The sequence below is a fragment of the Stegodyphus dumicola genome, chromosome 11, assembly GCF_044657685.1.
Source record: "Stegodyphus dumicola isolate Sdum_Otavi_A_Nest chromosome 11, ASM4465768v1".
Lineage (NCBI taxonomy): Eukaryota > Metazoa > Arthropoda > Arachnida > Araneae > Eresidae > Stegodyphus > Stegodyphus dumicola.
In genome coordinates this window covers 22,224,277-22,368,455 of record NC_140778.1, presented here as the reverse complement: position 1 = coordinate 22,368,455, position 144,179 = coordinate 22,224,277, and the positions used below count along the sequence as shown (strand labels likewise).

Sequence of the window (144,179 nt, the reverse complement as noted above, 5' to 3'; positions counted from 1 at the left end):
AATGCCGTCCTCACCGTGCGAACATCGTAAGCGAATGCCTTCAATCGGAGGATATCACCCGTATGGACTGGCCAGCATTCTCACCGAACTTGAATCCAGTAGAGCACGTGTGGGACATGCTTGTCCGACGAGTTGCAACCCGTCAACCTCCTCCTACATGTCTACCGGAACTTCGGAGAGCATTGCCTTTTAAGTGGTGTAATATCCCCCAAGATCAGATCGATAATTTGATACTCAGCATGCCTAGGCGTTGTACGGACTGCATTGCATCGTCTGGAAGACATGCAATGTATTAACAATCATACCAACCACGTAATATCTTTTTTTTTTTTTTTTTTTTTTTTGTAAATAGGTTTTTTTTTTTGTAATTTGCCCCAGGGAGAAAAAATCGCTAATTTTTTAAATAATATCAAACATATAGCATCTTATTTTGCTCTTTAGCTTTTGTTTAATAAATAAGCTTTACAAATAAGTCAAATTTGTTTTGTTTCTAAATCTTCCTTTGCCTGATTTTGCATTATCCTTAATTTATGGACATGTGTGTAGTTTCAAGCAGAAAGCTAGTAAAAAATATCGAACTAAATCAGCAAATTAAGAAGGGTATGGAATACTAAATTCAGTTAAACTGTATAGTCATTAGCTAGAGAGATGAAAAATTAATAATGCCCTCGCCGGGACTAGAATCTGGACATCTCGAATACGCGCCTAGTTTGCTACCGTTACACAACGAAGGCAAGCAAAAAAGGAGGTATAAAATATCTTACATACACCTACTTGTACAGGGCGACTGGAGATTAGGGGACTCAATTGCCAAATATTGATGGTGAAGAATCATCACCCACCACCTTTTAGTTCGGGTGCCATTGTAGAATAATTATTTTATTTTGATGCTGGAAACTTGAAAAATGAGCAATGGCGTCTCCGGTAGGTACCTGGACCTCTCGAATACGCGCCGTTTGTGCTAACGTTACACCACGAAGGCATTCAGAAAGGTAGGAGAAAATGCCTTATAAATTCAGTCATTTTATTGCCAAAAAAAAACAGTTTCAAATATTTCTTTTTATCACAGAATATTTAACAATTTTTAATATAATATATCAATTCAGACACATTGCATTTCACTACACATGCATGTGCAGCAAAGTTATCTGAGCCGTTGCTAGTGAAGTTATAATATTGTTGCGTGCGTACGGGTTCGTTACGAAATGAATGCACAAGTTCCATGAAAAATGAACAAAAATTTATTTTTATGTCAACAAAAATGCTTAAATTTCCTCAAATTATCATGCAGTATTACAATATCTCACAGTAGTTATCTTTTAACTACTCAAATGTCCAATAGAACGTAATTCAAAACAGCTAAAGAAAGCTAATCCACGAATTCCCTACAGTCAACAAGAGCAGTTTTCTAAACAACAACAAACTAAGTAACTACTACAGTCTGAGAGGTTTTCCTCCTTTTATAAGATTTTAAAAGCGCGTGCGAGAATTTTCTGGTACTTTCTCGAAATCAAAAAGACATAATTATTTCCATTTAATTTATAATTGAACTAACATTAGCTTTTTAAATACCAAATTCGTAACACTGTCCCTTCCCAAGGACTGCTCGTCCCGGGCAGTACAATCCCTGGACAGGAAGCCAAACTTACAGCTAAGGCATGAATGCAATAATAAGCGTCACATTACGATAATAAGCAACATGAACAATAAATACAATAAATTAAATAATTCAAATGTAAATCAAATATTAAATACAAATCAAATCAAATACAAATTTTAAAACATAAAGGACCCTGGTCTTATACTATTTACAATTATTTACATTACATATTATGGCCATAGTAATGAGCTAACCTGTCGTAATGAACGACTTTAGGTTTACAGTTCGAAGACTCACGGATCCGAACCCCGACGATATTGATGGTGAAGAATCATCACCCACCACCTTTTAGTTCGGGTGCCATTGTAGAATAATTATTTTATTTTGATGCTGGAAACTTGAAAAATGAGCAATGGCGTCTCCGGTAGGTACCTGGACCTCTCGAATACGCGCCGTTTGTGCTAACGTTACACCACGAAGGCATTCAGAAAGGTAGGAGAAAATGCCTTATAAATTCAGTCATTTTATTGCCAAAAAAAAACAGTTTCAAATATTTCTTTTTATCACAGAATATTTAACAATTTTTAATATAATATATCAATTCAGACACATTGCATTTCACTACACATGCATGTGCAGCAAAGTTATCTGAGCCGTTGCTAGTGAAGTTATAATATTGTTGCGTGCGTACGGGTTCGTTACGAAATGAATGCACAAGTTCCATGAAAAATGAACAAAAATTTATTTTTATGTCAACAAAAATGCTTAAATTTCCTCAAATTATCATGCAGTATTACAATATCTCACAGTAGTTATCTTTTAACTACTCAAATGTCCAATAGAACGTAATTCAAAACAGCTAAAGAAAGCTAATCCACGAATTCCCTACAGTCAACAAGAGCAGTTTTCTAAACAACAACAAACTAAGTAACTACTACAGTCTGAGAGGTTTTCCTCCTTTTATAAGATTTTAAAAGCGCGTGCGAGAATTTTCTGGTACTTTCTCGAAATCAAAAAGACATAATTATTTCCATTTAATTTATAATTGAACTAACATTAGCTTTTTAAATACCAAATTCGTAACACTGTCCCTTCCCAAGGACTGCTCGTCCCGGGCAGTACAATCCCTGGACAGGAAGCCAAACTTACAGCTAAGGCATGAATGCAATAATAAGCGTCACATTACGATAATAAGCAACATGAACAATAAATACAATAAATTAAATAATTCAAATGTAAATCAAATATTAAATACAAATCAAATCAAATACAAATTTTAAAACATAAAGGACCCTGGTCTTATACTATTTACAATTATTTACATTACATATTATGGCCATAGTAATGAGCTAACCTGTCGTAATGAACGACTTTAGGTTTACAGTTCGAAGACTCACGGATCCGAACCCCGACGATATTGATGGTGAAGAATCATCACCCACCACCTTTTAGTTCGGGTGCCATTGTAGAATAATTATTTTATTTTGATGCTGGAAACTTGAAAAATGAGCAATGGCGTCTCCGGTAGGTACCTGGACCTCTCGAATACGCGCCGTTTGTGCTAACGTTACACACACGTCATTCTGCCTATTTAGGACTTTGTGCGGACCATCCCAAGGTGACTGTAATTTAGGCCTGACTCCTTTTCGTCGAATCGGGTTTCACAACCACACCTTGTCTCCTTTGTTGGATCTATGTCCAGTAGCTCTCGTGTCGTATCTGGTCTTCGGTTTCTCCGTCGCCAAGTTGACACGCTTACCTGCAGAACGGTGCATCACTTCAAACCGAGCCTAGACATCTTGGATGTATTCCTCAGGCGATGAAGGCGCATCTGTAGGGCGACCAAACAGGCGGGCACAAGGCAGACGAAGAACGTCTGAGATGGAGAATAGCTGGTAGTCACGTTTCTTTTCGGCCCTAGCACGATTTCGGCAGCTTCCTGAGCTAGGTCTTTCGGACAAGGCGTCGGCATTTCCAGGTGAGGATTCCTTCTGAGGATGGATAGTCATGTCCTCAGATGATGAAAGCAGTTTGTTGTTTTTTAAGTCTAAGGAAAAATTATATTTCCTTAAGAAGTCCAATTAGAGTATGCATGGATCTGTAATATCCACCACATAAGCCGTATGATGGTAGGCGGCACTTCCAAACATGATGTTTACGTTTGAGTTCCCAGCTAGGTCGATCTTATCACCAGACGCACTCTGGGGGGGGTAGCACAGGATAGCGTCCAAATAAGTTTATCTTTAAACTGTTCAGCTACATCTTTCCTAATGATGGTAACATTAGCTCCTGTGTCAATGATCATATTGCAAGGAACTGCATCGATATTTCCATTGATGGACAGTCCATTACTGTTACGACTCATTCTACAAATCTTGACTGCTTTAAAACTAGGTTTTCCATTATCTGGCAACCTCCGTTCCTCGATATGGCCATTCATTTGTTACCTGCGTCGTTGCTGGGAAATGATCTTATTTTCCGTACCCTGGGGTGTTCTGCAATTTTTTCGTACGTGGCCTTCAGCTCCACAGTACCAGCACTTTGGTTTCTTGTCAGTCCTTTTCCTTCCTGTGGCATTTAATTGTTTGTTTAAATCGTATGCCTTATTTTCCGTGCTCTGAAGTGTTCTGCAGTTCCTTCGTAGGTGGCCTTCAACACCGCAATTCCAGCACTTTGAGGTCGGTTTCTTTTCCCACTATTCCGTCTTAAAGCATTCACTGGTCTTGTCAACTCATCCGTTTTATTATCCGTGCCCTGGGGTGTTCTGCAATGCCGTCGTAGGTGACCTTCAGAACCACATCTGCAACACCTTACAGCCACTTTGTTCTCTCTGCTACTCCGTATCAAAGCATCGACATGTCTGGATAAAGCATCTAAACGAGCCATCAGTTGATCCACTGGCTCGTGGACTCGCATAGCTCTGACTGGGTAGCGGTATCGGTGCTACTTTGGTAGACGGTTGCACGGATTTTGGCGATTTTCCTTTGGCGAGTAATACAACTTACGGTAAACCCATTGCTGGATAAGTTATTTATGTTAACCGATACTTTGTTGTCATTTTATTTAAAAAATAGTGCGTTTTATTGTGCATAAATTCCGTGTTTAAAATATTATTTATGGCTTTTAAATATTAAAAATTTAATTTAATTTTGCATTTTTATTTGAAATAAAAATTTTATTGTTTATCATATTTTATGAAATTTTATGTTGTGGATGATGTAATCAATGACGTCACCTTCCTTTAAAAGTAATTCGTTTTAATATGGATAAATTTAATCTAATGTTTTAAACATTATTTATCGCTCTTAAATATTAAAATACAATTTAATTTTGCATTTTTTTAAAAAATTATTTTATTATGTATGAATTTTTAAATAATTTTAATTCTAGCCGTGATGTAATAAGCTCTCTGATAGGATATAGAATATTTGTGCATTAACGAGCTGTAATCAGCTCCCTGATTGGTTACTGACAATTTGTGCATTTCCGCGCCGCTTTAAAATTTAATTTATATCTTCGAATTCCTTCATATATGTCTTCAAAGATGTTATTTAAATTATGATTCTGATTTTTTATTGTGGTACTTATCAATAAACAACAGGTTAAACACTCAAAAAAATGTAAGTACATATTTTTCTTTTATTTTATAATTGTATACTTCAATTTTTGTTAAAAAAAATAATACAGTATTTTCAGAAATTGCTGAGATAATTATTGTCCATATGTTTTAATGTTAATTATATTCTATATAACATATTTTAAAGTATTTGAATTTAATAATATTTTAATTCTTTTAAATGTTGGTAGGATGGTTTTCAATTCGATATTCAATTTCATTAATATTTTAATCTAATTAAACGCTGGCACAATGTTTTTATAGCGGTGTTTTTATTCTCTTCTTTGCTATATGAAAGTAATAATAACCTTACTTTAGTATTTTATACACATAGTAAATGTATTTATTTACACTTGCCTGCCATCTTAAAAAACGACATTTTCAACAAAAAAATGAATCCATTATTTCTAACGATATTTATTTTTTTTTAAGTTTTGAATACTTTACTATGCGTAAAAACAGCGTTTTTCAAGATGGGTGACTTTGTAGAAATGGCGCCAACAATTGCGCCAACGTAAATCGCCAAAAATCCGTGCAACCGTCTACCAAAGTAGCACCGAAAAATCTCCAACAAATCGCCAAAATTCGAGCAACCGTCTACCAAAGTAGCACCTTTATTTTCTATTACGCAGGTAATTTCCTTTCATTTCGTTCTGACCTGTTTTCATCTCGTCTTTAACAGTTTCATCTCTACCTTAACGGATTCTTGTCCCAATTTCATTTCTTCCTTAACGGAGTTGACGGCCCCTTCCATCTTTTCTTATAAAACAGTAAATGCAGTCACCATTTGCCTGAATTGTTCTTCCATCGCTCTTGTAATTGGCATTCAAAACCCCACTCCTGACACCAAATATTGTTGCGGGCGTACGGGTTCGTTACGAAATGAATGCACAAGTTCCATGAAAAATGAACAAAAATTTATTTTTATGTCAACAAAAATGCTTAAATTTCCTCAAATTATCATGCAGTATTACAATATCTCACAGTAGTTATCTTTTAACTACTCAAATGTCCAATAGAACGTAATTCAAAACAGCTAAAGAAAGCTAATCCACGAATTCCCTACAGTCAACAAGAGCAGTTTTCTAAACAACAACAAACTAAGTAACTACTACAGTCTGAGAGGTTTTCCTCCTTTTATAAGATTTTAAAAGCGCGTGCGAGAATTTTCTGGTACTTTCTCGAAATTAAAAAGAGATGTTTATTTATTTAATGCACGCGCTCTTGTATTTTCAATTTTCCGGCTTAGCTTTCTTCTTTTAATATTCGTCACTCGCTGCACTGCGCGGGAAATGAAACCATTTAATTTATAATTGAACTAACATTAGCTTTTTAAATACCAAATTCGTATCAATATTTAAAGCGGTTTGCCAGTAAACTGACCGATTCTAAGTCAGCCAATTTCTTTTAAGTTTCTCCCGTCCAGAAAGCTGAGAAAGAGGGGTATATTAGTTTGTAAATTTCAAAAGATACAGCATTTGCAAAGATAACTCTTTACAAGTATGGCGTCTCAACGGAGAGTAACAGACTCTTTTCATCGTATATTTGCAAAACATTATTGAAGATTCTCAAATCCTATAAAAATATTCCTTTTTATAGTACTTTGTAGGAGTATAAACAAGCTGGACGTTCTTAACTTTGAAGGAGTTGTGTGACATGATGGGTGATACGTAATTCTTTAGGCACTCATCCAAAGAGATTTGGTCCAAAGGTCTTCGACAGAGCAAAAATTCAAGCCAAAAATGTAAAATGATGAACTCAGATGAGAAAAGATGTGGACAAATGGTCTTCAAACTTTGTCGACTCACGGAACACTTAGAACTGTAAGGGTTTTTCGGTGAAATCCATCCCACCTTTAGAAAAATATATCATAAATCGGTATTTAATGTAGATCAATATGTTATATTTACTTTACGTAAAGAAAATATTTTTAATTTAAACATTTTAACATAAAATTAACGTAATTTACTCATTATTATCATTAACCTGTACTACAGGTAACAACTATACTTGCCTATTTAGTGATTGGGGTGTGCTTCCATTTTATTTTTACACGAACTGTTGAAGTCTAGCTGTCTAGATCTGTTGATGTTATGTGTGGTGCTACTTTGGTAGACGGTTGCACGGATTTTGGCGATTTTCCTTGGGCGAGTAATACAACTTATGGTAAACCCATTGCGGGATAAGTTATTTATGGTTACCGATACTTTGTTGTCATTTTATTTAAAAAATAATGCGTTTTATTGTGCATAAATTCCGTGTTTAAAATATTATTAATGGCTTTTAACTATTAAAAATCAATCTAATTTCGCATTTTTATTTGAAATAAAAATTTTCAGATTCTTCAGAAATAAAAATTCAGATTTTTTTATTCAGTCATATTTATTTTTTTTCCTCATCAGAAGTATTCTTTTATAGTTTCCTTCAGTTCAGAAAGATTATTGTCTAAATCCAATTAATATTCGATAAGAAAACTGTTTACGTTTGCGAAGCATTGCACGGCATTCTTTGTTACACGTGATGACTTGGTGTTAAGTTTAAAACGTAATCTGTAACTAAATGTATCTTTATAGTTTCTCATTTAACAAAAACTAATAAACTAGTGTGAATGCTTTATAATATCCTTTTTGAAATTTTTTTTTTCATTTTTAGAGCTCCGAAGCTTCGCGGAAAATAACTTGAAGACAACTGGGCTATAGTAAAGATCTCAGATTCCATTTCTACTTTACGGAAAGTAATCGATCTCTTTTTCAGTATCGCATTACCGAGTTTAAATATCATGTTTTTTACATTTCGTTTAAGTCCGAATTGACACCATTTTACCTTTCGACGACTTTAACAGATGACCGCCGATGACATGAGTTTGAACAAAGAACACACATCATTTAGAGTATGGCAAACCACTTACCATTTCCTTTTTTGAATTTCAGTCTGTGAGGATTTTTCTATTTCATTTTACGTAAAAAGATTAAACAGTCTCGCTGAAGACACATGATGACGACCTCTCTGGCAGGTGGAATTTTCTGCAGGGAGAACAGAGGAATAAGAAGTGTAAAACAGAGGTATTTCAGGCAAAAGGCATACAAATCTATGAATGCATGGGGGATTGGCTTCAGTTAATAATGGCATATGTGGCCGGACTCTTGAATTAGGAAGAGAAAGAGGCTAGTATCAAAGCATTTTAAGAGAAAGAGGTCAAAGTGTCATCAGTGGCTTACAATTTCGAACCCACTCTGATGTTGTTAGCGTGTTTCCTCAGTCAGGTAGATAGATTCAAGGCTAAGCTTAAGTTACTAACGGAGAAGGATGGCACTCTTGCCTCTTGTTGCAAATTAGTTGATTTCTCAACTGAATCGAAAACATTCGTCTTTCTATTTCTCGGCTGTTTATAAGTATGCATCAAAAATGTTCCTCCAGATTTTAAAGAAATCAACAGATTGTACTCAAACTAACTCATGCTGAACCGCCGAGTTTTTCAAAAGTGGTAGCTCGGTCCAGGTTCAAATCCGAACGGGCTAGCGCATGGGCGCCTCCTCGGTTTTCACCATATATAAGTGTATACAAGGCAGTTTCTCACAGAACGTCTCCTACGAAGGAATCCCTTTCCTTAGGCATATAGCCCTTTCGTGCTTTGCCACAATCAAAATTAACCAAAACCACACATTGTACTGACTCTACATCGAAAGCAGATGACAGGATGTTTTCCAGGGTTCTAAGCGCGGATACTTAAACATACGAAAAAAATAACTTTAAAGGCACTAAAACTGATGTCTTGACTCTTTATCTAAATTTTCTAGCATTCAATTGATTAACATTATTTGTTAACTGGTTAGGTTCTAATTCCATTAATTTTAGTGCGAGAAGATGCTTGCGCACTCTGTCACATAAAAGTCTCAAATTTTTTTGGCGATTCTTGATGTATTTTAGATATGGATAACAATTCGGTAACGCGACTTTTAATTATTAACCGTTTATTTTCAAATCTGGCTATAACCGTTTACCACAGAGATTCATAAGTTTCATCCGTAGTTTGAGGTTCCTTTGCCTGGCCAACAACAGTCGATTTCAAATAACATAAGTTTTGTGACTCGGTTTACTACCGAGACACAAATCTATGTTATTTGCAAACGGTATTCATTGTCATCGATTATTGATTTAAACTGAACTTTAAAAGAAACCCTACTTGGCAGTTTCAGTTGAATTTAGGCAAGGTAATCTCTGGCAGTTTAACTGAACTTTGCTTTTTTAATGCCGCAACATTACTACGAGAAACAGTATAATTGCTACTGGGTATAGTGTCCAGTTCCTCTGATAAATGTATAAAGCTTACCTCACATTTCTCGAGGTCAACATCCATTTCTGAGAAGACTATCGTGTTTGTACTCTTCCCAATCTTCAGAATTTAAAACACATCTTTATATCCTTCAAATTTGTTTAAACTAATTTTAATATTGACCAGCTTACACTCCAGTTCTGTAGTATCGACCATTGATTCATCATTAGTCACAAAGCCCTTCAATCGCGTTATTTGTGCTTTCAGATGATCTTTTCTTCGTATAAGAACATTAATCTCTGATGACCTCATTTTCCTAATATTAGCAAGTTCTTCCAACAACAACAACAAAAAAAATATATATATATTTACTTCAAATATTGCAGAAATGCTCCTGCTGATTGGACCACAGTTGTGGAATATCACTGCGAAATAACGAAATTTCATCATTATCTAACCGCTTAATTAGCAGCTATAGAAAAGCGAAACGAACAACAATCTATTAAAACATTAGTATTAAGAAGAAAACTTTGTTCGCGCATGCTCGTTACAGGATTTATTGCTAAACAACGACAGTAAAGGAGAACGGTTTCTGTTATCAGACGATTAGGAGCCAACTATAGTTATTAATAACATGAAATGGCCTGCTATTGTAATTTCTAGCCATAGGGATTTAATAATAAAAATATCAATAGCAATATTGAATAATTAGTAATTTATTCAATCTACTGCACGGACAGTAAAGCAGAAATTTCTGCAATAATCTAATATGAAATGGCCAACAGAGGATCGAAAATTAACAACAAAGTTGGGAATACCATGTTTTTTTAATTTCAGAACATGAATATGAAATCTGGAAAGGTCACCTGCGTGAATATAACTTAATACTGCTAGTCGAGGCTACAACTACAAAACGAGCAAATATTTGCGCAACACTTGGGCACATCACTTTAGTTACCATTTTTTAGACAGTCAGGCAGCGATTTAGACACCTCAAGATCATGGAAATAAATGCATATGAAACATATAAAGGGAGAAGGATATATAAAATGTAAGACAAAGTCCCATAGGTTCCTCTGCGACACTAATAAAAGTATACCTATGAACAACGAAATATAAATCGACACCAAAACACTATTGAAATACCAAAATTAATTTCAAAATAAAATAATTAGAATTGTATATAATGAAACGCAGAATACATGCCTGAGACCGACAACCAGTTGGAGAATGGTAAGAATATCGCTCACTCTCTACTGGATTCCTAGCTGTACCGGTTTCAGGGGAAGCTGTGCGCCCCGTAATAGATGTAGTACTAGAACAGCAGTGCGACGGAGTGAAAATAGTCAAACCATATAAAGTTCTGTTCCTCTGTCCAGCTTTCCCTCTCCCTGCTCATTAAGGAAACTTATGGCAGCGTGAGCAACATACAGCTTCTCATTGTTGTTGAAATATGGTGCGACACAGGTCCAGAAAATATGGTACAGCTATAATCTAATTCCGTAACAGGAGGTAGCCGAAATACTTGATATGATTTGTTTTTGTTGTCTTGCCTATGATGAAACCTATTTAAATATAGACAGGGACAAAGATGAAAACTTGGGAATCGGTAAATTGTTGTTATCGTAGGGATTCGTTTCATGAACAAGACCCAAATTTTTAACATTTCAGCAAGAAGGGCCCGACAATGAAAAATGTGTGCAGATGTCAATTCAGTGTCCGGGCAGTTACACAGTTTCTGTAGGTTTTCCTATCTACTGTGTCAGTTTTCAGTCCTCTGTGATGGCGAGTTCTAAGTTTCACTCTAATTTTTGTTAAAAGTCTATCTCCATTGATGTTATGGAGTTCCTGCTTTATCGGAATTGAAAGTTCCTTCAGTTTGTATTTGGCCGCGGCATTTTCGTCTCAGAAAATAATATTTACTTTATAATTATTGCTAAGAATTTGAGTCTCTTTTGCAGTTTATCTGCGTTCTCGTTATTGTGATGTTGACATTCGCTGCAATCACTAAAGAAAACAGACTTTATCTAAATATTTACCATCGTTTAGGCGAAAGTGGATTCGCTGGGGATTAGAGAGCTTGTATACAGGATTGCTTGTAGAGCTGCAATTAAACAACAGAAGACAACGAGTCCTTTTGGTTCCTCAGAAATGGGAAGGTATATGTACATGTCAAGTGCCAGAAAAGTTCCCCTATTGCTTTCGCAAAGACGTTTAAAGATTCTTAATATTTTCACTGCATTTTCATTACATGGGTTTTGATATGCTTAGTGTATCTTAATTCTGCATCTAATCTGATTATTAAGTATTTTGGACATGATGTCTTCATTATGAATTTGCCTTCAATGTGCAATTTTGGATTAACCAAATGTCTATGCTTCTTGCCTGTTGCAGATACATACAGTAGTCTTTTAAGCGGATTAAGCATTGATCTTGGGCTTTAAGCTCTGCGTTCATTTTACGATCCCATTTATTAGTTTCTGGAGTTTTTATATCTTTGCTGGAGTGCCAGATCGCGAAATCATATGTGAGAGAGGCCGATTGAGTATCTTTTTTAAGGGCGAATATCTGTCATATATAACAGGAAGAGAAGAGGACTTAAAATTGGAGCTTGGTGTACACCTGCAACTATTATCTTTCCCTTGATAAAATTTCCGAGATAAGGGCATTTCCTTCAATACCGTATATGGTTTATTATTTTCTGTCTCCATATTTATCAGCTAAGGTAAACATATAAAAAAAACAGCAATGATCTTTTTGGTATCGTTCTTGGAAACCATCGAAGATAGAATAATTGGTTTTCCGCTATATCTTATTTTCCATAGTGAGTCTAATAAAATTTATCTTCCTATGTTTCATGAGGACTTCCGTGAATTTTGAGTGGATAATTCATTCCATCACCTTGCAAAGGATGCTGATTAGGACGATAGGCCATAAAGTTCTTGCTTTCTGCAGCGATTTATTTGGTTCCAGCAAAGTTACAATAACAAAAATTTTCCAACCAGAAAAGACTTCCATGATGTGTTAAAGATGGTCAACATGAATTGACTTGTTCTTACACCAAAATATTTTACCAATTTTCCAAAAATATAATAATTTACAAGTGATTTATTTCCCTTAATAGTTTTGGTAGACATACCTACAACAGATATCTATTGTTAGCCCAGCTGCATCAAGGTTATTTTAAGATTGGTAAACAGTTTTAGTGAACGAGTTGTCAAGTGATTTAGCTGTTTTCCGATACTTAACGTCTTTTCTTAAATATAGAGTTCTACAATGCTCGGCTCATTTTTGTTGCTAACTGGCAAATAGTTTTTCTTCTAATCTGTTTCATCCCCCTGATAGCAATTTTATGTTTTCGTCCGTATTGTTTGCTTAAATTGATCTCTTTATTCAGCCTCTCTGTTTCATCGGGAGTGTATACCCTGGTCCTTGCAGTCAAGATTTCAATGTTCTTTTCTTTTCCTTTTGGTATGAATCTCTTATCTAAATTGAAATTTTGCGTGAATCTCTCCATCTGTTCCTCAAATTAATCTTCTGGGATATGAATACTGTGGCAGAGGTTGTCGAAATATTGTGCGAAACCTGACCAGTCTGCCTTTCTAAAATTCCAAAATCTTTTTACCTTTGTCAGGGATTTCAGCAATAAAATTGAGCTTCAAAATAACAGGTCGATGATTATTCGTTGCATTATCAATGATCTTCCATGTACAGGTATTGGATATGTGATAATACACCTCAGTGAGATCACGATGAAAGGCATGTGTTTTGTCCATTGTTTAAGGTAGCAAATTTGGGTCTAACAATAGATCCATCATCTGCTTTCTCTCCACATCCAGTGAATGCAAGCCGCAAGTTGACCTTTTAGCATTAAAATCGACCAGCATCGTAATGAAAATCTCTATGTCGTATCACTTAGTAAGAGGCAATCGACCATTAAAACGGCCTGTACCAATATATTACTTGGCATTTAAATGCGTGAAGAATCGAATACGTTGTATCCAATAATATGGAAATACTTGTGCATATGCTGTGCTAGAACTCAGAGATTACTAATGACGGAGCCTTCTGTGCCACTGTTCGTAAAATAAGTGAACTTTGAAACATGAGGCGATCGTGTGGCGCCATCTATCAGCATTTTAGATGACTGGAGCTCTGGCGGAGCATTCTCTTGCAGGATGTATTGTAATGCATTTTTCAAATTTCCTAAAAGTTATTTTTCTGATGAGCTTTAATTGTCATCAAGTAAAATGATGAAAAACACAATTTTCAGTACTTTGAAACACGGTTCACAAGACAAAAAACTATTTACACACAAAGTCAATTTGCTTTGGCAGGAACAAAGTCCATAGCGTTTTGTAATTTGATAAGTAAATGTATAAGTAAAGAAAATGAAGTAAAATCTTGGCTTGCCGTTGTTCAATTGTGAAATCATAATTTCCAAGTTTTTTGATGATATTCTTAGAGTGACTGTCACATTTCGTGAAAATGTTATGAGAAGCTTTCAGAATTTCAGAGTTCGTGGGTTTAAGTTTTAAGTCATTGTGAAGAGTGCTGTTTTGTACGAATCAAGGTGCATTTCTAATTATTCGGATGGCCTTGTTGTGAATTATTTGTATTTTTTCGAGGTGAGTTCTTGCAGTTGCAGCCCACGCTGGGGAAGCATACAATAAATTTGGGCGGATCGCTTGTAGATAAAAACTGTTTTTGTAGCAAGACTAAGTATAGAATTTATCCTTATGAATGCATAGATACTGACTATTGCTTGGTTGGTTTTTTTACAGATATTTACGATATGGTTTTTGAGGGTTAGTTTTTGATCGAGATAAAAGCCTAAATATTTAACACATTTTTCATTTGGAATGGCCAAATTATTATAAAAGTTCTTTTGGAAATATATTGTAGTAGATATCCTTTCAATGATTTTAATTTTTCAAGCGTTAAACCCTAGATAGATATAGTCTATTACATTTTGGAGGTTTCGGATGGCTCTTTTCGGATTGGTGGATTTGCTGAGAATTGCAGTATCGTTTTCATATAAGGCGATAATGCCATCCTTATGGCTGGGATGAAGTCAGATTGGGTGTCAGATATTTTATAGAGGGTTTCGGCACGTGAGTCTTCTCGGTAATAGACACGTTAACCAGGATGCAGCAGTGTCTTTGGACGAGGATTTCCATGGCCTGAATTTCCGTTGTTTGGATTTGATTAATTTTTATCTCCCTCTAATGGACAATATTATTGCAAGTAAAGAAAGCAAGTCCTCCTCCACTTCCGTCTGTCCTATCTCTTCGAAGAATAGTACAGTTCTTATTGTTAAATTATAAATTTATATTTAGCATAGTCTTTCGAAGGCAATCAATATGAATGTCATCATTCTTTAGGTAGACCTGAAATTCATCTTTCTTGCTTTGTTTCTCGTTTTTATTTAGTGTCCTCATAGCACACTTCAAATCTTGCTCCAAGGCATGATCAGAGGTAAACGCATAGGCTGCCCTGCACGCGATAGCAGTATTCGTAGCTGAATTTACACTCATCATTGAAAAGGATGCCATTGCCCGATGGGTTCGACTGCATGTTGGTTCTCCTAATTTATTTTGCTACAAACTTAAATCAATGGAAGCATTCCCCCATCCGCCATCCGATGATGCCTTCTCTTCATGCCTGTACGGGCTACAGGACGTACCGTCTTAATATGCATTCCAGAAGCGAATGTGATGTCTACTCAATGGCTCTCCATGCCATTATTCCTGGAATATTCCGATTTGGCCATCATGATACTATAAAAAAAAGAGGGACGCGTCAAAATGCAATGATTTTACTCGCATTCACCTTCCACATATTTCTGTTAGAGCAGTTTCGAAGTTCTGTTTCCTAAGGTGCAGATTCCAAGAAAGCTGAAGCAATTGTCGAATTCCTACCAATGCGTAACACACAAAATTCGTTATACAACATGGGCAACTAAGTCGTGCTGTACAACAATGATAGCTTTCTAAAATAGATTACATTACTTATCTGAACCAAGACGAAATGCAATGTGAACAAGACATCTGTTGACATCCAGTGCGATTCCTTAATTTGTGCTGTGTGATCCTCTCAAAACCATCAATTGAAAATTCTCATAAAAGTCATTAGATCTGTACAAGGGTTAGCAGCAACTGTTCGGTGAAAAGATTATTTTTCATTCTGTTAAGTTGAGATTCTGCGGTGATCGAATTATGATATGAGCTGATTTCCTTCTGCTTTCACGGAGCTTAACCCTAACTTCAACCAAAAAACAGCACGTAAATTTGAATTTTAAACATTAAATTTTTTGTTTAAGAATTTTTTAAAGTGTCATCACTCTTGTTTGTAATATTCGGATCGCTTGATAATAATATAAATAAATAAGCATTCTACACCTCTCAAAGAACCCCTCAATTTCTGCAGTGCGATTCCTTCATGTTCTAACAGTTTCAGCTACCAGCAGTGTATAATCACATGCAAATTTCAGGATGACTAACCGTTTTCTTTTATCAAAGTATGAGGGAATGAAATTCCACACTTTCGACAGCTCCACTTACTCTTATAGGCCGAAGGGAAGATTTAAAGCCACAACTATGAAAAGTAATTATATGTTATAAATCTATTAAGTGAAGTCACGGTTAGAAACAAGAAAGGCGCATAGTTAGCAACTTACCATAAACCTTATTCCGTACTCCAGATAAATTCAACTTCTACGTAGAACTATGCAAACCTCTCCTTCTGTTCTTTTGACACATTTGGAAGGGAGAACTAGGTATGTTTCAAATTATAATATCAAGAACTGCATGGATAGAAGAATAAAATACTCCAGCTTAAAAAGGGGAAATTATCGTTTTGAAAACATTCTGACGTTTATAAGAAATAGCTTATGATTTTGAGAATAGAATAGGGATAGGCACTGGCACAGGTCTGTAAAGACCTATACATATTTAAATGCGTCTTGTCAGGTGCCTGGGAACGGTTTTAAAAACTTTCGAAAACAAACTGTCAGGATAATTATTTGAAGATGATTTTAAACGAAACAAGCAGCTGACACCAGTCTATATTGCAAGTACTTTCATTGCAGCTACAGGAAATCGAAGAGCTACAAAACTAGATATGCCTTGAGTAACAGGCTGCATAAAGTATTTCTTCAGACAAGGGGAGCACGTATAATTTGTTGCCCTAATACTGACAAAGAAATAGGTATGTTTGGACATTGTTTAGAGAAAGATATCTGACGTAGTAAAATCTGGATGAAATGAAACCCATGCAAAAACAGTAAAATGCATCGACAAAGAAAGCTGAATCATTACAATGGGGGGGGGGTCATAATTTTTACCAGCAGATTTAACCTGCACATTTTTGCTAATGCCACTGCAAATGCTGAAATATACTGACATCATATTTTTTATTCTAATGTCGAGTTGTTTAAGGATAGCTTTTGCAATAAATATCGATGACAAAACACGGATGGTATGAAAGTTCTTACTCTTTTCTACAAAGTCATTTAAGTTATATGACATTTTACATTTGCTTCTTCAATTATCCTCGCTAGTGTCAGTCACAGTTCGTCGTTCCAGTCGAAATTTCAATAAGGTGGATATTATAAAAAGAATACCAACAAGAAGGCCTTATTTTATACTGCATATTCATGCAGATTATTCTGAATTTTCTAAGCTGTCAGACTACTACAGTCTTTCGTGATAATTTAATTCAGCAAATCTTTGCCTTTAGTCTACACAGTAAGGAAAACGAAATACAGAAGTAGGCTGAATACCAGATGGCAATAACTTTCACAGAAAATAAACATACAGCCAGGATTCCGATATTGTGGATAAACAATGAGCTAATCCCAACATCGTAGTCATCAAACTGCATAATACTGTTGAAATTTATAAATTAAATCTGATACCTATTACAAATTAAATATAAAACTGGCATTCAGACAATTCATTATAACTATATAGTTAAGGAATTATATTTGTTTAATTTTCCACAGAAAATATAGGCGTTACTGATCTATTTTCAAAAACATTTTATGCTTTGATGACAGCTGGTCCATATATTCTCTTATTAAGGAAACTTCAGTTCAAAGTTAAATCAAGACAAAGATAGTCTACTTATATCGCTAATGCAATCACCGTCAGTCACAACGATAACACATGCAAGGGGCTAAAATAATATCCATACGACGACTAAATACGTAGTTTTGCTATCACGTTTTACCTTCAAGTCAAGCAGCACTTTACGTAGCAGCCCTAAATCGTAATGCTCTTCCACTTGAAAAAGCCGTGTGCCAGCAGCAGAACGAGAAAGTCGCTGAATATTTGTAGTTTGGTTCGGGATACTAATCTCGGCAATCAGGCTGATTGCGTGGGCGTGATCATGTATATGAGCCAGTTTGCACTAGAAATTCCTCCTCGAAGGCATACCTCCATTAGGCAGCAGTCTTTATGTTCTTTGCTACAATCAGACAAACCAAACCCACTCGAAACTCACCCAAATCAGCGAACAGCTTTGCAATTTTAATTCATATTTTACCATCTCTAATTACGTCAGAAAATATAGGGAAATTGTTCGGGATCCAGATGACTTCTCGTGTAGATACAATTTTGATCTGAAATTCTGTTGTAAACTCCAGCATTTTGCTTATAACTACAGTTTTGACTTCGGAATTTCTCGATTTATGCAATAGCTATTCTAGAATTGAAGACAGGAACTTGTAATTAATTTCTCATAAATTCATTACTAAAGTATCGTAATTTTTGAATTGCTTTCTACGTATATTGGAGAAGGAATTTACGATATGAGTAGGATTATGGGAGTTACTGCACCTTTCATGTAATTTTTTTTTCATATTGCCGAATTCACATTGTAACATTTTCAATGACTTTGAAACTTCTCAAACATGGATTTATTCCTTTGATATTGATTTCGAGCTAATCACTTCTATCTGTCGTTTAAATAGTTTGGTCATTTTTCTTCACTTTATTGTGTGAAATGCGAACTTAATCATTTAAATCAAATGTTCTTTGCAAATTTCGCGTAATCATTTTTCATATCAATCTTGGCCAAAATAAGATACAAAATTATGATTTCTTGCTTATTCTTGGCATAAATCGCTTGGCTGCTGTGTATATTATTTTGAAATATATATGTCGTTTCGTAGAACCTTCTATTTCTGAAGAATTGAAGCAGTTACTAAAACGTCTGTATTATTATCGGAATTATTAATCGTATCATAATTTTCATTTTCTCTGGGAGAGACAATTGGTACTGGAATCCGTAAACAGGCCATTTATCTCATCACAGTTAATAACGAACTATTGTGTAGAGGATTTGCCGCCTACTAAGCAAAGAAAATTGAAATCCAATTAGAGAGAAATGTTTTAGAGCTTCGGTACCGATGACGACAGCTGGATTTAGAAACAGGAAGTTATATAACATAAGAGGGTTATAATTTTAAATTCTGGAATTCCATTCAATATGTTTGTAATTTAGCACACCTGTTAACATACTCGATAGAACGTGCATTGGATATATCAAATATGTCCGACACGGCTTAGCTTCTGGCTTTCTTACTGATGCTGTTAAAAGAGTCAAGTTCTACACCAGAAGTTTGCAATTCTTGATTTCTAACATAGTTATTATTACAAGTCAAGGTTGTATCTTAGAAATACTGTAGCGTCTAAAGCGACTTTTCCTTTATTCCTGCTGCAATTTTAGATTTCGGAAGTGATATGATGTACCAAAATATGATGTACGTTGTGCAGATAGTTTCCTTTCAAAGAGATAATTCAGAGATTTATTTTTATATCATCAGCTGCTTGGTATTTCAGTTTTCCAATAACAAGTTTGATTCTTTGAGATTCATTACGTGTATAAGTATTCCTATAGTACATGTACATATATCTAAAATAGTTCTGGAACTTCTAGTTACCTTGCACATGGGGCAGGGTTCACAGCTTTGAGTGCTAGGTCCATAATCAATACCACGGTAAACACTGAAATATAGATACAAGTTTTGCTTGATTCAGACTGAAACAATTGGCATTTACTTGCTCGATTACGATGCCAATTTGAAACGGATATTCACATATTTTTCTTTTAAATTTGAGTTCTAAAGGGCAAATAAATGTTGAGGAGAATATAAAATAAATGGTTACAAATTTCAGTTCATATCCTGTTCTCGAGAGAAGTCATAGTGGCAGTATCTCATTGGAAAGTCGAGAAGTAGGCAACAAATATTGTATTGTTTTGATGCGAGAAATCAGTCAGAATACAGAAACCAGTTTGTACGAACTAATGGGATATGTAACTATCTGCATCAGTGGGAAAGCAGCTCAGGAGGAGAATAGACGTGTCAAATGGATGCAGAAATTAGTAAAACGTTTTCGTTACTGGATGAGTTATGGTGGTAGAAGAATATCTTAATCGATCATCGTCTGAGCTAGAAGACAAAACGCTAAAACTTCTTTGTTTAAGCCATCTTTGAAGGACATACTGTCTTAATCTCATCTTTCCTAATCTTTTTAAGAAGTATGCAGGCTGTTTTGCATTCTTCAAACAATTTAAGAAATGAAAACAGGCAAAATTTCATCTTTGTTATTACTTATATATTTCTGTAACCATGTAAAATCTATATTTGTATCCTTAGATTTCTTAAGGTTTTTTTAACGACTTTACAAGTAGAAACTTAAAGGAAATTAATCCCACGAAGATTTGTCAAGTTTTATTTTTTCGCATCTGGACATGGTTTGAAAAGACGTGAACAGGTACTATAGGAACCAATAATGTCTCGAATGTCAGGCAGAATTTACTTTTCCCTTTTTCATTAGACGCAGTAGTACGTCAAATTATCTTTGATGCGATATAAACATCAAGCGAATTTACGAAAGTACCTGATAATGAATTCTATATTTGTTTATATGCGGTGATCTTGTATTTACATAATGTAGGATATTCAATCTGGAGATATACTTCCCATCTCTTTAAGTTCGAAAGTTCTGGACGAGAAACTTGAGGTTTTCCCATGGTGGTAGATTTCTTCTGCTTTCTCCTATTACGTCGTATATGCAGAGGCGAATAATGACTTTTGCCACAAGATATATGATTCGTACGCATGAGATTTCGGATACCTTCATTGCACACTTCTGGTACAAAGGCCCAATATTTTATTAATGGATATCCACAAGGAACAGTTAAATTTATTGCTACATTCTTTTATGCATCGATTATGAAAAATGATATTTCAGAGGTTCATTTAAGAATTTGTAATGATATTAAAGTCATTCCCACTATAATAATATAAAACCAGAGCGATGGTCTTAATTCAAATAAATAATGTCTGTTAAGTGGAGTTTCTGCAGTCTTTCCGATGTGAAAGTGACGCAAAATATTATCATTAATTATTCCCACTTTTTACTCTCATATATTTATTAAATTATCAGTGAATATAAAACATCTTAATGCCTTCTCCGTTTTCTTTTAAAAATAGGAACATATAATTCGATACCTGTTTTTTTAATTTCTTGCATTTGTGCCTCATTTAAAGCTTACGCCAATTAAAATTCGCTGATTTTACTTTTGTTAGCTTACAGTTTTCCAAAATATAATTTCATATAAAGCAGATTACTGAAAACTGTATTGTGTAATATCTGAAATTTGTCTTGGAAAACTAGTCTGTTCTGCAGATTCACTCCAATTATTTACATTTTGCTGATATTTTTGAAGCTCTGTGGCGTATTCCTAGTACAAATCGAATTCGATGGTTTCGTCTGCTTAAGTCGGGTTTTGACTATCATATGGGCTTGCACGTTCTCTGGAGATGTTCGTTCACGGTCCTGTCTTGTACTGAAAATTCTATTTCATATTATCCTTATTTATATTGTTTGTATCATTCGAATTTGCTTTTCTGGGTTAGTAAATATTTGCTATTTGTTCAGCTGCTCTGCCCTTGTTCTTGCAGATCGATTTACACCTTTTGTTGAGTATTAGAAATGGCTTAAATGAAGATAATTCTTTTCGTCTATTGTTTGCACATTAAATGGGTTTAGTTTTACTTTTTTTCTAAGAATGCATTTCCTATATATTTCAATATAGATTGATGGGCGGCTTGTTGGTTTCTTTCTGATGATCGCTCTTGTTTCCGCTACTGAAAGTAGTTTCTGAATTCCCCTTCAACAGCATCTTCTTCTCCATCGCTTGCTAAATATTGTTGTTTTCTGTGTTCCCCTTCTAAACTGCTTATTGAATGTGGCTGCCTTTTGATTTTCGCTCCTTCTCCATCGCTTGTTAAATGTTGTTGTTTTCTGTGTTCCCCTCCTTCAATGCTTGTTGAATGTTGTTCGCTTTTGAATTCCACTCCTCCAACACCTCCTTCTCCGTCCTCCAATGCTTGTTAATATTGTTGCATTTTCAATTCCCCTCCTCCAAATCTTGTCGAATATCGTTATTTTGTAGTTCCCTTCTTCCAACACTTGTTGGTATATAAGGCCATCGCTTTTTTAAATATCGAATAATGAAAATAAAACAACAAACGAAGACTATGAAAAATAGGCTAAAACCACCAAACATTATCCACCCTGTATAAAATATCTCTACTCGTGTTTCTTTTGTTTTAGGTTGCTGGGTTAACTGTCGGAGTCTTTCTGCTTTCATAAGAATAAGATGTTTTTCAAAATCTCGTAAAGTTGGATAACGATGAAAAAAGTCTTCGTAGGGAATATAATCTTTCGTCAAAAAGAGTTTCGGAAGGTCTTTTGCGAACGCTTCGTATTCGTTAATGGGGAATTTCTGGAAAAAACTTGAGCGTTTTGTTGGGATTTTAATTTGTGCCTTTGAATGCGGAATACTAGTAACTATGGTATCTGATACAGAGCGTTTTTCTGAAGTTAGGAAATTTGGGAATGACTTCATTGTTCGAGTAGGTTCTGAAATTAGTATAGGAGGGGAACCAGCATCAGAATGAACATCTGGAATTCCTGCAAAAATAAAGTTTTAAAATATATTTACAATATTATATATCTATATTATACATATATACTTAAGTACATTTACGGATGAAAGTAGAAATCAAAAATACATCTTGCATGTAATGACAATGATATATATCATTGTAAGCCTTAAATACAAAGATATGCAAGAATTCAAGGATTATTCAATGTCCTGATGGGTGTTTCATGTCTGTCGTTTTGAAGCAAACTATAAATTATATAGGATTTCATCGTTCGAAACGACTTATTTCTCCTTTCATATGTTAAAGAATTTACAATATATCCCATTCTTTCAACTTCAATTTTCATAATACTTGTCACCGCTATCATTGTCGGATAGTTTTCATGCGTTTACTACACTTTAAAATAAAGTCTAGTAAGTTGCAGACATCCTCTCATACTACTTCATAATGGGAGGAGGCACACCAGCGGCCGAGCGGTAAAGTCGCTGAACAATTGTAGTTTGGTTCAGGGTTCAAATCATGGTGAACGGGCTGAAATCATCGCCATTTTCATGATTTTCGGCATGTTTAACGTAGACAGAGCTGGTTTAAAGCCTTCCACATCCCTTTTAAACAGAAAAACCCTCGAATGAATTGCCATAATTAAGTAAACCAAAGCCATTATCGGAAGTCATTGATTTATCAATTAATCGTACCTAAAGTTAATTAATAAAAAAAGTACGAATAGGTTATAAAATAGTATTTCGAACTGAAATTAAATGCATAAAACCAAAATTGTGTAAACATTTTTTAGGTATGAAGTATTGTTTAAATAAAATCACTTATTCTAAAATATCAATTACTCTTTTATTTCCTTGATGACACTTTGTAATACGCCTTTTTTTAATGCTTTATGACAGTTACGTAAAATGTAGTAAAAAAAAATATATGATATAAATAAAAATTAGTAATACATTTCTAATAACTTGCAATAGAGGGCATACAAAAACCTGGAAGAAGAGAATTAAGTATTAATCATATTTCTGTTTAAAGGGATAATAGTAAGGTTTTTTTAACACCATAGGGAGTATATCTACTAAAGCCTGAGTAAAAACTTTAAGGCCACTAAAATTTTTGAGAAAATGGAAACATTTAAAATAAGGAATTAAAATACAAATTGATTGATAATTATTGAGCTTAAATAAAAGTAAAGAAAGTAGAAAAATTAATTTGCAAATATTTTATTATTAGAAAATATTACAGAACACACAGATGAATATTTGAGCCTGAATAAAAACTTTAAGGTTGACATAGAAAATAACATATAAGAAAAAATTACAAATCCTTAGAAGGTTGTGTAGGAGCCATTTCTTCGAATTACTTCAAATATTGTTGTTTTCATGGAGGAAACGAGTTTTTGACAAAGGGTGAGGTCGGTTTTATACCATTCATCTTCGACAGTAGATTTCAGCTCTGTTATTGATGTAAAATGTCTCCCATTTGCATAAACGCTTCTTGCTTAGTCACCCCAAAGGTTCTCGATTGGGTTGAGGTTATGTGATCTGGGTTGCTATTTCACAGTTTCAACATTGTTGACTTGGAACCAATTTTTTGTGCTGTTACTCGAATGGATCGATACATTGTCTGGCTGATATTTCCAATTTTCTGCAGCAAGACATTCAGCATTTGGCAAAAGGTGATTTGTTAGGACATTTTGGTATCCTTGTGAATTCATTCTACCTGAAATGAATGCAATTGAGCCCACACCATTGTAAGCAAAACAGCCGAAGTCATGACAGACTCTCCACCTAATTGGCGCTTGGAGAATATTTCTTTTTCATTTCTTATATCTTGCCAGTAGAAATTCCAGGCATCTGGACCATCCAAATTCCGTTTTTTTCCGTTAGAAAAAATACTTTATATCCTTGGATGTCCCAGCTCAGGACTATCTGGCCAAAGTTCAAATGCTCTATTTTGTGTCTCTGCAGTAACTGAGGTTTAGTCAATTTTGCTGTACAAGTGAACCTTCCAGACATTTTACTTGTGTTATAAATCGTTTTTGACAAAGTTTTAAACCTGTCGTCGGAATCAGTTTCCTGGTTGAGTACTTTCCAGTAGATACAAGTTGGCCATCTCTTCTTTCATCACGCGAGGATGATCTTCCTATCTTTATCGCAATAGCACGACTACTCATTCCTGTTGAAAATTAAGCTTCGATCTCTCCTCTTTCACGATCAGTTAACTTCTTACCCTACGCCATCTTCACAAAGATCACCAATACTTTGAAAAAACGTATGAGAAATATGAAAATTGCAGCGTTGTCACAAGCTAGTAGTTACACAATTATATTATATTTATTTTTAAAAAATGACTGGTGGCCTTAAAGTTTTTAATCATGCAGAAATAGTAACTTTGTAAATAACCACGTTTCTCATAATTATGTATTTACAAATTATGTTTATAGCATTTATTTTTTATCAATGAACTTTAATATTATTTGAATCCCTTTAATTTCATTTTAAATTTTTTAAAATTTTTTACTGGCCTTAAAGTTTTTACTCAGGCCGTAATTAAATATTGCCAGTATTTGATTTGGTATATGAACCAGAAATGTGTATTTTTAAAATATAATACATTTACATGCCTCGAAATAGTCTTCTCAATGCTATTAATTTTTTTTCTTAAAATAATAGTTCAGCCACGTTTCTAAACTAAGTAATGTTGATGTAATGTAATTTATTTATATGGTATAAAAGAACGATATAAGATTGTTCAAAGTTCAAGCTAATATTACGAATTTCCTGAAGATTTCTTACGCCGACATAAATTTGTATATTGGATAGTTTCGTAATTATAGGTCGATTTGAACATAAGTAAAAAAAGTTCAGCAAAAACATAAATCGCGGCAAAAACATACAGAATTTGATTTTATTCAAAACATAGAATTCCCTTGCAGAAAAATATTTTAATGCAAAGATTTCTTGGTAACAGAGGATGCCATCATGTTGCCATTATGATGAACTAAGAAATTTGCCTTGGCATCTATACAGCGGCTTAGCGACCCAGTTCCTCTTTAAGAACTGGAACGAATTACTAATTGCCAATGCCAAACCTGAAACACTTAGGTTGAATTAAGTCACTATAAGTCGTTCATTTTTTGCATGTTACACAGAGATGCATGCGTTCATTTTGGGGGTTCGCCGATAACATCGTGGCAGAAACATCTCAGACGTAACCGTTGCGTAGAAAACAACTCAAGGCGAAAACGTCGTGGTACAATACATCATGGGAGAAAAGAAAGCGAAGAGAAAACATCGCAGTTCTAAAACATCGTCGTACAAAATATCGACATTGAAAATAATGCTGTTCAAAAACTTCGCAATTTAAAATCAATCATCGTCGCAAATATCGTGGTAAAAAATAAAGTGCCTACAAATCATCGCACGGCGATAACAATCGCAGACATGCATTTTTCAGGTTTTAAAAGCTTTAAATGCACTTTCGCATAATGACTTGGGATATTTTCTCATAATGACTTCGGATAAAAGGAAAGTGGGATATTTTCCCTTTTATGTCTCAGATTTTTCAATGAATTAATCATTTTTTGCTTAAAAATTGAGAAGAAAACTTAAGCATTAAAAATTGAAAATGAGTAGAAAATTAATGCATGTGGCACTTAATAGAATTTTAAATTGATACGGTTAATTCAGAAAGGCCATTAATAAATAAGTCATCTTTCATGAAGATTACTCATTATTTTTCTAAAAGAATACAGCCTAGAGTGTTCGGACTTTTCCTGGAATGACATATCGAATTTTTTCCATATTTCGATTCTACAATTCTAATTATCCATTAAAATTAAATTTTGTAACATTCGATGAGAAACTTAGCGAGTAGGTTAAAAATTTATTTTGGAGTGAGTATTTCAGTTTGCTTCAGGTATAAATTTAGTATACATTTTTGCCGAATTTCTAATTTAATGGTAACCTATTTTACTTTCCCTTTCATTACGCACGAGTGGAAAAAAAGCCCCTCGTTCATTCTTCCGAATAATATTAACAAAGCGTGTAAACCACATTTGGCATAAATCATCGCTTATAACAGCAAATATCTAAAGGTGCTATCACATAAATTCGCGTATATCCTGGGAATTTTGAATAAAAAACTTTAATGATTTTTTCGGTTATGCCTAGGAGTTCATCTAATTTAAGGTGATGATAAAAATGTTATGGTTCATAGTTCAAAAATGTTTTCAAAAGATTGATAAAAACTGCTGAAAAATACAAACTTTTAAAGCAATCAGAAAATATCTATGAACTTATTTGGAGTGCGCCTGAAATTTTAATTGCGGTAGAAGGAATCATCGAGTGAGTCAAATTAAAAAGAGATATTAAGCAATATATATCAGATTCAAGTGATATTGAAGATCTAAAATTTTGAAAGATAATTTTTAGTAAGTACTCTTGAGATTTCTGCAAAACTTGGCGTTTTAGAAAATTAAATCTTAGAATATAAATATGAAAAAAAAAATCGGTATGTCATTTCAGTAAAATTCCTATTTTCTGTCAAAGTACCTAAGTCAGAACACTGCTATATATAAATATAATATACATCTCAAGTTGCGCTTTCGAGACGTGGAAAATGCAATTTAAATTTCGCCAATAGGTGCAAAAAAAAGGGGATATACTGAACTCACCCAGCATTTTTTTTTATCCAGAGGGTACTTTGTGAAAACACAATTCACCCATTTCTTTAAAATCAAATGAAGGAATGGTTTGCAAATGAGTACGATAATCCCACGTTTTTGAAGCGAATTCAGATTCCCTATAAGTGTCCTCTGTTATTCTTTGAATGTAATGTGCAACTCAGATACTCATTTCTTTAACCTGACAGGTAGCTGCTGACTGTACCTAATCATGCGATAAATATTGCATTAAGTTCACATAGTGTGAGCACTGGTTTGCTTTTTTATGTGTTACTCGGAATGATTTAGTTTTGATGTGCACGTTATCAGACTGAGACTTTGAATACATCCTATATGCAATTTTTGGCAAACATTGTTTACGATTTATTAATATTCGCAATAAATTTAGACATTTTAAGCAAAAATTCAAAATTCCACAAAATTTGTAATATCACATTGTTTTATTCGGTGATGTCCCAAGCCATATATTCGAGCCGTTTTCCCTTAGAAAGTCTTCCACGAAAGTATCCCTTCCCTTACGGAGGTAACCCTCGAGTGCTTTGCTATAATTAAATAAACGAAATCATACCTGTAAAAGAATTAGATCTGGCACAATCTGCCATTAATTTCAAAACCATTTTTACTATTTCAAATCTCAATACGTACATGGAAAATTACTTTACTTTAATGTTTTATATATAATATATATATATGTATATATGTACACAATTTATTGTTTTAGATGCATTTATATTTTAACACTATCGCAACCACCTTGACAGAAGTCGCCAAATTTTCAGAAGTAGGCAAACTCTGGGAACAATTCGCATGTCAATTCTTCTTAACGTTATTGATAACTGTAAGTTTGATTAAGCAACGTTGCCATTTTTCTACCTGCTGTTTGAGTTATATTTAAAAGTCTAAAGGCAAATTGGAATATGTTTTGGCCTTCAGCTGTATTCTGAAATATGCGCTTGTGAGATTTCCTGCAAACGAAGAAAGTTCTGCGAAATGTTTCCAAGGATAATATGATTTGATACAGAGGCTGGAATGTTCCAGATCGCATTTGATGATGATGATGTATTTTGGAAAAAAGTTTTTAAAAGTAACGTCAAAATGTCTAGCGAACACATTGGCAGTCGAATGCGTAACTGGTTCGAAAACAGTCGCCTGCCATTTTACTACAGCATCAGATTTATATACGGCAGAAGAAAAGAATTAACGAATGCTAAATTTTGCTTCGAAAACTTAGAAATGGCGATAAGTCTCTGGTACACAGGAATAAATACACGTGGAAGATAATATTTGTAAGTTGTTTTATAAATTGTTTTCCGTAATAATTATCGAACTGAGATAAAAATATGTACATAATATTATGTATGATAATGAAATAAATTTCTCTGATTTGAAATTACAATTTATTTACTTCTTCAAAAAATACCTGAGTTATGCCAAGTTGATTGCAATACTACGAAAGTAGTCAAATCTATTGCAGATAAAAAAGGCATAATATGAAAGCATATAATTTCACGTTATATGTATTGAACTTCTGTTATTATTCACCCAATGTAAAATTATAATATATATAATTTTAGTTACTTTAAATTAGTTTTAGTTTGAACAATGCATTTTCAAACAATCAAGAGGAACACGTCAAAGGGAAACTTAAAACAGCAATGTTTTGGGTTTCGGGGTATATTTAAATAAAATATGCTTAAAGTTTTGTTTAAAATCTAACTCGTCATTGTTAAAGTTCAGACCGCAACTTTGCGTACGCGTATATTTTAAATAAAATATCTTTAAAGTTTTATTTATAGTTTATGCTAAAACAAATGCTGCTCGTTCGCTTAATTTTGCTGCATTTTTACTTCGGCTGAAAACAATTTCATTCCTGCTCATGAAGCATGCAGTTCAATAGTCTTTACCGAGAAATATTTATACAAGCATAATCACTAATTGGGAATAATCACTAAGAAAACAGGACTATAATTTAAATACATGAAGTAACTAATTATGTTTATTACATTAATATATAAATTTATAGTGTTTAAAATATAAGAAGTAAGTAATTTGTTTGAAATTTATTTATAATAGATTATATTCAACAATAAAATTCAATGCACATTTGACAACGGAAGAGGAATACGATAATACGTTGATGAATTTAATTAAATGTGAGACGATGTTCATTGAATTATTTTTACGAATATTGACATTCACGCTCTCAGTCTTTACAGTTTATGAATAAAAGCAGAGATTCTCATCATTTCGAACAAGTTATCGTTTCTACTTAAGATCTATAAATTGTTATCAAATAGTACTACATTTATTAAGCGCAAGAAATAAGCATATTTTAAGTAACAAAAGATTCATTACTCTTTACTTCACTCAAAGTATTCTAATCAGACATATAATGATAGCATTCGAGCAAATATTATCAAGAAACATAACGGCAGAATTAATTTTATAGTTTGAGGTAAAACATTAAATTTAATAGCATTTATTTTGAAATATTCATGTTTGGATTTTCTTCCTATTAATTTTAATACATAAAAAGTACGTTGGAAACCTACGTTGCAAAAAATGCATTCAATTTTATAAAAAAACAATTTTCAAAATATGTGAGCACAAACAACAAAATTAAGCCCATAAACTGATCTTCACTTTACTCTTTAAATGTGTCAAGGGTAGAAAATGATGTTGCGGAGCAAATAAATTCCATGAAATTATTCCAGAATGAAGACTTACCAGAGACACTTTTCGCAGTACCAAAAGGTATGGCAAGAAATACACTCCCTAGAAAATACATGATGGTAAATGGGTGTGACGAATGCATATTCAAACGCATCTTAAGATGGTAATTCGCAATATAATCAAAACTTAACACGTTTTTCAAATACGTATAAAATCGCACGAAAGTCTCAAAACAAGAAATTCGCAAGAAAATCTCAAAGTAAGAAATTCGCTAGAAAATCTCAAATAAGAGAAATGAAACTCTTTCTTGACTTGTCTGTTGTTTAACAGACCCAAATTGTTGGAAATATGCACGTTTAACACATTATTTGTAAATTGTTGGAGTCAAAGAACTTAGTGTTGAGAAAATAGTCTATGACAATGAATTCCCAACACTCCTAGGAAATTCTCTACCTTTCTCAAAATAAGCTTTCCCCCCCCTTTATTTAAATAAATAACAGCTATCAAAAGAATATTAGTTTAATCTTCGGATTATGGTAACTTGGCGATTATTTGCCGAAAATGTGGCGACCAACCCTGCTACAGCAACCTGCTAGTTTTTTAAATTGGACGCTATTTTGTTTTTATTATTTCTTTTGGGCGTGTTTATTTTTTTTTCTCTCTCTCTCTACTCAACATTTTCTTCCAACAATCTGCTAGCCGAATTACGCTTATGCTAGAACTTATATGGAATAAAAGTGCTTAATCATGACCATGATTAGGTGCGAAATTGGGAGAAAATGCACAATCGCCCACTGCTTGCCGGGTTTTTAAGAATTGCACAAAAACGGTATCATTCACGTACACGTCGACCTATTTTCACTTAAAAAAACATCCCAGAATTGCACAAAAATGGCATTGCGCACACTCTTGACTTTATCCATGTACACTGCTAAAGTCCTAGCTAGTAACCTTTATCGCCTTACCAAAATGTCGCCAAACTACCTGTTACCATATTCCAAAGATTAGCCGAATGTTATTCCTTACGATTTAATAACTGTTGATATGATTTTAACGTCGAAATTTTGGCGCATCACGTAAAAAATCTGTATTGCATAAATTCATTTTGCTAATTGAAAATGGATGCAAAATTAATGTACTAAAATAAACACAATTTGTAAAATCAATTAAGTTAGGTTATTTTATATGATAAACTACATTCCCAAAGGGAAGGGAAAACTTCATGAAGCACATTTGAAGGGAAATGGACCTGCATATATGTTTACATGTTACGTATAGCGAAAGGCACGATAGTCGAACATGCAGCAACCTCGTTTGACTGGACTCAACTTTGAGTCAAACTAACAAAATTTATACTTGTTTTTATGCAGTATGACAATAGAATGTTAGCAACTTTTCAAGAGCCCCGTAACCGATGTTGTGAACCCCTCTTTGTTTCTATATATATATAATTGCACCAATATCATATGAATGTCTATTTTTAACCTTGCAACTCTATGTATATCTATGCACTTGTACCTCTTTAATCATATGTAATGCAACCATAGTGTATGTATTTACATATTCACTTGTAATCCCTTATTTCCTTGATTTATGCAGTATGATAATAGAATTTTAGCATTTCTTTAAGGGCCCCGTAATCGTGCCCATGTTGTGAATCCTTTTTGTTTTTATTAGTAATAGAACATTAAATTTGCCGTGTCCACGGAGTTGTGTTACCGTGGGTTGGTCCTCCTAAGCATGTCCCTGCTGGGGTGGCATTCAATTTCGTATGGGTACACCCAGATATATCCGGGACAGAAGCCACCTCTTCGGTTTAAACCATTATTTAGCAGCTATAATCATTCGATAGTTGCTGGCGAAAACAGAGCAGATTTTGTAATTTCATAATATTTATTTGTGTAATGCTAATTGCTCGGCAGTAGTTCGAATAGTGTTAGCATATGTACTCACTTCTTCTATATACAGGGTGATCTTTTTTAAAGTGACAGTGTTTGGAGCGCCCTGTAGCGCGATCTAATAGCCGAAATGGCACCAAACTTCGTATTTAGACTGATCAAGACATGGGACATCAAGACATACAATCGCCCAGTTAAATTATTAATGTTTATTTACTACATTAACTTCCCCGGTGAGGAATTAGACCACATTCAATGTTAGAATCATTCTCAGAAATAACAATGTTCTCCACAGCGATATGTAACATATCACGATGAATATTCCGCACTGCCTTAGTTATGTTCTCCTTTAGAAGAGACAAATTTGATACTCCACCAACATAAATTTGAGATTTCAAATAACTTCAGAGCCAAAAATCGCATTTCGTGAGGTTAATGGGAGCTACGGATGCAATTCATTGATTCATGTAATACAGCTTCACCTATAACACACGTTCCGGTAACGTGAGAGACATGTCCACTGGAGCTCGTTTACTTCAGCTGAGATTATTTGTGGGAGGTGTCTACTACTTGCTTTTATAACACCTATTACTGGCCCTGTCATCGCACAACATTTGCATTTTTCTTGTTTGCACAACCCGTGTTTTATGCTAATTCTCGTTATTCCAAGCTACAACAGCGCCACAAAAAAACCCTAGCGGCTATTTTTGGAACTAAGGTTTTTTTCTTTTTTTTTTTTTTTTTTTTTTCACGGAATCCTTTTTCCCATGTCTTGATTAGTCTAAACACCAAGTTTGGTGCCATTTCGGCTATTAGATCGCGCTACGGGGCGCTCCGAGCACTGTCACTTTAACAGAGATCACCCTGTATATGTGCAGTAGAACAGCATTCACGTTACACATGGTAAAACCCACTAAAATCAACCACGGAGCCACCCCGATTGCCTGGACTGGAGGTCGAGCCAGACTACCAAAGTTCATCGGGTTTAACTACTCGGCAGCTTATGGGGAAAACAAATCAGAGATTTCTAATTTCTAATTAGAAATGAATTTTTGCTATGCGATAATATATAGTGCTCCTCAGATACTGTTCCAACAAAGCTCCCATATTTGCCACTTTCACTTAAATTAATGTTGAAACGTTTTAGATCAGAAGATCAGAATTGTTACGCGTTGCTTCGACGAAACATTTTAGGAGCATTAAAACTGGAATCTTTGAATTCTTTCGTAAGTTACTTTGTTACTGGAACATTCATTCTCAGAAATTTGCTCTTAATGCAGCTTCTAAAGCCTCGCAGGTAATCTTACATTACTGCTTTAACTGACGCAGTTTTTGGATCTCTAATTACGCTAAATTGTATTTGCTTCTTGTTTGAAAAGTGGCCTTCAGCTGTTGTGTTTAAACAGTGATACATACTGGCTATGAAACCGGTACGACGCCACTTATCTGTGAAAAATGTCTTGACTCTAACAATGACAATTTGTTTTATTAAAAAACCTTGATCCGTTTAATTTTCTTGAGCTCTTCTGTGAAATCTCATTCTGTTATAATCCACGCTACTCCAAATACTGAATTTTATTCTCTTACTTTTAGATTAGAGGCTGCTTTTTAATAAATGTTATAGAAAACGATTACAAGAAATAATCAGGAACGGTTAAAAAGTTACTCTACAAATATACTTTATAAATGTAACCAATAGAACTTTGATCCTTCTTAAAAAATCTGATGTGTACACCACATGACTTGTATGGAATATCAAATTATGCACACTTTTTGCGGCATTTCATTTAAACATAATTTCTTTAATTTCGTTAACATTATATTTTTCATTCAATTATTTTAGTTCTCACTTCACGGCAAGGCAAAAATACATAAAAACTCGAAATATCTTCATTAAAAATTGAAAGATATCGAAAACATAAAATACAATAAAATCATTTAAAAATAATTTTTACAATTAAAATTACTATTTCTACATAATAATACCGTAATCACGTTATCGTACGTAATTACAGTAGTCATACCTAAAACTAATTAATATTACCTTTTTCTTATTTTAATCATGTAAACGTACGAGTAGGTTACAAATTGGAATTTTGAACTGAAATTAAATGCATAAAGCCAAATTCTGTAAATATTACTTAGGTAGCAAGTATTGTTTAAATAAAATGTGTTGTTAAATAGCAATTACTCGTTTTATATCAATTAATACAAGTTCTAATATGAGATTTTAAATTTATGTAAAATAAGCAGTAAAATAAAAATATTTGAAATATGTAATATTCCATAATAAATTTCTAATAATTAGCAAAAAAAAAAAAAAAAAAAAAAAGTCATACAAAGAAGAGCCGAATTAAGTATTAATCATACTGCTGTTTAGAGGAATAATAGTGAGGGTTTTTTTAACATATTACGAAGTATATCTACTAATTAAGCATTGCCATTATTAGATTAGGTTTATGACAAAGAAATGTATATTTTAAAAATATAATACATTGACATGGCTCGAAATGTTTCTCTCAAAACTTTTAATTTTTAATATTTAAAATAATAATTTCACTACCTTTCTAAACTAAGCAATGTAGATATAATATAAATTACTCGCATTTATATGATTTTAAAGAACAATTTAGGTTTTACTAGGACGCCGTTTTACTAGGGAGGCCACTAAGTTGTGCTAAATAAAAATCGCAAAGTTGTCCCAAGGTGGTTATGATAATACCAAAGTGCTCAAATGTAATACAGAAAGGAAAAAAAAAAAGACATAATATGAAAGCATATAATTTCCCGTTATATGTATTAAAGTTTTGTTACATTTGGCTAAATTAATACTGAAATATAAATCAATTAGTTTTACTTTTGAACAATGCATTTTCAAACATCAAGAGGAACCCGTCAACATGATACTTAAAACAGCAGCTATATTTTGGGGGTATAAATTACATAAAATATCCTTAAAGTTTCATTTGTAAAAAGCGTGTAAAAATAAAGAGTTCATAAATTCTTTGAAATTTATTTTAAATAAATTAAATTTAACAAAACAATTTTATGCTCATTTGACGACGAAAGAGGAATACGGTAATACGTTGGTAAATTTAATTAAATGGGAGGCGATGTTCATTGAATACTTTTTCAAATCTTGACATTCATGATCACAGTATTTAGAGCTTATGAAAAACCAGCGACGCTCATTTAAAATAGCTAATCATTTCTTTTCAAGATATATAAATTATTATTAGATAACATTACATTTATTTCATACAGCAAATAAGCATATTTTAAATAAAAAAATATTTATTACTCTTTATTTCATTCAACGTATTATCTCAGACATCCAATGATAGCATTACAGCAAATATTCTCAGGAAACATACCGGCAGAATTAATTTTATAGATTGAGGTAAAACATTAAATTTCATAGCGTTTGTTTTGAATCGTTCCCTCCAGTCATAGTCAAGTTTGGATTCTCTTCCTAGTAATTTTAATACATAAAAAGTACGTTGGAAACCTACGTTGCAAAATATGCATTCAATTTTATAAAAAAATAATTTTCAAAATATGTGAGCACAAACAAAAAAATTAAGCCCATAAACTGATCTTCACTTTACTCTTTAAATGTGTCAAGGGTAGAAAATGATGTTGCAGAGCAAATAAATTTCATGAAATTATTCCAGAACGAAAACTTACCAGAGACACTCTTCGCAGTACAAAAAGGTATGGCAAGAAATACACTCCCTAGAAAATACATGATTGCAAATGGGTGTGACGAATGCATATTCAAACGCATCTTAAGATGGTAATTCGCAATATAATCAAAACTTAACACGTTTTTCAAATACGTATAAAATCGCACGAAAGTCTCAAAACAAGAAATCCGCAAGAAAATCTCAAAGCAAGAAATTCCCAAGAAAATCTCATATGAGAGAAATCTAACTCTTTCTTGAGTAGTTGTCTTTTGTTTAAGAGACACAAATTTTTGCAACTATGCAAGTTTAACATATTCTTCGCAAATTATTGGAGTCGAATAAACACAGTGTTGAGAAAATAGTCTAAAACAATGAATTCCCAAATCTCCAACCATATTTTCTGCCTCTTTTATTCCTTTATTTGAATGAATAACAACTATGATAAGAATTTGTTTTCTTATGATATAATATCTGTTGATATCATTTTAGACTTTGTATTTTCGGCATATGACATAGAAAAACTGTATTGCATACAATTTGTTTGGAAAAGTATCATTTTTATCAAGTAGTAAATATATTAACATTTCCTCAATTTCATTACAACACTTACATTAAGTTTATTAGATTAAATTAATTTTGCTAATCGAAAATGGATGCAAAAATAATGCACTAAAATTGACACAGTTTGTAAAATAAATTAAGTTAGGTTATACTCATATGATAAAGCACATTTCGAAAGTGAAGGCAAACCTTCGGGAAGCACATTTGATTGGAAATTGACTCTCATTCATGTTACATATTGAGAAAGCCACGATAATCAACCATGCAGTAACCTCATTTTCCTGAACTGGAGAGAGTCAAACTATCAATACTTAGCGTCTATAACCATTCGACAGTTGGTGGTGGGAAACAAATCAGGATTTCTAATTGTATTATACAAATGAATGTAATTCATTAAATGAAATAATTCTTAAGTAATTTTTTCTATACTAAAATAGCCCACCAGCGGCCGAGCGGTGAAGTCGCTGAACGCTGGTAGTTCGGTCCGAGGTTCGAATCCCGCGAAATTGCATGGCTGTTTTTGTGGTTTACCCCATGTGTAACGTGACAAACGGTTCAGTTTTTCTTAGAAAGCGACGAAGGTATCCCTCGCCTTAGGCAAATATTCCTAGTGAGTTTTGCCATAATTAAATACACCACCACACCACACCACTTCTTGTTTGAGAAGTGGACTTCAACTGTTATATTTGAACAGTGATACATACCAGCTATAAAACCGGTACAATACCACTTATCTGTAAAAAAAAGTCTTTACAATGCCAATAACAATTTTTGTTATTAAAAATTCTTCATTTCTTGAGCAGTTTTGCTAAATCTCATCCTTTTATAATATACGCTTATTCAGGGATTGAATTTTATTTTCCTAATTTTGGATTATTGTGTGTTTTTTCAATAAATGGTACAGGAAACGATTACAAAAAAACAATTAGGACCAGTTAAACAGTAACTCTACTATTATACTTCATGCAGATACGTTTAACTAACAGAACTGTGGTCTTTATTAAATAATAGTAAAAAGTCCTTGTACGAAATATTAAATTTTACGCATTTTTTCCTGCATTTCACTTAAACATATTTCCTGGAATTTCATTAGAGATATATTTCTCATTCAATCTTTCAGTTCTCACTTCACGACAAGGCAAAAATACATAAAACCTCAAGACAACTTTATCAAAAATTAAAATATGTAGAAAAACACAAAATGAAATTTAAAAAATTCAAAAAAAAATTACAATTAAAATTACTGTTTCTATGCAAAACAAGCAATTCGGCCAGTGTGCCAGGAGGCAGACGTTTCTGTGCACAAAAATAAAAATTTACTTTTGGTCGCACTCAACAAAAAGACACTGAAAGTGCAAAAACTGATTTAATTCACTGTTCTGCTACGTTTCGAGTATAAAGAAATGTGGCTGCTATGGTTAAAAAAACTTAGACTTAGCCGCACTTAAACAAAGTTTAAAATGTTGATAATTCTATGACTACTAGGTGCTAATTCCAGAATGGAGTCATTGGTAACAAATTCACTATTCTGCTCAGTTTGAAATGTAAACAAATATGGCTGCTATGGTAGAAAAAATAGATTTAGCCGCACTTAAATAACTTTTAAATTGTTGATAATTCTGCAACTATAAAATGCGTAAGGCATAAAATCCTTAACCAGAAGATAAGAACAACATAATTTATTCATTTTTTAAAGCAAAAAATGCACAATTATAAGAATAAAAAAAGCTGAGCTCACTGAGCTGAGTAACAGAGTGGATATATGCATATATGTACATACCCTTTTGGTGAGGCCGATTGCAACGAAAACGGTAGATGCACAACTATGTGTTATAGCAATCCTATATACAAAATTTCAACCTTCTGAGGCTACTCGTTTTTGAGGTATGCGAAACACGTGCGTGTAGACACCATGTAGACACCATGGAAAAATCTTTTCTGAATCCACTTTAAATCAGTTTTATAATTCGTTTGGGGAAAAAGAGTCTTTTATTTTGTCTTTACGTACAGATGTTGCTCAAAAACATCGATAGCTTGTATTCAATAGCGGTGAAAATCAATTTTTTCGTTTAAATATGATACGCGGAATTTTTTCGTGATTACAATACTTCATTTGCTTCGTACAAGGAAGTAAATAGTAAAATGGAAATTTGCGTAGAAATTTTTAAATACTTCTGAAATAAGTATTATGTAAATAAAAATGTTGAAAATTTCAGGAATACATTAAAAACCAAAATTTGGCACTACGATGTTCAAAATTGTTATTTTGAAGCTTTATAAATTTTGTAAGATTTCATTATAGCCACCAGGGATTTTGGATTTAGCAGAAACATTTATAATCCTTTAATGAAAGCGCTTAAGAAATCATTTATGTATGGCATTGTTTTCGATTCTGTTTAAATCAATCGAGGAGTACATTTTTCAGATCTCTGATTTCCTGTCCTGTGTGCGGTTATAGATAGAATCTGTGAATGATATTTTCGCCATTTGAAAAAATATTATAAAAATTATTATTTAATATAATATTGTTGCGTGCGTACGGGTTCGTTATGAAATGAATGCAAAATGAACAAAAATTTATTATTATCACAACAAAAATGCTTAAATCTTCTCAAATTATCATGCAGTATTACAATACCTCACAGTAGTTATCTTTTAACTACTCAAATGTCCAATAGAACGTAATTCAAAACAGCTAAAGAATGCTAATTCACGAATTCGCTATAATCGACAAGAGCAGTTTTCTAAACAACAACAAACTAAGCAACTACTACAAACTGAAATGTTTTCCTCCTTTTATAAGTTTTTAAAATCACGCGCCAGAATTTTCCAGTACTTTCTCGAAATCAAAAAGAGATATTTATTTTTTTAATGCGCGCGCTCTTGTATTTTCAATTTTTCGGCTTAGCTTTCTTTTAATATTCGTCACGCGCTGCACTGCGCGAGAAATAAAACCATTTAATTTATAATTGAACTAACATTAGCTTTTTAAATACCAAATTCGTAACACTGCCTCCTTCCGAAGGACTGCACGTCCCGGGCAGTACAATCCCTTTACAAGAAGCTAAACTTACAGCTAAGGCATGAATGCAATAATAAGCGTCACATTACGATAATAAGCAACATGAACAATAAATGCAATACATAGAACAAATCAAATGCTATCAAATACACATCAAATACTAAATGCAAATCAAATACTAAATACAAATCAAATCAAAGACACATTTAAAAACAAAATGGACCATGGTCTTATACTATTTACAATTATTTACATTATGTACTACGGTCATCGTAATTAGCTAACCTGTCGTAATGAACGACTTTAGGTTTAGAGTTCGAAGACTTACGGATCCGAAGCACGACGTCATTCGTGTTCAGCACTGTATATGGATTGTCCGAAGGTGACTGTAATTTAGGACTCAGTCCTTTTCGCTGAATCGGGTTCCGCAACCACACCTTGTCTCCTTTGTTGTATCTATGTCTAGTAGCTCGCGTGTCGTATCTGGTCTTCACTTTCTCCGTCGCCAAGCTGACTCGCTTTCGTGCAGAACGGTGTATCCCCTCAAAATGGGCCTGGACATTTTCGATGTGTTCCTCAGGCGATGAAGGCGCATCCGTATGGCGATCAAACAGGCGGTCACAAGGCAGACGAAGGTCTCGACCGAAGAGCTTCTGAGATGGAGAATAGCTGGCAGTCTTGCGTTTCTTTTCGACCATAGCATGATTTCGGCGGCTTCCCGAGCTGGGTCTTTCGGACAAGGCGTCGGCATTTCCAGATGAGGATCTCTTCTGAGGATGGATAGTCATATCACCAGATGCTGAAAGCAGTTTGTTGTTTCTGAAGTCTAAGAAAAAATTGTATTTTCTTAAAAAGTCCAATCCGAGTATGCATGGATCTGTAATATCCGCCACATATGCCGTGTGATGGTAGGCGGCACTTCCAAACGTGATGTTCACGTTTAACTTTCCAGCTATCTCGATATTGTCACCAGATGCAGTCTGAAGGGTAACGCAGGATGGCGTCCAAATAAGTTTATCTTTAGACTGTTCAGCTACATCTTTCCTAATGATGGTAACATTAACTCCTGTGTCAATGATCATATTTCAAGGAACTCCATCGATGTGCCCATTGATGGACAGTCCGTTACTGTTGCCACTCACTATAGAAATCTTGTGTGCTTTAAAACAAGGTTTTCCATTATCTGGCAACCTCCGTTCCTCGATATGGCCTTTCATTTTTTCCTGCGTTGTTGCTGAGAAATGGTCTCAATCTTCGTACCCTGGAGTGTTCTGCAATTCTTTCGTACGGGGCCTTCAGCTCCACAGTTCCAGCACTTTGGTTTCTTGTCAGTCCTTTTCTTTCCCGTGGCATTTAATTGTCTGCTTAAATCGTATGCCTTAGTTTCCGTGCCCTGGGGTGTTCTGCAGTTCCTTCGTAGGTGGCCTTCAACACCGCAATTCCAGTACTTTAGCGTCGGTTTCTTTTCTCCACTATTCCGTCTTAAAGCATTAACTGGGCTTGTCAACTCATTCGTTTTATGATCCGTGCCCTGGGGTGTTCTGCAATGCCGTCGTAGGTGACCTTCACTACCACATCTCCAACACCTTAGAGCCACTTTCTTCTGGCTCCTATTCCGTATCAAAGCGTCGACTTGTCTGGCTAAATCATCTAAACGACCCATCAGTTGATTCACTGGCTCATGGACTCGCACATCTCTAACTGGGTAGCGATCTCTACTCGTTGCTTGCTGAGCTGCCTCGAATTTCATGGTGTACACTAAAGCGCTTTTTAAATCTTTTACATCTGCCATTCGTAGAGCTTTTTGTATTTCAGTATCCCGGATGCCGTCGATAAAGTATTGCAAGTACAGGATTTCCCTTGTTTCTGTCGGGCATTCCGAAAAGGCGAAATGGGACAGCCTTTCAACATCCGTGGCGAGCTCCTGAAGTCTTTCGGTAGGCTTCTGTTGACGAGATTTTAATTGGAGCCTGCTGTAGTCTTTTAAACACTTCTCCCCAAAGCGCAGCTCCAATGCGCCGGATAGAGCTTCGAAGACAAGTCTTTGGTTTTCAGGAAGCGTCTGCAGGATATCCGCTGCGTCTGCTCTCAGCGAAGCGGCGAGATGACAGGCCTTAGTTTGGGAATCCCATCCATTCGCATCCGCCACTATAGAAAATTGTGTTTTATACACTTGCCAGGAGGTCTTCCCATCATAAGTGGATAACCTCAGACAGGGACGAGCAGGCATGGGTAAATGTTTAAAACCATCACTATTTTTCCCTGCCGTAGCTACGAATTTCTTTAAGTAAAATTCATTCTGCAAAATATGAAGTACTGAATATCACGAAAAGTAATAAAACACATTGCCCATTAGGCACAATAATTCTATGTCGTCACCATTATCGTCACCATTTTGACGGTATTCACTAACAGTGAATTCGTTGGATGTATAGCAGAATAAAAATATTATATTATTAATTGTTATTTTACCGGCACGAAAGTAGTTGATGAACACTTCTTTCACCGAATCAATTGGGCGCAAGCAATTCCGCGCTTCAGCAACATTACATCGATGTGTATGCCGAAATGAAACTTTAATCAAAGTGCACAGATTCTTTTTTACATACTCATCACGGCACCTTGTATACTTATTATTTTTTAAAATTCTGACATGAACAGCAGCTAAACATTCTTTATTTCTGAAACTAGCCTCTTTTTTATTTAGTCTTGCATGTTGACATACTTGGAAGACACTACTTTTAAAGGATTCGAAAATAACTATGGATTTAATATGAAAAAACGCTTTAATTGCAGATATTTCCAAAAATTTTAGAAGCAGTTATTCTTACAGAAACGATAGAACTTATTTTCAAAACATAAAAACTTAAAACAGAGTTGAGTTTTAGCTGGTCTTACTCAAACAACCTTCCACCTTGCAATTTGTAGGATACCTATAAATTGCAACAAAAGCTATAAATCAAGTCTATTGGGAATTTTAACACGTCGGCCAGCTCTAGTAATAAAATCTTGGACTTTGGGTGAGGAATCATCATCTTCGCTGGAATCGGAATCATTAGCTGCAGGGCGTAGAGGCATATTCGTAGAGGCACTTTCCTCCCTTCGAGCATCTTGGGCAACGAATGGTAACTTTTCCGAACTGTTGATTTCTAACGGATAAAGTCTTTGGAATGGTCTCAACTTCTCTCCATCAGCTGTTCTCACTCTGGCAACTCGAGTGCCCATCTGCTCCAGAAAAGACTTCAATGACGATTCCTAAAGGCCAGTTGATACGCTTGTCATCAGTTTCTAAAAGAACGACCTCTCCAACTCTTAAAGATTCTTCCCGACTCTTACCTTTATAAATCAACATGGCTAAATACTCATTCCGAAATCTCATTCTTAAATCCTGCCTTAATTTTTGCACAAAACGCAATCTTATATTTAAACTTTTACTGTCAATTTCGTCTAAATCAGTTGTTTCACTGCTAGGAATACTCTGTAAGAAACAAGCGGGAGTTAATGGCTTCAGACCTTCAGAACTGTCTTCAATATATGTATGTGGTCTTGAGTTTATTGTAGCTTCGCAGTCACATAGAATAGTTTCCAACGCTTCATAGTCAAGACTTTTCCTTCCCAAAATTCTTCTTAGCATCTCTTTCAACATTCTAACCATGCGCTCCCACCATTCTCCCCACCAGGCGGCTGTTGGAGGGTTAAAATTCTATTTTATTTTCTTGATAGTAGAAAACGACATGATCTTCTCCCAATCTAAATTTCTTAGAGCATTGCTTGAACCAATGAAGTTCGTACCATTGTCAGTGTAGATTATATTTACTCTACCTCTTCCAGCAAAGAATCTTCTTAAAGTCATAATAAAAACTTCTGTAGACAGGGAATTGACTAATTCAATATAATAATTTATAGGACAGCCCTATAAATGGCACAGGTAAAAAGTACAACCCATGTCTTTTCGCCAGAAAGCAAATACAAAGGGCCTGCGAGATCAATTCCTGAAACTTCAAAAACTGCAGCAGTCTTTATTCTGTTCTTAGGAAGAGGTGCAAAAGGTGGTTCTGTAGGTTTGGCTTTGAATCTTTTACATGAAATACAACTAGAGCTAACTTGTTTCGCTAATCTATTGATCGAAATAATCCAGTAATCTTCTCTTAAATTGGCAATCAGAGTTCGAAGTCCTGCATGTTGTAGTTCACAATGCTTCTGCCTTACTAGTCGATGAATAATCTCATGGCTTCCGAGCAACAATATGGGACACTTGAAATTTTCCTCTTCATCTCCCAAGAGAAGCTTTGTTCTGAGTCGAACAATATTATTTTCGTCTCTGAATGTTTGCATGTTCTTCAAGATTTTCATTTTCGTTCCAGCAAAACTTTCCTGCTGAATTAATTTTAGCAAATAGTGTTCTGCTGATTGAACTAAGTCAACTCAGTTTTCTTAAGTTTTTCTTTTCGTTGGCAGTTTTTAATGAAACGAAGTATCCAGGCAAGCATTCTAAGAATCTTCGTATATTTCGAAAAATAAAGTAAATTGTCAGTGAAGTTAACTGATCCATGCTCCACATTACTGATTATCATTTTCCTCTCTTCCGATCTAACCAATTTTCATCAATGACTTGTTTTTCACTTAATGGCCAAAATTCTTGTGACTTCCATAACCATTCTGGACCTTCCCACCATTTGCTTTTCAATAAATTCTTAGCATCACAACCTTTTGAAGGCAAATCTGCTGGGTTCATATGCCCTGGCACAAAATGCCAGTCATTCGGATTTGTATTCTTTCTTATTTCTGTGACTCTGTTTCCTACAAACGTATTCCAAGAACTCTCTCTTTTGATCCAAGTTAAAGCAACAGTTGAATCAGTCCAAAAATACACTATATTGTCTTTCAATTCCAGTCCGTCTACCACTTGACCATATAATCTTGATAAGATCAAAGCTCCCAAGAGTTCTAATCTAGGAATTGTAATCTCTTTGGTAGGTGCCACTCTTGACTTACTCGTTACAACTTGACAGAAATCTTCTCATTAAATTCAGAACGTAAGAAATTACAAGCAGCATGGGAAACTTCACTGGCATCACAGAAACAATGTAGACTTATTCGGCAGTCTTCAAATGGACCTGAGACGAGTCTCCGTGGAATCTTACATTCTTTCAGTAAAGATAGTTCCTTGACCCAGGCTAAAAATCTATTTGATATATCTATTGGAAGTACGTCGTCCCAATTAATTTTCCTTTTCCAAATTTTTTGAAGCAGTACTTTTGGTATCAATGAAACGGAACATCTTATCCCAATAGGGTCAAATAATCTTTGGACAACCGATAACACAACTCTTTTAGTAATCCTTTTTTCTGGAATTTCAACCATACTGCCGCAAAAAGTTCATCGGTTTCAGTGTACCAACAGAGACCTAGAATTGAAATGAATTTGTCATGTGTCTCTTCTACAATTTTTTTCAGAAGTAACCCAGCCTCGTAGTTCGATTTGTGCTGTAGACATCAGTTCCTTACCTTCAGAAATAAAATTTTCTGCCGCTTCTTTAGTTTCTAAACTCGTAATACAGTTGTCCACATAAAAAGATTCTTTGAGTTGACAAGCTGTGTGCTTCCTTTCATCCGAAGCGTTCTCTAGATGGTAAGCTATAGTTGCTTCTAGTAAAAATGGACTAGGAGAAGCACCAAATACCACTCTACAATGTCGGTGAGTGATTATTTCTTCTCGTCTTGATAAATCCTTCCACCACAGAAATTTAAAATACTCCCTATCCTCTGGATTCAAACTGATTTGTAAAAATGCTTTTTTGATGTCTGACGTTATTCCAATTGCTTTTTTCCGAAACTGCATTATCAATTTGGGTACCAATTCTAATAAATTTGGCCCCTTTTCTAAACAATTATTCAAGGAATTTCCTTTGGAATCTTTCGTCGACGCATCAAAAACCGGACGAATTTTTGTTGTTGTTACACCAGTTTATATCACAGGATGATGTGGTAAATAGTGTCCCTTTTTCTCGTCTTTATCTACAATTTCAATAATTCCACCCCGAACCCACTTGTACGTATCCAAATGATCAGAAGGTTGTTGATGCTTGTTCCTTGATCTATTGCACCAAGATATTTTACTGTACATTTATTTACAATTTATTTACAAGTCGTATGCCACCTGGCATATTTACAAGCGTTATGCCTCCTGGCATGTACATGATAGACATATTCTGCCACCTGGCATGTGAATTGATACATCATACTAGTTTTCTGCCACCTGACAGATACGATGCAATTACCTCAATTAGCGGTAATACGCCCGACATTTTGGCGTGTCCGCTTCCCTTACGTTCTGTAACGCAACTAACATTTTGTGCTGTGCGCCCTCTGTTCACAAATCACCGCAATCACCGAGGAGGCCAAAACATCCTCCCCCCGATGAATTACATTCATCTTAATACAATCTTCAATATATGCAAACAAGTAAATGAAAAATATAGAAACTGAAAACATACAAAAACCTTCAAAAAGTATAAAATTACATGTTACACTTACCAATCTACACTTACCATCTTATATCTTACTATATTGAAACGTTAACTATGAGGGTTAAACTAGAACAAACAAATATAATTATTAGTACAATAAGAAATGAAAATAATAATAAAACATATTCAATATAAACCAAACACTTAAATTAATGTTCTTCAACTGGTAAAAGACACAGTTTGGTAATAGGACGTTTAATGTCCCCGTGCACAGTTTTTAGTCTAACCACTCGGACATTATTGTCTCTTCCAGGAAACACTTCTATTACTCGCCCGAGTTTCCAACGTAATGAAGGCATATTGTCTTCTTTAATGATAACCAAGTCATTTAGACGAATATTTCTGCTAGGTTGTCTCCATTTGCTACGCTGCTGTAGTTGGCACAGGTACTCTTTAGACCACCGCTTCCAAAACCCTTGGAACATCTGCTGTGTTAGTTGCCATCTTTGCAATGGAGACACTCGTACTTCGGTTAAATCTTGTTCCGGAACAGCTGTTAAAGAAGTCCCTATAATAAAGTGTCCAGGAGTCAAAGCTGTCAAATCATTGGGATCACTGGAGACCGGTGTTATTGGCCTCGAATTTAAGCATGCTTCAATTTGTGCAATTACAGTTAGAAACTCTTCATAAGTCAAAATTTGAGTTCCAACACATTTCTTTAGATGCAGCTTCATAGATCTAACAGCTGCCTCCCAATATACCACCATGATGTGGAGCAGCTGGCGGGTTGAATATCCACCTTATGTTTTCATTTGCTAACCACCTTTGAAATTCTGAGGTTGACTGGACAGATGAAACTGCTTCCTTGAGGATTTTATTTGAACCTATAAAATTAGTTCCACAATCACTTCTTATTTCTTGAGGTTTTCCTCTTCTCGAAGCAAATCGTTTTAGAGCAGCTAGGAATGCTTCACTTGATAAGTCGCTAGCAATCTCTAAATGGATAGCCTTTGTAGCTAAACAAACGAAAATACAGATATAACATTTAATTGGTCTTATACCTCTTCCCCTTTTCATTTTCACAGAAAATGGGCCGGCATAATCAACGCCAACCTTTGAAAAGGTTCTACTTGGAATCACTCTACTTGCAGGTAGTTCTCCCATTAATTGAATAGATGTTACTGCTCGTACTCTGCAACATTTTATGCATTTCCAAATGCATTTTTTAATTTCATTCTTTGCACTTATTATCCAGTATTTCTGGCTTATTGCGGATAACATTAAATGCAAGCCTCTGTGTAAATGTTTTTCGTGATAATGCTGTATCATTAATTTTGTGAAGTGATTATTATTTGGCAATATAATGGGATGTTTACTTTCTCTAGTAATTTCTGCGTTTCTTAATCTACCTCCTACTCTTAAAATTTCGTTTTCATCTAGAAATGGATTAAGTGAAATGATTTTTTTTTTTTAAGTTTTAATCGGTTGTTCTGTCTTTAAAGCCTTAACTTCTTCTGAAAATTCATTAAGTTGAACATTTCTTATAATAAATTCTGAAGCCTTCCGTAACTCATAGGCGGTAAGCACACCAGATTGCTTTTCACGAGCGGATTTACAGTTGTTCACGAAGCGCAGAACATAAGCCATTATTCCCAGTACTTTGTTTAAATTTCCGTACAGTTCAAGATTTAGTAACGGTTCTGTAGATTTCACAAGTGTTTTCAAAGTAACACATTTACGTTCTTCACTAACGTTTTGTCTAACGTTCAATCTATTTTACTCATCAACTTGGTAGTTAAGTTACGCGTCACCGTACGCAACTTCTTTGCCTTATTCATAGCCTCCATTTTACCATTAGATTCTATCAACTATAATAATCACCTAGATTTTATTCAACAATTCTATTCAAAACTAGAAAAATGAAAAAGGGCCTACCTCGAATTTCTTCGCGTTAAATCCTGGCTTTTCAGTCATGAACTCACTAATTTTCATGAACTCACTACTTTTCTTCGTCCATTCTTCATCTCCACAAATCAAGTCCCGTGTCACCAGAAAAAAATATACGTATACAAATGATCAGAAGGTTGTTGATGCTTGTTCCTTGATCTATTGCACCAAGATATTTTACTGTACATTTATTTACAATTTATTTACAAGTCGTATGCCACCTGGCATATTTACAAGCATTATGCCTCCTGGCATGTACATGATAGACATATTCTGCCACCTGGCATGTGAATTGATACATCATACTAGTTTTCTGCCACCTGACAGATACGATGCAATTACCTCAATTAGCGGTAATACGCCCGACATTTTGGCGTGACCGCTTCCCTTACGTTCTGTAACGCAACTAACTTTTTGTGCGGTGCGCCCTCTGGGCACAAATCACCGCAATCACCGAGGAGGCCAAAACACCACTCATTAAACACATCATCGTATTCTCTTAAATGTTCAGATCGTATGAGATTTTTGGTAGTTGACATTAACCGTTTAGTGGCTAATTCTTTATTCGTTTCTAATTCTGGACGTCCACTTTTCCAGGGCAAACATACTTCATATCTTTTGTCTTCGTTTCTTTTAATAGTTTTACGGGAAAATCTACCGTTTCTTCATCGGTTACCTGCTTTACTTCTGCAGGACATCTTATACCGATGACATCTAGGCTCCATAATTCCGTCAAATCCAAATTATTAGCATATACAATACTCTCCAAAGATTTTGAGTAGTTTCTTTGTTTACCTTGAAGCGTCCATCCAAGTTTTGTTTTAATAGCTACCAAATTATTATCAATGGGCTCAATTCTCCCAGTCAATAATGCGCCAAGATAATCAGCTTCTATTAATAAACCTATTTCAGGCACATAGTCTCCTGTATCACTTAAGCTTATATTTTTCCTTTTCAAAATTTGATAAATATCAGGATCCTCTACACGTGGAATCGCACCACATATCTTCTTTTCGTCCAAAACTGAAATAGTGTACTTGAAATTTGAACCCAAGTTTTGTAATGTAATATTGTAGACATTATGGGACTCTTGTTTAGTTTCACTGCCCCCAAAAAGTCCATGACTCATCATTTCTTGATCTACAGGTTTCAATCCTAGTTTCTCCGCAAGATTTTTTCATATGAAAGATCTCTGAGCACCAGTATCAAATAATCCACGAACGATTCCGGATTTGTCACCATTGATGATTTTCACCAATACAGTTAACAATAACGTCGGAGATTTTTTTGGTGACAAAAGAACCTGTGCATCCGATTCAGATTGTTTGTCTTGTTTTGATTGATTTATATTTGGACACACAATGCTATGGTGTTTTTTCTTGCATATAATACACTTTAAATAAGCTTTGCAGATCTTAGAATTGTGTCCTAGTTTCAAACAGACGAAAAAAGCTCTCCTTTTCTTCAATGTTTCCCTTTTCGCCTCCAATGACATCTCGGCAGCCTTAAAACATTCTGAGGTATTATGAAACGACTTATTACAAAATAAACAATGTTTGTCATTTTTCTCAGCTCTTTGCTTTTCATTAGATACAATACAAGCTGCAGTAGGAATTTTTTCTTTCGTTTTAAATTTTTCAACTTGATCATTCGCAAACCCTGATTGAGCAAGTTGTAATCGCTCTTCACTTTCGACTTCGAAACGAAGAAATTCTAATAAATTTCCTAACATGTTCATCTTGTCTTTATTTTCTACACGATTATCCGTGCGTTCCCACTCCTTGATAAGAGCTTCTGGCAGAGCTGATTCTGCTAAAGGATATAACATTGCTTCATATTTTTCAGATGTTACCCCTAAAGTCTCTAATGCTCGCAGCTGAGTCTCCAATTTATCATAAAGAATCCGCAAAGTCAAATTTTCGTCACTTTTCGCTTGCGTTAAAACTAGATTTAAAAGTTCACGAACATAAATTTGAATTACTAGTTCATCTTTATCAAAACGAGATTTCAGCTGTTCACATAAATAATACAGTTGTCCACATAAAAAGATTCTTTGAGTTGACAAGCTGTGTGCTTCCTTTCATCCGAAGCATTCTCTAGATGGTAAGCTATAGTTGCTTCTAGTAAAAACGGACTAGGAGAAGCACCAAATACCACTCTACAATGTCGGAGAGTGATTATTTCTTCTCGTCTTGATAAATCCTTCCACCACAGAAATTTAAAATACTCCCTGTCCTCTGGATTCAAACTGATTTGTAAAAATGCTTTTTTGATGTCTGACGTTATGCCAATTGCTTTTTCCCGAAACTGCATTATCAATTTGGGTATCAATTCTAATAAATTTGGCCCCTTTTCTAAACAATTATTCAAGGAATTTCCTTTGGAATCTTTCGTCGACTCATCAAAAACCGGACGAATTTTTGTTATTGTTACACCAGTTTTTATCACAAGATGATGTGGTAAATAGTGTCCCTTTTGTAATAGTTTTCGCCAAATGGTGGAAAACTTGCAACTAAAAAATCTCTAGCCGATGAACCTTCTTCAGTTGCCTGTAAAAGATACTGAAATTTATCATCTGCATCAATGCTATCATCATCATGAATCTTTTTAAATTGTCCCCAGAATCCTAGCCAATTTTTAATATTACCATCAAAACGTTTCAGTTCTAACTTAGGAAGACGGAAATTTCGCTTGGTTTTATTTACTGCACTGGAAATATCGCCCTTCCTTTCAGTGGTTGATAACATTAAATCAACTTTCGTTTTCATAGCAACCCACTGATTTCGATAGCTTTCCTGTTGGAGATGGCTGCTGCAGACAGACGATTACATAACGGCTCGGCGAAGGTCAACAGACGGAGCGCCGCATTCCATTGGACTATTTTTTATTATTCTTATTTTTTTCTTTAACTGCGAACTAAGCGGGGAAATTCCCTTTTCAATCAGTTATATGTATGCACTAGTTAGAGTAATGTAACGTTTTCAGCTTGTGTGAGATATCTATATTAAATCTTTATATTAATAATCCCTTCTGTGATTATTTAATTTGTAACCTGCACTTTGTAGCCCTGAGAGTTGCAACATAGTAAATTTGGCGTCCGCTACTTTATATTTTTGATAAAATATGTATTTAAAAGTCTTGAAAGCAAAACGAAAGTCGCTGAGAACAGCTTTTACGGTATGCTGCAACGATATAGCTGAGAAGATCGAAAACAAAAGTTTAGGAAGTGACGAAGTCAGTACGTTGTTTCGGCAGATTCAAGACAAATTCTCACGTTTGGAAACAACTCAAGAAGAAGTTTCGAATTTGTTGCTGAGGGATAAAAAAAACCTTCAAGAAGAATATTCCGAAGATTTTTTGAAAGCAGAAGAATACCGTGACAAGTTCTGCTTGATCTGTTCGCTGTTAGAAAATGAAAAGAAGGGAAATTCGGTTACGGAAGGAACAACAACCGAGCAAAAAAGGAAATTCAAGCTTCCGAAACTTGAATTGAGGAAATTTAGTGGATAACCGAAAGACTTTCTTGCTCTTTGGTCCCAGTTTGAAAAAATTCCCAACGACCTCTCCATTGTCCATGAAGATAAATTTCAATATCTTTTACAATGAGTGGTAGCAGATTCTAAAGCGTCAAGACTCGTAACAAGTTTCCGCCAACTCTAAAGAAAACTATTCAAAGGTCATCGCACAATTTAAAGAACGCTTCGGGAGAGATGAACTTTTGGTTCAGATTTATGTACGGGATCTACTTTCCATAGTAATGAAAAATGCTGCTGGTAGGATTAAAGTACATTTAGCTGAACTTTATGATTTACTTGAGAGCAAGCTTATGGCGCTGGAAAGTCTCGGTAGAAGGAAAAATTCGCAGAATTTTTAGAGTCACTTGTTGAGTCCTGTTTACCAGAGACTGTTCTTCGTGCTTGGGAAAGAAGCCGCTCGATGGAAGATACTGCGTCACAGCAAGATAGTGTGCGTTCGTTGGATAAACTTTTGTGCTTTCTTCGAAATGAAGTGCAAAGTGAGGAAATGATTAAGCTCGTTCGTACCGGGTTGGGAGCTTCACGTTCTGAACATTCGCGTCCACGTTCTGATGATCCAGGTTGCTCTACAGCTGCTGCCTTGGTAAATGTTCAAGACAATACAGGCAGGCGAAATTTACGTTGTATTTTTTGTGAGAAATCCCACAATTCTGCCGAATGTTTTTCTGCTCGCAAAATGTCTTTAGAAGACAAACGAAAACTTTTGATGCAAAAGCGCGCCTGTTTTCGCTGCTTACGAGTTGTACATAGTTCACGGGCATGCAAAAATAAAGTAAAATGTTTAATATGTGCTAAATTTCACTATACCATTATGTGCTCATATGGCGAACCTGTGAAGCCAAATGAAACTGACAGTACTGTTATTTCAAGTAATGTGTTGTCTAATCAGTCAACTGTTAATGAAAATGTGTATTTGCAAACACTTGTTTTAAAAATAGTTTTTGAGGTTAGACAACTTAGAGTTCATACGATTTTGGACAGTGGTTCTCAGAAATCTTATCTTTCAGAAAGGGTTATCGCGTTTTTGCCACTGCGTCCTAAATCGAAACAAACCATTATCCACGGTTTGTTTGGGAGGAGAGAGACAAGTCCTCATTCCCATTTAGTGTCTGATGTTCTTTTAAGAAATTTTGAGGGCACTCATGACCATAACTTTGAAGTAATTTCTCAAAACAAAATATGTGGATGTGTTCCAAAAGTAGTTGATCCCAATACCCTAAAAGAATTAAAAGAAAGAAATATTACTTTGTCTGATTTGCAAGCTAAGGAATATGACATTGAATTGCTTTTAGGAGCAGATGCCATCGGGGACATTATTACTTGCAGTTCTCTGAAACTGAACTCTGGTGTGACTGTAGTTGAGACTAAATTCGGATACAATGTGATTTGTAAGGTAAACAGCTTATCTAAAGAACCTACTTCAGCTACTATTCCAGCATTACTACAAAATAATTTGTGCAATAATGTAGTTTTGTTGCATTGTGGTAATCTTAGCGTAACTGAACTCTGGAATTTAGATGCCATTGGCATAACAGATCCAACTGAACATGTTAAACGTAAACTTGCTGACTCTGACACCGTTAAGCAATTTAAAGAGGATTTAAATGTTCTTCCTGATGGTCGATATGAATTGCCACTACCCTTTAAATCTGAAATTCTGTTACCTAACAATAAGTCTATGGCTTCAAAGAATGTGTTAACGAGGAAAATCAGTTAGATAACTATAAGGTAGTTTTTAAGTAATGGGAAGACCTTAAAGTAATAGAAAAGGTTCCTGAAACTGAAATTGATAATTTGAGTTATTATTTGCCCCATAGACCTGTTATAAAACATACTAGCCAGACAATGAAGGTAAGGCCGGTATTCGACGCTTTAGCCCGAGAGAGAAATCAGCTATCCCTTAATGATTGTTTAAATAGAGGGCCGAATTTAATTGAACTCATGCCTGATATAATTGACAGATTTAGATTGTATTCCGTTGGTTTATCATCGAACATAGAAAAAGCATTTTTTCAGCTGAGTTCTATCCCAGAACACAGAGATTTTTTGAGGTTTTTTCTTCCAAATCTTGAAGAACCTATGATTTACAGACACTGCAGAGTGGTGTTCGACATTTGTTCATCTCAGTTCCAACTCTGCGCATCGATAGAGCATCTCTTGGATAATTTCCCTGCCGAGTTTGACGATGTGACCCAAAAATTAAAGCATTCGTTTTATGTTGACAATTGTGTCACTGGGGTTCACGATATCAAACAGCAAGAAAATTTTATAGTTAAGGCTACAGAAGTAATGGCTCGGGGATGTTTTAACCTACGGGTTTGGGAAAGTAATGTTTCAGGTCATTGTATTTCCCGTAGTTCAGGTATAACTTCTCTTCTTGGAATATTATGGGATTTGGATAACGATACATTGAAATGTAATCTTAATTATTCAATGGATAATGAGATAAGTAAACGTAATATTTTGGCTATGATACATAAAATTTTTGATCCGCAGGGTTTTTTGACTCCAACTATGTTGTTACCTAAGTTACTATTACAGGAGATTTGGACTGTGAAATTAAAATGGGATGACCCCTTGCCAGAAACATTCAGAAAACTTTTCAGAAGTGGCAGGATGAAATTAAATATCTTGAGAAAATCAGTATTCCACGATATATAGAGATAAATGAGAATTCAGAGCTGCATCTATTCGTTGATACATGTAAGAGCTCCTATGGTGCATGTGTTTACATTAGAATTGTGACGCCCGTGGGAGTCAGAATTCGATTGATCAGAGCCAAATCCAGGGTAGCGCCGTTAAAATCTCTGACAATACCCCGGTTAGAATTGGTGGCCTGTTGCATTGGCGCAAGACTGGTTCACTCAGTATACGCCGCCCTGGATTTGCCTGATTTGAAAATTATTGCATGGAGTGATTCTATGGTAGCACTCTGGTGGATTAAGAACCGTGGTGATTGGTCAGTTTTCGTTGCGAATAGGGTAAAAGAGATAAACAGTTTGATTCCTTCTCAGTGTTGGCCCCATGTTCCAGGTGATTTAAACCCAGCAGATATGCTTTCAAGAGGCACTTACCCTCGTTCATTTTCCGATTCCTTCTGGTGGGAGAGGTTAATTCGTGTAGTAAAGGAATTGTTGAGAAGAACACTCGGTAAGGCGGTTCTTACAACCGAGGAGTTGTACACAGTAATGCGCGACTGCGAGTCAATAATTAACTCTAGACCTCTTACCTATCTGTCGGAAAATCCGGATGATTTAATTCCACTTTCCCCAGCAATGTTTCTCATCGAGAATAGGTGTTCCTGATGTTGATTTCTGCGATTCGAAAAATCTTCGAAAAAGGGATAGACATCGCCAAAAACTACTTAATGATTTAAGGCATAGATTTAGGAAAGAATATTCAGGCCTTCTTGTCCAAAATAAGAAGGATCCATCGTCAGAGGTACGGTTGGGTGAAATTGTCCTAATAGGAGATGACATCAAAAAACTGATGCATTGGCCTTTAACTAAGGTCATTTGACTAATTCCTGGGAAAGATGGCAAGGTGACAACTGTAGAACTGAAGACGCAAGCTGGTACGCTGCTTCGTCCCATTCAGCGATTATTTCCATTGGAAGTGCAGTTAACGGACACACCCACTAATCCCATAAACGATAACTCTTTTACTAATCTCATTTTTTCTGTTTCTAGTGATGAACATTTAGATTCTAATGATTCTTCAAATGACTCTAGTAACATCCTGCAAGGTGCTAAAGTGTCAAGATTTGGACGTGTGATCAAGGTACTTCAAAAATTGGATCTCTTCGACCAGGTACTGTATGTCTTTGAGCCATCACGTTACTGCATTACTCATTGCTTTCAGGTGTTGTTAAATCACACGTCAATCATTCTTTGTTGTCAATTTCCTTGTTTCCTTTGTTCCTTCCTTTCCTTTGCTTACTGTCAGTGTTTAGCTTTTGATGCCCGAAGTTGCAATCCCAGTGTCAAAGCGTCGAAGAAAGAAGTTCTCGCTTTACTTAAGTAAGGCTATTGTTAGCGCTGTAGTATTCAACTTGTCATGGGGGAAGGAAAAGCATTCCAGGAGATATTCTTAGATACGGGCGTTTTCGATGTTTGGGAAATTGAGATTTTGTCCTCTCTCGATGCGAAAGAGTTAATATGTAATGATTTGGAATGTAATTTCAACTGTTGCAGTTCATCATCATTAATTTGTGCATCTGCTATCAGGTCAAAATCAACAACTGGTGAATCGATGTCCTCAATCCTAGATAGGCTGTCTGCAACCACATTGCTTTGACCACTTATATGGCATAGGTTAGTAGAGAATTGTGAGATATATTGTAACTGTCTGAGTTGTCTGGGAGATGCTTTGTTATGATTCTGCTTAAAAGCAAACGTTAAGGTCTTATGATCCGTATAAATGGTAAAATCGCGGCCTTCAAGTAAATGTTTAAAGTGTTTAACGGATAAGTATATACCCAAAAGCTAGCGATCGTAAGCGCTATAATTTTTCTAGGCATCATTAAGCTTTTTTGAAAAAAATGCAATAGGTTTCCATCCATTTGGTTCTTTTTGTTGAATAACTGACCGAATAGCCAAATCGGATGCATCTGTGAGAAGTGCCAGAGGGTAATTCGAATTGAGGTAGGCCGTCAACGCTACTTGAGCAATATCTTGTTTACATTTTTCAAAACTTTTTCTGGTTTCATTGGTCCATAGTATTTTACGTCGATCTTTTTTTGTAGATCCTTTCAAAAGTTCATGAAGAGGAGCTTGAGTTTCTGCGGCATTTTTAATGTAATTACGATAGAAATTGATCAGTCCTAAGAAGGAACGAAGTTGGTGTATAGTTTCTGGAAACGGATATTCTGTGATAGCTTTAATTTTTTCAGGTAGAGGTTTTGAACCTTCAGCAGATATTTGATAGCCCAAAAAGTCTATTACAGGTACTCCCAAAACTGATTTGCTAATATTAATTCGGAGACCATATTTATCTAAACGCTGGAAAATTGTTTTAAGATGTAAACGATGTTCTTCCTCGCAAGAACAGGCAATCAACACATCATCCAAATATGGAAACACAAAGTCTAGGCAATAAAAACTTCATTGATGAACCCCTGAAAGGTCGCGGGGGCATTTTTGAGACCAAAACTCATGACATTGAATTGGTAAAGACCAAAAGGTGTGATAATAGCAGTTTTTTCTTTATCTTCATCTGCTACTGGAATGTGAAAATACGCTTTAAAGAGATCAATTTTAGAAAATATAGTTTTATGAGTTAAAATATGTTGAAAATCTTGAATTCGAGGAATGGGATAACGATCAGGTACAGTTAAATCATTCAGTCTTCTGTAATCCCCACATGGGCGGAAAGAACCGTCTTTCTTTGTCACTATGTGTAGGGGACTTGCCCATTCTGAACTGGACGGACAAATGATGTTATTGTCCAGCATATATTTGAATTCTCTTTTAGCTATTTCCAACCGTTTAGAGTCTAATGGTCTTGCTTTACAACTTACAGGTTGTCCTTTAGTTATAATATTATGTTTCACCTTATGCTTTACAGTAGAAATAAGAAAATTTGGTTTTGTTATACTAGGATACATAGCAAATAAATCAGAATATTTACATAAGCTGCCCGTTGTATTTACAGTTTCATGAATAGAGATGGGTGCGATGTCACCATAAACTGCAAGGTTCGTCACACTATCAATTATCCTTTTATGCTTTATATCAATCAATAAATTGAACTTATTTAAAAAATCTGCACCTAATATGGGTTTACTAATTTTTGTTACAATAAATGGGAATTGAAATTCTCGGCGTAAAACAAGATCAAGAATTAAAACTTCTGTACCAAAAGTATCAATTTCTGTATTATTTGCAGCATATAATTTATAGTCACTAATAAGTTTGTGTTTAGAAGTACGAGGAATAAGGCTTACCTCTGCTCCACTGTCAACCAGAAAATGTAAACCTGTTTTTTTGTCCGTGATAAATAAGCGGAATTTATTTTATTTACAGCAGCAATTTTCTTTATTTACAGCAGCAGAGTCTGCCGCTAATTCCACTGCTGATTTTCGTTTTCCGGAGAGCTGTTTTTCCATGCACAGGGGGGGTTTGCATCTATCAGGAAAACACTTTTCTCGAAAACTAAAGTGGAAATAACAGTACTTGCCATTAGGGTTATAACGGCTCCGAGATTTACTTCGATTATTAGATGATCGACTGCTATTTCTTGAGCGAGAACGAGAATTTCTTGTGACAGTTAGTTTTTCGAATTTATTATCCAAAGCTGCAATTTGTTGTCGTAATTCAGCAACAGCATCTGTTCCTGGAGAAACAATACTGCTGGCACAGTATAGTTCTTGTTTTGGTTGCATTTCGATGATACGATCCGCCATCAGAGCTAGTTTTTCGATATCTTCATCACTAACGATTAAAATATTGCGCACAGTATCTGGCATTTTCTACAGAAATAGTGTTTTAAGAACTTTATCCGAAATGCCATCGGTAGCAAGATTTCGCATTTTTTGTAAAAGTTGACTAGGTTTACTGTCTCCCAAGTCTATGCCTGTTAGCAGTCTCTGTAAACGTTTATTTTCACTTTCTTTAAAAGTGTTCAAGAGACGTTCTTTAGCAGCAGTATATTTGGTTTTGCTATTGTCACTTATAATATCCCATAAACTTTCAACAAATTTTGCTTCCAATTGCGATACTAAGTAGTTGAATTTAGTTTCCTCGGCAGTTATTCCACAAATAGAAAACTCTGCTTCTTGATAAAAACATATCTCTGGCTTTTCAGCCCAAAAGGGAGGTATTTTAACACTTACCCGTGCTATTTCTTCTTTAATCGCCGATTCTTCACTTTCTGACATTTTTATCAATAATTCCGAGGTCACCAAGTATGTGGTTGCTTGCTAAGTTCTTTTTATAATAATTTTAAATAGCAAAAATCAAAAAGCAAGAATCAATATTTTCCATATATAACATCTTTATTATTCTTTGTAGCCCTCACTAACTCCTTACTGATTTTATGGCATGACAACCTTCTGAAACTAAACTGAAACTAAAGGTGAAGTGAAAGTAGTAGTCATTATCTAGTAGAAGTAGTTGTAGTTATTATGACCAATAATAATTGTTGCCTACAGACTATTTTTTATTATTCTTATTTTTTTCTTTAACTGCGAACTAAGCGGGGAAATTCCCTTTTCAATCAGTTATATGTATGCACTAGTTAGAGTAATGTAACGTTTTCAGCTTGTGTGAGATATCCATACTAAGTCTTTATATTAATAATCCCTGCTGTGATTATTTAATTTGTAACCTGCACGTTGTAGCCCTGAGAGTTGCAACATTTCCGTTAAATCCATATCATTAGAAAATTCATCTTCAGTAAAATTTTCCATTTTTAGCCATTTTACTTTAACTTTATCATCTAACTGAAATAATCTGTCAGCTTTATCGCTAAATATATTAAATACAGATATCAAATCAATCTTACTTACTGCTTCATCTTTTAGAAGAGTGTCCACTTCTTTCAATGAAGTTGTGAAATATCGCCGTAATTGTGTTCTTTCCCGTTTTAAATTTTCCATAGTCCTGTCGCGGACGCCAATATTTTAAAGGATTCGAAAATAACTATGGATTTAATATGAAAAAACACTTTAATTGCAGATATTTCCAAAAATTTTAGAAGCAGTTATTCTTACAGAAACGATAGAACTTATTTATAAAACATAAAAACTTAAAATAGAGTTGAGTTGTAGCTGGTCTTACTCAAACAACTACTTCTTAGGAATATCCATCAAATAAAATTTTATAAAATTCATTTCTCACTTCGTTTCAGATACTCGCGGCCATCACGAATTTGAAACATAAACAGACAACGTTATTTTCTATTGCGCATGCGCTTGGTGTCATAATTTCGCCAAGACTAGATAAATCGCCAAATTTAGTCGCGGGTTGCGTTTCCTAGGGAGGAAGTAAAAATACGCGAAGTCCAAAGGAAAGGAAATCACGTAGCCAATCAATATGACCATTCAGCATTAAATTGAGCATTTACCTTCTCGGGTCTTGAAACAATTGTACTTAAGGCAAAGAACGCCTATTTTTTGCTTTGTTTGAGTGAAGTGAGTAGCACTTAACTTACGTTAATGAAAAACTGAATGTTTTTTCATTATTAAAGATGTACTGATCACCTGATCATTATACTACATGTAAATAAGTGCATTTATCTGTGTGTGTTCGTAAAGTGAAATAAATTGTATATTAAACGAATATGGATCTCTAGTCAAAAATATTAGTAATTTAGTGCAGAGTTGCATGTTTCGGGAGATGTGTAACTAATCATTTTTAAGAGCCAGTGTTTTTAAGAGCACAGGCAGATCCATACGGAACACAAACCTCATGTGTGTGAAATATAAGAGTTTATTTAATGGAAAACGTAATTTAAACATGCATATGCTAATTCACATTGGAGAGAAGCCTGATGTGATTTTAGTGCGTAAGAAGACATTTAGTTAAATGATTAATTTAGACTGGCATTTGCTTTTTCACACAGCAGTCAAACCGGCAATTTAAACAAGCACCAATTTAAGCAAGCATATGCTAATTAACAGAGGAGACATGCCTTCATATGTGTGTGAAGTATGTAAGAAGTCATATAGTAAAAAGAGTAATTTGAAGGTGCACATGTTTATTCATACAGGAGAGAAGTCTCATGTGTGTGAATTATGTAAGAAGTCATTTATTCAGAAGGGTAGTTTAAAAAGGCATATGCTTATTCACACAGGAGAGAAATCTTATATGTGTGAAGTATGTAAATACTCATTTAGACATAAGTGGTCATTAATTACTCATATACCTATTCACACAGGTGAGAAATCTCATGTGTGTGAAGTTTGTAAAAAGTCATTTAGAAGCAAGGGTTCTTTGAAGAGTCATATGCTTATTCACAGAGGAGAGAAACCTTATATGTGTGAAGTATGTATGAAGACATTTACACATAAATATTACTTAAAGAATCATATGCTGATTCATACAGGAGAGAAACCTCATGTGTGTGAAGTTTGTCACAGGACATTTAGTCTAAGGAGTGCTTTAAATTCACATATGCTTATTCACACAGGAGAGAAACTTCATGTCTGTGAAGTATGTCAGAAGTCATTTAGTCAGAAGGGTAGTTTAGCCACTCATTTGCTTATTCACACAGGAGATAAACCTTATGTGTGTGAAGTATGCAAGATGTCATTTATTCAGAAGAATTATTTAAATAGGCATATGCTTATTCACACAAGAGAGAAATCTCATGTGTGTGAAGTATGCAAGAAGTCATTTAGACACAAGGGTAGTTTGAAGAGTCATATGCTTATTCACAGAGGAGAGAAACCTTATATGTGTGAAGTATGTAAGAAGTCATTTAGGCAGAAGGGTAGTTTAGACGCTCATATGTTTAATCACACTGGAGGAAAACCTCATATATGTGAAGTATGTAAGAAGTCATTTAGACAGAAGGTTTCTTTAAAGAGTCATATGCTTGTTCACACAGGAGAGAAACCACATGTGTGTGAAGTTTGTCAGAAGTCATTTAGTCATAAGTCTTCATTAAGCAGACATATGTTTGTTCACACAGGAGAGAAACCTCATGTGTGTGAAGTATGTAATAACTCATTTAGCCTCAAGGATTCTTTAACTTCTCATATGCTTATTCACACAGGAAAGAAAACTCATGTGTGTGAAGTATGTAATATGTCATTTAGTGCTTTAAAAAGCCATATGCTTATTCACACAGGAGAAAAACGTCATTTGTGTCAAGTATGTAAAAGGTCATTTAGACATAGGAGTTCTTTAAGGATTCATACGCTCACCCACACAAAAGAAAAACCTCATATGTGTCAAATATGTAAGCAATTATATAGACACAAGCATGCTTTGAAGAATCATATGCGTATTCACACAGGAGAGGAACCTTATATCTGTGAAATATGTAAGAAGTCATTTAGGCTTAAGGACAGTTTAAACAGTCATATGTTTAGTCACACAGTTGAGAAACCTCATGTGTGTGAAGTATGTAAGAAGTCATTTCGTCGTAAGTGTCATTTAACCAATCATATGTTTATTCACTCAGTTGAGAAACCTCATGTGTGTGAAGTATGTAAGAAGTCATTTTGTCAGAAAGGTAAGTTAACCAGTCATATGGTTGTTCACACAGGAGAGAAATCTTATATTTGTGAAGTATGTAAAAAGGCATTTAGTTATAAGGGAAATTTACACACTCATATGCTTCTTCACACAGGAAAGAAATCTCATGTGTGTGAAGTATGTAAAAAGTCATTTAGTCAGAAGAGTAATTTATATAGTCATATGCTTATTCACACAGGAGAGAAACCTCATGTGTGTGAAGTATGTAGGAAGTCATTTAGACACAAGATTACTTTAACCAATCATATGCGCATTCACACAGGAGAAAATCCTCCTGTAGAAAACGTCCTTGTGAAGAAGCTTAGAGTAAAGAAGAATAAGGGTAAATTTAACAGGCGAATGCATATTCACACAGCAGAGAAAACTTGTATATGAGGTATGTGAAAATTCATTTTTAGTAAATGATGAGTAAAATATGCATATCCACTGAACAGAGAAATCTCTCATGGTATGTATGTAACAATTCATGTGGATAGTAGAATAATTTGAAGACTTATATGTTGGCCTACACAACAAAAGAAATCTGCCTTTTGAGGAGATGTTAAATTAGTACCAGGCTTTAATTATCAGTGCAGTAATGATTTGTCCAGCAGCAAACAGACCTCATTTTTTTGGTTGCAAGTTAGTTTTAACAGATGTCAGTATTAAGTGTTAGGAAAATTCTTGCAATTTAGAGATTCATTTAGTAGCAGAACTTTAGATATAGAGGCATTATAACGTGTGATATAAAAGGTACTGCTGACCCTGTGTGCTGTTTGTAAATTGTCATTTGATACAAATAAGGAATAAACCATTTATTTCCTTCCAAAAAACAAAGAAACAAAACAAAAACCTTCATTTTTGTAAGATATATCTCAAGTGTCTTTTTAAATAATCTTAAGTTAAAGCTAACTTTGCTACTATCTTGTCCTAAAGGGTCTAAAGCTGTTTATACAAACTTGATTGAGAAGCTCTTATTCAGAATGTGTTTTGCAGTTCTTTCACCTTTTTCAAAATTTGAGTCCTTGATACTGGATTCTAATTTTCACAGTTTTTGTATAATTCGTGTTCAGTGTTACGTCTGTGACCTACCAAAATGCATTTTGTTCATCATATGTTTGTTACTGCTTTGATATACTTCTGATACTGCAATTCTGAAGAATGGCTAAATGTTTCATCCACATGTGTTTTATTGTAATGAAATACTAAAGACCTGCAGTTAAATTACATAGTTCCATTTTTTTACATCATTTTTAGCTAAGTAGAGGTATTATTAGCAAATATTATTCTCAGTATTACTATCGAGCTTCAATATCAAATGCGTGAAGTGTATAACATTCACAAAGCCAGTATAGTGGTATAACATAGGGAAATGAGTTCTCAAATATATTCAGTCAATCTAGGACATGCACCAAATAGAAACTGCCAAATATATTCAGTCAGTCCTGGATGTACCAAATGAAGCAACCTGATGAGAGAAGCTCCTAAGAAAAAATTTAAGGGAATTCACTACGGGAATATTGTTTTTAAGCAGGTAAGAAACTCAAATTTGGTAGGTATTTGTTTAAAAGCTAGTCTATGTGTTTTATCCAGTGATCAAAGAAATTTAATTTTTAATTTGGAGTTTTCATCCACAGAGAACCCGTTGGCGCTTCGGGAAAGAACCCATTGGCGCCATTGCAATTTTTACTCGCCAAGGGATGAGCCGAGCCGGAAACGCGATTTTTAGTGCATGTAAATTGAAGTTAGCAGACAAAGCAATATATTAAGCATATGGTAGTAAAAATTCACAGATGATAAGCATGTAGATGTAAAACTAACCGGTTAAACGTGATATACGAAAATAAACCTGTCTTTTTCGTACTATATTTCACAATACAAATAACCTTCAACAGTAGTCAAATTTTCTTCAGTAGCATTGTTAATAAAACTAGAACTTTATACATTTTATTATTTGTCAAGAGCCATTTGAACTGTATTCCTTACGCCAGCAGTGGTTTGCTAATTTTGATGACCATGGGGATGCATCAAACTACTCTGTCATCTTAGATTATCAATAATATTTTTTATTTCAACTTAATCAGCTATTTGTGTCACACCTGCCATCCTCAGAAAGGTTATTGTTAGAAAAGCATTAACAGTATAGTATCTTGTTAAAATTTTAAGCCATGAAAATTGGGTTCGAGAACCGGCATCTATCAACGAAAACTTCTTTAATTATCCGAAAATATTTCTATCTATTCGTTGTTAAAAAATAACGTGGAAAATCAGAAAACATAATAATAAATAAGAGAAGAATAAATTTCCAAATGCGAACAATGGCAGTGACAATTCAACAAAATGAACGCAAGAGGAATGGTTGCAACCTTCAAACAAGTGAATAGGATGAATCCGAAAGGTTACTAGGTTTGAACTATTATCGCCAAAGTTGGCGATGTTTACATTTACCGGGTTCTCTGCGGAAGTGCTTCCTTAATTTGCAAAAAGACACACTTTTTAAGCCAGAACATCAATGCACAAAAGAAAAACAAAAGTTTCAGCTTCACTTGCAACTTTTACAGCATTAAAACATCATTAAATGTTATCATAAGTATCTAAGTAAGTTTTTTTTAGAATCCACAACAGGAATTTGTATGGAAGGATTTTCATAGAAATTTGCCAGATTAAATTTTACTCATAGACATTTGCCAAGTAATATTTTATTTCATGGAATTTATTGAAGTAACATTGCTGTATTTAACCTGCTTTTTTATTTAATAAACCTTTTCTTTTTAAATTATAACCATAAATGCTTTTTTATAATTTATTTACTGTCTTAAGGGTGAAATACGTAATAAAAAAGATTGCGGATTTTCTTCTGCAAAGTATTTGTTGGTGCTTCCTACATTTAACGGATCCTTTGCGGAAATGCTTCCAAGAATTCTAAAATTCTTATTAAAATATTCTAAATTTGAGATATTTATATTAAAAACTTTAGAATTCTTTTAATATAAATATCTCAAATTTTATAATTTAAATGTTTTTACTCCCAATGCTAATAAATACATGTGTTAATGAAAATATGGGGGGAGGAGTTTTGCAGATACTATGATAATTAAATAATTCAAGATTTTTTTAAATATTACACCTCATGCTTAGATATTTTAATATTTAGTCAGTACGTTTTAAAATTTATCCATGTAAGTGTATTGTCGCTCATACATAATACATTTTTCATGATATTCTCTATAACTGAATGTAACATACCTACAGACTAGTTCAGCATTTTGTGCAAATTTATATGCATAAATTAAGATACAACTATTTAGTTATAAATACAGACTCGATTTATCTGAAGTATTTGATTTGTCATATTTCAAAAGTATCATGAAAATATTCCTTACTGATTGCTGTAAATACGGCTAATCTTTGGAATCTGCTTCTTATCTGCATCCCCACTAAAAAGTTATGAGCTCATTGGTGACTTTGAAGAGAATTCGTAAAATCATTGTCAAGTTTGGAGACAAACATTGGTTCGGAAATCATTATATGTATTTAAATGCTGCTTTGACTCTTACTGTTTTATTATATTCTTCTTTTCCTCAGATACTTCTTGGTGTTTTGTATTGTTATGCTATGTTGCTTGTTATGTACACAGCAATCTGTTTACCAAAAAAAAAATTGAAAAATTAACAAACTTTGTATTCAATTTCTAAAATAGGACAGAACAGCGTCAATGATAATGGCTTTAAGCAAGCCACAACATGCTTTGTGACACCAGAAAACAAAGTCTGATATTTCACCGAAGACCCACAGCTTTTGTCATTGCTCAGCAAAACATTGAAATTCCTATAGGAGGAAGTTTTGTAGTACGAGTGGCAAAATTTTCTAGACAGCCATTTCAGGCAGATGCTACATGCATATCTGGATTGCCACATAAAAAATTTTTGGTGACATGCTGCATTACCTCATCAGCAATTTGTCAAGGCTTTCGTGTGTGTATAATCAGAAATTATTGAAAATATAGTAAAACACAGATATGAATACATTATCTGAAGGAAACCAGCACAATACTTGTTTTTATCTAAGCGAAGTTTTTATATTATGAAGAGCATTTAACAATTTAAGATAAAGTAACAAATAAAGTAATTCATGGTTAACTATGCATTTGATTTTTTTTATTAGTATTTAAGCCATACAGAAACTAATATCAGATTACTACTTATATTAATAAAATGACGGTATATACAGATTAATTTCTTGCTGTCATTTAAAGTAAAAAAAGTATATTTTTATACCTAAGAAGATGGAACTAATTAGAAGGTTTTAGGTTACTCTGATACTGATTTTATAATTTATTATCCCTTAATATGTGCAGATATTGCTATTTATATAAAATAAGCATAATTACTGAAATACAATAAAGTAAAAAATATGATATAAATGAATAAACAAGGCTGAATTTTAAATATAAATACAAATGTGTGTAATAAAGCATATGTTACCAGGCCCGCACCAAGCCTAATCAGCGCCGTCATGCAAATGTCTAGCGAGCGCCTTTATGCTGTATGCCTTTTGCTTATGGTTAACATTTAAAATAAACTCTTATTAACATAATAATATAAAAACCAAAGAAATTATTTATCTTTTAATTTGTCTAAATGTGCAAACATTTTGTGCTTTGCTAAAACCCACACTCAAACATATTTATTGAAGAATTATATGTACATTTATGTTATAAAAAGCTGCCCAACTGGTATAGTGGTTAGCATTGCTGACTGCGGTGCTAAAGGGCTCGGGTTCGAATCTCGGAGAAGGCATGCATGTTTGTAAATGTATAGTATCCTTGCGCCATGGGGTACTCTAAATATGCGAGGCGAAAGTCTTATCGAAAGATTGGTGGTAGGAAAAGAGGGGTGGGAGACGGTCAGACTCATCCCCCTGGATGCTGTCATCAAAATTGGGGTGGAAACTGAGCTTTAGTGCACTGTCACCTGTAAGGTGCTGAAAGCTGTTACCAACGACAGCTATATCTTGCTCTCCTTGCCACGAGGAATTTCGTAGACTTTTGTGCTGACTGTAGGTCAGACAAGTGACCATTAGTCAATAACAACCACCTGTTATACAAACATAACACTGCAAGCGAAGCGAAATCGTATACCAAATATATTGCTGAATACTAATTTTATTATTTTAAAATTAAAAAAAAAAATAATTTAGATATCTAATAAGTTTGCACTCAATAAACTGTTGTTTGCAGCTTAAACAATGCTGCAAATGACAAGGTTCAAACTGTGATTACAAAAGGGCACAAAAAATGCTATAGGGTTGATATCTAGGGACATATACAAAATACGCTTTTGCACGCTGCTATATTGTTGACAAGATTAGAGTTTCAACCGGCAATGCTATATTTCCCGCAAATTGTTGCAAAAACTGTAGTTCATGCATAAGATCTATAGATATTTATATCGCTTTGAGTTTTATCAAATAATGCTTTTTACAGTTTTTGACATATAAATTAAGCTGATCTTGTAAATCTATGTGAACGAAAATATGAGACGCCGATGCATATGTAAGAGTACAGGCGAGCCCCACAGGCTCAATAGACAAATTGCTTATCCCTTATCTTGAGTCTACTGTTGCAATGGTAGTAATCTGTGCAACATTAATCTTTTTTTTTTTTTTTTTTTTTTTTTATGACTGCTCGTTGTTATTGAAATTCTACATAAAAAAGGTAAGGGTAGTTACATATTATGTTACACTTAGGCTCGCTATTTAATTCAGAAAAGCGATGATTTGAGCATAATTACTCGAAAAATATTTTTTTTTACATGAACCAGTTGTTTATTTAACTAAAAAATTATTATCTTTCGAGAAGAAAGGATTGACATGTTTACGGAGTATCACTGAATATAAAATACACCTATTTTAGATTTGAAGAAGTAAAAATATACAAGGTATTCCAAAATCAAAAGTTAGCCTTTTTCGGATTTTTAGCTATATGCAAAACTGTAGGAAAAAGCTTCGTTATTTCATTGCATCTTAAATGCATACTTTAAATTTGATTTATTTACTTTAATAAACAAAAGAGTAGTACCACCTCCTTGAATTATTTGGTATTGATCTAATAGTTCATATATTTTCCAAGCAATGGTTTAAGATATATTCAGCTTTTCAGAAGTAAGGTAAAATATTTCAAACGGTGACTTTCCAAGTGTTTTTAAGAAGTATTTTATGCAGCAGTTCTTATAATACAGTGAAATACGTTTAATGTGAAAATGCGTTGGACGAAATATCGGTTAATACGAAATAATACGTTGGTCCCCACAAACTATAGTAGAAGTTCAGAAATCCTCAAAGCTGAGGACCAGAGGTTCTGCGGGTTTTAGGATTTTGCGCATTTCAGGCCAGAAAAGATAATATTCAGACTAAAAGTGCAAAATAAATAAGGCGTATTAGATACATTTAATTAAATTATATACATTATTTCAATAATTAATTATATGCATTAAATTATTATTACATACATAAACTGATATTATATTGTTCATTTACGTTAGGCTCTTCAATTTTTAAATCAGCCTGAATCTGCTTCCCCTTTTCTCTCAGGAGTAGGCTTGAAATAGGTACCCCATCACTCCGCAGCTCCCAGAAACACTCGTACAAGACAGCATCCAGGTTTGCCGATTTCGCCTCCTGTAAAGATTTCCTGTTTCGGATTCCGGTGTTAGAATCACTGTTGCTGTAAAATTTCAACAACTTTTCTTTATTGTTCCGTATATCATACACAGTCTGTGTGGCAATTTCATACGATTCTGGTATAAATCGAGCAGTAGCACCTGCCTTCCCGTGGACCTGGGACGTCGCGGCACGTAATGAAATGGAAGTTGATCTGTCAGCACTATCCTTATCTTCAGGGCAAATGTTTTTATTTTATTCGGCTTATAATGCCTTACCAAATGTAGTATTTCATCTCGATGTACTCCATCTTTGATATGGTTTAAATCAAATTCTTCGTCATTATAAATATCACGAATACACATCAAAGAGTTTTCTGGTTGCAATTTTCTAATTTCGACTATGCGTAATGTATGCTTTACACATGCGTGCGTTGAAAGAAATGTTGAATAAAGTAAACAAATAAATATTAAGCTTTTTTTTTGTAAATTTTGATACCTTTTAGATCATAATTGCTCTTTATTTCATAAATTACATTTTCATATGTTTAATTTTATAATTTCTGCATGCCATCTTACCAGATTTAAACTGATGATCGCCGAAGTCCCGATGAGTCCGTATTAAAGACTTTTGACTGTATATGAACATCTTATATAAATTATAATTTACATGGCAATAATATCGGTGATTTATTTATCCTGCCTAACAGTTACATTTTTAAATTGATAGGCATATGTGCTGAATACAAGAAATAACATTTGATGGAATTATATACGTGTTTATGCCTACTATTTCCCAGCCAGTTTACTGAAAGCAACAAATGTAGACAAGTTTTTGACTAGATATTTTGTTACTTTTGTAATGGAAAAAAATTGTGCACCTGAAAAATGTGTTTTAAGTGATATTGTTGTATTGTTATCCGAGTAACAGTATTATAGAGTGTGCAGTCAAAAATCAAAATATTAACTTGCTAATATAGTCAAAAGTCATTAATTCGGACATGCATAATCCGGACCTCAAAGCTTCAAGTTTTCACGAGCGTCTAGACCCCAAACCTCACTTTTGCTCATCGCCCGGTTTCGAAATAAACAGAGGGAGAAAGGGATTTCGTCCGAGTGCTTACAAATGCTCATGTTGGATTGCATCCAAGTGCTCGCAATTGCTCATTTCGAAGACCGTATGTTGCTCGTATGTTGTATCGCTTGAAATACTAACGAATACTTATCGTATGTTGCTATCGCTTGAAATACTAACGAATATGTGTTAGTGGTGCTATATTTACTTAGCTTAATTTTTCGTAAAAATAAAGTGCCTAATTTCATTCAATATACTGTGTACCATTAATTGTGTGTAAAATTTCCATTTGTAAATTGTGCAAAAGTTTGTTTGAATGCAAATATTTCGCATATTTATATTATCCAATATGAGCAGGCGATCCCATGCCAGCAGGTGACTGCATTTTGGCTAATTAATTGTTAATTACATTAATTTAAGTCTCATCTATATAATGGGTAAATAAAGGGCATTATCGGACTTTTGTGTGAGGAAAATAAAGAGTTTTGATTTTCATTAGCAGTTTTGATTTATGAATGTAAAACCCCTTCTCTGTACGAGATTGAAACTTTCAAAGCTATACAAGCATTTAGTATTTTATTTAATATTTTTCTTATCTTATGCTTATTATCTTAATCCATTCAACTAGTTGACAACTTTGTAAATTGGCAAAAATTGTGTGACTAACTTTATGACTGATAGGTAATGTTCTGTTCTTAAATAAACAGGAAATTGAATGGGAAAAAGAATAACCTTTATGTCTGTTATATACGTTTTAAGAGCAGGTAGGTACTGTTCTGTGAAATGACGGTTAATTGAAGCATGTTATTTAATTTCTGAAACACATGTGTGGTACATGCAAGCACGGATCAGCTGCTGTGGTTTTTATGCACAAAAAAATGATTTAAAAAAAATTGAAACTGATTGTAAATAAGTAGATTTTTTTAAAGGAGGCATAATAGGCTATATTTTAAATTATTTTTCCTCTTATCTTTGGTTTGGTTTGGCAAATTTAATATTGACTTTCATTCTGCAAAAATAAAATTCTCATAAAAATTTGCTAGTTCATTTTATAGAATGATTCATATTTTATTAACTATTAAGTGCATACACATATTCTATGAAAAGAAAGATTTTTCGAACATTTTCCTGTTTGGAGAAATTTATCTGATATTTCTTCCCTACGCTCAACATCTTTTAACGTTAAAATATGTAACTGGTTGTATCCCTCCCAAAATCTAAGATTATTTGGTACCATTCCATGTACATAAATCACATGACTGTTCATTACTGGAAGAAAAAAGAAAAAAAATAATAAAATAAAAGTAGTGAAATTTGACTACTTTTATTTTAATTTTTTTGGTCCACTGAAGCATGCATTATACAAATTGTTATGTTATTTTAATACATGTGCACATCAAAACAAAAATGACAAAAGTATACAAGCAATATCTAAAGTAAGAATTGAGAGAAACATTATAGGAGTTAAACAGTTACATTAAAAGGGTACTTACGTATTATCACAACCAGGTTGGCGCTATTTGTAAGTTTGAGTAAAAAAGTATGAATAGAAAGAAAATGTACATTTATTAATTACAGATAATTTTAATACAGTTTTTTATAATTTTTTGTTTTAAAATATAAAAAAAGCAATTAAACCCTTCTGCTTTCGAATTTGAATACTTATTAAATTACATGGAGTACATGAAATGGTACCAAGTAATCTTAGATTTTGGGAGGCATACAATCAGTTACATATTTTAACGTTAAAAGATGTTGAGCGTAGGGAAGAAATATCAGATAAATTTCTCCAAACAGGAAAATGTTTGAAAAATCTTTCTTTTCATAGAATATGTGTATTCGACGGAAATCTTTTGGCTATTGCTTTTAGCACTGATTGAAAACCGTATTCGCCATAACCATGTACACGTCGACTTATTTTTACTTAAAAAAACATCCCAGAATTGCACAAAAATGGCATTGCGCACACTTTTGACTTTATCCATGTACACTGCTATTTTCTCATAAATTACAAAAATTTGCACGAAAATGCAGGAAAATTTTGTGAATCTCCACATGCTCTTTTTACAAAACTATGTATAACACGTAGGGTTGCCGTAAGTAGGGTCGCCAAATTTGGCAATTTATGCGAATTTTGGCCTGGTTGCGTTAATACGTAAGTACCATTAAAAGTAACCAAAGAAATACACTCATGTCCATAAATTAAGGATAATTCGGAGTCACGCGGAAATCGAACTCTAAAATAAATATATCACCTGTAAAATCACTACACACATCTTCAAGAATCATATGCAAATTTCAGAAAGTAACCAGAAGACACCGATGGTACGTCACAATTACGAGAGTGTAAGAGAGTGATATATAAGGAATACAGGCAAAGAAGTAAAATTGTTCGCAGGCGCTTTATAAGCATTTTAGTGCAATAACCGAATAGTTGTTACACAAAGGACGCATTTGGAGGATTTTTTACGTGGTAGAATTATCGGCCATCTGAAATGTGGGCGTGCTCAACTGGAAGTATCAGACGAATTTGGAATTGCCCAGAGTGTCATCTCCAGGCTTTGGCAACGATTCCAAGATGATGGAAATGTGAGTAGACGTTACAGCACAGGTCGCCCCAGAGTTACAACGCCGAATGAGGACAGGTATTTGGCAGTTACTGCCAAAAAAACAGGCGGAGCACAGCCTCAGACCTGTCTCGTCAGCTCTCTTCAACCACTGGTACAACAATTTCAAGGCAGACCGTGTACAGACGCTTAAGGCAGATTGCTCTATATGCTCGTAGACCTGTCAGATGCGTTCCACTTACTGCAACTCACTGTCACTTGCGGTTAGCCTGGAGTAGCGAGCATGCATTGTGAACACCGCAACAGTGGGCTTGTGTGATGATTTCCGACGAGTCCAGGTTTAGCTTGCAGTCTGATTCTCACCGGACGTTCATATGGAGAGCTCCAGGTACCCGTTACCACCAAGAAAACATCATTGAACGACACCGTTACGGTTGTGCAGGAGTGCTCATTTGGGGTGGAATTATTCTGGGTTCCAGAACTGACCTGCATGTTCAAATTGGAACCATGACAAGCCAAATCTATCGAGACGTCATTCTGGAACAACATGTATATTTGTTTCGGGGCGCCATGGATGCACAATTTGTGTGTCGGATGACAACGCCTGTCCTCAGCGTGCAAACATCGTAAGCGAATGCCTTCAATCGGAGGATATCACCCATACGGACTGGCCAGCATTCTCACCGGACTTGAATCCAGTAGAGCACGTGTGGGATATGCTTGGCCGACGAGTTGCAGCCTGTCAACCTCCTCCTACATGTCTACCGGAACTTCGTGGAGCATTGCTTTTGGAGTGGTGTAATATCCCCCAAGATCAGATCGATAATTTGATACTCAGCATGCCTAGGCATTGTACGGACTGTATTGCATCGTCTGGGAGACATACAATGTATTAACAATCATACCAACCATGTAATATTGGAACATATAGCGTCTTTTTTTGCTGTTTACCTTTTGTTTAATAAATAAGCTTTACAAATAAGTCAAATTTGTTTTGCTTCAAACTCTTCCTTTGCCAGATTTTGCATTATCCTTAATTTATAGACATGAGTGTAAATGGTATATGTGTTATAATATTGACGAGAATAGAAAAGGCAACAAAAAGGTATAAAAAATGTTATCATCAGAAATATTTATATATTGTTTGGTTTGGTTTGGTTTATTTAATTATGGCAAAGCACACTAGGGCTATCTGCCTAATGGGAGGGATGTCTTTGTGGAGGACTTTCTAAGGGAAACTGGCTCATATACATGTTACACATGCGGAAAACCACGAAAACGTCCATGCAGCCAACCTGTTCGTGGGAATATTTATATTGTAATCTTCCTACTCTTTCTAGCTGTTACATTGCATTACGCTGCAAGAATCCAAAGCTCATGTAATGGCAACATTTGCTGTGAGATATTTAATTTATCATCTATGCTACTTTGGGAAATAACATTCTTAGAGACATTTATTCATTGTAGTGTAGTGCTTAAATTTATATTTAAATTAATATTATACATTGCTTATTTAATTGATTTAATATAATAATCAGACTTCGTAACAATTGATATTGAAGTTGGTCCATGAATTGTGTGTAACATCAATTCCTAGCGCTCTATTTATTTTTTATATTATTTTCACTCATGTGTAAAAAAAAAAAAAAAAAAAAAAACCTCATGAAAAATTGGACAGTTGAGATTTATATGTGCATTTTAATTATATCTAATCAATGTTATTTATAATCCATATTTTGTAAAAAATACATAGCTTTTATATGGTGTGTGAAAGACCTAGGTGATATTTTTATAAAAATTCCAAATTCTCTGTGTGCCAGATTTTTCACGGTGTGTTTACAATATCCGTTAAATATTGTAAAATACTGTTTAGAATTTCAAATTTTTTGGAAGTTTAATAATATGGAAATAGAACTTGATTATAGGCTTCTTCCATTTGTAGGTCTTCTACTGCAGTATTTTTTAATCCAGTTAAATGCTATGTTTTAAACATGGGATATCAAGCATTTTTAAAATACTTAATGGAATTTTGATGGCATCTTGCGAGAGCACATGCAATATGTAATTTCCTTGTTAATTTAGAAATGAAAATTGTCCCAAGATAAATGGAGCATTCAACCCAGGAAAGGGTTATTTTATGGATTTTGAAGTTCTATCATTTTTTTTTTTTTTTTTTTACTTATGAAGAGTTCATCAGCAATTTTTTTACATTAAATATAATTTTTTATTTGTTGTGTAGCTTCTAATATATAAATTTGTATTTGCAACAATTTATGTGAATAGACTAAGTGATGCTTTTTATGCGAGAAAAATCACTTTTTGTCATCTGCAGAAATGGCTATATAAATCACAATAATAAGATTGCGAAGACAAACTAATTGGTGCAACTTTTTTTTATTTGGCATGATTTAAAACTGTTTTGATTGATGATTACTTCGATATTGATGGTCGGCTGGTTGGAAAACAAACTGTCTGTAACTTCTTGTGGAAAGGAGAAAAATCTTGTGGCAGTGCTAAAACCCATACAAAAATTAATTAAATATGTTAATTATCCTAAATAAACTTGTATGTAACCTTTAGATGTCTGAAATATTATTCACTCAAACCATAATTAATGAGAGCCTGTAAACTACTTAAGAGGAATGTCTGCTTGTTAGGATGGCATGGCATTGCAAACCTCTAAGATAGGACTGAATTATATTTTTGATATATTTTGTAAAGCCTACACATTTAACAAAAATCTTGAGACTTTGACTATATCAAAGAAGACTGCATATATAACTGATTAATAGGTAAATTGAGAATTTGGGTCTGAACCTATATTGATGTCAGGTTGTATTTTAGTCTTTTCAGAAAATCTTTAACAATCTTTCAAGCGATAGTAGACTAAAAAGGACTGCACATTTATTACATCAAAGTTTGTGAATTATCTCATAAAATAAACATTTTCATTCACTAAGCATGTATTTTGTATAAGATTACCATCATGAAAGTGAAAATATGATAAACAATGTCTATCTTTATCAATGAAAATGTGTTTTAGCCCATTACTTGGTATGATAATATCTATATTTCAAGAGTGAGCTTCTGATACTCACAGTTGGCGATTTTATTACCTAGATAAAATTCCACTGCTAAAAATTGAGCTAAACTGTGTTCCATCTATTTGGATCTATTAGTAAACTTGTATGTATAGTTAAACTTCCAACATGAAAACGGAAACTTTCCAGAGAATTTATGCACGTAGTGCAACACCAAAGTACCTGATCCATCAAATAAGTATGTTTTCTGAATGTATATCCTAGAAACAGATCTGTAAGTGACTATAAAAATGTTCCAAAAAATGTAAATAAGTAAAAGACCCTGAGCCAAAGTATCCACCAAAACGTGCACCCCAAAAATAAGCACATGGTTGAGCTGGTAGTCCACATTTAAAAAAAAGGTTCTCATAAATACTAGTTATTTACAAAGCTTGCCTGTGTGGTATCCAGGAGAAGATTTTCTGCATATTATAATATTTTCCACCTATATTCCTCTATATACAAAAATGAAAACTATACACCACTTTAGACAAAACATTTTTTATTTAAGATCATAAATCAATCTATTTATATCAGCTATATAAAATGTTTTATTTAAAATATAGCGATTAAATTTATGAATTATAAAAAATTACATAAAGATAAAATAAATTTTAACTGAAAAAGAATTATACCACAGAATTACATGATTTAAAGTGCAGGAAAGAATGCAAATTTAAAAGTTCTAGTTGGATGTGTTGCCAAGTACATTTTTGCAGATATTATGGGTTTCCTATTTTGTCAATATAGCATTCATTAGTCTGGTGAATTTTTTTTTACAGTTGGGTAGATAATCAGATATTTCTTAGTACCAATTTCTTTTTATTAATAGTTTGTCAATGACTAAAATGCTGATGTTAGGAAAAACTGTTTTTCCTTTATTTTTACATATCAAAAACTACCACCAAAAGTATGTAATGATCATAAGTTACACTAAAATTACAGAAAAGTAGTAGATGATTTGTAAATTTCTTGCACGGTTTATAATGCATTTAATCATATAATCCTTTTTTATTTTTTGTGTATCTTAGATATTTTAGAATAAAATTAACTGTGAATTATCTTGTAGAGTCCAGGTGGGTTAACTTCTATCTGTATACTGGAGTAGCAGGAAACTACACAGGAAAAGGGTTCATGTACCCTTTGTTAACTCTTTAAAATTTACAATGCGTCAACTCGAAGCTAACAAACTTCACCTTTACTTGGGCAGTAACTGAAAGTCAGATAATTGAAACTAAAAGCTGAAATATTAACAAGTGATAAAACTAACCTACAGGGCTCAGCGAGATCCGTTAATTTCAACCCTCTTCTAAACTAGTGGCAGCAAAGCAATGCAATATAAGCCACTTGAACCAGCAATAAGCAAACGTACCTATGGCAGAGACAGCAGCTAGAGCCTATAACTCTCTCTTAACTCGGCTTTTAACTACTTTCTTCAAAATAGAAAATTTGCATTTGTCCACGCGCGCTACAACATTTAACTATTCTGGCACTGATAATTAAGGGAATGAAGGCTTATAGAAAAGTTTCAAATAAAACTTTAAATGGTACTTTTCGGTTTTGAGGGCTGTAAAATATCCCAAACTATTGTTGATGCCAGGGCTGCCAGAAATAATTGCGGCAACCCTAACGCAAGAAAGGAAGTATAATAGTAAATAACTATCTAAGACTGATGTTTTAATTTCATATAGTAATACTTTTTTATTATTATAATTTATATAAAAAAGGCTAAACATGACTGAATGGAAGCATAAGAGTAAATAACTATTTCAGATCATTATTATAATTTATATGAAAATTGCTAAACATAACTGAATGGATGCCTGCATCGGTATTTCGCTACCGGGTTATCGCTAAAGCATAGTTTCATCTCGTTGGTTGTTCAAACATAATTTTCTGCAATGAATGATGCCTTTTCTTTGAAAAATTCTCAGTAAAGTACAGAATCGCCCACTTATTTGTTTGCCGCTTTTTACAAGCAATACAACAATTGGATTTTTGTTAATTTTCTTTTACTTTTTAAGTGAAAATAGGTCAATGTGTACATGGATACCAAGTGTGGCGTTCCGACAGATACTTCAACTTCTATTCATGAGATGGCGCCACGTGTAAAATCCAGTTCTTAATCGGAGCAGCAAAGCGACATCTTTACTCACTCAGACTTCTCGTCGGACAAGGTACGCGACGCTAGCACGAACTGTGTTCCGAGCTCTGTGTTGATCTCTGCAATGTAATTTAAATTGTAATTTAGTATTTAATATATTCTTTTGTTATAGGAGATTGTCTACTCTTATTTCCTTTAGTTATATCATGCATTAAGCACACACGACCACCAAAAGTGGTGACCTTTTGACTGAGCACGCTACTGACAATGGATTTTCAGCGACCCTAAGCCACGTGCATCCAAGGCATTCTGAAGAACTGACTAAAAATAACAACGAATATGGACATTAAACGTATGCTACAACGTACCCCTTCAATTATTTCTAGAAGTATTGATATATATTGCTTGTGTTTTTTCAAAGTCGTGCATATCATCGCAAGGAGCTTCAGCAAATCATCAATGTGATCTGTTCCGTTCCGCTGACTTCGCCAGTCGTGCAATAATTCTTCGATCATTCAACTTTTGTGACAAATGGGATACAATAGTGATTTTCGCTAAATGTGCTACATCAGTAACTTTTGTGCAACGTGCTACGGCAAAATTCTTTTCTCAGTGTTCGAAAGTAGTAAATTGTTTTCCCATGTGCTACAGGAGTGATTTCCTTTTTCCTTCGAAAGTGCCTTAGCAGTGTGAAGTGGTGATTTTGTGTGTGCGCAATACAAAATGAACGCATCATTTTTTTTTTCTCAAATAGGGGTTTCTTTTCAAATGCATTTCGGTAAAATATTATTTAGTGTGTAATTGCTGACCCTGTATTATTTGTGTGTGTATCATTACGTAAATTTTTTCTGCATGGTTAAAATATTTATTGTTATCATGGTAAAATATCAATAGTGTATCTTCATGCTACAATATTTGTGCTGATAAGTGTTTATTAATTAAAGTGAAAATTATCTATCAGTATGCCCGACGATATTCTACCAGAGCCACAAATCACACGCGTTGCGGTGAAGCCACCGCCTTTCTGGAAAAATAATCCTTCATTGTGGTTCGCTCAGATCGAAGCACAATTTTCTATCGCTCGCATTAGTGAGGATTCTACAAAATTCAACCACGTAGTTGCAGCAATTGAGTCTGATATTCTGAATTCAGTGCATGACTTAATTCTCAAACCACCTGATTGTGATAAATACTCCAAACTGAAACAGCGGCTCATTGAAATCTATTCAGAAAGTGAATCTTCAAAAATACCTACTTTACTACAAGAACTTGAACTTCGAGATCAGCGACCTTCATACTTGCTGTCACGAATGCGTGATCTGGCAAGAAGCCATTTTAGTGACGACTTGTTGAAGTCACTATGGCTTTCGCGTCTCCCTAATAACATACAAATAATTTTTGCTGCTTCCAATGAAGATCTAACCTGTTTAGCAGCAATGGCTGACAAAATTAATGAACTTGTTACTCCAGCTTATGTCAGTGCTGCACCTTCCAGTTCATCCCTCGAACAACAAGTGGCTGAATTGACCAAAAAAGTATCTGAACTCTCTACAAGTCTTCATGCTTCACGGAGATACAATCGATCAAATCAGGGCCCACGTAATAAATTTCGTGCCCGAAGCAGGAGTCAATCTCGTCATAATACTCGAACGCAGTACAAAGAACCCCCAAGTGGCATATGTTTTTATCATATGAATTTCGGCTCGCAAGTGTGCCCCTCCATGCACTTTTGTACAAGCGGGAAACTAAATGGGCGGTCTTCTGCTGGCCAACAGAATGTCCGCCACATCGACAGAATAGTACTGGCTGATCGTTCAACTCAGTTATGTTTTCTAGTAGATACTGGAGCTGACATATCAGTGCTCCCGAGAACTAAAACAAATGCTCACCAACTTAATAAACTTGTACTGTATGCAGCCAATGGTACCCAAATTGCAACCTACGGCACCAAACTATTGACACTTCATTTAAACTTGCGCCGGACTTTCAACTGGCCTTTTATTATTGCTGATGTAACTCAAGCAATTATTGGTGTCGACTTCTTGACACATTTCCACCTTCTAGTGGATGTCAAGAATAATTGCTTAATTGATGCTACAACTCAGCTGACATCACAGGGCCAAGCTTCTCGCATATCAAACGTACCTACCAACATAAGTGTTTTATCGGGCAGCACACGGTTTCATCGGTTATTAGCAGAATTCTCTGACATTTTAAACCCATCCAAATCAGGGCAGCATACTCATCAGCCAGAAGTGTATCATCACATTGAAACACATGGCCCACCTGTATTTTCCAAGCCTCGTCGTCTTTCTCCAGAGATGCTAAAAGCTGCTCGCAAAGAATTTGAATTCATGCTAGCACAGGGAACCATTCGCCCATCTAAAAGTCCATGGGCCAGTCCACTTCACATGGTTAAAAAGTCTAATGGTGACTGGCGGCCGTGTGGAGATTATCGTCGACTTAATGCCGTCACAGTCCCTGACAGATATCCAGTCCCACATATCCAAGACTGTACCCATCTTTTTCATGGAACAAACATATTTTCTACCCTCGATCTTGCCAGAGCATATCATCAGATCCCAGTGCATGCTGAAGATGTGCCTAAGACCGCAGTGACTACACCATTTGGTCTCTTTGAGTACTTATATATGCCATTTGGCCTTCGCAATGCTGGCCAAACATTTCAGCGTTTCATACACCAAGTACTGTTTGGTCTCGATTTCTGCATCCCATAATTTGATGATATCCTGGTTGCATCTACAGATGCGGAAGAACATTTTCAACATCTGCGTCAGATTTTCACTCGCCTTAAAGATCATGGATTAAAACTAAATCCATCCAAATGTGTACTTGGTCAACCCTCAGTTTCCTTTCTTGGATGTCTTATCACCCAGAACGGAGTTAAACCTTTACCGGAAAGAGTCAAAGCAATTAACGACCTACCTCAGCCCAAAACCATCTCTGAACTGAAGCGTTTTCTAGCAATGTTAAATTTCTACCGACGCTTTCTGCCAAATGCCGCAAAAACACAAGCCTGCCTACACGAGTTTCTGAAGAATAGGAAAAAAAAACGATCAACGAGCTGTCCCTTGGACTGAATCTGCATCTGCAGCATTCGTGCAATGCAAACACGATCTGGCAAATGCAGCCATACTTTCTTATCACTCACCTAGTGATCAGCTCTCTATAATGGTAGATGCATCTGACACGGCCATAAAAGCAGTGCTTCAAGCCCATACCACTAAAGGACTTTCCCCAATGGCATTCTTTTCCAGAAAACTTACTACTGCAGAAAGGAAATACAGCACATATGACAGAGAGCTACTTGCTGTGTACTGTGCTGTTAAATACTTCCGGCACAACACCGAAGGACACGACTTCATCATTTTCACCGATCATCGACCATTAACCATCGCTTTTAGAAAAAACTCTGACTCATGTTCTCCTCGTCAGCTTCGACATCTGGATTTCATCGCCCAGTTTAGTACAGATATCAGATATGTCTCTGGTACTGATAATTGTGTCGCTGATGCCTTGTCTCGGGTAAACAATATCAACCTCACTACCCCAGATTTCTCTGAAATTGCAAAAGCTCAATTGCATGATGAGGAACTCAAGAACCTAATCTCAAATCCACAAACCTCCCTTCAGTTACAACCGCTGCACATTGATCCAACGCTTAAAATTTACTGTGACATAGAGAACAATAGAATACGTCCCTATATTCCTGTCAATTTTAGACGTGAAGTGTTTAATGCCTTGCACAATTTGGCACATCCTGGAATCCGTGCCACCAAAAAGCTGATTGCAGACAGATTTGTCTCGCCAGCAATGAATCAAGACATCACAGAATGGACTCGTTCATGTATTAGATGTCAACGGTGTAAAGTATCCCGTCACACTCACAGCCCCATTCAACAATTTAACCTTCCAGCAAGACGCTTTGATCATGTGCACTTAGACTTGGTTGGCCCATTGCCTCCTTCAAATGGTTACACTTACCTCCTCACTTGTATTGATCGGTACACAAGATGGCCTGAAGCCATTCCTATTGAAAATATATCCGCTGAAACTGTAGCTCGAGCATTCATCTCCCAGTGGCTTTCAAGATTTGGCATGCCTACCACCATAACTACTGACCAAGGCCGACAATTTCAATGTCACTTGTTCGCATCCCTCACCTCTCTTCTTGGCATTCGCCATATTCGCACAACACCATACCATCCATCTGGAAATGGGATGGTGGAACGCTTTCACCGATCTCTCAAACAAGGTCTGAAGTGCCACAGTAGCACACACTGGACAGAAGCCTTACCCCTAGTCTTGCTTGGTCTTCGCGCAGCATTCAAAGCAGACATTGGTAGCACTTGTGCTGAAATGTTATATGGTGCAACCCTCCGTCTGCCAGGTGAATTCTTTCACCCGGAATCTACTCCAGTAATCGACCCTCCAACATTCCTTCAACGTTTACGTGAGACCATGAGCAAGATCTCGCCAACCCCAGCATCTTCGCATAACCAGCCAAGCTATTTTGTACATCCTGCGCTTGAGACATCTTCGCACGTATTCGTGCGCAACGATGCAATTAAGCCAACTTTAACACCTTCATATGATGGTCCATTCAAAGTTGTCAAACGAACACCGAAACATTTCACCATCATCTGCAATGGCAAACAATCAGTGATTGGAATCGATCGTCTCAAACCAGCATTTCTAATGCAAGATCCAACAACTTCCTCATCAACATCACTCCCGGAAGAAAGCTTACATCCCGTTAAAGAGCAACCTAAAACTACCAGATCTGGAAGAAAGGTTAAATTTAACCCAAAGTACTTATAACGTACCGATGGTACTTGGGGGGGGAGTACTGTGGCGTTCCGACAGATACTTCAACTTCTATTCATGAGATGGCGCCACGTGTAAAATCCAGTTCTTAATCGGAGCAGCAAAGCGACATCTTTACTCACTCAGACTTCTCGTCGGACAAGGTACGCGACGCTAGCACGAACTGTGTTCCGAGCTCTGTGTTGATCTCTGCAATGTAATTTAAATTGTAATTTAGTATTTAATATATTCTTTTGTTATAGGAGATTGTCTACTCTTATTTCCTTTAGTTATATCATGCATTAAGCACACACGACCATCAAACCAAGTATGTGCAATTCTTAAAAGTGCATCAAGCAGTGGGTGATTCTGCACTTTAACCAAAATTCTATTGCACACTTTTCATCATGGGCAATTCCCAACTTGTTAAATCCATAGGATATCAAAAAATTAATTTAAAATCACAAAAAGAATTAAAAACTTAAACTAGTATTTCAATGGCATCTTAAGAAATATAAATGCAATCGGAAATCATCGTGTATGCTAGATTTGGCTGTTAAATGGGCGCGTTTGCTAGATTTGGCGCATTTGCGCATACATTTTCACTGCAATTTTTTTACGGTCCTCAAAATGGAATAGTACCCTTTAAAATATTAGTTGAAAATAAATATAAATCCCTACAATCTTACGTATAGAAAGGAAAGGTATCACTAAATTCAGTACATGAACATAGTGTAGATAAATAATACATTGTTATAGGATAAACATCTGAATAAACTACTCAGCATCTTAGTAAGTTATGATGGGATGGTATGCTCTACTAAAAGAAAATACAAATATTGAAACACTTACATAACATATGAAAATCTGTGGGAGCATTGCATAATGCACTAGAAGGAAACCACAAGCCTGACGGAATGAAGAACAAATTGTTACACAAAACAGGTAAAATGTCACATCTAATATTTTTTATGGCAGTTTTCGATATGTAAGAATAAAGAAAAAACAGTTTTTCCTAGCATCAGCATTTTAATCATTGACACATTGATAAACTATTAATAAAAAAGAAATTGGTACTAAGAAATATCTGATTATCTACCTAACCATAAAAAGAATTCACCCTGTTTCACGGGGAAAGGTGTATATACCTGGCTACCTGGGCCGAATGCCTTACCCCTATCAAACAAAATTAAAAAATTACTAATTATGTGAGCATTAACACAAAGAAAATTTCTAAATTAAAAAAAAAAAATTAGGCTATATGAAGAGATATAAGTAACAAGTTACAAAGTAAATTCTGTCACAAATAACTTTAAGGTAAGTCGTTAAATTATAATAAAAGGTAATAAAATTAAGCAAGATATTAACATTAATTTGTTAATATGAGATAAGAATTTAAAATGTGTAGTGAAACAGAGTCGACTAATGGAGAAAGCATCTGGTGCAAGCTTTTCGAGCCGTTGACAAATATCCTGAAAGGGAGATTTACAGCAATCGGAAGAATAAACAAGAAGTAGGTGTAACTCCTTCAGTGAAAAATTTAAAAGGGGAAAAGAATAAAAAGGCAGGTAAAAATAATGGATAAGTTTGAGCAATTTGAAATATTAAATTGGCATTGATCCTGTCAAACAAGATACAAAATATGTGCATATATAAGAGGAGATACATACATAATACAATAAGCATAATTGCAATATATAACACAAGTGCTGAATAATAATGCAGGTAACAGTAAGAAAACATTAATCAATATTTACATTAAGTATGGCCATAGGGCATTTGCAGTTAGCAGAATCATTAATGTCATAATTACATATTTTAATGGCAGGATATTTTTTGGCTTTTAAAAAAAAATAAAATTCCTTGCTAATTTACAATATATAATATTAAGCTGGTCCATTTTGAGCTCAACATGGATACGGTTATTACGAATGTACCACGGTGAGTTTGAAATTTGACGTAATATAAAATTTTAGGCTGTTTGGAGCCTTTTTCTATCCGATTTGCAAAAGGATTCACCAGCCACTGTGCTATATTGCCAAAAAAAGCAACCCAAAATATCCACAAAATGTATTTGGCAACGCATTCAACTAGAACTTTTAAATTTGCATTCTTTCCGGTGCTTTAAGTCATGTAATTCTATGGTATGACCACTTGCCATGTCTTTTTCAGTTAAAATTTATTTTATCTTTATTAATTTACTATAATTCATAAATTTAATTGCTATATTTTAAATAAAACATTTTATATAGCTGATATAAATAGACTGATTTATGATCTGAAATAAAAAAAAATCTGTATAAAGTGGTGTATAGTTTTGATTTTTGTATATATGTAGAAAATATTGTAATATGCAGAAAATCCTCTCATGGATACCACACAGGCAATCTTTGTAAATAACTAGTATTTATGAGAACCTTTTTTTTAAATGTGGACTACCAGCTTATTTTGGGGATGCATGTTTGGTGGATACTTTGGCTCAGGATGTTTTACTTATTTACATATTTTCTTGGAACTTTTTCATAGTCCCTTACAGATCTGTTTCTAGGATATACATTCAGAAAACATACTTATTTGATGGATCAGGTACTTTGGTGTTGCACAATCGGCATTAATTCTCTGGAAAATTTGTTTTCATGTTGGAAGTTTAACTATACATACAAGTTTACTAGATGGAACACAGTTTAGCTCAATTTTTAGCAGTGGAATTTTATCTAGGTAATAAAATCGCCAACTCTGAGCATGCAGCTATCTTTTTCCGTAATTCATAAAAGAGTCAACAGTTGATTTTGCATGTCTCTGAGAAAGACCTTTCAATTATTTCCAAGGGTATCGGCTGAATTTCCGATGTGAAATTACTTGTCCCTTTTAAATTTGTTTTATTATTTCAGAAGATACGTTAATACATTTTTCGTACAGTGATTTCACAGGCACGCGATATAAACAACGATATGGACTAAAATTACCAATTCCCTATACTCAAAATCCCTTTTCCCTTCCTCATATCCCAGAGAAGGAAAAAACTGGTTATGAGCAAAAGGGAGGTTTGGCGTCACCACCGGAAAAACAAGGCCTCGTCACTGCGATCGTGACGTCACTAGTAGCGGGTAAAGGAATAAACGGGCTCGCAGCTTCTAGGCAGCGCGAATTTTCTTCAAAAATTAGAAATTTCATTTTTTATTCCCCAAAGTAAAAAATAATGTAAGTAAATAAAAATTTTCAAAAAATTTAAGTTCAGGTGAATTTTCGCTGTATGCATGAATATTTCAAAGGGCATTTAAAAGACTGACACATAATGGTTTCCATACATTTTACCACCGTTAGCCAACAAATTCATTTTGATTTTACTGTAAGAACGACAATATGTACATTATTTTCCCCTTGAATGACAAGAACATCTGCTTTCAACTTTGTTTATATTAGCGCCGTAAAGAAGTTTGCTTGCTGTATGTTTAAAATCTATGGTTAAATCTAAATCAAAATATGCATTAGATGAAACAAATTCATGTCCTTAGACATAATCATAACAAGAAAAAACTGCAAGCAATAGATCATCTAATGTAAGTTTTACATTATGGTGGTGATGATATGGAAAACTCAGATATTTAATTAGCTATATTTTTTCTGACTAAAATTTAATCATTTTCTTACATAAAATATTATACAGAATAGCAAAAATATATTTTATTGATTTAATTACAACATTTTTCTTAAATATTAAAACATATTCAAAATGATGTAGTAATGAAAATTAGAAGCTGTATAAAATTTAATAAATATAAGTTTTGATGTATATTATTTACACTTAATATTTTATTGACACTGCTATATAGAATAACTAAAGTAACAAGTTTTTAGGCAGTAACGTGAAAAATAATGTTTGTGTACGGCATTTATTACTTTTGAAACCAATTAAACAAAAAACTTAATTCAGCAAAAGCTAATAAATGAAGTAGTGGTATATTATAATGCATGAGGATGCTTAAATTATTCTCTACCATATAAGTTTAAGCTACATGAGATAAACAATATTTGAAATAATAATAGAAGGTGATGTATCTTGTGTTGTTTATTTACATAGCATACCATATAAAATTAATTATATTGAATTCAGAAAGAACTATTAATTAGAATCTAATAGTGTCAAAGCAATTAGAAGTTATTGTCTAGCATATGAAATGTAAGTTAAATTAGGTTAGCAGTATATGAAATGTAATGGCAAGTGACATTTATGCACTTTAATTTGTCTACAGAATTTGACACAGCATATAAAATTAATTCTGTTGAAACCAATTGAGCAAAAACAAGAGAACCTAGAAAAAGCTAGTGATGGTGTAATGATATACTACAATATAAAAGCATTTATAAGTCAGTTTTCAAGTTATGCAACTAGGAGAAATTATGTTCAATTTCCTTGCATTTATGATCTTTGAAAATTTTGGGTATTTAAAATGTCCCTTGCATTTTAATTATTATCAAACTGTTTCCACATTAAATTTATAAGTTTTAACACTGGTCATAAAAGATTTGTTAACAAATCTATTAAGAATTTTGTTGTTTTTAGCATTGATAAACATTTACAGGAATTATTAGGCTTTTCATAAAATAATTTAAAAGGGCGAGTAAAATTTTGTGCATTATTCATGTGTACAGAACATAGCATATAAAACTGATTCTACTGAAAGCAGTAAAAAAAATTTATTATTTTGAAACCAGCTGAACAGAAATTGAATGGAGAAAAAGCTAATAAATGTATTAATTATTAAAATAAGTTAAAAAAACAATACACAAAATTTTAATATTTTATTTAATGCACTGCAGCTTCTCAGAGCAATGAATAATAAATGCACTTTATGTACATGTAATATAGAATGAATTCATAACTGATATTTGCAATAATATATACTCATTTAAAAAAGCCATTAACAAAGAAAATGGTTTTTTATGGAAAATTTAATTAGCATTAAGACTCACAGTTTGCAGTTTTCGCTTTTTGTTACAGGCATGTGATCATTTTTTTTAGTACAATAATTTTTTAAAAAACAATTTGTAGATGTTCTTAAAATTATATTTAATAAAGTGTCATTGGAATGGCCATTATCACAAGTTTCATCGACTAAGAAAAAATCACATTCATCAATAATAGTAGACGATAATTCAATAACAATATTTCTTTGATTATTTTGCTTTAAAAACTTTTTCATTTTCTTCGCTTAATAATTTTTGTATTACGACATAATTATAAGTTACTGCAGTAACAACAACTGTTGAGGGGAAGAGTAATTCATTTCTGTCTAAATTTCGTATAAAATTATAATTTGCACTTAATTTTAGATTTTTGTCAAGGACAATTAATTTAAAGCAGGAATTACATCTGAGTGTTTTTGCAGCCATATATGAGCAATAACCGGATATATAAGTTAAGACTGGTAACACATTTTGAAAATCATTTTCAGAAATATTAATATTGAACTCTGAGCATAAGTCTAAAACATTTGAGTTATCATCTGTAACACAGTCTTCTCCAATACAGTCGATTAAAATGTTCCCACGTGCTACTGATCTCAGAGATAAAGGTTGAAAATTTTGCATTCTTAATTTTGATTCACTTTCAAAAATTTGTCTTACTGATATTAGGTACTGAGATCCAGCAAGCATGCGATATTTACTAAATCGCTCTTCTAATGCATCTGTCTGCATCTTTCCTGCAAGAAAATATTTAAATCCTAACTCATGAAAACAATACTTAGATAATTCTAATAACCCATGTGTGGTGTGAGAAACAGCTAAATGCGTTTCTTTTGTAAAGGTCCCAGTTGTGGGAGCATTAGCTTTCCAAACATCTAACCATAACAGAAATCTTTTTAAAAACTTTTCATTCAAAGAATTATTAGGCAATATTGGCATTTGCAATGGATCATTTAGCCTCTGACCTTTCAAAGGTGTTTTAACATTGACAATATTCCACCAGTTATAAATTAGTTTTATGAAACTTGCAGTACTAGCATAATTTAAAATATTATTCTCCTTGCCAATGGTAGAAAGAGCAACAATAACATAATTGTTAAAAATACTGTTAACAAGTTTGACATTTTGTCTCTCCAAGTTTGATGGGTTGAGGGATTTTAAGGATAATCCATATGCATATTTTACTAAAGAATTTGACTCAATTTCATAAAGCTGTTTTAGTGATTTAAATGAGGCAGTGGATAATGGTAATTTCTCAAAATCATCAAAATCAGGATAATAAAATGCTTGTTCACAATTTTTTTGATTCAACCAGTTATTTCTTATACTTTTAAAGATATGAACAGAATCGATGATAAAAAACAAAGGATCACTTTTATTACATGGGTGTTGATAAACAATACTTAACTGGGGTGGGGAAGAAAAAAAGACATTGCTTTTCTGTTTATAGCATTATTATCACTGACAACACACACAACTTTAAACCCTAAACTATGTAAATCAATTATTGTTTTCTTTAAAACTGAAAAAAGGTCTTCAGCTTGGATTCTTTTAATGGGCAGTATATGTACAACTTCTTTAAATGATGATAATAAACTTTGTATCATGAATACATATGCTGTATTTGCAACACTATTACTGTTATATGCCATACCAACAACATTTCCTCCCTTATAGTCTATATATGGTTTTATGTGTATTTCATCCAACAGTAATGTAATTATAAGGTCTTCTGAATTCAAGCCATCTGCTTTTTGTTTTATGAAAGATAAGAAGTTTTCATCAGACTGCTCTTTAATGGGATTAGTATTAAATCCAGAAAATATTCTGTAAATTGTTCTTGGATGTGGCATAATGATATTGCATGAACTTCTAAAAAATTTATGTGCATGGGGAGAAATGGAATATAAAATAACGAAGAAAACATACATATGTGATGAATAACGTATGCGTTCCTTTTTACAAATAAGTTTGGACAGTTGTTCTGTAATGAATTCAACAGTTTGTTGTTTATCACTATCATCAGTCTTAACAGTTTTCAATAGAGTAATAGCTGTTTTTATAACATTGGATAATAAATTTTCATTTTGTGGTTTAGAAATATTCAATACAAAGTCTAAAACTTCAAACAAGCTATTTATATTATTTATTACTTTATTATTACTTCATTATCTATTATTTTTAATTCTGATTTACCGATAAAAACATGACACATTAAATTTTCTGCCACTACTACTGAAGCTTCAATAATCGGTACAGACTCAGTATCAATAATAAGAAAAACAACTTTACCGTCTTTGAAAATAACTGTCCAAGCATCAGGAACATTCTCAGACTTTATGCACGATAAAAATTCAGAAAACGAGTAAAAACATTTTTTTTTCTGTCGTAAATTTCTTTACTGGTTATGCTTACAGCAAGAGCACTCTGTATATTGTTTCTATCAATTTGAACTCTTCTATCATCGGCACTTTCTCTTGATGTTGAAGATTTACCTGATAAATATTTTGGACAGCCAGGCAGCTGTGAAGGTACAGCATCTTTTCGAAGCCTTGGACGAATTAAATAAATTTTTATTGAAGTTCCTTTTTTCTCATCAAAATGTTCGACTGTTCTTTCAATATCTGATTCGACAAAATGTTTCTCACAAACCTAAAAAGAATGAAAAATTCAGTATTGAGTATCATTGTAGATTCATAAGAAAAATCTTACAAATAATTTAAATGTAAAATGAAAATACAGATTTCCATTCAGAAATAAATTTTGGAACCTGAAAAATACTAGCTAAAATTCATCTACCTAGTACTTCAAGACATACTCTACACATTATGTACTGGAATGACGTGTATGTATACTGAAATTCAGCTGATATTCTAGAAAGTTTTTGCTTACCTAATATTAACTTAAATATTGTACTTTAAATAATATCTCACTAAATTTCATTACAGATTTAAATGCTTTAGAATTAATGACGAACTGTATTATTTGTTGATTTATGTATCAGGATAATTAATTTCAGATTTTATAGAATTCAAATTAAGTTTATAATAACAATATCATATATAGAAGTTTAATTAGTATAAAAAAGCAACAATAAGGCCTAATTTTTGATCGAGAAATAAATCATAAGTTTAAAAAATTGATTGTACGTACCTTAGACTGATTTGATGGGATGAAATTCTGCCAGTGAATTGCACGGAGCCATTTTCTGCGCAACGAATCCGATTTGGGTATAGAAAACATCTGTACTTTTTCAGTGTTTGGATAGTTTCCTCTGCAGTTAGGAACACAACAAGTATAAACCATCCTTCAACAGATTATTAACAAATGAAATATTATTAAATGTTTTATGAAATATAGAAATTTCCCGCTAAAACTACAAGCATGCTTGCACGTTGACGTTACTACCGAAAGGAGCGGTGACGGTTATGCCTACTAGTCCCTGGCTGACTGACGTCACTCGCAGCAGAAGGGAGGCCTTGTTTTTCCGGTGGTGACGGGTTTGGAGTCTAGGCACTTGTCAAGTTTTCTGTGCATGCATATCGTTTACGCATGCGCATAAGATTTTTGCGGCTGCGCAGATGCATGCGCAAAAATCTTATACGTTTATGCATGCGCATTTAATGTATAACGGACGGTATAAGCTAAAATTATCTAATTATCTCTTTCAGTTAATGTTGCAGATTGTGTTGTTCCTTAATCTTCGAATTGGATCTGGCTTATTATATTTTGCAGACTGTTAGAGCAATTTTATAAAAGTAAGCTTGAACTTTCGATTATGTCAAATAGAATTTCTGATACGGGAGCTCCCAAAGGATCTACAAAGCGAAAGTATGTTTTGATGTCCATCAAACAGAAAGTGGAATTGCTGCAAAAAATGGATAAAGGCATATCCTTTGTTTCTCTAACCATTCCGAAATCTGTTTATCAATTTCACGCTGCTCTGTGGCGGGGAGGGGGACGCCACGGCGCGCAATGAATTGGAAGTTGATCTGTCAGCACTATCCTTATCTTCAGGGCAGATGTTTTCATTTTATTTGGCTTATAATTCCTTACTAAGTGTAGTATTTCATCTCGATATACTCCGTCTTTGATATGATTTAAATCAAATTCCTCGTCACTATAATTCGCTTCTGATAGTGAAGAAAGTGACACAGAGGTTATTGAAAACGGAAAAATTTCGATTCACAAATTAGTCGGTATTCTCAACACAGCAATTATGGGACTTGAACAGCGAAACTTTGTAACAAGAAATTATGTCTGTTTATAGAATTAAAGAGAAAGTATTATCACATAAAACGAAGCAATTTAAACAACTTACATTGAAAGAAATGTTTAATAAAGTAAACAAATAAATATTAAGCTTTTTCGTTTTGTAAATTTTGATACCCTTTAGATCATAATTGTTCTTTATTTCATAAATTCCGATTTTAATTTTATAATTTCTGCATGCCATCTTACCAGATTTAAACTGATGTTCGATAATCCGGAATCGTCGAAGTGCCGACGAGTCTGGGTTAACGACTTTTGACTGTATTTATACTCTGCCTGAAAATTGGTAAGGAAGGGTTAGATTTTTTATTATTCTTGAACAAAATGGCATGCATTTGTTGAATATTTTGCATTATCATTACTTTGCGGAATTGCACAGATTACAACATTATTTAAAACTAAATAATATATATATATATGCACCTTACAGCTATTTTTGGTAGTTACAAAAATTTATTTATAAAGGTCTTATTGTATAGTGTCCTGTACAGTTATTTGTCTTGTGACTACAATGATCAAGAATGAAAATTTCCATAAATGAACTATTCCTTAATAATTATCAAACTGCATTTTTTCTTAGCCAATAGTAAGCTATTTTAGCTGTTGTCAGTACACTAGTAGTGTAACTCAGTACCAAATTCTATCAAATATTTTTCTTGAATAAATGTTTTTATTTTTAGTACATAGTATGTTATTTTTAAAATACTTTCTAATATCCATAATTAGAATTAAATTTTGGCATGGTTATTTTGAAATTTCAAGATACTTATTGCCATGATATACTGTAAGAGCTTCACCGCCTGGAAATATTAGGAAATGCTAAATTCCAGATACTTGAAAATTCCAATTATCCAATTTAGAACTCCAATTATCCAAATAATTTGGGACTGGAACCCATTCGAATAATTGTATTTTTTCCGAAGAAAGGGTCTATGGACACTTGAATTAATTACTGAATGTACTGTGTGTTAAAAATAGGAGAAAAAAAACTATTTTTGAAGAAAAGAGGTTTTAATTAAATAAAATGAAAAGACAACACTTTTACATCTATGTGATATAGTGTATTTTACAGCACTTACAAGTGCTGAAAGTAATTGCTTGCTGAACATAAAGTAAGCTGTTTGACTGTCTTCATCCATTTTCGGGCAGCCGAGTCGTCCGTCCGCTTGACAATGTGAAGCTATATGTGGTCACATTTGGGTTGATGGATGATAAATAATAAGCATTAACAATACAAGATAATTAGAAACTTGTATATACACTGAATTAGGGAATCTTGTTTGATGTGCTCGCAAGCACATTTTTTACTTCCTTGTATGAAGTAAAGGAAGTATCGTAATCACGAAAAATTTCGTGTACCACGTTTCAATGAAAATATCCATCCTGACTACTATTGAATGCAATTTAATGATGTTGTTGCATGATATCTGTACATAAGAACAGAATAATGGATTCTTTTCCCCCGACAAAACGTAAAGAACCAATTTAAAATGGATTCAGAAGAGTTTTTTTTTTTTCATGGCATTTGTACATACATATGTATGTATCTCGCATAACTAAAAGAATAGTCTCAGCATGTTGATATTTTGAATGTGGGACTACTATTACATGTAGATGTGCACCTCCCTGTTTGGTGGAAATTGGCTGCACCAAAAATATATAAATAATAGGATGGATATATAATATATATATATCCATCCTATAAATTGGCTCTGAGCTCAGTTTTTTTATTCTTATGTGTTGGTAAATTGTGCATTTTTTGCTTTAAAAATGATTGGATTATAACGAATGTTCAATGTTATAGTTGTAGAATTATCAACAATTTAAAAGTTGTTTAAGCTTAATTTATTTACTATGGCAGCTGTAGTTGTTTATATATGGAAACTTAGCAGAATAGTGGATCTAGAGAAACTAAGCTTCAACAACAACAAACTTAACTTCTTCTTTTATTATTGCTAATTATATCATTCTTAATCCATTCTGAAATTATCATTTAAGTTATTAAATTTTCCCATGTATTAACTCAGCATACCATCCATTACAAATAAAGTCAGTTTCTACACTTTCAGTGTCTTTTTGACGAGTAGGAACAAATGAAAACTTTTAGTTTTGTGCACCCAAACATTTGTTTTTTTGCCTGGTGGCTGAATTGCTTGGTTTTGCGCAGAAACTCTAATTTTAATTGTAAAAAAAAAAATTTCTTGCATTTTTTTATTTTGTTAATTTGTTGTTGTTTTGGTAATGTTTAGTGTGCTGCTAATTTTGAAAATGGCCATTGTCTTTTGCATCTTAAGCTTGGGGAAAGATGGCGTACAAAAATTGGGTGGAATCAAAATGTTCCACAAATGTTAGCACATTCAAATTAAATCTAAAAATTCTGTTAGCAACCTTAAAACTATTAGTTTAATTATTTTTTTTGTCTTAAATTCATAACAGAACTAATTAAACACAGAATTATGTGTAAATGAAAAGTCTCAAGTGCTTATATAGAGTTCCAGGATTTAAATTTGTTTTCGTTACTTGAAAACAATTATTTCATGGAATGTAGTTTTCATTTTCCCAGTGTCAGTCAAATGTAAATGTTTTAAATTAGCTTTCTCTAGATAGATAGGTTTGCCATATTAGTCATGTATTTTTTTACATTTTAGTATTTCTATTGAAAACTCTGTAAGTAATATAAGCACAAAGGATGCAGTTGGAATAAGAAAATAACAAATGAAACCGATACATGGAAAAATCAGTAACTAATCAGCTTTATGTATTTAAAAAAATAAAGAAAACCAGCATTTGAGTTAGACTAAATACTAATAGTGATATTTTATTTTATCTAATAAAATAATTAATTATTTTATCTAATAAAATATCTTCATTATTTTTTTATGTGAATCTTGACTCTCAATGTGTCCTATACTGTCTCTAGATCTTAAATCATATAATACTGCTGGTACGGCTGTCTGTGTTGTCTCCTTCAGCTTGCAGCTCATCACCTTTCAGTCCACCTTCTCACATGCAGTTATCTTCAGAACTGTACGGACCATTAAGATAACACAATTTTCTTGAAGCCCTTCTCTATTATTTCTTCATCAATTAGAGCCCATTTACAAGCAAATCAGTTAGTAAAAAGAAATTAACCACTATGTACAGAAACTAATTTTAAAATTCAGAGGTGATCACTTTCTGAACACCGTGATGAAATTTAAATTTATGTAGCTGCTTAAAATATTTTCAGAAACTTCGGGTAAAGTGCTTATGAGAAATATTTAGATATTTACCTAATTAACTACGGTAATAAATTAATCGAGACACAACTGACAACATTAATGTATAAACCTGTTTAAAACCTGCCTTTTACTTTTGTTTACCTTGTTTATAAATAGATTAAAAATTAAATATTAGCTTACTGCAATTTCAATTAGTATAATAAACTTAATCTAGTTATAATGCTGAACGGTACATTATAATTTATCAATACATTATGCAATAAAAAGTTATTAGTTTAAATGTTAATTAGAATTTTTATGTAGCAAATGAATTATGCATATAATTCATTAGAATGATTTTTTTCTTTCAGCATTCATCTGAAGGTGATACTTAGTGTACCCTAAAGTGTTAAACACTTGTTTGCACTGGCAAAATTCTGAGCCTGAGAATGGAAAAAGCCTGAAACTGAACTGAACAGGTAAACTGATTCTCAGCCTGAGCTGGAACATGTACACTTTATGACTCCATTAATGTAATGTGAACATCTACTTTTGAATGTTTATTTGGCCAAACTGATATAAACATGGAAAATGTAAAATTTTGTGATATGAAGATTTGATCAGCCAGAGACATGCGAGTTATCAGGAGGTATTTTGTTGGCATTGCATGCTGAGCAATGGGGTACAAAATTCAACGTAGGATTTTAGATGTTCCAAAGTGTACTTATATGCTATTTTATATGATAAAAAACTAAAAATTTCTGAAACTAAAAGCAGTATTCTTTTTCTTGTAATTTGCCGCAGAGATCAAAAGAAATTTATGTAAATTAACACTAACCTGTCTTTAACACTGATGGTTGTATGTAAATATATCAGTTTAGTAGGCCATAATTAATGCTATGTAATGTATATATGTATAATAAGTGTACAGAGAATGTGATTTATACAATATATGTAATAAAAGCATTACAAAGATGTGATATATGAATTGAGATATCCAATATAATTTCGTTTTAAATTTAAATACTTATATAAATAAAAAAGTATTTTTACATTTAATTACATAGATTTCTGACAATATTTAAGATGACATTCATTGGTATTTTTTACATATTCTTATTCGGATTGTATTCCTTTTGCTTATTCTAATTTTTTTTAATCTGATTAGAAATCCATAGCTTAACTTTCACCCCAGTTCCTCTGTGATTTCACTAAATGTACTTGAACTGCATTTTTCACAATTTGCAGTGAAACTTAATATATTTTAATTGTAATTGTTGGAGACGGATGCTGCAGACAGACGATTACGTAACGACTGTGCGAAGTTGACAGAAAGAGCGCCACATTTGATTGGACTATATTTTATAATTCTTATTTTTTCTGTAACTGCGAACTAAGTGAGGAAATTCCCTTTTCACTCAGTATATGTATGTACTTGATAGAGTAATGTAACGTTTTCCACTTGTGTGAGATATCCATATGAAAATCTTTATATTAATCCCTGCTGTGGTTACTAAATTTTAAACCTGCACGTTGTAGCCGTGAGAGTTGCAACATAGTAAATCTGGCATCTGCTACTTTATATTTTTGATAAATATGGATATAAAAGTTTTGAAGGCAAAGCGAAAGTTTCTGAGAACAGCATTTACGGTATGCTGCAATGATATAGCACCGAAGATCGAAAACAAAAGTTTAAAAAATGACGAAGTCAGTACGTTGTTTAAACAGATTCAGGACAAATTCACGCGTTTGCAAACAACAAGAAGAAGTTTCGAATTTGTTGCTAAGTGGTGATACCCTTCAAGATGAATATTCGGAGAATTTTTTGAAAGCAGAAGAATACCGAGACAAGTTCTGCTTGGTTTGTTCGCTGTTAGAAAATGCAAAGAAAGGAATTCAGTTACGGAAGGAACAACAACCAAGCAAAAAAGAAAATTCAAGCTTCCGAAACTTGAATTGAGGAAATTTAGTGGAGAACCGAAAGACTTTCTTGCCTTTTGGTCCCAGTTTTAAAAAAATCGCAAAGATGATTCTATTGTGGATGAAGACAAATTTCAATATCTGTTACAGTGTGTGGTAGCAGATTCTAAAGACTGGTAACAAGTTTTCCGCCAACTAAAGAAAACTAGTCAAAGGTGATTGCACAACTTAAAGAACGCTTCAGAAGAGATGAACTTTTGGTTCGGATTTATGTACGGGATCTACTTTCCATAGTAATGAAAAATGCTGCTGGACGGATTAAAGGAGATTTAGCTGAACTTTATGATTTACTTGAGAGCAAGCTTATGGCACTCGAAAGCCTTGGTAGAACTAAGGAAAAATTTGCAGAATTTTTAGAGACACTTGTTGAGTCCTGTTTACCAGAGACTGTTCTTCGTGCGTGGGAAAGAAGCCGCTCGATGGAAGATACTGTGTCACAGCAAGATAGTGCGCGTTCTTTGGATAAACTTTTGTACTTTCTTCGAAACGAAGTGCAAAGTGAGGAAATGATTAAGCTCGCTCGTACCGGCTTGGGAGCTTCACGTTCTGCACATTTGCGTTAACATGCTAATATTCTGGGTTCCTCTACAGCTGCTGCCTTGGTAAATGTTCAAGACAATATAGATAGGCGAAATTTACGTTGTATTTTTTTGTGAAAAATCCCACAATTCTGTGGAATGTTTTTCTGCTCGCAAAATGTCTTTAGAAGATAAATGAAAACTTTAGGTGCAAAAGCGCACCTGTTTTCGCTGTCTACCAGGTGGACATAGTTCATGCGCATGCAAAAGTAAAGTAAAATGTTTAACTTGTGTTGAATTTCACTATCCCGTTATATGCTCAAATGGCGAACCTGTAAAGTGAAATGAAACCGACAGTACTGTAGTTTAAAGTAATGCATTGTCTAATCAGTCAACTGTTAATGAAAATGTGTATTGCAAACACTTGTTTTAAAAATAGTATTCGAAGGTAGACGACTTACAGTTCGCACGATTTTGAACAGTGGCGCTCTCAGAAATCTTATCTCTTAGAAAGGGTCATCCCGTTTTTGCAACTGCGTTCTAAATCGAACCATTATACACGGTTCAACAAACCATTATACACGGTTTGTTTAGGGGGAGAGAGACAAGTCCTCATTCCCATTTAGTGTATGATGTTAATTTAAGATAATTTGAGGGCACTTATGACCATAACTTTGAAGTACTTCCTCAAGACAAAATATGTGGATGTGTTCCAAAAGTAGTTGATCAGTATACTGTGAAAGAATTAAAAGAAAGAAATATTACTTGCCTGACTTGAAAGCTAAAGAATATGACATTGAGTTGCTTTTAGGAGCAGATGCCATTGGGGACATTATTACTGGCAGCTCTCTGAAACTGAACTCTGGTGTAACTGTAGTTGAGACTAAATTCGGATACACTGCGATTGATAAAGTAAACAGCTTATCTAAAGAACCTACTTCAGCTACTATCCCAGCATTACTAGAAAATAATTTGTCTAATTACTAGAAAATAATTTGCAATAATGTAGTTTCGTTGCCTTGTGCTAATCTTAGCGTAACTGAACTCTGGAATTTAGATGCTATTGGCATAATAGACCCAACTGAAGATGTTAAACGTAAACTTGCTCACTCTGACACCGTTAAGCAATTTAAAGAGAATTTAAATGTTCTTCCTGATGGTCGATATGAATTGCCACTACCCTTTAAATCTGAAATTCTGTTACCTAAAAATAAGTCTATGACTTTTAAAAGACATCAAAGAATGTGTTAACGAGGAAAATCAATTAGATAACTATAAGGTAAGTTTTAAGCAATGGGAAGACCTAAAAAAAGGTTCCTGAAACTGAAATTGATAATTTGAGTTTTTATTTGCCCCATAGACCTGTTATAAAGCATACTAGCCAGACAATTAAGGTAAGGCCGGTGTCGACTCTTCAGCCCGAGAGAGAAATAAATCATCCTTAAATGATTGTTTAAGTAGAGGGCCGAATTTAATTGAACTCATACCTGATATAATTGACAGGTTTAGATTGTATTCTGTTGGTTTATCATCAGATATAGAGAAAGCGTTTATTCAGCTGAGTATTATCCTAGAACATACCCAGGCAGCATGCATTCGTCAATTGCACGAGAAAAATACGTGCAATTTACGAATGGCCTTTCGTATAAAAAAACGTTCAAGTTGAACATAAAAATATCATAAAAAGTGTCTAGTGCCAATTACTAGATATTTACGTATATTTTTACGTTATACTGTACGTAACTTTTAGGTATATTTACGCAAGAGACTGCAGTTCATTCGCAAATTTTACGTGTAATATACGTAAATTTCAGATATACGTAAATCTCTTCAATTTTTTTGCTTCACGTATGCGTATATATTTAGTAAAAATTTACCTAAAGTTCCCCGATTTTTTTCTGTATATAAACGTATATATTAGGTAGAAATTAAAGTAGATATTCCCGGTATTTTATGGTACAAAAACGTATATATTTGATAAAAATTAACGTAGCTATTTCCCGTATTTTATGGTACAAAAACGTATATATTTGATAGTAATTGACCTAAATCTTCCCTATGTTTTCCTTGCATATGTGAATGACTGATAAAAATTTAATCCGATGTCTTCTCCTCTTTACTGTGTATAAATGCACATTTTTAGTAAAAAATTTGCATAAATCTCCAATTACCTTTTTACTGCATTTTTCGTAAAATGTACTTATTTTAATCTCATATTTTTTATATAAATCTATGCAAAAACTTTCTGCATGCTATGATTAAAAGGTAAAATGTCATTTTCATATCAAATTCTTACATATCTGCCTTTTAGTTATGTACAGCAATATGGAATATACACTCATGTCCATAAATTAAGGATAATGCAAAATCAGGCAAAGGAAGAGTTAGCTTTACTTATTTGTAAAGCTTATTTATTTAGCACAACTTTTTCTTCCTGGAGCAAATTAAAAAAAAAAAAAAAAAAAAAAAAAAAAAAACTAATAACAAAAAAACAAATATTACATGGTTGGTACGATTGTAAATACGTATGTCTCCCAGACGATGCAATACAGTCCGTACAATGCCTAGGCATGCTGAGTATCAAATTATCGATCTGATCTTGGGGTATATTACACCACTCAAAAAGCAATGCTCTCCGAAGTTCCGGTAGACATGTAGGAGGAGGTTGACGGGCTGCAACTCGACGGCCAAGCATATCCCACACGTGCTCTACTGGATTCAAGTCCGGTGAGAATGCTGGCCAGATCATACAGGTGATATCCTCCGATTGAAGGCATTCGCTTACGATGTTTGCACGGTGAGGACGGGCGTTGTCATCCATAAACACAAATTGTGCGCCCATGGCGCCCCGAAACAAACGTACATGTTGTTCCAGAATGACGTTCCGTTAGATTTGGCTTGTCATGGTTCCAATTTGAACATGCAGGTCAGTTCTGGAACCCAGAATAATTCCACCCCAAACGAGCACTCCTGCACCACCGTAACGGTGTCGTTCAATGATGTTTTCTTGGTGGTAACGGGTACCTGGAGCTCTCCATATGAACGTCCGGCGAGAATCAGACTGCAAGCTAAACCTAGACTCGTCGGAAAACATCACACAAGCCCACTGTTGCGGTGTCCACAATGCATGCTCTCTACTCCAGGCTAACCGCAGGCGACAGTGAGTTGCAGTAAGTGGAACGCATCTGACAGGTCTACGAGCGTATAGACCAATCTGCTTTAAGCGTCTGTACACGGTCTGACTTGAAATTGTCGTACCAGTGGCTGAAGAGAGCTGACGAGACAGGTCTGAGGCTGTGCTCCGCCTTTTTCTTTTGGCAGTAACTGCCAAATACCAGTCCTCATTCGGCGTTGTAACTCTGGGGCGACCTGTGCTGTAACGTCTACTCACATTACCATCATCTTGGAATCATTGCCAAAGCCTGGAGATGACACTCTGTGCAATTCCAAGTTTGTCTGATACTTCCAGTTGAGTACGCCCTCATTCCAGATTTCCGATAATTCTACCACGTAAAAAATCATCCAAATGCGCCCTTTGTGTCATAACTATTCGGTTATTGCACTGAAATGCTTATAAAGCGCCTGCGAACAATTTTACTTCTTTGCCTGTATTCCTTATATATCACTCTCTTACACTCTCGTCATTGTAACGTACTATCAGTGTCATCCGGTTACTTCCTGAAATTTGCATATGATTCTTGAAGATGTGTGTAGTGATTTTACAGGTGATATATTTATTTTAGAGTTCGATTTCCGCGTGACTCCAAATTATCCTTAATTTATGGATATGAGTGTATATAACTGGAAAATTTAAATGCACTAGTAAATGGAATAAATAAATAAATAAATAAATTTCTATTCATAAATTAAATAACACTTAAAGGCTGAAAATTACTTTTAGTATTTCATTTCAAAGTGACTACAAAATATGCAATAAATTTCGTAAACATCAATTCTATGTTTTAAATCAATTAATGCTATCGTTCACTTAAATTTTTGTTTACTAAATTCATTTCATAAATTTAATTTTGCTAAATAACACTTTAAATAAATTATTTGCTTTTCCGAAGGACATTTTCTTATGCCATGTAAATGAACGATAGCATTAATTGATATAAAACATAGAATTCAGGTTTACAAAATTTATTGCATATTTTGTAGTCACTTTGAAATGAAGTATTAAAAGTAATTTTCAGCCTTTAAGTGTTACGTAATTTTTGAATAGAAATTAATTTTTTTGCATTTAAATTTTCCAGTCATATGTATTCCATATTGCTGTACATACCTAAAAGGTGGATATGTAAAAATTTGATATCAAATTAACGTTTTATCTTTTAATCATAATATGCAGAACATTTTTGCATAGATTTATATAAAAAATATGAGATGAAAATAAGCACATTTTACGAAAAATGCAGTAAAAAGGTAATTGGAGATTTATGCAAATTTTTTATCAAAAATGTGCACTTATACACAGTAAAGAGGTGAAGATGTCAAACTAAATTTTTACAAGTCATTCGCATATGCAAAGAAAAGATAGGGAAGATTTAGGTCAATTATTATCAATGTTGATAGCAAATGGTAGTTGTGGACTGTACATTAATTCATAAAAGTCAAGTTGAGAAACTTAACAACATTTATTTTCTTTCAAGAACAATAATTCCGCTTAAACGGGCAAAGAGTGAGTAAGGAACAATTAACAATTCACTGCCGCTTTGTTCGACCAGAGGAACGAAGACTCGATGTGGACAAAGTGCATCCCTATCGCTTACTGATTAGTACTGGGATCTTGCCACTAACATAACGTGGCACTGCAAGCATTAAGCCAGTACAAATAGACATAAATATTCTAACCGAGACGGATAACAGGAAATTATATGCTTTCATATTATGTCTTTTTTTTTCCTTTCTGTATTACATTTGAGCACTTTGGTATTATCATAACCACCTTGAGACAACTTTGCGATTTTTATTTAGCACAACTTAGTGGCCTCCCTAGTAAAACGGCGACCAAAACATAATGAAATAAAACATAATTAATATATATATATATATATATATATATATAATCTTAATAAACTCCACTTTAATCAAACACGGCAAAATAGGAATGAAAATGCATGTTGTGTAATCTACGCAATATACAAAGGAAATATCGACTTTCCTTACTTAAAAATTTTTGTTTCTTCAATATATGAGACACAGACAATTCCTTAAGAGCATCGAAAAACTCTTTAGAATTATCTAAACTATAATCTGTACACTGCCGTCGCCACATAAATTGACAAAATTAAAAATGACATATTCTCAGTACTAGCGGACTGTCGATGACATTCCTTTCAAAAATTCCTTTTTGTTACACCCCACATACCACCTGTTGTGTTGACATGAGTTGCTGTTTCCAAATCCGTAAGTCCTCACTGTATAATTTACTGACAGGTGATCGAAATTATTTAAATCTTCATTTACACACCAGTCAATCAATGTTTTCTTTGCCAATCGTTCTAAAGCGTACAGAAATTTCAGGTGAATCGAACCACCAGCAAGTATTTCACGGTGTAAAGCATAACATAAGCAACGTACGCCCTAAACAACATCCAATACATAAATAAGCTCTTACAACTATTTTCCCATCTGTTTGAATTCACGCAACCAATCACGTCATGATATTGTTTCCATAACATTCAACTACTCAGGCTACCATAAATGAAACAATAACTTGACAGTAAATGGAACAACTTGGCGATAAATGGAACAACAACTTGGTGATGATCCAAGGGCTACCCTACATATATAGAATAACCAAGTATTTTTTAATGTACGTACTGAGATATGCAATACTAAAAAAATTGTTTCCAAAACAATGGCCGATTGTGTCAAAATTACTTCTTTCCCAGGATAAGTTAAAACTGAATATAACAATCACCTGTGCAAAGTCCAAAATATTCAATTCTTGCTTCTATACACTTAAATCAAAGTAGCTCGTGACATGGCGGAATAAAACTATGTGATGTTACCGAATTGGGGGGATTTCAAATTTCCACTTATGGTGTCCGAAATTATTGCGAATATCCGTGAACAATGCTTGCCAAACTTATATATAGGGTGTATTAATATTCAATGTCTCAGGCTATCAATGTTAACATTTAACATAAGCCATTTCATGTAACACATAAGGAGTAAGGAAGAACAACCAGATCTCAGACTACGTGAACTAAATGCAATATTTATCGCATGATTCAATGTAACTCCAAACATTCACCAGCTAACTGTAAGGTTAAAGAAGTGAGTATCTGAGTTGCACATCAACTCAGGGAATGGCAGAGGATAATCTTAGGAAATATGAACTGCGTTTCAAAAACGTGAAATTAGCCTTATCCTATTGCAACCGATTCCTTTATTTGATTTTAAAAAAATGGGTGATTTGTGTTTTTATAAAGTACCCTGTAGACAAAAAAAAAAAAAAAAAAGGATCAGTTCAGTACCCTTCGTTTTATTGAGTCAATTGACGAAATTTAAATTGCGTTTTACGTGTCTCGAAAGAGTATCTTGAGATGTACCGTGATTAATAGCAATGTTTATTCGAGTGTTTTCTCTCGCGCAATAGTTGCACTCAGTTTTGATGAGGAAAAACTCACTAAAAGTGCACTATATTTTGTACTAGATTTCCTGGTATAAAAGTCATACCAAGCCACTCACAATGAAAAATCAGCAAAAGGGTGCGATTATTACCCCAGAAAATGAGATATTTATATATAGCAGTACTCTAACATAGCTACTTTGACAGAAAATCTGACTTTTATTGAAATGACATACCCATCTTTTTTTCATATTTGCATTTTAAGATTTAATTATGTCAAAATGCCATGTTTTGTAAACATCTCAAGGTGTGTGTGTGATAATGGCAAAGCCTCGAGGGCTATCTGCCTAAAGGGAGGGATGCCTTCGTGGAGGACTTTCTAAGGAAAACTCGCTGGTATACACGTTACAAATGGGAAAAACCACGAAAACGCCCATACCGCCAGTCCGTTCGCGGGATTCGAACCTCGGACCGAACTACCAATGTTCAGCGACCACAAATTAAGAATTTTGGAAAATGATTTATACTTGGCGCAAGCCCAAAAATTCGACAAAAAGTAAATTTTAAACTGCTCGTTAATTTACTGACCACATTTTACAAAAATTTAATATTTATGCACAATTTGAATTGTAGAAACGAAATATAGAATAAGATCGATGTGTCATTCCATAAAAAGCCCGATTTTGTGCCAAAATCCCTATGTTAAAACAATTCTATACGTATATTCAAATCGTCCAATAATCACGAAACTATCTCATTTTCAAAAGTATATCGGGGTAAGAAATCTTCAAAAAATTCTTACTTATAGCCAGATCCCTGAGCAAACCTAAATTGTTCTTTAAAATCATATAAAAACGAGTAATTTATATTATATCTGCATTGCTTAGTTTAGAAAGGTGGTCAAATTATTATTTTAAATATTAAAAATTAATAGTTTTGAGAGAAACATTTCGAGCCATGTCAATGTATTATATTTTTAAAATATACATTTCTCTGTCATAAACCTAATCTAATAATGGCAATGCTTAATTAGTAGATATACTTCGTAATATGTTAAAAAAACCCTCACTATTATTCCTCTAAACAGCAGTATGATTAATACTTAATTCGGCTCTTCTTTATGACTTTTTTTTTTTGCTAATTATTAGAAATTTATTATGGAATATTACATACTTCAAATATTTTTATTTTACTGCCTATTTTACATAACTTTAAAAACTCATATTAGAACTTGGATTAATTGATATAAAACAAGTAATTGCTATTTAATAACACATTTTATTTAAACAATACTTGCTACCTAAATAATATTTACAGAATTTGGCTTTATGTATTTAATTTCAGTTCAAAATGCCAATTTGTAACCTACTCGTACGTTTACATGATTAAAATAACGAAAAGGTAATATTAATTAGTTTTAGGTATGACTACTGTAATTACGTACGATAACGTGATTACGGTATTATTATGAAGAAATAGTAATTTTAATTGTAAAAATTATTTTTAAATGATTTTATTATATTTTATGTTTTCGATATGTTTCAATTTTTAATGAAGATATTTCGAGTTTTTATGTATTTTTGCCTTGCCGTGAAGTGAGAACTAAAATAATTGAATGAAAAATATAACGTTAATGAAATTTAAGAAATTATGTTTAAATGAAATGCCGCAATAAGTGTGCATAATTTGATATTCCATACAAGGAAGTCATGTGGTGTACACATCAGATTTTTTAAGAAGGATCAAAGTTCTATTGGTTACATTTATAAAGTATATTTGTAGAGTAACTTTTTAACCGTTCCTGATTATTTCTTGTAATCGTTTTCTATAGCATTTATTAAAAAGCAGCCTCTAATCTAAAAGTAAGAGAATAAAATTCAGTATTTGGTGTAGCGTGGATTATAAGAGAATGAGATTTCACAGCAGAGCTCAAGAAATTTAAAGAGATCAAGGTTTTTTAATAAAACAAATTGTCATTGTCAGAGTCAAGACATTTTTCACAGATAAGTGGCGTCGTACCGGTTTCATAGCTAGTATGTATCACTGTTTAAACACAACAGCTAGTGCCCACTTCTCAAACAACAAGCAAATACAATTTAGCGTATTTAGAGATCCAAAAACTGCGTCAGTGAAAGCAGTAATGTGAGATTACCTGCGAGGATTTAGAAGCTGCATTAAGAGCAAATTTCTGAGAATGAATGTTCCAGTAACAAAGCACCTTACGAAAGAATTCAAAGATTCCAGTGTTAATGCTCCTAAAATGTTTCGTCGAAGCCATGCGTAACGATTCTGAACTAAAACGTTTCAACATTAACCTAAGTGAAAGTGGCAAATATGGGAGCTTTGTTGGAACAGTATCTGAGGAGCACTATATATTATCGCATAGAAAAAATTCATTTAAAAAGTATTTTAGTTTAGTGAATATCATACATTTGCAAGGAGCAATTAGAAATTTCTGATTTGTTTTCCCGACAATCTGCCGAGTATTTAAACCCGATAAACTTTGGTAATCTGGCTCGACCTCCAGTGCAGGCAAACGGGGTGGCTCCGTGGGTGATTTTAGTGGGTTTTCCCATGTGTAACGTGAATGCTGTTTTACTACACATATATATAGAAATAATGAGTACATGTGCTAACACTGTTCGAACTACTGCTCGGCAATTCGCATTACACAAATAAATATTATGAAATTACGAAATCTGCTCTGTTTTCGCCACCAACTATCGAATGATTATAGCTGATAAATATTGGTTTAAACCGAAGAGCTGGCTTCTGCCCCGGATGGGTAATGGCAAACCGCACATTGAGTTGCTCAATGTTAAAATTGTTTCGCTTACTGCGCATGTCCAGAATAGAATTTTGGGCAATTACAAATGTTGGCGCAATTTTAAATGAAGATAATACTGTATATGGTTCATATTGTGTTATCTGGTCGTATACAGTTCGGGGTTTTAAAATTTGTTACGTTGTAAGTTGCTTCATTACTTAGAGTGTAAATGTCGATTGTAAACTACGCAAATTTTCGTTTAAGATGGATTACAAAACAGGAAACTTGACAAGATATATTAGCTAAATGATACAAGATATGGCATTAAGGAATGAATCCAGTTTGAATTTCTAAATTTAAGTCAAGTAACTGATATTAAATGTAATAAAATAAACCAAAATGAAATGAAACACAAGCACATGCGATAAGCACACAACAAACTTCCATAGATTTTCAATTTTTTAAAACAGTAAAGCCAGTATGGCTAACAGGCTGGTATAGGGTTGCTTATGCTTAGTCGCTAGTATTTCCTCCCATGCTAACAGTACACCACTGAGTATGCGCAGTAAGCGAAATTCGTTAACATTGATTAACGTAATGTGCGGTTTGCCATTATGCGCCCAGCATATATCTGGGTATATTCACACGAAAGAGTGCCAATCCAGCAGGGAGATGCCTAAAAGGACCATACCACGGTAACACAACTCCGTGGACACAGCAACTTTAATGTTCTATTCCAAAAAAAAAAAAAAAAAAAAAAAAAAAAAGGGGGATGTTCACAACGTGGGCACGATTACGGGGCCCTTAAAGAGTTGCTAAAATTCCATTATTATACTGCATAAATCAAGTAATAGGGGATTACAAGTGAATATGTAAATACATAACTATGGTTGCATTACATATGATTAAAGAGGTACAAGTGCATAGATATACATAGAGTTACAAGGTTAATAGTAGACATTCATATGATAATGGTGCAATTATATATATATATAGAAACAAAGAGGGGTTCACAACATGGGCACGGTTACTGGGCTCTTGAAGAGTTGCTAACATTCTATTGTCATACTGCATAAAAACAAGTATAAATTTTGTTAGTTTGACTCAAAGTTGAGTCCAGTCAAACGAGGTTGCTGCATGTTCGACTATCGTGCCTTTCGCTATACGTAACATGTAAAGATATATGCAGGTCCATTTCCCTTCAAATGTGCTTCATGAAGTTTTCCCTTCCCTTTGGGAATGTAGTTTATCATATAAATTAACCTAACTTAATGGATTTTACAAATTGTGTTTATTTTAGTACATTAATTTTGCATCCATTTTCAATTAGCAAAATGAATTTATGCAATACAGATTTTTACGTCATGCGCTAAAATTTCGACGTTAAAATCATATCAACAGTTATTAAATCGTAAGGAATATCATTCGGCTAATCCTTGGAATATGGTACCAGGTTGTTTGGCGACATTTTGGTAAGGCGATAAAGGTTACTAGCTAGGACTTTAGCAGTGTACATGGTGTGAGTGTACAAGTTAGCACAAGTACTTTAGCAGTGTACAAGTCAAGAGTGTGCGCAATGCCATTTTTGTGCAATTCTGGGATGTTTTTTTAAGTGAAAATAGGTCGACGTGTACGTGGATGATACCGTTTTTGTGGAATTCTTAAAAACCCGGCAAGCAGTGGGCGATAGTGCATTTTCTAGCAATTTCGCACCTAATCATCGTCATGGTTAAGCACTTTTATTCCATAAAAGTTCTAGCATAAGCGTAATTCGGCTAGCAGATTGTTGGAAAAAAATGTTGAGTAGAGAGAGAGAGAGAAAAAAAAAATTAACACGCCTAAAAGAAATAATAAAAACAAAATAGCGTCCAATTTAAAAAACTAGCAGGTTGCTGTAGCAGGGTTGGTCGCCACATTTTCGGCAAATAATCGCGAAGTTACCATAATCCGAAGATTAATCTAACATTCTTTTGATAGCTGTTATTTATTTAAATAAAGGGGGAAAAAGCTTATTTTGAGAAAGGTAGAAAATTTCCTAGGAGTGTTGAGAATTCATTGTCATAGACTATTTTCTCAACACTAAGTTCTTTGACTCCAACAATTTGCAAATAATGTGTTGCAAATTGCATATTAATAACATAAATAAACTTGCATATTTCCAACAATTTGGGTCTGTTAAACAACAGACAAGTCAAGAAAGAGTTTCATTTCTCTTATTTGAGATTTTCTAGCGAATTTCTTACTTTGAGATTTTCTTGCGAATTTCTTGTTTTGAGACATTCGTGCGATTTTATACGTATTTGAAAAACGTGTTAAGTTTTGATTATATTGCGAATTACCATCTTAAGATGCGTTTGAATATTCATTCGTCACACCCATTTACCATCATGTATTTTCTAGGGAGTGTATTTCTTGCCATACCTTTTAGTACTGCGAAAAGTGTCTCTGGTAAGTCTTCATTCTGGAATAATTTCATGAAATTTATTTGCTCTGCAACATCATTTTCTCCCCTTAAAACATTTAAAGAGTAAAGTGAAGATCAGTTTATGGGCTTAATTTTTTTGTTTGTGCTCACATATTTTGAAAATTGTTTTTTTATAAAATTGAATGCATTTTTTGCAACGTAGGTTTCCAACGTACTTTTTATGTATTAAAATTAATAGGAAGAAAATCCAAACATGAATATTTCAAAATAAATGCTATTAAATTTAATGTTTTACCTCAAACTATAAAATTAATTCTGCCGTTATGTTTCTTGATAATATTTGCTCGAATGCTATCATTATATGTCTGATTAGAATACTTTGAGTGAAGTGAAGAGTAATGAATCTTTTGTTACTTAAAATATGCTTATTTCTTGCGCTTAATAAATGTAATACTATTTGATAACAATTTATAGATCTTAAGAAGGAACCATAACTTGTTCCAAATGATGAGAATCTCTGCTTTTATTCATAAACTGAAAAGACTGAGAGCGTGAATGTCAAGATTCGTAAAAATAATTCAATGAACATCGTCTCACATTTAATTAAATTCATCAACGTATTATCGTATTCCTCTTCCGTTGTCAAATGTGCATTGAATTTTATTGTTGAATATAATCTATTATAAATAAATTTCAAACAAATTACTTACTTCTTATATTTTAAACACTATAAATTTATATATTAATGTAATAAACATAATTAGTTATTTCATGTATTTAAATTATAGTCCTGTTTTCTTAGTGATTATTCCCAATTAGTGATTATGCTTGTATAAATATTTCTCGGTAAAGACTATTGAACTGCTTGCTTCATGAGCAGGAAGGAAATCGTTTTCAGCCGAAGTAAAAATGCAGTAAAATTAACCGAACGAGCAGCGTTGTTTTAGCATATACTATAAATAAAATTTTAAAGATATTTTATTTAAAATATACGCGTACGCAAAGTTGCGGTCTGAACATTAACAATGACGAGTTAGATTTTAAACAAAACTTTAAGCATATTTTATTTAAATATACCCCGAAACCCAAAACATTGCTGTTTTAAGTTTCCCTTTGACGTGTTCCTCTTGATTGTTTGAAAATGCATTGTTCAAACTAAAACTAATTTAAAGTAACTAAAATTATATATATTATAATTTTACATTGGGTGAATAATAACAGAAGTTCAATACATATAACGTGAAATTATATGCTTTCATATTATGCCTTTTTTATCTGCAATAGTTTTGACTACTTTCGTAGTATTGCAATCAACTTGGCGTAACTCAGGTATTTTTTGAAGAAGTAAATGAATTGTAATTTCAAATCAGAGAAATTTATTTCATTATCATACATAATATTATGTACATATTTTTATCTTAGTTCGATAATTATTACGGAAAACAATTTATAAAACAACTTACAAATATTATCTTCCACGTGTATTTATTCCTGTGTACCACAGACTTATCGCCATTTCTAAGTTTTCGAAGCAAAATTTAGCATTCGTTAATTCTTTTCTTCTGCCGTATATAAATCTAATGCTGTAGTAAAATGGCAGGCGACTGTTTTCGAACCAGTTACGCATTCGACTGCCGATGTGTTCGCTAGACATTTTGACGTTCCTTTTAAAAACTTTTTTCCAAAATACATCATCATCATCAAATGCGATCTGGAACACTCCAGCCTCTGTGGCAAATCATAATATCCTTGCAAACATTTCGCAGAACGTTCTTCGTTTGCAGGAAATCTCACAAGCGCATATTTCAGAATACAGCTGAAGGCCAAAACATATTCCAATTTGCCTTTAGACCTTTAAATATAACTCAAACAGCAGGTAGAAAAATGGCAACGTTGCTTAATCAAACTTACAGTTATCAATAACGTTAACTGAAGAATTGATATGCGCATTGTTCCCAGAGTTTGCCTACTTCTGAAAATTTGGCGACTTCTGTCAAGGTGGTTGCGATAGTGTTAAAATATAAATGCATCTAATACAATAAATTGTGTACATATATACATATATATATATTATATATAAAACATTAAAGTAAAGTAATTTTCCATGTACGTAATGAGATTTGAAATAGTAAAAATGGTTTTGAAATTAATGGCAGATTGTGCCAGATCTACTTCTTTTACAGGTATGATTTCGTTTATTTAATTATAGCAAAGCCCTCGAGGGTTACCTCCGTAAGGGAAGGGTACTTTCGCGGAAGACTTTCTAAAGGCAAATGGCTCGAATATATGGCTTGTGACATCACCAAATAAAACAATGTGATATTACAAATTTTGTGGAATTTTGAATTTTTGCTTAAAATGTCTAAATTTATTGCGAATATTAATAAATCGTAAACAATGTTTGCCAAAAATTGCATATAGGATGTATTCAAATTCTCAGTCTGATAACGTGCACATCAAAACTAAATCATTCCGAGTAACACATAAAAAAGCAAACCAGTGCTCACACTATGTGAACTTAATGCAATATTATTCGCATGATTAGGTACATTCAGCAGCTACCTGTCAGGTTAAAGAAATGAGTATCTGAGTTGCACATTACATTCAAAGAATAACAGAGGACACTCTTAGGGAATCTGAATTCGCTTCAAAAACGTGGGATTATCGTACTCATTTGCAAACCATTCCTTCATTTGATTTTAAAAAAATGGGTGAATTGTGTTTTCACAAAGTACCCTCTGGATAAAAAAAATGCTGGGTGAGTTCAGTATATCCCCTTTTTTTGCACCGATTGGCGAAATTTAAATTGCATTTTCCACGTCTCGAAAGCGCAACTTGAGATGTATATTATATTTATATATAGCAGTGGTCTCACTTAGGTACTTTGACAGAAAATAGGAATTTTACTGAAATGACATACCGATTTTTTTTTTCATATTTATATTCTAAGATTTAATTTTCTAAAACGCCAAGTTTTGCAGAAATCTCAAGAGTACTTACTAAAAATTATCTTTCAAAATTTTAGATCTTCAATATCACTTAAATTTGATATATATTGCTTAATATCTCTTTTTAATTTGACTCACTCGATGATTCCTTCTACCGCAATTAAAATTTCAGGTGCACTCCAAATAAGTTCATAGATATTTTTTGATTCCTTTAAAGGTTTGTATTTTTCAGTAGTTTTTATCAATCTTTTGAAAACATTTTTGAACTATGAACCATAACATTTTTATCATCACCTTAAATTAGATGAACTCCTAGGCATAACCGAAAAAATCATTAAAGTTTTTTATTCAAAATTCCCAGGATATACGCGAATTTATGTGATAGCACCTTTAGATATTTGCTGTTATAAGCGATGATTTATGCCAAATGTGGTTTACACGCTTTGTTAATATCATTCGGAAGAATGAACGAGGGGCTTTTTTTCCACTCGTGCGTAATGAAAGGGAAAGTAAAATAGGTTACCATTAAATTAGAAATTCGGCAAAAATGTATACTAAATTTATACCTGAAGCAAACTGAAATACTCACTCCAAAATAAATTTTTAACCTACTCGCTAAGTTTCTCATCGAATGTTACAAAATTTAATTTTAATGGATAATTTGAATTGTAGAATCGAAATATGGAAAAAATTCGACATGTCATTCCAGGAAAAGTCCGAACACTTTAGGCTGTATTCTTCTAGAAAAATAATGAGTAATCTTCATGAAAGATGACTTATTTATTAATGGCCTTTCTGAATTAACCGTATCAATTTAAAATTCTATTAAGTGCCACATGCATTAATTTTCTACTCATTTTCAATTTTTAATGCTTAAGTTTTCTTCTCAATTTTTAAGCAAAACATGATTAATTCATTGAAAAATCTGAGACATAAAAGGGAAAATATCCCACTTTCCTTTTATCCGAAGTCATTATGAGAAAATATCCCAAGTCATTATGCGAAAGGTCATTTACAGCTTTTAAAACCTGAAAAATGCATGTCTGCGATTGTTATCGCTCTGCGATGATTTGTAGGCACTTTATTTTTTACCACGATATTTGCGACGATGATTGATTTTAAATTGCGAAGTTTTTGAACAGCATTATTTTCCATGTCGATATTTTGTACAACGATGTTTTAGAACTGCGATGTTTTCTCTTCGCTTTCTTTTCTCCCATGATGTATTGTACCACGACGTTTTCGCCTTGAGTTGTTTCCTACGCAACGGTTACGTCTGAGATGTTTCTGCCACGATGTTATCGGCGAACCCCCAAAATGAACGCATGCATCTCTGTGTAACATGCAAAAAATGAACGACTTATAGTGACTTAATTCAACCTAAGTGTTTCAGGTTTGGCATTGACAATTAGTAATTTGTTCCAGTTTTTAAAGAGCAACTGGGTCGCTAAGCCGCTGTATAGATGCCAAGGCAAATTTCTTAGTTCATCATAATGGCAACATGATGGCATCCTCTGTTACCAAGAAATCTTTGCAATAAAATATTTTGCTGCAAAGGAATTCTATGTTTTGAATAAAATCAAATTCTGTATGTTTTTGCCGCGATTTATGTTTTTGTTGAACTTTTTTTACTTATGTTCAAATCTGCCTATAATTCGAAACTATCCAATATACAAACTTATGTCGGCGTAAGAAATCTTCAGGAAATTCGTAATATTAGCTTGAACTTTGAACAATCTTATATCGTTCTTTTATACCGTATAAATAAATTATATTACATCAACATTACTTAGTTTAGAAACGTGGCTGAACTATTATTTTAAGAAAAAAAATTAATAGCATTGAGAAGACTATTTCGAAACATGTAAATGTATTATATTTTAAAAATACACATTTCTGGTTCATATACGTAATCAAATACTGGCAATGTTTAATTACAGCCTGAGTAAAAATTTTAAGGCCAGTAAAAAGTTTTGAAAAAATGTAAAATGAAATTAAAGGGATTCAATTAATATTAATTATTAAAGTTCAATGCTAAGAAATAAATGCTATAAACATAATTTGTAAATACATAATTATGAGAAACGTGGTTATTTACAGTTTAGTATTTCTGCCTGAGTAAAACTTTAAGGCCACCAGTCATTTTTTAAAAATAAATGTAATATAGCTTGTTACAACGCTGCAATTTTCATATTTCTCATACGTTTTTTTCAAAGTATTGGTGATCTTTGTAAAGATGGCGTAGGGTAAGAAGTTAACTTATCGTGAAAGAGGAGAGATCGAAGCTTTGTCTTCAACAGGAATGAGTAGTCGTGCTATTGCGATAAAGATAGGAAAATCATCCTCGCGTGATGAAAGAAGAGTTGGCCAAATTGTATCTACTGGAAAGTACTCAACCAGGAAACTGATTCCGACGACAGGTTTAAAGCTTTGTCAAAAACGATTTATAACACAAGTAAAAGGTCTGGAAGGTTCACTTGTACAGCAAAATTGACTAAACCTCAGTTACTGCAGAGACACAAAATAGAGCATTTGAACTTTGGCCAGAAAGTCCTGAGCTGGGACAACCAATGGATATAAAGTATTTTTTCTAACGGAAAAAAATGGAATTTGGATGGTCCAGATGCCTGGAATTTCTACTGGCATGATATAAGAAATGAAAAAGAAATATTCTCCAAGCGCCAACTAGGTGGAGAGTCTGTCATGACTTGTGCTGTTTTGCTTACAATCTTGTGGGCACAATTACATTCGTTTCAGGTAGAATGAATTCACAAGGATACCAAAATGTCCTAACAAATCATCTTTTGCCAAATGCTGAATGTCTTGCTGCAGAAAATTGGAAATATCAGCGAGACAATGTATCGATCCATTCGAGTAACAGCACAAAAAATTGGTTCCAAGTCTACAATATTGAAACTCTGAAATAGCCAGACAGATCACCTAACCTCAACCCAATCGAGAACCTTTGGGGTGACTTAGCAAGAAGCGTTTATGCAAATGGGAGACATTTTACATCAACAACAGAGCTGAAATCTACTGTCGAAGATGAATGGTATAAAACCGACCTCACCCTTTGTCAAAAACTCGTTTCCTCCATGAAAACAACAATATTTGAAGTAATTCGAAGAAATGGCTCCTACACAACCTTCTAAGGGTTTGTAATTTTTTCTTACATGTTATTTTCTATGTTAGCCTTAAAGTTTTTATTCAGGCTCAAATATTCATCTGTGTGTTCTGTAATATTTTCTAATAATAAAATATTTGCAAATTAATTTTTCTACTTTTTTTTTACTTTTATTTAAGCTCAATAATTATCAATCAAATGGTATTTTAATTCCTTATTTTAAAAGTTTCCATTTTCTCAAAAATTTTAGTGGCCTTAAAGTTTTTACTCAGGCTTTAGTAGATATACTCCCTATGGTGTTAAAAAAACCTTACTATTATCCCTTTAAACAGAAATATGATTAATACTTAATTCTCTTCTTCCAGGTTTTTGTATGCCCTCTATTGCAAGTTATTAGAAATGTATTACTAATTTTTATTTATATCATATATTTTTATTTTACTACATATTTTACGTAACTGTCATAAAGCATTAAAAAAAGGCGTATTACAAAGTGGCATCAAGGAAATAAAAGAGTAATTGATATTTTAGAATAAGTTATTTTATTTAAACAATACTTCATACCTAAAAATTTTTTACACAACTTTGGTTTTATCCATTTAATTTCAGTTCGAAATACTATTTTATAACCTATTCGTACGTTTTTTATTAATTAACTTTAGGTACGATTAATTGATAAATCTAACCAGCCCGTATCTACGTTAAACATGCCGAAAATCATGAAAATGGCGATGATGGCAGCCCGTTCACTATGATTTGAACCCTGAACCAAACTACAAGTGTTCAGCGACTTTACCGCTCGGCCGCTGGTGGGCCTCCTCCCATTATGAAGTAGTATGAGAGGATGTCTGCAACTTACTAGACTTTATTTTAAAGTGTAGTAAACGCATGCAAACTATCCGACAATGATAGCGGTGACAAGTGTTATGAAAATTGAAGTTCAAAGAATAGGATATATTGTAACTTCTTTAACATATGAAAGGAGAAATAAGTCGTTTCGAACGATGAAATCCTATATAATTTATAGTTTGCTTCAAAACGACAGACATGAAACACCCATCAGGACATTGAATAATCCTTGAATTCTTGCATATCTTTGTATTTAAGGCTCACTATGCTATATATCATTGTCATTACATGCAAGATGTATTTTTGATTTCTACTTTCATCCGTAAATGTACTTAAGTATATATGTATAATATAGATACATAATATTGTAAATATATTTTAAAACTTTATTTTTGCAGGAATTCCAGATGTTCATTCTGTTGCTGGTTCCCCTCCTATACTAATTTTAGAACCTACCCGAACAATGAAGTCATTCCCAAATTTCCTAACTTCAGAAAAAAGCTCTGTATCAGATACCATAGTTACTAGTATTCCGCATTCAAAGGCACAAATTAAAATCCCAACAAATCGCTCAAATTTTTTCCAGAAATTCCCCATTAACGAATACGAAGCGTTCGCAAAAGACCTTCCGAAACTCTTTTTGACGAAAGATTATATTCCCTACAAAGACTTTTTTCATCGTTATCCAACTTTACGAGATTTTGAAAAACATCTTATTCTTATGAAAGCAGAAAGACTCCGACAGTTAACCCAGCAACCTAAAACAAAAGAAACACGAGTAGAGATATTTTATACAGGGTGGATAATGTTTGGTGGTTTTAGCCTATTTTTCATAGTCTTCGTTTGTTGTTTTATTTTCATTATTCGATATTTAAAAAAGCGATGGCCTTATATACCAACAAGTGTTGGAAGAAGAGAACTACAAAATAACGATATTCGACAAGATTTGGAGGAGGGGAATTGAAAATGCAACAATATTAACAAGCACTGGAGGACGGAGAAGGAGGTGTTGGAGGAGTGGAATTCAAAAGCGAACAACATTCAACAAGCATTGAAGGAGGGGAACACAGAAAACAACAACATTTAACAAGCGATGGAGAAGGAGCGAAAATCAAAAGGCAGCCACATTCAATAAGCAGTTTAGAAGGGGAACACAGAAAACAACAATATTTAGCAAGCGATGGAGAAGAGGATGCTGTTGAAGGGGAATTCAGAAACTACTTTCAGTAGCGGAAACAAGAGCGATAATCAGAAAGAAACAAACAAGCCGCCCATCAATCTATATTGAAATATATAGGAAATGCATTCTTAAAAAAAGTAAAACTAAACCCATCTAATGTGCAAACAATAGACGAAAAGAATTATCTTCATTTAAGCCATTTCTAATACTCAACAAAAGGTGTAAATCGATCTGCACGCTGACTAAGAACAAAATGAATTCCAGCTAAAACGAAAATGAAAAACAGAACAAGGGCAGAGCAGCTGAACAAATAACAAATATTTACTAACCCAGAAAAGCAAATTCGAATGATACAAACAATATAAATAAGGATAATATGAAATAGAATTTTCAATACAAGACAGGACCGTGAACGAACATCTCCAGAGAACGTTCAAGCCCATATGATAGTCAAAACCCGACTTAAGCAGACGAAACCATCGAATTCGATTTGTACTAGGATTACGCCATAGAGTTTCAAAAATATCAGCAAAATGTAAATAATTGGAGTGAATCTGCAGAATAGACTACTTTTCCAAGACAAATTTCAGATATTACACAATACAGTTTTCAGTAATCTGCTTTATATGAAATTATATTTTGGAAAACTGTAAGCTAACAAAAGTAAAATCAGCGAATTTTAATTGGCGTAAGCTTTAAATGAGGCACTAATGCAAGAAATTAAAAAAACAGGTATCGAATTATATGTTCCTATTTTTAAAAGAACACGGAGAAGGCATTAAGATGTTTTATATTCACTGATAATTTAATAAATATATGAGAGTAAAAAGTGGGAATAATTAATGATAATTTTTTGCGTCACTTTCACATCGGAAAGACTGCAGAAACTCCACTTAACAGACATTATTTATTTGAATTAAGACCATCGCTCTGGTTTTATAATATTATAGAGGGAATGACTTTAATATCATTACAAATTCTTAAATGAACCTCTGAAATATCATTTTTCATAATAGATGCATAAAGGAATGTAGCAATAAATTTAACTGTGCCTTGTGGATATCCATTAATAAAACATTCGGCCTTTGTACCAGAAGTGTGCAATGAAGGTATCCGAAATCTCATGCGTACGAATCATATATCTTGTGGCAAAAGTCATTATTCGCCTCTGCAAATACGACGTAATAGGAGAAAGCAGAAGAAATCTACCACCATACATAGGAAAACCTCAAGTTTCTCGTCCAGAACTTTCGCACTTAAAGAGATGGGAAGTATATCTCCAGATTGAATATCCTACTTTATCTAAATACAAGATCACCGCATATAAACAAATATAGAATCCATTATCAGGTACTTTCGTAAATTCGCTTGATGTTTATATCGCATCAAAGATAATTTGACGTACTACTGCATCTAATGAAAAAGGGAAAAGTAAATTCTGCCTGACATTCGGGAGATTATTGGTTCCTATAGTACCTGTTCACGTCTTTTGAAACCATGTCCAGATGCGAAAAAATAAAACTTGACAAATCTTCGTGGGATTAATTTCCTTTAAGCTTCTACTTGTAAAGTCGCTAAAAAAAACCTTAAGAAATCTAAGGATACAAATATAGATTTTCCATGGTTACGGAAATATATAAGTAATAACAAAGATGAAATTTTGCCTGTTTTCATTTCTTAAATTGTTTGAAGAATGCAAAACAGCCTGCATACTTCTTCAAAAGATTAGGACAAATGAGATTAAGACAGCATGTCCTTCAAAGATGGCTTAAACAAAGAAGTTTTAGCGTTTTGTCTTCTAGCTCAGATGATGATCGATTAAGATGTTCTTCTACCACCATAACTCATCCAGTAACGAAAACGTTCTACTAATTTCTGTTTCCATTTGACACGTCTATTCTCCTCCTGAGCTGCTTTCCCACTGAAGCAGATAGTTACATATCCCATTAGTTCGTACAAACTGGTTTCTGTATTCTGACTGATTTCTCGCATCAAAACAATACAATATTTGTTGCCTACTTCTCGACTTTCCAATGAGATACTGCCACTATGATTTCTCTCGAAAACAGGATATGAAGTGAAATTTGTAACCATTTATTTTATATTCTCCTCAACATTTATTTGCCCTTTAGAACTCAAATTTAAAAGAAAAATATGTGAATATCCGTTTCAAATTGGCATCGTAATCGAGCAAGTAAATGCCAATTGTTTCTGTCTGAATCAAGCAAAACTTGTATCTATATTTCAGTGTTTCCCGTGGTATTGATTATGGAACTAGCACTCAAAGCTGTGAACCCTGCCCCATGTACTAGGTAACTAGAAGCTCCAGAACTATTTTAGATATATGTACATGTATTATAGGAATACTTATACACGTAGTGAATCTCAAAGAATCAAACTTGTTATTGGAAAACTGAAATACCAAGCAGCTGATGATATAAAAAAAATCTCTGAATTATCTCTTTGAAAGGAAACTATCTGCACAACGTACATCATATTTTGGTACATCATATCACTTCCGAAATCTAAAATTGCAGCAGGAATAAAGGAAAAGTCGCTTTAGACGCTACAGTATTTCTAAGATACAACCTTGACTTGTAATAATAACTATGTTAGAAATCAAGAATTGCAAACTTCTGGTGTAGAACTTGACTCTTTTAACAGCATCAGTAACAAAGCCAGAAGCTAAGCCGTGTCGGACATATGTGATATGTCCAATGCACGTTCTATCGAGTATGTTAACAGGTGTGCTAAATTACAAACATATTGCATGGAGTTCCAGAATGTAAAATTATAACCCTCTTATGTTATATAACTTCCTGTTTCTAAATCCAGCTGTCGTCATCGGTACCGAAGCTCTAAAACACTTCTCTCCAATTGGATTTCAATTTTCTTTGCTTCAGTAGGCGGCAAATCCTCTACACAATAGTTCGTCCTTAACTGTGATGAGGTAAATGGCCTGTTTACGGATTCCAGTACCAATTGTCTCTCCCAGAGAAAATGAAAATTATGATACGATTAATAATTCCGATAATAATACAGACGTTTTAGTAACTGCTTCAATTCTTCAGAAATAGAAGGTTCTACGAAACGACATATAAACTTCAAAATAATATACACAGCAGCCAAGCGATTTATGCCAAGAATAAGCAAGAAATCATAATTTTGTATCTTATTTTGGCCAAGATTGATATGAAAAATGATTACGCGAAATTTGCAAAGAACATTTGAATTAAATGATTAAGTTCGCATTTCACACAATAAAATGAAGACAAATTATTTAAACGACAGATAGAAGTGATTAGCTCGAAATCAATATCAAAGGAATAACTCCATGTTTGAGAAGTTTCAAAGTCATTGAAAACGTTACAATGTGAATTCGGCAATATGAAAAAAATTACATGAAAGGAGCAGTAACTCCCATAATCCTACTCATATTGTAAATTCCTTCTCCAATATACGTAACAAGCAATTCAAAAATTACGATACTTTAGTAATGAATATATGAGAAATTAATTACAAGTTTCTGTCTTCAATCCGAGAATAGCTATTGCATAAATCGAGAAATTCCGAAGTCAAAACTGTAGTTATAAGCAAAATGCTGGAGTTTACAACAGAATTTCAGATCAAAATTGTATCTACACGAGAAGTCATCTGGATCCCGAACAATTTCCCTATATTTTCTGACGTAATTAGGGATGGTAAAATATGAATTAAAATTAGGTGGTATGCCTTCGAGGAGGAATTTCTAGTGCAAACTGGCTCGTATGCACGATCACGCCCATGCAATCAGCCTGATTGCCTAGATTAGTATCCCGAACCAACTACAAATATTCAGCGACTTTCTTGTTCTGCCACTGCACACGGCTTTTTCAAGTGGAAGAGCATTACGATTTAGGGCTGCTACGTAAAGTGCTGCTTGACTTGAAGTTAAAACGTGATAGCAAAACTGCGTATCTAGTGGTCGTATAGCCCCTTGCATGTGTTATCGTTGTGACTGACGGCGATTGCATTAGCGATATAAGTAGACCATCTTTGTCTTGATGTAACTTTGAACTGAAGTTTCCTTAATAAGAAAATATATGGACCAGCTGTCATCAAAGCATAAAATGTCTTTGAAAATAGATTAATAACGCCTATATTTTCTGTGGAAAATTAAACAAATATAATTCCTTAAATATATAGTTATAACGAATTGTCTGAATGCCAGTTTTATATTTAATTTGTAATAGGTATCATATTTAATTTATAAATTTCTACAGTATTATGCAGTTTGATGACTAAGATGTTGGGATTAGCTCATTGTTTATCCAAAATATCGGAATCCTGGCTGTATGTTTATTTTCTGTGAAAGTAATTGCCATCTGGTATTCAGCCTACTTCTGTATTTCGTTTTCCTTACTGTGTAGACTAAAGGCAAAGATTTGTTGAATTAAATTATGCAGAAAGACTGTAGTAGTCTGACAGCTTAGAAAATTCAGGATAATCTGCATGAATATGCAATATAAAATAAAGCCTTTTTGTTGGTATTCTTTTTATAATATCCACCTTATTGAAACTTCGACTGCAACATCGAACTGTGACTGATACTAGCGAGGATAATTCAAGAAGCAAATGTAAAATGTCGTACAACTTGAATGACTCTGTAGAAAAGAGTAAGAACTTTCATATCATCCGTATTTTGTCATATCAGATATATTTAAAAATGCAGAACTGCAGTTTCTGCAAAAAGTAAATTTAGATAGGCACAAACAGTATGTAATATAGCCAGTTGATATCAATGATAGTTATCGATATTTATTGCAAAAGCTATCTTTAAACAACTCGACATTAGAATAAAAAATATGATGTCAGTATATTTCCGCATTTGCAGTGGCATTAGCAAAACTGCGCAAGTTAGATCTGCTGAAAAAAATTATGACCACCCATTGTAAAGATTCAGCTTTCTTCGTTGATGCATTTTACTGTTTTTGCGTGGTTTTCACTTCATCCAGATTTTACTATGTCAGATATCTTTCTTTACACAATGTCCAAACAGACTTATTTCTTTGTCAGTATTAGAGGAACAAATTACGTGCTCCCCTTGTCTGAAGAAATACTTTATGCAGCCTGTTACTCAAGGCATATCTGGTTTTGTAGCTCTTCGATTTCCTGTAGCTGCAATGAAAGTCCTTGCAATATAGACTGGTGTCCGCTGCTTGTTTCGTTTAAAATCATCTTCAAATAATTATCCTGACAGTTTGTTTTCGAAAGTTTTTAAAACCGTTCCCAGGCACCTGACAAAACGCATTTAAATATGTATAGGTCTTTACAGACATGTGCCAGTGCCTATCCCTATTCTATTCTCAAAATCATAAGCTATTTCTTATAAACGTCAGAATGGTTTCAAAACGACAATTTCCCCCTTTCAAGCTGGAGTATTTTATTCTTCTATCCATGCAGTTCTTGATATTATAATTTGAAACACGCCTTGTTCTCCCTTCCAAATGTGTCAAAAGAACAGAAGCATAGTTCTACGTAGAAGTTGAATTTCTCTGAAGTACGGAATAAGGTTGATGGTAAGTTGCTAACCATGTGCCTTTCTTGTTTCTAACCGTGACTTCACTTAATAGATTAAAAATATGTAATCACTTTTCATAGTTGTGGCTTTAAATCTTCCCTTCGGCCTATAATAGTATGTCGAGCTGTCGAAAGTGTGGAATTTCATTCCCTCATACTTTGATAAAAGAAAAAAGTTAGTCATCCTGAAGTTTGCATGTGATTATACACTGCTGGTAGCCGAAACTGTTAGAACATGAAGGAATCGCACTGCAGAAATTGAGGGGTTCTTTGAGAGGTGTAGAATGCTTATTTATTTATATCATTATCAAGCGATGCGAATATTACAAACAAGAGTGATGATACTTTAAAAAAATTCTTAAACGAAAAATTTAATCTTTAAAATTGAAATTTACGTGCTGTTTTTTGTTGAAGTTAGGGTTAAGCTCGGTGAAAGCAGATGGAAATCAGCTCATATCATAATTCGATCACCGCAGAATCTCAACTTAACAGAATGAAAAATAATCTTTTTACCGAACAGTTGTTGCTAACTCTTGTACAGATCTAAGGACTTTTATGAGAATTTTCAATTGATGGTTTTGAGAGGATGACACAGAACAAATTAAGGAATCGCACTGGATGTCAACAGATGTCTTGTGCACATTGCATTTCGTCTTGGTTCAGATAAGTAATGTAATCTATTTTAGAAAGCTATCACTGTTGTGCAGCACGACTTAGTTGCCCATGTTGTATAACGTATTTTGTGTGTTACGCATTGGTAGGAATTCGACAATTGCTCCAGCTTTCTTGGAATCTGCACCTTAGGAAACAGAACTTCGAAACTGCTCTAAGAGAAATATGTGAAAAGTGAATGCGAGTAAAATCATTGCAATTTGACGAGTCCCTCTTTTTTTTTATAGCATCATGATGGCCAAATCGGAATATTCCAGGACTAATGGCATGGAGAGCCATTGAGTAGACATCACATTCACTTCTGGAATGCATATTAAGACGGTACGTCCTGTAGCCCGTACAAGCATGAAGAGAACGCATAATCGGATGGCGGATTGGGGAATGCTTCCATTGACTTAAGTTTGTAGCAAAATAAATTAGGAGGACAAACATGCAGTCGAACCCATCGGGCAATGGCATCCTTTTCAATGATGAGTGTAAATTCAGCATCTACGAATACTGCTATCGCGTGCAGGGCAGCCTATGCGTTTACCTCTGATCATGCCTTGGAGCAAGATTTGAAGTGTGCTATGAGGACACCAAATAAAAACGAGAAACAAAGCAAGAAAGATGAATTTCAGGTCTACCTAAAGAATGATGACATTCATATTGATTGCCTTCGAAAGACTGTGCTAAATATAAATTTATAATTTAACAATAAGAACTGTACTATTCTTCGAAAAGATAGGACAGACGGAAGTGGAGGAGGACTTGCTTTCTTTACTTGCAATAATATTGTCCAATAGAGGGAGATAAAAATTAATCAAATCCAAACCACGGAAATTCAGGCCATGGAAATCCTCTTCCAAAGACACTGCTGCATCCTGGTTAACGTGTCTATTACCGAGAAGACTCACGTGCCGAAACCCTCTATAAAATATCTGACACCCAATCTGACTTCATCACAGCCATAAGGATGGCATTATCGCCTTATATGAAAACGATACTGCAATTCTCAGCAAATCCACCAATCCGAAAAGAGCCATCCGAAACCTCCAAAATGCGATAGACTATATCTATCTGTGGTTTAACGCTTGAAAAATTAAAATCATTGAAAGGAAATCTACTACAATATATTTCCAAAAGAACTCTAATAATAATTTGGCCATTCCAAATGAAAAATGTGTTAAATATTTAGGCGTTTATCTCGATCAAAAACTAACCCTCAAAAACCATATCGAAAATATCTGTAAAAAAACCAACCAAGCAATAGTCAGTATCTATGCACTCATAAGGATAAATTCTATACTTAGTCTTGCTACAAAAACAGTTTTTATCTACAAGCGATCCGCCCAAATTTATTCTATGCTTCCCCAGCGTGGGCTGCAACTGCAAGAACTCACCTCGAAAAAATACAAATAATTCAAAACAAGGCCATCCGAATAATTAGAAATGCACCTTGATTCGTACAAATTAGCACTCTTCACAATGACTTAAAACGTAAACCCACGAACTGTGAAATTCTGAAAGCTTCTCATAACATTTTCACGAAATGTGACAGTCACTCCAAGAATATCATCAAAAAACTTGGAAATTACGATTTCACAATTGAACAACGGCAAGCCAAGATTTTACTTCATTTTCTTTACTTATACATTTACTTATCAAATTACAAAACGCGATGTACATTGTTCCTGCCAAAGCAAAACAACTTTGTGTGTAAATAGTTTTTTGTCTTGTGAACCGTGTTTCAATGTACTGAAAATTGTGTTTTTCATCATTTTACTTGATGCCAATTAAATCTCGTCAGAAAAGTAACTTTTAGGAAATTTTAAAAATGCATTACAATACATCCTGCAAGAGATAGCGCCACCAGAGTTCCAGTCATCTAAAATGCTGATAGATGGCGCCACACGATCGCCTCATGTTTCACTTATTTTACGAACGGCGGCACAGAAGGATCCGTCATTAGTAATCTCTGAGTTCTAGCACAGCATATGCACAAGTATTTCCATATTATTGGATACAACGTATTCGGTTCTTCACCCATTTAAATGGCAAGTAATATATTGGCACAGGCCGTTTTATTGGTCGATTGCCTCTTACTAAGTGATACGACATAGAGATTTTCATTACTATGCTGGTCGATTTTAATGCTAAAAGGTAAACCTGCGGCTTGCATTCACTGGATGTGGAGAGAAAGCAGATAATGGATCTATTGATAGACCCAAATTTGCTACCTTAAACGATGGACAAAACAAATGCCTTTCATCGTGATCTCACTGAGGTGTATTATCACATATCCAATACCTGTACATGGAAGATCATTGATAATGCAACGAATAATCATCGACCTGTTATTATGAAGCTCAATTTTATTGCTGAAATTTCTGAAAAAGGTAAAAAGATTTTGGAATTTTAGAAAGGCAGACTGGTCAGATTTCGCCTAATATTTCGACAACCTCTGCCACAGTATTCATATCCCAGAAGATTAATTTGAGGAACAGATGGAGAGATTCACGCAAAATTTCAATTCAGCTAAGAGATTCATACCAAAAGAAAAAGAAAAGAACATTGAAATCTTGACTGCAAGGACCAGGATATAGACTCCCGATGAAACAGAGAGACTGATTAAAGAGATCAACTTAAGCAAACAATACGGACGAAAACATAAAATTGCTATCAGGGGGATGAAACAGACTAGAAGAAAAACTATTTTCCAGTGAGCAACAAAAATGAGCCGAGCATTGTAGAACTCTATATTTAAGAAAAGACGTTAAGTATCGGAAAACAGCTAAATCACTTAACAACTCGTTCACTAAAACTGTTTACCAATCTTGAAATAACCTTGATGCAGCTGGGCTAACAGTAGATATATGTTGGTAGGTATGTCTACCAAAACTATTAAGGGAAATAAATCACTTGTAAATTATTATATTTTTGGAGAATTGGTTAAATATTTTAATGTAAGAACAAGACAATGCATGTTGACCATCTTTAACACATCATGGAAGTCTGGTCTGGTTGGAAGATTTTTGTTATTGTACCTTTGCTGTAACCAAATAAATCGCTACAGAATGCAAGAACTTTATGGCCTATCGTCTTAATCAGCATCCTTTGCAAGGTGATGGAATGAATTATCCACTCACAATTCACGGAAGTCCTCATGAAACATAGGAAGATAAATTTTTATAAGACTCATTATGGAAAATAACATATAGTGGAAAACCAATTATTCTATCATCGATGGTTTCCAAGAACGATACCAAAAAGATCATTGCTGTTTTTCTTTATATGTCTTCCTCAGCTGATAAAATATGGAGACAGAAAATAATAAACCATATACGGTATTGAAGGAAATGCCCTTATCTTGGAAATTTTATCAAGGGAAAGATAATAGTTGCAGGTGTACACCAAGCTCCAATTTTAAGTCCTCTTCTCTTCCTGTTATATATGATAGATATTCGCCCTTAAAAAAGATACTCAATCGGCCTCTCTCACATATGACTTCGCGATCTGGCACTCCAGCAAAGATATAAAAACTCCAGAAACTAATAAATGGGATCGTAAAATGAACGCAGAGCTTAAAGCCCAAGATCAATGCTTAATCCGCTTAAAAGACTACTGTATGTATCTGCAACAGGCAAGAAGCATAGACATTTGGTTAATCCAAAATTGTACATTGAAGGCAAATTCATAATGAAGACATCATGTCCAAAATACTTAAGAATCACATTAGATGCAGAATTAAGATAAACGAAGCATATCAAAACCCATGTAATGAAAATGCAGTGAAAATATTAAGAATCTTTAAACGTCTTTTCGAAAGCAATAGGGGAACTTTTCTGGCACTTGACATGTACATATACCTTCCCATTTCTGAGGAACCAAAAGGACTCATTGTCTTCTGTTGTTTAATTGCAGCTCTACAAGCAATCCTGTATACAAGCTCTCTAATCCCCAGCGAATACACTTTCGCCTAAACGATGGTAAATATTTAGATAAAGTCTGTTTTCTTTAGTGATTGCAGCGAATGTCAACATCACAATAACGAGAACGCAAATAAACTGCAAAAGAGACTCAAATTCTTAGCAATAATTATAACGTAAATATTATTTTCTGGGACGAAAATGCCGCGGCCAAATAAAAACTGAAGGAACTTTCAATTGCGATAAAGCAGGAACTCCATAACATCAATGGAGATAGACTTTTAACAAAAATTAGAGTGAAGCTTAGAACTCGCCATCATAGTGGACTGAAAACTGACACAGTAGATAGGAAAACCTACAGAAACTGTGTAACTGCCCGGACACTGAATTGACCTCTGCGCACATTTTTCATTGTCGGGCCCTTCTTGCTGAAATGTTAAAAATTTGGGTCTTGTTCATGAAACGAATCCCTACGATAACAACAATTTGCCGATTGCCAAGTTTTCATCTTTGTCCCTGGCTATATATAAATAGGTTTCATCATAGGCAAGACAACAAAAACAAACCATATCAAGTATTTCGGCTACCTCCTGTTACGGAATTAGATTATAGCTGTACCATATTTTCTGGACCTGTGTCGCACCATAATTCAACAAGAATGAGAAGCTGTATGTTGCTCACGCTGCCATAAGTTTCCTTAATGAGCAGGGAGAGGGAAAGGTGGACAGAGGAACAGAACTTTATATGGTTTGACTATTTTTGCTCCGTCGCACTGCTGTTCTAGCACTACATCTATTACGGGGTGCACAGCTCCCCCTGAAACCGGCACAGCTAGGAATCCAGTAGACAGTGAGCGATATTCTTACCATTCTCCAACTGGTTGTCGGTCTCAGGCATGTATTCTGCGTTTCATTATATACAATTCTAATTATTTTATTTTGAAATTAATTTTGGTATTTCAATAGTGTTTTGGTGTCGATTTATATTTCGTTGTTCATAGGTATACTTTTATTAGTGTCGCAGAGGAACCTATGGGACTTTGTCTTACATTTTATATATCCTTCTCCCTTTATATGTTTCATATGCATTTATTTCCATAATCTTGAGGTGTCTAAATCGCTGCCTGACTGTCCTAAAAATGGTAACTAAAATGATGTTCCCAAATGTTGCGCAAATATTTGCTCGTTTTGTAGTTGTAGCCTCGGCTAGCAGTATTAAGTATTAGCAGGTGACCTTTCCAGATTTCATATTCATGTTCTGAAATTAGAAAAACATGGTATTCCCAACTTTGTTGTTAATTTTCGATCCTCTGTTGGCCATTTCATATTAGATTATTCCAGAAATTTCTGCTTTACTGCCCGTGCAGTAGATTGAATAAATTACTAATTATTCTAAATTGCTATTGATATTGTTTATTATTAAATCTCTATGGCTACACATTACAATAGCAGGCCATTTCATGTTATTAATAACTATAGTTGGCTCCTAATCGTCTGATAACAGAAACCGTTCTCCTATACTGTCGTTGTTTAGCAATAGATCCTATAACGAGCATGCGCGAACAAAGTATTTTTCTTAATACAAATGTTTTAATAGATTGTTGTTTGTTTCGCTTTTGTACAGCTGCTAATTAAGTGGTTAGATAATGAAGAAATTTCAAAAGAAATTTCGTTATTTCGCAGTGATATTCCACAACTGTGGTCCAATCAGCAGGAGCATTTCTGCAATATTTGAAGTAAATATCTTTTTATTTGTTGTTGGAAGAACTTGCTAATATTAGGAAAATGAGGTCATTAGAGATTAATGTTCTTATACGAAGAAAGGGTCATCTGAAAGCACAAATAACGCGATTGAAGGGCTTTGTGACTAACATAACGATGAATCAAAGGTTGACACTGCAGAACTCGAGTGTAAGCTGGTCAATATTAAAATTAGTTTAAACAAATTTGAAGCATATAAAGATGTGTTTTAAATTCTGAAGATTGAAAAGAGCACAAACAAGATAAGTCTTCTCGGAAATGGAAGTTGACGTCGAGAAATGTGAGGTAAGCTTTTTACATTTATCAGAGGAACTGGGCAATATACCCAGCAGCAATTATACTGTTTCTCGTAGTAATGTTGCGGCAATAAAAAAGCAAAGTTCAGTTAAACTGCCAGAGATTACCTTGCCTAAATTCAACTGAAACTGCCAAGTAGGGTTTCTTTTTAAAGTTCAGTTTAAATCAATAATCGATGACAATGAATACCGACTGCAAATAACATAGTTTTGTCACTCGGTAGTAAACCGAGTCACAAAACCTATGTTATTTGCAATCGACTCTTGTTGGCCAGGCAAAGAAAACTCAGACTACGAATGAAACTTATGAATCTCTGTGGAAAACGGTAATAGCCAGATTTGAAAATAAACGGTTAATAATTCAAAGTCACGTTACCGAATTATTATCCATATCTAAAATACATCGCGAATCGCCAAAAAAATTGAGACTTTTAATTGACAGAGTGCGCAAGCATCTTCTCGCACTAAAATAAATTAATAGAATTAGATCCTAACCAGTTAACAATATAATGTTAATCAACTGAATGCTAGAAAATTTAGATAAAGAGTCAAGACATCAGTTTTAGTGCCTTTAAAGTTATTTTTTTCATATATGTAAGTAACCGCGCTTAAAACCCTGGAAAACATATTGTCATCTGCTTTTGATGTAGAATCAGTACAATATTTGGTTTTGGTTAATTTTGAATGTGGCAAAGCACGGAAGGGCTATATGCCTAAAGGAAGGGATTCCTTCGTAGGAGACGTTCTATGAGAAACTGCCTTGTATACACTTATACATGGGGAAAACCGCGAAGACGCCCATGCACTAGCCCATTCGGATTTAACCTAGACCGAACTACCACTTTTGAAAAACTCTGCGGATCAGTTAGATGTAGTTTGAGTACAATCAGTTGATTTCTTTAAAATCTGGAGGAACATTTTTGATGCATACTTATAAATAGCCGAGAAATAGAAAGACGAATGTTTTCGATGCGGTTGAGAAATCAACTAATTTGCAACAAGAGGCAAGAGTGCCATCCTTCTCCGTTAGTAACTTAAGCTTAGCCTTGAATCTATCTACCTAACTGAGGGAACACGCTAACAACATCAGAGTGGGTTCGAAATTGTAAGCCACTGATGACACTTTGATGCTAGCGTCTTTCTCTTAAAATGGTTTGATACTAGCCTCTTTTTCTTCGTAATTCAAGAGTCCGGCCATATATGCCATTATTAACTGAAGCCAATCCCCCATGCTTTCATAGATTTGTGTGCCTTTTGCCTGAAATACCTCTGTTTTACACTCCTTATTCCTCCGTTCTCCCTGCAGAAAATTCCACCTGCCAGAGAGGTCGTCATCATGTGTCTTCAGCGGGACTGTTTAATCTTTTTACGTAAAATGAAATAGAAAAATCCTCACAGACTGAAATTCAAAAAAGGAAATGGTAAGTGGTTTGCCGTATTCTAAATGATGTGTCTTCGTTGTTCAAACTCATGTCATCGGCGGTCATCTGTTAAAGTCGTCGAAAGGTAAAATGGTGTCGATTCGGACTTAAACGAAATGTAAAAAACATGATATTTAAACTTGGTAATGCGATACTGAAAAAGAGATCGATTCCTTTCCGTAAAGTACAAATGGAATCTGAGATCTTTACTATTTCTTACTTTTTCTTCAAGTTATTTTCCGCGAAGCTTCGGAGCTCTAAAAATCAAAAGAAAATTTCAAAAAGGATATTATAAAGCATTCACACTAGTTTATTAGTTTTTGTTAAATGAGAAACTATAAAGATACATTTAGTTACAGATTACGTTTTAAACTTAACACGAAGTCATCACGTGTAACAAAGAATGCCGTGCAATGCTTCGCAAACGTAAACAGTTTTCTTATCGAATATTAATTGGATTTAGACAATAATCTTTCTCAACTGAAGGAAACTATAAAAGAATGGTGCTACTTTGGTAGACGGTTGCACGGATTTTGGCGATTTTTTGGAGATTTTCCTTTGGCGAGTAATACAACTTATGGTAAACCCATTTCTGGATAAGTTATTTATGGTAACCGATACTTTGTTGTCATTTTATTTAAAAAAATAATGCGTTTTATTGTGCATAAATTCCGTGTTTAAAATATTATTTATGGCTTTTAAATATTAAAAATCAATTTAATTTTGCATTTTTATTTGAAATAAAAATTTTATTGTTTATCAAATTTTATGAAATTTTATGTTGTGGATGATGTAATCAATGACGTCGCCTTACTTTAAAAGTAATTCGTTTTAATATGTATAAATTTAATCTAATGTTTTAAACATTATTTATGGCTCTTAAATATAAAAATACAATTAAATTTTGCATTTTTTAAAAAAATGATTTTATTATGTATGAATTTTTAAATAATTTTAATTCTAGCCGTGATGTAATAAGCTCTCTGATTGGTTATAGAATATTTGTGCATTAACGAGCTGTAATCAGCTCCCTGATTGGTTACTGACAATTTCCGCATTTCCGCGCCGTTTTAAAATTTAATTTATATCTTCGAATTCCTTCAAAGATGTTATTTAAATTATGATTCTGATTTTTTATTGTGCTACTTATCAATAAGCAACAGGTTAAACACTCAAAAAAATGTAAGTACATATTTTTCTTTTATTTTATAATTGTATAGTTCAATTTTTGTTAAAAAAATTAATACACTATTTTCAGAAATTGCTGAGATAATTATTGTCCATGTGTTTTAATGTTAATTATATTCTATATAACGTATTTTAAAGTATTTGAATTTAATAATATTATAATTCTTTTAAATGTTGGTATGATGGTTTTGAATTCGATATTCAATTTCAGTAATATTTTAATCTAATTAAACGTTGGCTCAATGTTTTTATAGTGGTGTTTTTATTCTCTTCTTTGCTATATGAAAGTAATAATAAACTTACTTTAGTATTTTATACTTATAGTAAATGTATTTATTTACACTTGCCTGCCATCTTAAAAAATGACATTTTCAACAAAAAATTAATCCATTACTTTTAACGATATTTATTTATTTATTTTTTAAGTTTCGAATACTTTACTATGCGTAAAAACAGCGTTTTTCAAGATGGCTGACGTTTGTAAAAATCGCGCCAACAATTCGGCCAACGTAAATCGCCAAAAATCCGTGCAACCGCCTACCAAAGTAGCACCAAAAGAATACTTCTGATGAGGAAAAAAAAATAAATATGTCTGAATGAAAAAATTTGATTAAGACACCATATGACTTCCTGGCGCGAAATATTAATTTATACGCATTTTTGCTGCATTTCTTTTAAACTTATATGTTTGAATTTCATTAGAGATAGACTTCTCATTGAATTAGTTCAGTTCTCACTTCACGATGAGGCAAAATTTCATAAAACCTTAAAATATCTTGATTAAACATTGAAAAATGTATATAAAAAAATAAAACACCAAATACAATTAAAAACCACTAAAAGAAACAGTCTCTACAATTGAAGTGACACTTTTTACGCAAAAACAAACTATTCGGCCAACAGGCGGCAAGAAAGCAGGTTATTCGATGCATAAAAGTTTCGCTTTGGCCCCACTCCGCAAAAGGACACTGAATGTGCAGAAATATTTAACTCACTATTCTACTAAGTTTCAGTTTTAACCAAAAATGGCTGTTATGGTTAAAAAATAAGCTTAGCAGCACTTAAACCAATTTTAAATTTTTGATAATTAAACAAATATTGCACGTAGATTAACCAAACTCCTTACGTACACATATTACGCAAAAACATCGTTAAATTGCATTTGATAGCTGTCAAAATCTATATTTTGGCTGAAATATTGTAACCGGAATTTTTCGTGATTACAATAGTTCCTTTATTTCGTAAAAAGAAGGAAAAATCTCTTAGAGGACTATAATAAATCATAAATTTTCCATTCATGCAGGATACACAGAAATTTTTCGCACAGCTATTGTAAACATTTTAATGACATTTGGAACAGCGTATTTAAATGAAAAATCTTTCTCATCGTATGTTTCAGCTAAAGGAAAATATGAAAACAAATTAAACGCAGAAAAGGAAATGCCATTACACATAATCAACAGATCTAGACAGCTAGACCTCAAAAGTTCGTGCAAAAAAAAAAAAAAAAAAAAAGGAAGCACACCCCAGTCACTAAATAGACAAGTGTAGTTGTTAACTGTAGTACAGGTTAATGATAATAATGACTAACTTACGTTAGTTTTATGTTAAAATGTTTAAATTAAAAATATTTTTTTACGTAAAGTAAATATAACATATTGATCTACTTTAAATACTGATTTATGGTATATTTTTCTAAAGGTGGGATGGATTTCACCGAAAAACCCTTACAGTTCTTGGTGTTCCTTGAGTCGACAAAGTTTGAAGACCGTTTCTCCACATCTTTTCTCATCTGAGTTCACCATTTTTCATTTTTGGCTTGATTCTTTGCTCTGTCGAAGACCTTTGGACCAAATCTCTTTGGATCAGTGCCTAAAGAATTACGAATCACCCATCATGTCGCACAACCCCTTCAAAGTTACGAACGTCCAGCATGTGTATACTCTTACAAAGTACTATAAAAAGGAATATTTTTATAGGATTTGAGAATCTTCAACAATGTTCTGCAAATATACAATGAAAAGAGTCTGTTACTCTCCGTTGGGACGCCATACTTGTAAAGAGTTATCTTTGCAAATGCTGTATCTTTTGAAGTTTGCAAACTAATATACCCCTCTTTCTCAGTTTTCTGGACGGGAGAAACTTAAAAGAAATTGGCTGACTTAGAATCGGTCAGTTTACTGGCAAACCGCTTTAAATATTGATACGAATTTGGTATTTAGAAAGCTAATGTTAGTTCAATTATAAATTAAATGGTTTCATTTCCCGCGCAGTGCAGCGTATGACGAATATTAAAAGAAGAAAGCTAAGCCGGAAAATTAAAAATACAAGAGCACGTGCATTTAACATTAAATAAATAATTGTCATTTTGATTTCGAGAAAGTACCAGAAAATTCTCGCACGCGCTTTTAAAATCTTATAAAAGGAGGAAAACCTCTCAGTGTGTAGTAATTACTTAGTTTGTTGTTTGTTTAGAAAACTGCTCTTGTTGACAGTAGCGAATTCGCGGATTAGCTTTCTTTAGCTGTTTTGAATTACGTTATATTGGACATTTGAGTAATTAAAAGATAACTACTGTGATATATTGTAATACTGCATGATAATTTGAGGAAATTTAAGCATTTTTGTTGAAATAATAATAAATTTTTGTTCATTTTTCATCGAACTTGTGCATTCATTTCGTAACGAACCCGTACGCACGCAACAATATTATAACTTCACTAGCAACAGCTCAGATAATTTTGCTGCACATGCTTGTGTAGTGAAATGTAATGTGCCTAAATTGAAATATTATATTAAAAATTGTTAAATATTCTGTGATAAAAAGAAATATTTTAAACTTTTTTTTTTTTTTTTTTTCAATAAAATGACTGAATTTATAAGGCATTTTCTCCTTCCTTTCTGAGTGCCTTCGTGGTGTAACGTTAGCACAAACGACGCGTATTCGAGAGGTCCAGGTACCTACCGGAGACGCCATTGCTCATTTTTCAAGTTTCCAGCACCAAAATAAAATAATGATTCTACAGTGGCACCCGAACTAAAAGGTTGTGGGTGATGATTCTTCACCTACTTTTTTGCTTGCCTTCGTTGTGTAACGTTAGCAAACTAGGCGCGTATTCGAGATGTCCAGATCCTAGTCCCGGCGAGGACATTATTAATTTTTCATCTCTCTAGCTAATGACTATACAGTTTAACTGAATTTAGTATTCCACACACTTCTTAATTTGCTGATTTAGTTCGATATTTTCTGCTAGCTTTCTGCTTTGAACTACACTCATGTCCATAAATTAAGGATAATGCAAAATCAGGCAAAGGAAGAGTTAGAAGCAAAACAAATTTGACTTATTTCTAAATCTTATTTATTAAACAAAAGCTAAAGAGCAAAATAAGATGCTGTATGTTTGATATTATTAAAAAAAATTAGCAATTTCTTCTCCCTGGAGCAAATTACAAAAAAAAAAAAAAAAAAACCATTTACAAAAAAAAAAAAAAAAAAAAAAAAAACAATATTACGTGGTTGGTATGATTGTTAATATACTGCATGTCTTACAGACGATGCAATACAGTCCGTACAACGCCTAGGCTTGCTGAGTATCAAATTATCGATCTGATCTTGGGGGATATTACACCACTCAAAAGTCAATGCTCTCCGAAGTTCCGGTAGACATGTAGGAGGAGGTTGGCGGGCTGCAACTCGTCGGACAAGCATGTCCCACACGTGCTCTACTGGATTCAAGTTCGGTGAGAATGCTGGCCAGTCCATACGGTGATATTCTCCGATTGAAGGCATTCGCTTACGATGTTTGCACGGTGAGGACGGCATTGTCATCCATAAACACCAATTGTGCGCTCATGGCGCCCCGAAACAAACTTACATGTTGTTCCTGAATGACGTCCCGATAGATTTGGCTTGTTATGGTTCCAATTTGAACATGCAGGTGAGTTCTGGAGCCCAGAATAATTCCACCCCAAACGAGCACTCCTGCACAACCGTAACGGTGTCGTTCAATGATGTTTCCTTGGTGGTAACGGGTACCTGGAGCTCTCCATATGAACGTCCGGCGAGAATCAGACTGCAAGCTAAACCTGGACTCGTCGGAAATCATCACACAAGCCCACTGTTGCGGTGTCCACAATGCATGCTCTCTATTCCAGGCTAACCGCAGGCGACAGTGAGTTGCAGTAAGTGGAACGCATCTGACAGGTCTACGAGCTTATAGACCAATCTGCCCTAAGCGTCTGTACACGGTCTGCCTTGAAATTGTCGTACCAGTGGCTGAAGAGTGCTGACGAGACAGGTCTGATGCTGTTCTCCGCCTCTTTCTTTTGGCAGTAACTGCTAAATACCGGTCCTCATTCGGCGTTGTAACTCTGGGGCGACTTGCTATAACGTCTACTCACATTACCGTCATCTTGGAATCGTTGCCAAAGCCTGGAGATGACACTCTGGGGAATTCCAAGTTCCTCCGATACTTCCAGTTGGGTACGCCTGCATTCCAGACGGCCGACACCACGTAACAAATCTTCCAAATGCGTCCTTTGTGTCATAACTATTCCGTTATTGCACTGAAATGCTTATAAAGCGCCTGCAAACAATTTTACTTATTTATTTGAAGAATTTTATAAATTTTATTAATTTTATTAAAAGAACAATTTTATTAATTTTACTTATATATTACTCTCTTACGCTCTCGTCATTGTGACGTACCATCGGTGTCATCTGGTTACTTCCTGAAATTTGCATATGATTCTTGAAGATGTGTGTAGTGATTTTACAGGTGATATATTTATTTTAGAGTTCGCTTTCCGCGTGACTCCGAATTACCCTTAATTTATGAACATGAGTGTAATTCATTTCGTATATTGTCATTCACATTGCTGTTTGATAACAAACAACTTCGACTGTATGCAAAACAGTTCCGGTTGTTCCAACACATTTTTAATAGGTAACTGTGGTGCAGTCAGTATTTATGGGCGTTACTAGCACATAATTTCTGGTGAAAACAAAAAGATTGCACGTACGCATTCTAAGCTCAGTTTCAAGGTGATATCATATTCTTATCCCTCCCATTATGTAAAAGAGCCGGTGTTCCTAAAACAGCTATACAGTGCGCTTCTATGTAACACATTATATATTAATTATCGAGTTAGAAAGTTAATTTGCAAACAAGTTTCAATGTGTGCAAATAATGCTATAAATTAATAATATTAGTGTAACTATTAAGAATCAGTAACGCTATAAATTAATAATTTTACTATAACTATTAAAAATCAATAACCCTTATCCATTTTGGATAAATACTACATTACAAATTTTAACACTCCGTCGGTCGCATCTCGAAACTTCCGGCATTTGGCTCGCTGTATCTGTCAGATACATCTCCATTTCACGAGTTTTCTGGTGATCTGTATTACTTTAAATCTTCTATTTTTATTCTTTTTAGGTACAGTCTTTTACACCTAGACCTTTCTTTCTATTCTTTTCTTTTCTTTTTTTTTTTTTTTTTTCTTTTTTAATATTTTTATTTATTATTTACAATCATTATTACACAGGTTAAGATGCCGTTAAAAAACAAACACAATGAAACATGTTAATACAGTTGAAAAAATATTTCAAAATATGGCAGTTGTTACAAATAAATAATATGACATAAAAATACATAATATAAAATGACAAAATAAGTTATATTTAATTCGATTCTAAATTTAAGTTTGATTTTCATTTGAACATATCTGACACATCATTACTGCATGTTCCAAACAAAACTATTAAGCACATTTTATGCAGGAATATTGGGTCAATCTACTTTTCTTATTTGTTTGACATGTAGAGCACCTTTTCCGTTTATTAGGGAATCTTTGCTTTTTTTCTTTGTTCAGCAGTTGGTCTGTAGGTTTGAAGTTTCATTTGCAAATCCTTCGATAAATTGGGTTTAGTAATGCGCCTAACAACTTCTTCATTGAGTAATTCCTTTACCAGTATTTTCAAATACACTCTCCTGTTCTGAACAGTATTCTGATTTCCCAAAAATACAACTAGTACGTTTATAGCTGAAATATTTAGCATCGAATAAAATACTATCATCGGCCATCTCCTTGTATCGGAGCGCAATTATAAGTTCCACATATCTTATCCAGAGCATCAACACCGCATTTTGCATCATTATAAAATAGGATTATATCTGGCTTTTTTTTCATCTCCAGTGTCTACAGCTATAACATCAACAATGTGCATACTTGATACAAGCAAAACATTTTTGCCTTTTTTTCGGTACGTATGAAACTAAGGTGCAGTTTTTAGAAAAACCAAATAAGCTTGAATGTACTTCTTTTCCCTTATATTTCACAAAACAGGGAGGTATTTCTTTTTTATTCTTTCGTTTTAGCATCAACTGCTGCAAAAATTTTAAAGCAATATTTATTTGGTTTTGATGGAATGTACTGGCAAATAGGGCATCTTCATCTAAAAACCTTCCGATTTCTCATCTATCGCAACATTTTGTCCCACGCAATAATTAAGCTTACATTTTCCGACAAATTTCTCAAAAATTTCTTTAATAGGTGCTAATTTATCTGTTTTCCTTCTCTCGCTCCTCGTCTCTTTATCATCAAATCTACAGCATCTTAGAAAAAATTTAAATCGCTCCAGACTCATTACCGTTCTAAACATCTCAATGGCCATTCCAGCAGTAGACCACAGTTATTCCAAAATTTACTTCGCAAAACGCCAGCTAATAAAAGTAAGCCTATAAATGATTTTATTTCAATGATATCTGTTAGTCTTGCATCTCTTTTTCTACTAAATAGATTAGAAATTGTAGAAATGTATTTGTTAATGTACTTTACAATTATTTCCAATATACATAAAAAAAAAAAAAATAAAAAAAAAAAAACCACTTCCAAGAGTCGTATATAGCTTTTATACCTTTCGCATCTCCGATTACTCCAGGTAATTTTGTGGTAATATTCTACGATCTAACATTGACATTTTTTCTTCCGGGCAATTTTGCCCATTTAGTGCTTTTTTCTTTTCCTACATAAACATGACCATTGTTAGCATCATCATCAAGTTCTGAGTGACTATAATCACGCGTGATTATAGTGACCTTTCAGAACTTTCAGAATACAAGTACTTTCAGAATCCACTTCAAAATGTTTCTAAGATATCCACTTCATCATCACTTTCATCAAATTCTTCAGCATTTAATTCCTCATTTCCATCACTAAACAGAATATTATGGACTAATTCAAGATCTCTTTCATTATTCAAATCTAAAAAGCGTTTAGCACTGATCACAGGAAAAATAAATCAAAAATCTATAAGAAATATCGATACTTCCGTAAATCTTCAAGAGAGAAACGTTATCGGGCGCGTGTACACTCTGTCTATCATAAGAAAACCTCTCGCCACTTAGTCTACAGCTGTCTGTTGCCATAGAAACGAGCCTTGACCCACTTTTCATAGGGGTGTCTTGAAGACGAATGATAAGTCTTTTCCCTTTAGACAACAGTCACGAAAAACAAAATAACAATAAAGCAACTCTCGGCTCGTCCCTATTTGAAATATACTGGAGCTATTGCTATAGCGACAGCCACCCGGCAGACACTGTGGTGGGGCTGTTCTACTCGTAGACAGACAGTATCTGACAGATACAAATTTTCAAATAACTCAAAAACAGGAAATACACCTACACTTAACTGGTCGTTACTGCATTCCAAAGGAAGGGGTGGCCAGATGGACAGATACTGATAAGTTCTAGGTCGTGAGAAGAAGAGGACGAAAACAGAGATTATGACACGCCTGTATCTGTCAGATAAACGCGCCCTAGATTCCAATTTATGAAACATAGCTATTACAAATTATTTATTTTTATGCTTGTCTTGCAATATTTGAAACAGGAATCGTAAAAATGAAATGGGTATTTCAAATTATTATAGCGTTTGCTTAGTATATTTCTCGAAGTAATGTAATTTTAATTAGCGGTCACTTATATATCGGAAGAAATGAGTATTTCTGTCTAAACCAAACTTATGTCAATTTCATTCAACCCTTTCTTGCAATTACGTAATTTTATTCTGATGTAATGGAATTAATTTATTGGATGTAACTGATTGTCCATTTATTGCGATGTAACGGATAATTGATTTATTCCAATGAATTTTATTATGTAATGTACTGTAGTAGATTTCATTATGGGTTCAAGATTTAATTGTATTGAATTTTATTGTGATGTAATACCTCCTTAAATTTTATCAGCTCATTATAATATTATTCCTTAAAAGTTGTAGGGTTTATATTTATTTTAACTAACATTTATTTTAAGTTTAAGCTATCTTTCCTGTCAAGCCTTTAATTTTCCCCTAGAATTGCCAATGCCAGAGTGTGTAAATTGTAGTAGAACGCGCAGTATATTCAAATTTTAGAAGAAGTAAGTTGTGTTTAAATAGAAGGGAAACGAGATTGTATGTGTGCTTCTTGAATCAAGAGCGTGAAGGTTGCTAGGTAGACATTTAAGAACCGCGCGTTTCGGCCTGTGTGCCTATTTCGGCAGTTCGTTGAATCTTCAACTGCTTAATCAGTAAGCTTGCTGAACCTCAGCTGTATCTTAGAACGCGGTTAAGTTAGTTACGATTTTAGAGCCTCGTAGGTAGTGATCTCGTTATTTATTCATCCTGTCATTTATTTTTAGTTTCACATTTCTGTTTTGTTAAACCACCGGGTCGGCGTAGTTTGTGAGCTTCAAGTGAACGCAGCTGTTATTTCTAAAGTGGAATAAAAAGGGATTTCAACCCTTCTTACGAGTTTGTGTAATTTACAGTTCATAGCAGTCACTACCACTATTCCTGACAAGATGGGGCCTCGCAACACTATAAAGTCATTAAAATCTTTTATTAAACATTTAAAAAGTATTACTGAAGTTTGTTAATGTTATTCTGTACAGTTTCGTAAACAAGCATCGAAATTTACGAAACATGTTACGCGTAACTGTTTTATGCTATTGCTTCACTTAATATAAGCGGCGAGAAGAAAAGACAAATTAGTTCGGAGATATTATAAGTGCTGAACAATAATTTCTATATTTCCGTTCGAAGTTTCTCCATTTATGGAGCTAAATTTATGACAATGGTATATGCAGATTTAACAATGAAAATTCATCCTACTGAAAGATATTCATTCATTCAATATTTCCTATCACAACGTATACACTGAGTTTAAAATATATTTTCTTCAGAAAACAAACTGGCGGGAAAAATAAAAGGAATAACTACAAAGAAAGGCTTTATGTTAAGCCTTAGAAACCCGAAGCTTTCGCTAACCTGTATGCCTAAAATACCGAAATGCCTTTCGAGATTCATAGGAATTTTTTCCCTTTCTCCTCCTTTAACACACAACGAGGTGAAAAACGCGCAAACTAAATATAAGAAACCAAAATTAAATCCTTTCGGAACAAGCTGTCTGTAATAAACTGATACAATGCGTTTGGAGAACTGCACCTGCTGCTGCATACCAGAGGGGGAGGGGAGAAAACAACATCGCAACCTCGGCCGTTTCGGGCGGTTGTGGGCCCTTGGTTGAATGGTTGCCTCTTGCGTTTTCGCCTTTAAAGGGTTGAATTTAGTAGATGACGTCCAATGATTGGTAGGTTCTTGGTAGCTCAAGATCAACGTTATTGCGTATCCAATCCGATTTACATTCCCTATATGAATATATGCAGATTTCTGCTTCTATTTACGACACGTGAAGGAAGGAAAGTAACTAATGTTTCAAATTCTAAAATTCAATGATTGTAGGAGCAGATGAAGAACGTTAGCATATGTTCAAAGTGAAACATATCACTGAGAATGTATCTGACGAATTGTGAGAAACGGCGAGTAATTAAAAGAGTTTAAGGAAAACTGTTATTGATACTGGTCATGTTAGAAGTAACGAAATCCTCTTGCTGAAAATCTGGAAATAATTTAAAAAACACTAATGGGATATGCAACAGTCAAGATTTTAAGTGAGTTTACTGTAGCGAAAGCTACTCGGACATCCACATACCTTGAGTCACATAAAATAGGGTTTTATGCAACGAAACCATTGATTTCTATACCACTACATCTTGCTGCGAAATTCATCCGAATACAGTGATGCAGTTAACAAAGTTATTGAGATTCCACTCAATTATTAGTTCAAGTTCTCCTTGCTGATGAGTCTCGTTTTTGTTTGCAGAACGATTACAGTCGTGTACATTCGTAGATTTTTAATACCCACTTGTATCACATTTCTTGTGTGCTTATTTAAGTTAAAATTTTCCAGAAATATTTTTGCACTTTTGGTATCTCAGATATCATAAAGTTGTACAAGTTCATGCTCTAGCTGCAAAAGCACTAAATTTTGTTTGAGATTTCAAAGTTGTTCTTTTAATTTTTCAGATCGGTATATTACTGCTTCCAATAAGAGATCTACGTTTGCTCAACATTAAACTTTAAATTTCAGAAAACGATTGTGGAAACGGCCTTTCTCCTGATAAAAGAATAGCGAAGACGAATCATTTCCATTTGACTAGAATTAAAAATCAAAAGTAATAAATCAGGTAGTTAGCATAATAAAAACAGATTTTGTAGGAGAGGTCAATAAATCTTTGAAATCTAATGTCAAAAGTAATATCTATACTTTTGATAGTCAGAAATATTCAGTCTTTTGGTAGTCAGAAAAAGTTACTTGCATTATCAATATAAGAGTGCCGTTCAAGGGAAAAGTCAAAAATTAAACTTTTAAACGTTTTAAATAATTCTTTGCTTCAAAAATTCTTTTGCATTTTGACATATTGTTGCGGATTAAATTTAACCTCTGGATTACAGCTAGTCTAAGATCTAAAAGAGGTTTCTTTTTTGTGATATCTTCGTTCTGAAGTGTTGAGTCATTTAATTCACAGTAGCTGTCTTTTGATTATTTATTGAAAACAATAACAACATGATTGAAACAAATATGAAATATCATACGCGGCACAGTGCCGGATTTTTACATGTTAGCACATCCTCTTTCCTGCGTGTTCTAACTATATTTTCCCCCCGCCGCGGGAAAAGCAAACTTCAGTTTATCCCTTTAGGGAATTTTAGTTGGAACATTTGCATGATGTTAAGGCAACCGCCTTTTCTTGGAAAACCTCCAAAATTTTTAAAGGACTTACTATAGTTGTCGTTGTTGAAAAAATGTAAATATTTTTTAAAATAATAAATCTAAACAAATGTGACAAATTTATTTTCATGTATTTTTCCACTCATAACACTCATATTACTGTTCGGATATAATTCATTAAAGATTATCTCTCTATATATATTGTTACGAATTTGGTATTTAAAAAGCTAATGTTAGTTCATTTATAAATTAAATAGTTTTATTTCTCGCGCAGTGCAGCGCGTGACGAATATTAAAAGAAAGCTAAGCCGGAAAATTGAAAATACAAGAGCGCGTGCATTAAATAAATAAATATCTCTTTTTGATTTCGAGAAAGTACTGGAAAATTCTGGCGCGTGATTTAAAAAACTTATAAAAGGAGGAAAACATCTCAGTTTGTAGTAGTTGCTTAGTTTGTTGTTGTTTAGAAAACTGCTCTTGTCGATTATAGCGAATTCGTGGATTAGCGTTCTTTAGCTGTTTTGAATTACGTTCTATTGGACATTTGAGTAGTTAAAAGATAACTACTGTGAGGTATTGTAATACTGCATGATAATTTTAGAAGATTTAAGCATTTTTCTTATGATAATAATACATTTTTGTTCATTTTGCATCGGACTTGTGCATTCATTTCATAACGAACCCATACGCACGCAACAATTTTTGGTGTCAGAAGTGGGATTTGAATGCCAATAACAAGAGCGATGGAGGAGCAGTTGAGACAGCTCATCAGTGCTTTTGCTACATTTAAAGAAGAAATGAAAGAAAAGATTTACGCTGGTCAGGAAAAGATGGAAGATTCCGTTAAAGGAGAGATGAGGTCTGTTAGGGAGGAAATGAAATTGGGCCAGGAATCCGTTAAGGATGAAATGAAATTGGGCCAGGAATCCGTTAAGGACGAAATGAAAGCCGTTCAAGCTGGTCAAGAAGAAATGAAAAGAGAAATTACCTGCATAATAGAAAATAAATTTGAAGCTATGGAAGGCAGATTTGACACAGTTGAAAATAAAGTTGGACAAATTGAAGAAAACATTTCTTCCGTAAAAGATCAAATTGAAGAAAGAATTTCTTCGGTGAAAGAAGAAATAGAAGAAAGAGTTTCTTCTGTAAATGAACATATAGAAGGAAGAGTTTGTGCCGTCCAACACCAAATCGAACAACAAATTCATGATAGGGTTTCTGCAGTAGCCAAAGAAGTGGATATTTTAAAGAAATTCGTAGCGACGGCAGGGAACAATAGTGATGGTTTTAAACATTTACCCATGCCTGCTCGTCCCTCTCTGAGGTTATCCACTTATGATGGGAAGACCTCCTGGCAAGTGTATAAAACACAATTTTCTATAGTGGCGGATGCGAATGGATGGGATTCCCAAACTAAGGCCTGTCATCTCGCCGCTTCGCTGAGAGCAGACGCAGCGGATATCCTGCAGACGCTTCCTGAAAACCAAAAACTTGACTTCGAAGCTCTATCCGACGCATTGGAGCTGCGCTTTGGGGAGAAGTGTTTAAAAGACTACAGCAGGCTCCAATTAAAATCTCGTCCACAGAAGCCTACCGAAACACTTCAGGAGCTCGCCACGGATGTTGAAAGGCTGTCCCATCTCGCCTTTTCGGAATGCCCGACAGAAACAAGGGAAATCCTGTCCTTGCAATACTTTATCGATGGCATCCGGGATACTGAAATACAAAAAGCTCTACGAATGGCGGATGTAAAAGATTTAAAAAGCGCTTTAGTGTACGCCATGAAATTCGAGGCAGCCCAGCAAGCAACTAGTAGAGATCGCTACCCAGTAGTAGAGTTAGACTAGTAGAGTTAGAGCTGTGCGAGTCCATGAGCCAGTGAATCAACTGATGGCTCGTTTAGATGATTTAGCCAGACAAGTCGACGCTTTGATACAGAATAGGAGCCAGAAGAATGTGGCTCTAAGCTGTTGGAGATGTGGTAGTGAAGGTCACCTACGACGGCATTGCAGAACACCCT

General features: G+C 34.0%; 2 protein-coding genes and 1 long non-coding RNA gene across 4 annotated transcripts; 2 read left to right on the top strand and 1 right to left on the bottom strand.

Annotated features, from left to right (window-relative positions):
* The first annotated feature begins 58,953 nt into the window (after positions 1-58,953).
* Positions 58,954-94,849, top strand: LOC118199245 (uncharacterized). Of its 2 annotated transcripts, none has more exons than XM_085826585.1 (2): positions 58,954-62,644; positions 94,234-94,849. In XM_085826585.1, exon 1 carries the CDS (start codon positions 59,536-59,538, stop codon positions 61,504-61,506), a length of 1,971 nt encoding a protein of 656 aa, XP_085682711.1. In that variant the 5' UTR covers positions 58,954-59,535; the 3' UTR covers positions 61,507-62,644; positions 94,234-94,849. The 2 variants fall into 2 exon arrangements, with proteins under 2 accessions (XP_085682711.1, XP_035226943.2); XM_035371052.2 differs by lacking the exon at positions 94,234-94,849 and adding an exon at positions 64,811-65,249.
* LOC146993842 (THAP domain-containing protein 1-like) lies at positions 86,209-89,808 on the bottom strand. The gene is made up of 2 exons (XM_085826584.1): positions 89,544-89,808; positions 86,209-89,042 (listed from the first exon to the last, which is right to left on the bottom strand). The coding sequence occupies exons 1-2, from the start codon at positions 89,694-89,696 to the stop codon at positions 88,728-88,730; spliced, it is 468 nt and encodes a 155-aa protein (XP_085682710.1). The 5' UTR covers positions 89,697-89,808; the 3' UTR covers positions 86,209-88,727.
* A 22,747-nt stretch (positions 94,850-117,596) lies between the features above and the next one.
* On the top strand, positions 117,597-133,797 carry LOC146993841 (uncharacterized). The gene is made up of 3 exons (XR_015043914.1): positions 117,597-127,265; positions 129,735-129,849; positions 132,739-133,797. It is a non-coding gene; the product is annotated as an uncharacterized LOC146993841 (long non-coding RNA).
* The last annotated feature ends 10,382 nt before the right edge of the window (positions 133,798-144,179 follow it).

Bases quoted from the DNA above. Each gene is read 5' to 3' on its own strand.
- LOC146993842 (XM_085826584.1), bottom strand. From the start codon at position 89,696: ATGGTTTATACTTGTTGTGTTCCTAACTGCAGAGGAAACTATCCAAAC. The intron at 89,043-89,543 runs GTACGTACAATC...CATTCTTTTTAG, and splicing joins TCCCATCAAATCAGTCTAAG to GTTTGTGAGAAACATTTTGT.
- LOC118199245 (XM_085826585.1), top strand. From the start codon at position 59,536: ATGCTAATTAACAGAGGAGACATGCCTTCATATGTGTGTGAAGTATGT.